The sequence below is a fragment of the Strigops habroptila genome, chromosome 7, assembly GCF_004027225.2.
Source record: "Strigops habroptila isolate Jane chromosome 7, bStrHab1.2.pri, whole genome shotgun sequence".
Taxonomy (NCBI): domain Eukaryota; kingdom Metazoa; phylum Chordata; class Aves; order Psittaciformes; family Psittacidae; genus Strigops; species Strigops habroptila.
Genome location: NC_044283.2, coordinates 19323774 through 19467952, shown reverse-complemented (window position 1 = coordinate 19467952; position 144179 = coordinate 19323774). Strand labels below are relative to the sequence as shown.

Below are 144179 nucleotides of genomic sequence, written 5' to 3'. Positions count from 1 at the left end.
CATATATTTTTCCCACACCTACAAGCCCATGCGGGAGGTAAGCAAATGAGTTTGTACTGGGCTTTCCTTCACTAACCTAAGAGCTGCCTCTGGAAGCACTCCTAACAGCATTCCTTGTTTATATACACAAAAAGGTGGCAGAAGAAGGAAAAGCAAGAGAGGATGTAGGCTTCAGAACTAGTGTATCTTGAACTTCTTCTGGAAGAGTCAAAAAGTACACCTACAGAGTCTTAAGAAGACTTTGCTGGCCTGGAATACCATTTGACTCCTTTCTGAGGCACACATATTTTAGAGGCCACATTCCTCTGCTTGAGGGTACTGAGTAACAAGTGTTTGGAGATTTTTGGTTGGTGAAACATTATTTTTCTCACATTGTTTGGGAAATGCTTCTCATTACTACCTTTTCCAGCAGTTTGAAATGAGTCATAAAAGAACTGGTTGATTGTCAGATAAGCTGCCTACACAGGGCTCCCGAAGTACGTATCCTACAGTGGAACTTGACAATCAGCTAGAGGTTCTTCACTGTTTATATTTGTTTTGTAACTTTGCATTATCATCATAAATGAGGCCAAGAATGAAAATGAAAAGCTATGTGCTTTGTTAATGGGAACTAAAACAAGAACGACATGGCTTTGGCTAAATTTGAACAGAACAGTAGTTGAGAATACAGTCGGTAAAAAGAACACGAATGCTGCTTTCAGATGCTGTAAATTGTGATATTCAGAGGCTTGAGATTCTGGCCCTATTATATGTATTTATTTTTTAGTCCTAATGGTTGACGTAGGAAAAAATGTGCAGCTACCATTTTATAAAATATTTGATAGGACTGGAATTGATTATGAATGATGAGAAACAGAAATTAGTTTCAGACATTATAGAAATAGAGTCACAGCTCGCAAAAAAAAAAAAAAGAACCACCCCCCCAACAAATACAGCAACCCACTCTCCCAACTCTAAAGCTAAGCTGTAGTATATGAAGCACCAGAACTAATTCCTAACAGTTATCTTAGATACCTTGACAGGTTGAGTGTTGGGTAAGGACCAGCCAGCCTTGTCCAGGACGCAATTACTGATGTTTCTTGAGTCTACAGAACTCTTGTCTGTGAGAACAATTGACAGAATGAACAAACAGAAAATAGAGGGTGGCTGCACAGCCATTTTAGACCACTGGAGACTAATAAGAAAGTAGTATCTGCAAGATTTTCACTGAAAGTGGTCAGAGAAAGCATGCTGGCTGAACAGGTACATGCCCTACAGATCTTATGCATAGGATTGAACACTTAGGAGTGGCTGATGGAGTGAAACTAGCATACCACTTTTCTGGTTTGATCAGGACATTGTCAAGCCCAAGTTCCTCCTTTCATCACTGCTCTATCAGTGCTTGGAGCTTTCTCACCAAACAGGTCTGCTTCTAAAGAGAACCTCCTCTCTGGAAAGTTCACTCACCTTAGGAGAACAGAAATATTCATTAATGCCTTAACCAGCAGCCAAACTACCTGATGTTAACTGTCATCAACATATACATTCCAAACTGCCCACACTGATAGGAAGTTTATCACGGTACAGAGATGGTTCAGTGAATCAGACAGACAGAAATCACTCTTTCAAAAGTGTAGCACAATTACAACCAGAATAGTTGTTCACTATGCAAAACAGCTCACCAAGCCACGCAATTTGATTAAGATGTTAGCTCGAAGCCCTGGAATCTATAAAGAATCATCAATATACAGGACTGGTAAGATCAAGTAAACCCGCACAGAAAAAAAATGCTTGCTCTTCCAACGGATACCATTACCTGTTTCATCACTTCTGGATGATCCCATCCCATACCCATATGGCAAGGCTCAAGAAAAGTGGTAAAAAATTAGAGTCATAAACTATGAAACAGTTCTGTGGCTTTCTGTACTGGTAACAGTGCAGAAGATGTTTGCCTGCCAAAGATGGAAATAGCCAGTGCCTCAGTTGGAGAGACCCACCTACCATGCTCCTTGAAAAATAAGTAGCTTTTCCACTCCTCGGGAAGGAAACACTATCCCCTGAAGATTTCTGCAATTGCCATCTCATTTCTGGGCAAAACTATTAAAAACAGAGTAACCAGAAAGTGCCAACAGTATACAGTTGCCAGCTTTCTGGAGGCCTCACAGTCAGGGTTCACATCAGGACACAGAATAGAGACTGTCTTTATTGCCGCTCAGGCTACCACTAACAGAGAGAGAAGCCTGATACTCCCATACAGAGCCATATGCAGAGGTGCAATAAGCCACCAAATGCTGGATACAGAAAGAGGTGACCCTGCCTGTGGTACCTGCAATGTCTTCCTTGAAGCAGTGTGCACTCGCAGCCCAGAAAGCCGACCGCATCCCAGGCTGCATCACAAGACGCATGACCAGCAGGTTGAAGGAGGTGGTTCTCTCCCTCTGCTCTGCTCTCATGAGACCCCACCTGGAATTAAGCTCTGGGCCCCCAACACAAAAGGGACGTGGACCTGTTGGAGAGAGTCCAGAGGAAGCCATGAAGATGATCAGAGGGCTGGAGCACCTCTCCTATGAAGACAGGCTGAGAGAGTTGGGGTTGTTCAGCCTGGAGAAGAGAAGGCTCCAAGGAGACCTTAGAGGAGCCTTTCAGTACCCGAAGTAGGCCCACAAGAAAGCTGGAGAAGGACTTTTTACAAGGAGATGTAGTGATAGGACAAAGGGGAGTGGCTTCTATCTGAAAGAGGGTAGATTTAGATTAGATGTTAGGGAGATGTTCTTTACTGTCAGGATGGTGAGACACTGGCATGGGTTACCCCAGGAAGCTGCAGCTGCCCCATCCCTGGACGTGTTCAAGACTGGGTTGGATGGGAGATTTGAGCAACCTGGTCTAGTGGAAGGTGTCCCTTCCCATGGCAGGGGGATTGGAACTAGATGATCTTTGAGGTCCCTTCCAACCAAAACCATCCTATGATTCTATAATAGGTAAGTTCTATACTGAGGAGAAATAAAGCCATGAACATAGGCAGTTCAGATAAAAGAGTCATGGTAACTAGAATAGGAAGATAAACAAGGGAGGAGTTGAAGGAAAAGGAATGGTTTTTTTTACTCTTGTGGAAAGAAGGTGGTCAAGAACAGAGAGGCCAAAGGACAAGACTATGAAAATGTGTTTCTCAGCTGAGTACCCTAAATACTTCTCAGTTTTGTGGTGGATATCATGAAATTTTATGTTTCCTAGTTTTGGAGAGTACCCTATCACTTTTAACATGGACCATCCTAAGAATAGTAACACAAAGTACAACAGCCTGTGTAACTGTGCCACTCTGTTGATACAGAACAAGTGGAATGGATCTTGAGTGTGTCTCTGTGATTTGACAACCTGGAATCTAAAATGGCTTTCCCCCTTTTCCTTCTATTTTATTTTAAGCAGTCCCCCAGCAGTTCTGAAGAGGTACTCCTCCTGCATACTGTATACCAATCACCATTTGTGTGCTCCTCAGAATTAAGCACTGACTTCACTGCATGGAAAGTCTTTAAAAAAATGTGGAGGTGTGTGTGGGGGAAGTCATTTCCAAGTGACATTCCTAGCCCCTCCTTCTCCCTGGCTCCGAGCAGTAATTACTCAGCTGGAAAATGAAACAACACTGCTATTTTAGTGTGGCTTAGGACCTTGGGCCTGGTTTCATGTTTCAGATTAATGCTTTCTGCGCCTTTTGGAAATTCAGAATAGCAGAAAAGCCACCCTTCAGAGAAAGCTGCATCCTATAGATGCAAGGCGTTCTGGAGACATGTATGACTTGCTGCCCCTTTCCTATTTTGCTGTTTCCCATTGAGACACACAGCTATTTTCCCTCCCACTTGAATGAACTTCTAACCTGCAACTACAAAGCCACATCTGTTCTTCCTGACCCTCTGTCCCAGATCTCTGGTTGCTCTGTGATGAACACTTAGTATACTTTGTTGCAAGATACTAATAAAGCAAAACAGACTAAACCAAACTGTTTAAAAATTAAGTACCAACACAAGCCACTTCAAGTCAACTGAAGAATCTAGTCTTAGAATATCTTACAATCCTACCTAATTGTAGTCCTAGCAGGAGATGGCTGCCTCAAATCCCAGATCTTTAAAAAAGGACCTGAAATGCTTTCTTCAGCATGTTTAGTATTTCAATATGCAACGCTTAAGTGCTTCAGTAATGGTTCTACCATTTCTTATGTTGCAATGTGGTGGTTGCTCCAAGAATATGGACACACCAGGGCACTGGTGAGATGCCACATGAGAGGAACTTCCGCGTAACCTATGAGTCTGAGGAACAAATTGAAGCAAGGTACCACTTTACACAAGCAAGATGGTCTGAGACCAAAGTTTGGAAACTGAGAATGATTTCCAGATTGTGAGTAAAGCATAAAGGCTTCCAAAAGCAACATGATCAAGGAATTATCAACAGCTAAGGAAAAAAATGATCAGAACACCGACTTGGTAACTTGTCTTTCCAATATAATAACAAATCAGGATGAAATTAACTGTGAACTCTGTGAATATCTTTAACCTCATTTCCACACCTTTAAAGGATTATGGAAAGAAATTGGTATAACTTTAATATCATTCTATAATCTATCTGCTCCTTTATTTGTATATTCTAGAAATGGTTTAACGTTTAACAGAAATTGCCAGATCCACTCAGACACAAGGTCCATTTAGACCAGAACACTTCCATTTAAGTATCCAGCAGGAAATATTTCAGCAAAGGGCACAAGAAGTCTCACCAATAATTAAAAAAAAAAAAAAAAGCCACACGTGGTATACTTTGCAGCCTTACTTTCCACCCCAGCTCTCCATACACTCTCTTCTTCATCACTTAATAAAAGATGTGGGGTTTTTTCAAAAGTCTACATACTCTTCAATGTACCAACAATAACAATCCATACTGCTATAAATTCTTTCAGCAAAAGTAAGACAGTTTATTAATAAAGCATGAGAAGAATGAATTCCCAAAGCTGTGGGTAGGACATTCACCTATAAATCTCACATACGGGGTTGCCAGCAGTAACAGTTCATAGCAACCAGACTGTGCAGCTTCAGATCTCACTGTCTGCCCTCCTCTGAGAATATTACTGACCAGGTGATTGTCTCTGTTTGTGAAGTCTGGGAATGTTTTCAACAGTGCAAAAGCAGACACACAGACACACCTCAGGTCTACCATATGTGTAGAACAAATACCTGGTTGATTCTGTAAAGTTCAGAGCTCTTAAAAATTCTGGCAACATGCATTTCACTTCTGCTTTACTAAGGTAAGCGTACATTTTATACGGAAAGTACAAAAGTAAAATCTTACTACTTCAAATAATTCTTTCATACTTCAAGAACTCTAAAAATTCAAAATGTTTCATTGATCTCTAACAGGCTGCCTACAGAGGATCACAGAGACTCCTACAAAGTTTTGTATATTGTCACATTCTTCTTCCTGGCAATAAGATACCCAGATGTGGAAACTGCTATCTCTTAGGTCCTTAACAGTGGACAGAAATCAGTCTCCAAAAACCAAGTTACTGTTCTCTTTTCCTTATGAAAAGCCATGATAACTGACTCACAGCAGCAACAGGACGAGGTTGCCATGTGAGTACATAAATGCCTCCCTGCTCTTTTTGATGTCTTGCATCCAAGTTACTCTTTCAAATTCCCCAAACAATTCATCTCTATCTGGCAGCAGTCGTAAGAGAATGTGACAAGCTATGTTTCCTCAGGTGAGCTTTAGTTTTCCTTCCACAGGTGCCACAAGGGTTTACTTGTTGTTTGAGTGACATAGGGCACCACTGCCACCAAAGCAGTGCCATCACTTCCTGTTATGTGTTGCTGAGTCTCCACAGGTATGGCATAAAAACTTGCTTCAGTCACAGCTATCTTGCAAGAACTCAGCAGGAACTTCTGCCAACACTGAACTTGAGGTTTAGCCTTTGTTTAGCGTAAAAAGTCCGGAAATATTATTACATTCTGCCTACCTCCAGAAAACGGTGGGACTTTGAACTTTACTATATTTCCTGAAGTCTTCCGGGACCTACCATAAATTGCTGCTTCAGGAAGCTGTTCCAAGAACTATGAATCAGGTTTCTAGAGAATAATGCAATAGAGTGGCAAAGTGACTGGCGCAAGGACATAAAGTACAGGGAAAGCCAAACAAAGATGGTGGCTGTTCACTGTTGTTCCTGGTACTAATGGTATGAGTTTGTATCTCTAGCCAAAACCACCACAGTTAATAGGTTTCTTTTTCAACACAAGTTCACTGAGGGAGAGAATATATAAATATTTTCTGTCACACATGGAACTTGACTCCAGAAAAAAATTACTTCCTTCCTTGAAGCCATGAGAGATTCTGTGAGATTTTTCAATCCCATGCCCTAGCAAGCTAAGAAACACACAAATCCTTAGAACAAATAAAACAAAGGCATCAGGTTACATAATTATTCAATAAAACCCTTAAATAAAAGTTGAGACTATTAAGGACAATTTTGTAATACCTTGGTCAGTTAACTACAGCTTTTGACTCAACACCTTTTTTTTGTATTTTCTGTTTTCCACATTATGCTATCAAAATTATTTCTATTCAAGATCACTGAAATTGGAGACAATTTCTGCTGCAACATGTGAAAAAGAAGGAAATAAATCTTGATCTTCAGGTTCTGAATGATGGAGCAACATTTTAAATACTTACTGTTTGGGCCCTGCATGCCCAAATTTTTTCTCTGGCATTTTGGCTGATACAGGTGAATGAAACAGTCTCACAAATCCAAGCCTGAAGTTTTCTAACACCCATCAAATATTACAGCCAGTAGAAGGTCTGGATCCCGAAAACTCAGCTTCATCCAAAACAAGTTTAGGATTAGAAAAAAAAAAAAAACAAAACCAAAAAACTATTGAATCTTTTCACAGAAAGTTTTAAAACAAAGTCCAACAAAATATTTCAAATTGAATTTTGTTTGGTTTTTTTGCTCACTTCACCCTGCTGTGGAATGTAATAAGTTTAGTCAGATTATGGGGATGTTCCTTCCTTTACTATTTTCATGTCTATTGTTTCACTTACTCAACAAACTTCCTTCCAATTGGGAAACTTATGGAGCAACAAAGCATCATGACTGTGGCGCCCTTAGGAGTCATGAAGTTACAGAGCAGGAAATAAGCTCATTGTATGGGAAGACAGCTGAACATTATAAAATTTTGTGGTACTCTTTCTTAAAAGGAGGAAAAAAATAATTATATAAAAACAACTGTTTGCCTTTTATTTTTAAATGAAAATTAATTTTGCATCAAGCTCCATGATAGAATTGCAACAGCATTCTAATATTTAGTTTTAATTAGCTTTCTATTTTTTCACTTGCTGTATTCACTGCTCTATCAGAGCTAGTGTGCATGAGTTTTTCTTGCACAGCGCTTCCAAGAACTTGGACAAGGTGGCTGAAGACGTTTGAGGATCAGGACAGTTTACCTATTAGAAGTGAAGTGGTAGAAGCTAGGACAGTGTTATCTACCAGAGCAGGACCCATTTGCCTGTGGAACTGAGAGATTGCCAGTATGTTGGGGTAATTCCCTGATTAATTTCCTAACAATTGCTTTGTCTGCTTTTTCCCCCATATTTGTGTGACTTCTTTCTTCTTTCACCTGTATGTCCTTTCCCTTTTTGCTGACTTTTCCATCTTCCTTCACCATCTCTTTGGTCTCAGATGGGTGTTTGTCATTCTTTATAAATGCACTTCTTTCAATACAAGGAACTTTACTGGTGCCAGCATTAGCTATCTGCGCTTAAAACACCTACAGCAAAAAAAAAAATTTAATAGAGTTTCTTCCGTTAAGCTGATTGTGAAATGCAAAATATTTATTAATCCCTAACTTGTGTCTTCTTATCTCTCTCCAAAAGAGGAAACAACCTATTTCAAGAGACCAAAGATTCCTCACTGCCTAGGAGTCATGACAAATTCAGCCCTGGGGAGGAGCAATGGCTTCACGTTAGCCAAAGTATACACTGAAATGCTGTTCTCCTGCTTATGGATTCCAAAAAAGTGTCATGTGGCAAAGATGTCACTTGGTGCTTGATAGTTTAAGCAAACCCTCAGGGGGAGCAGACGTTAATTATCTTGTAGTCCAAAAACATTATTCCCTTCCCAAAGTGACATCATCTCAGTATGACAAATGCATCTCCTTTCACTTTTCTGACCGGAAAGCTAACACCAAATAATTCATCAACAGTATCATTTCTTCTTAAACAGCATTGCTGCTCAGGTGGAAAACATTGCACAAATGAACATTGCCATGAGCATGGAGGCAAAAGTCAGGCCTCTGAAAGAAACTGAAGCCGCTCCCATCATGCCATCTTTTCCTTAGCGGTTGTTAAGTGGCAGGTTATTTCCAGTTCCTACTTATCTGTTGGAAACGAACCTTGGCATTGGGACCCTTTTACCCGTTAACAGATGTCTACCTCTCTGTGAGGTGACTTTTCAGATGCAAAGTGCTTGATGTTCTCCTTGGGTTTCCATTTAAAAGTGCTCTGCTGAGGTGTAAACTTACTCCAGTTTGCAGGGAGACTTTAATTCAAATGGGATAAACATTCTGATTACAGCCAGAAAGCCGGGCTGGTGCTGAGGTTTTGCACTCACCTTTAACAAATGGCTTTGTTTACCGCCTGGCCAGATGATAGTTTTGTCTGGCTACACCCAGGAGACATCAGCATAACTAAGGTTTCTCTAGCTATCCAGGAAAAAAGCCAGATCCAGCAGTCACCCTCTTCTGGCAGAGGGATTAAAATCCGGTATTTGGTTAAGTCTGAGGTTTATGACTTGGAGGAGGCCCTGGGGGAGGTTTGGCGTGGAGCAGGCAGGTGTGCTCACCCCCAGCCCCGCAGCCTGCACGTGCTGCTGCCCGCCGGCTCCTGCGCGGGGTGACGCTGGCGCCCGAAAGCCACAGCGTCCCTTGGGGCCCTGCCAGCCCCCCAGGGCTCCCCACCCTGCCCAGGGCCCCATTTCATTCTCCCCCGGGGCGGCCATCAGTCCCTTCCCCAGTGTCACCGCAGCAGGGCTGGTCTCCAGTTCCCCACAGCCATGCCCTGCCCCATCTCCTGGCCTGGACTCAGCCCGTCCCTAGGAAGGTGCCTGATGCCCGGAGCCAGGACTGCCCTGGCTGCCTGCTCCTGGCTGGGGTGGTGGGAGGGACCCCGGCTGCCAGGCCCGGCAGCAGTAAGCAGGACCACCATCAGCAGTATCCAAAAGGGGGGCTCCTGCCAGCAGCCCGTCAGGCAACAAAAGCATCCTGGCACCATTTTAGCTGAGGAAAACAGAAAGAGATCTTGAAGCTGCTGTAAAGCAGCGACAGCTACCAGCCTGGCTTTCATTTACTTCTGTGAATGTCCTTAAGTGCAGCAATTGCTATGCAAGTGGTACATTTCATTGCAGACAGCTCAGTTTTCACTTTTAACTGGAAATCTGTGGGATGGTAACGGTGACTGCAGAGCGGCTGCTCAACTGTGGTTTGCTGGAAATGGCTGTCCCAGGTCACGGTCCACTGCGCCCGGGCTAGCACCCCTACATGAGATCAGCAGGTGCCATCCCCACGGAGACCCTGCAGTTAAGGGTCAGTTCAGGAATAACTCTTCTTGGGATGATTGTGCCCTTGACACATACTGAGACTGTGAGAGAACATCTGACTCCCAAGAGCAACACAAAGCTGTCACACATGCTCCTCTGGAAAGCGGGGCCCTTAGCAAGCACACAGGCGTCTGAAGCAGGTGCAGGAGTGGGCTTAGATGATATTTACAGATGACTGTGCATAGGGCAGGCAGGCAAGAGACACAGCACATGCTCCCAAAGAGTACTGCAGTTTCTGGCAGGGGTGTGCAGACTCTGCACAGCTCCTCAGTTGGATGCTTGGGAGGAAGAAACGAAGCATGAGATAGAGGAAGCAGGAGGCACAACAGAGACTCTTACCCATAAAGATAGCAAGAGGTGAACGAAAGCAGGGTCTAAATGATGGATTTTTGTCTTAACATACAACCACAGGGATCTCCCCCTTTCACATGGAAGTGAGAGCTTAGCCTTGCATGGTCAAATAGTGGCAAAGAGTTTCATATCCCTCGTATTCACCCCCTCATACAAGCATGTTTTGTACCATAGACCTGTGTTGCTCTCTGGCACACTGGCTTTTCCCCACACGGCTGGCAGGTAATGTAGTATCATGGGTGCCATTTACCTTCGCAGTTTTAGTCCCCTGCCCCCACCTTTCTGAGTGATAGTAGAGAGTCACAGAATGAAGAAAGGGCAAATACCATTAATAAGAGCCTCCTCCAGCAATTCTGCTTTGCATGTCAGCTCAGAAGGGTCAGAAGATTTCCTCTCCTGCATGGTGCCATTTTCTTCTCATCCATATCTGAAGGTTTGTGTCAAATTGCAACCCTATGGTCTCACAACCTGCAGTTTTACCTTCACTTGTGCCCTACTGTTCAATGCTGGAAACATGACCTTTTTCACTTGACCTGCATACATGACATCATTTAGCTCTACCAGACTTCCAACTGAAACCTGTGCTACCTGTGGCAGAAATAGGCTACTTCCATGTGCTACTTAATGGCATACTAATACTCCTCTGTCTAGGAAGCCACTGCACTGGCTCACTCAGGGCTTATTTACAAGGTACATTGCAGACAGATGTTTCGGGGCTCAGGGCTGACTGGAAGCTATGTGGCTATGTTGGAGAAGTGTTAAGCCACAGCTGCAAATTTATGAGTTGGGCTCTGCACCCTGCTAACTACAGTCACAGCTCAGAGCACAAGCAGAGGGAGCTCCCATCTGCTGGTGAGTGACCACATAGCTATAGATATAGGTATAAGGAAGTGAATAATAATAAAAAAAGCCACACAGGAAAATTTGCTGGAATGAAGATGCCTGATATGTTTTACTTAGTTGAAGAGTATAAAGTTAAAACCCAGCAACTTTAACTTCACGAAATCCAACAATAAGTAAATATTTATCACCATAATGGTTTATTAATCATAGCTGGATCGAAAGTCCTGTTCAAGATGAACAGGGTAAGATAATAAAGAGTATCTGTGGAAAGTGAAACATCACAAAGAAGCAATCAAATGGGTTATCAAAATAAACGATTTTTGGATGACAGCTTGATCTGCATTAGTGGGTTTTTGAAAAGTGGTTTTTGACAGTAGCACCTGTAGGTACAAACAGTCTGAAGTTTTTCCTCTGTTTTACTTGGTCAAATTATGTGCAAAAAGCCTCAGATATGGAGAAAAACCCAGTGCCAGACGATACCAGGGTAAAGCATGCTCTGAGCCCTCAGAGTCTTCCTGTCTACTGCCATGTTCAATCCTCAGAGCACCACTGGTGGTTCATCTTCCCCCATCCTTCTTCCTCCTCATGCTTCCCAGCATTTGGCGCTGTCATTACTGATTAGGGTATGTTTAATATTCAAGTGGCCTAAGTTACTTCTTCATGGCTGGTAGCCACCTCAGCTAAAAGGTAATACTTCACAACAGATGAAAAGCATGTATGTATCATCCAGACTATGAGATTTACTTATACCTCACTAGAAATGTTTCAAGGTGAGTTATATTACTCTGAAATCAAACAGGAGTGTGCATTTAGACACAGACTTCTCTCATTCTGTCTTAGTGAAAAAAAACAGAGGGATAGGATAACAGAAACCTAATGTGTGCACTATCTTACCTGTGCTTGGCACTGCCATAAGATTTAACTAGTCCTAAACTTTTCAGGTCCCTTATCACCAGGAAGAGGAAGTTCAGTCTGCCTTCCTTCCATGTCCTGACTCTGCCTTGTAGCTTCAAGGCTGATGCTTTTAGATCTTAAACTCCTTTTCTCCTAATTTTCTTCTGCAGGGTCTCCCTCCCCTTGCAGGCTTACCTGTAATGCACGTCAGGAAATGGTGGTAAGCCCACAAGTCTCAATACTTGAATTACAAGGCAGACATCAGCAAGTATCTGCCTACACACAACTACACATCTGCAGGAAGGAAGGGGTAAAACCATCTTAAGCTGAAATCACAACCTGCCCAGCTGTAGCTCACAGTGTGGTATACGTAAAAAAGCAAAAGGTACATATAACATGCCAAAAAACGTCTCTGTCTTACCACTTAGTTGTACATGGCAACTAAGGGAGCCCATACATGGTAAAAATCAGTTTAATGTAGGAAGTATCTTATGTAATGAGGGAGCTATAATATAGTGTACTGGTTTTATGTTTTCCTATGTACTTGAAGCATATGCGTCTGGAATGGTTCCACATTTGCAGTGTAAAAAATCTAATTTTATGTTTACAAGTCAACAGAAGTCAAATTAAGTGTCCTGCATCAACAGTATGCTTTGATAATGAAATTGCATATTTACCGCTAGCCCACAGAATATGAGCTCTGACAGGTCCTGATGCAGCCTCCTCTCAGCTCCCAGTGAAGTCCACAGTCTCATTCAGTCTTGGATTAGACCTGAAGAACTGCACATAGCAAAATGGTGCGTGCAGAGAGAGGGCAGGAGATTTGCAGCCTGCACACTGGACTGCGTTGTGAAAGTAGCTGAGGACTTTCCAGGCACAATGCTGACATGCCCTGAAGGTGTTATAAAGTGATACCATGTTTAAGAAAGGCCACTAAATGGGTTTTATCTATTTTGACAGTCTCAGTTCTCCACAGCTAGAGGGAGAGAAACAAAGCATCATAGGCATGGAACAGGTCTCTAGACACCATCCAATCTATTTGCCGACCTTATTACTTCTAGTTTCTAGCACAGGCTTGGAAATTTATAGTATTTCTTTTTTTCTTTACTGTATTTGAAGATTTACATCCCACCTCAATTTGGTCATTTGTCATAGGTATATTTTGTGTTCCTATCCTCTTAAAAGCAAAATAAAACAACAAATCACATATCCTAAGCATTGTTCAGTCCCTCCTGGGGCCAAGCAGTCTCACAGAGCAAGCTATTGCACAGGGAGGACTATGTGATGTGCAGACTCCATCTGCCCCTGAAGTATGTGTGCAGCACCGGGCCAGCAGCGTGCTGAGCCGCGGCTCCGTTCCACAGAGACACTTTCCACGTTTATTGTTCTTGATTAGAAAAACATTCCAAATTTTAGAATTGACATTTAAGACTGAATAAAGTTCCAGTTTGGTTTTATCAGGGCAAACTTTAAAATAGATTGTATATTAGCCTTTGTTACTATATTTCTTTTATGAGTGTGAGTGGGAAAAGCAATAAGGAAGGCCATAAATCAGATGCATACCTCTGGTGAGTGCAGAAAATCCTTTAACCTTTTTATTTCATGGAAATAGGAATAAATGCGGATTTATTCTTATTGTCTACATTTTCCAAAACATCACCCAAGGAGGCATTTCTATAAGCAAAGTGATCAGAAGAAAAAACCAAAGACAATGAAAAAAGTGTCCCCCAAAACACAATTAAAAGCCACTGCCTCCCACTCATGGAAGACAGAAGAAGAGACCAAAAAACCCCCTATTTTATTTTGGTTTTAGCGGGTTGGAGGTGGAGGATAAAGAATCACCATGGCACTGAGACTTGAGACAATTCTCTTAACACTGATAGCGTGCAAGCATGTCCATTGGAAAATAATCTGCCGTTAGTGACTACAAAAAGAAAACGTGGCTACTTGCCAAAATGTAAATATCCTTCATGTATGCAGGAAATCATTTTCAGCAACCCCAGAGCTGGTCTAGCAGGATGGGAGATTCTGAGCAGTGCACCTTCCATATATTCTTATTGGAATGGGTTAAAAAGCACTCTCAGCAGCACGCTATGGATGACACCAGTGAGAATTTAAGCATGCAGCATAATAGTAAAGCAATTAATAAGAGCAGTTGCTAACAGTTGCACAACAGAGGAGTGTTTTAAAATTCCTGTGCTCTTTAACAGTAATGTGGAGAGACGCTGGGAAGGGGGCGGGAGGGTAGGGGGGAGGCCTGGCATGGAAGAGACATTCCTTCAGTTCCTCTCAAAAGTTCGAAAAACCTCTGGATAGGAAAATACTATTGAGCAGCCAATTCTTTCCACATTTGGCTAAGCCCAATGCCCAAAATACACAGAACACTACTTCACTTTGAAAGGATTGCAATACTCCTATCTGAGTCATCTGAAAGCAAATAAAATGAGACTTAAACAAATAAACCTAATTGTGCATGGAAACAAATCCAGCTCTCCAGCTTGGCCATGGCTTTGTTTTTGTTAGTTTAAAGCCTGCATATGCAGTTTTAGTGGCATCAGGAGTTATACAAATATTGACAACAAATTGCCAAATGTTGTTTTTTTCCCCTCAGTGCACAGTGTGAAGAAGCTGGGGGAATGCTTCTAGGAACCTTCCCTAGTGCACTGAACCAAATCACAGCTTGATGGGATCCGCTCCAGCCTCTTCTCTGAAGGGTAGACACTGATGAGATTGAGCTTGTTGATTGTTATCGTCAAAGACTTTTATTTTTCACTCATGAACTCTGCTGAACACAAACCCAGGCTTTCGAAACGTAGCTCAAATGTTTGCACCACAGCCAGGGCATTGTCACATGCTCTGCCCTCCACCCCGTGATTTGTTGCTAGTTTGTGTCATCCTTAACCTGCTTCTGGTGGTTCGGCCAGGAGAGAAACAAATAACGATGACAAGTGAGAAAACCAAGCTGCTCTCTGACATCCTTCCTTTAAAATGCTATTGCCACTTGCTGGTTCTGGAGAAGGGGCAGTCGCTTTGAGATAGAAATCGCTCATGAAATCCTGCTCCCATCTGTCAAAGATAGATTTTGCTCAAGTTGGTCTGTATCCTTTAGCAGCTCGCAAGGAAAAATGAGAATATGTCAAAGCTTGATCTGTCACAAGCCAAAGTTAGCAAAAATATATTTACATTTGACTTTTAAATGAAGCCCAGACTTTGCTCTCACACAGAGCCAATGAAACAACACATTTTCTTCTTCTTTGCGTCATGTTCACAAGACACCTACAGCTTTTATTATTCTAGCTGGGTGGATAACAAGGTTTCTATTTTGCAAAAACTTAAACTTTTAATCCCAGAGTTTGTCTGTTTGTTAACAAAAAAAAAAAAAAAAAAAAAAATTTTAGAATTGAATGAAGACCCTGAGAGTTTTCACACAAAGAAACCACAGAAATCAGACTCATGCACCCTCCTCGAAAGCCAAGACACTCGAAAGTTAAGACACTTATCTACAATACTGGAAAGATTAATTCATATTCCTATTTTTTCTAATTCATCCTGAGAACTTAGAACTTAGTCTTGTACATCTCAGAGGTCACCAACCAACCAGGTTATTGAACACCCTTCAATGACCTTCTCTTCCCTTCTCTTTTATCAGAAATTGCGTGCTACACATAAGAAACTCCCCTCAGATTTTCATCACAAGTACTGAATTTCCAAGAAAAGTTTTAGGGTTTAGTTTTAACATCTCCATAAAAAAAGTTCTTGACACATCTCTAGGCTTTCACTGCTGTAACATCCACTCTTCAGATATTATAGCATTATAAGCTCACTGTATTAAGGAAGACTTCAATATATTCAGTAAGACATACACAGAAGCACCTACATAGGCTTTCTATATTGCATTTCTTATCAGAAATTTAGTGAAAAGGGTGATCACTAAATTGGTGGGAGGAAGGCGTAGTGGAAAGGCATGAGAATTGAGAGTTTGTGAGAAAGGGCAGGAAAAAAGATCCCCTCTATTTCACTAACTCTGGTCCTTCATAAAAAACCCAACACAATGCTTGGGACTGTTCGTGCTGTGAGCAAACACTGAAATATGACAAGGCATCAAGGCATGTTGAGTTACATGATATTCAGGCAGCTGCTGTGATGGCAGTTTCAATCCACCAACTGGTGCAACGAAACAAATCTGAAATGTAAAAGCTAGATTTCCACCAAAATATTTCATTAATATTACATGCATGTAAGTCAGGGAACTCAGACTACTAATCCCCACAGCTACCCCAAGTCAGCCCTGGAGGACAAAGCAACAACGCAGCTGCACAGGCAGGGTCTCAGAAGGTATTCTAGGTTTCGGTTTGCTGACTGGAGCGTGCAAAAATTCTCCAACAATGTTTTGTTAGTGCATTTTCTTTGAAATTTGTTGAAGGGGGAAAATACCCGTTGCTATTCTGTAAAATGCAAGTATGAAATGACTGCACACCAACATATGAAGATAGCCACATGTAGCCTACAAACACCTACTAGTGGAAAGTTCCACCCTGTGCAACAGACCTCAGCAACATGCTTTAGGTCAGAGGAGGAGAAGACATGATCTTCTTCCATCCTTGATTGGAAATCAGGCACCAACAAGCATATGCTATAGCATATGCCACCCTTGAAACCTGGTCTGCAGTAAACACAAGTCCCATCCTCTCTGAAGCCTCACCAGCCAGTCTGTCAGTACAGGGGGTGACTTGCCATAAACCCTCGCAAGAGATACAGACCCGTTGTGCACAGCACCAGAGCCTTGCTTGCCCCGCCTCAGCTGACATACCCTGCAGCTCCCACACCATGGGGGAGGGAGAATGAGCCATCACCAAAAGTCACCACCAAGACAGGAGAATGCCACATTCCTAGCGAAATAAAAGAGCAAGCAGGTGGGCAGGTTTTGTCTGGTTTAGCAAAGTTCTTCACAGAGAGATCCATCCAAGCCACTTTCAAATGTCCAGAGATTAAAGCAACAGGGAATGAGGAGAAGTGGAAAGGAAAGTGGCTTCTGAAGCTGTCCGTAAAACAGGGTGATACACGTCTGGATAACAGACTACCGGACATAAAGGGCACCTCACCAGCCTGCTCTCTCCCCACCTCCTCTCTCTCTCTCTCTTTTTCTCTCACACACACTCACTCTTCCTTGGGCTAGGTGCCTTCTTGAGCACTGCGGAAGTCAATTAAAGCCAAATAAAAACTATAAATATCACACATAGGAAGGAGACCACTCTCCCAGTGCCGACAGCTGCTACCACCAACATGAACTGCACAGTCCTGCCTCCTGACCCTCCCTCCTGCCAGCTCCCGCACCTGACAGCTCCCAAAACGTGGAGATGTCAGTGTCACACCACAGCATACAAACTGCTCCTGAGCATGACAAGGCAAACTGTCATTGTCCACCCTGGCTGCCATCGTGGGTGGCCATGTTGATGTCTGCTCACATTTGCGTGGCACTGGACGCTGTGGAGCGTACAAACTGTTCCATATGGCACATGGAGAGAAACGTCCCGTGCAGGGAGAACTATGCTAGCAGTATGTTACTGCATTTAGCAGTCATGTTACCATACAGAGCCCCTGGTCTGCATTCCACTTGGCAGTTCTGAATCATCATAAGGATAAATGAGAAGAATCATACTTCTCATTTCATGAAAGCACAGGAAGAGTGGCTACTAGCAAGTCTGTGCACTGTATCTCAGGGTTTTCACCCTTCTGCTCGGTATCTGCCACATGTTTAACTGTTTCTTGCAGTCTTCATGATTCTATTTAAATAGCTTTTACTTCTTCCTCTTAACTTTCTAGGCCACCTACTTGTTTAATATCTGATCTTCCCCTGCTCATTATTTGACTGCTATTTCTGAGACACTCTGTCTAGTTATTTACCTTGCAGAAGTGACATAAGCTCTTCCCCCACCCACCCCCGGTCTGTCTGGTTTCCCCCCTCTAGTCTGCCTGAAGTGACAAACTCTCTCCCCTAGCCAAACATTTGTTTTTACAAGGTATTTTTATACCATCACCTATTCCCTGCATCTCCCCCACCTACCCACCACAAACATATGCTGTGGTGGGAGGACATTCTGGTTTCACATCATTTGCAATGTTAAGGTGACAAATTTCCCCTCCTTCAAGTCTGTCTTTTCCATTCCCACTACCCCCCCACCCCAAGATCTGATTTGTAAAATAAAAACGGCAAAGGGTTAGTTTCTCTTAGCCTTTTTTACCCTGTGCATGGAGATGTCCTCCTTTGCTTAGAAGAAATCAGTAGAAAAGGAAGCAAAAACTCACTTAATTTATGTTATGTGAAACCTATTTATGCTATGAAAAGATTCAAATGTACATAGTAAGAATACTGTCTAGGTTGATAGATTCCTTTTATTCATCCCAAGGAAGACAGGAATGACGAAGATTTCCAAGAAAGTAGGCAAATTTAACCACCAACTGACTTCATTAGGCTATCACAGTCTGGTTTTCCCTGTATTAAAATGCACATGCAGTCACATTCACACAGTAAAAACAACCTCAAGTGCTCTGAGCATCAGGCTTGGAACCATGAAAAACATGACTGTGGCCTTCATCATACCCAATTAGGGGTACATGTACTCAGCAGTGATTCTGGTGTGGTGGAGAAATGCCTAAGCCAGCTTTAAATTAGGCAGAAACAATCTAGTTAAAACAGCACAGAGCCCAAACTGGGCTCAGCCACTCTAAATATTTACCCTACTCTGAGCTAGAGGTTGCAGGGCATGCATACTACCATGCCTGGAGAACTTCCAGTACCTACATTCACCACTGCAAAACTAGGTCTGATGTGCTAAACGTCCTGGTCATTCTAGCAGCATAGGCATGCAGAATGGCCCAAATTAAGGCTGTTTATAAAAAGACTGAGTTTACATGACAGGATGGCTGAATGCTTTTTATACAGAGACTGCATCTATTCAGCACACACCATTAGACGTCTTCAAATGGGATAAAGTCTTCTTCTCTGACCAAACTGAATATTGTGCCAGGATGTCAGCTGCATTTTAATTGCCGTTTTATGTAGAACTTTTAGTACAACACAACCAAGAAAAAGTATGCACCAATAATACATCGTTTTTAATTTCAACTTTGATTTTTGTCTCATATAGGAAGGGCAAAGACAGATAAATCTGAAAAACAAAACAGGGTGGGTCAACTCACTGCCAGCAGCGGGGGAACAAAAAGGGAAAGTACTAAACAGTAAAATTTATTTACACTGTGCAGCAACAGGCTCAGAGAACAAATTATTAGCAGAAGGAGCCACTCGCAGCACATGAAGACTTTCCTCAAATCAAACAGATACAGCTGTCACTGTGGGCAGCGAAGGAGCAGAGAGAACAAAACAGAGTAAAAAACCCTTTCCACAGACTGAAAACATTTTGTAGTTAAGGGACTCAAAGCAGAACGTGGGTAGTGCCTTTTGTTTCATTTTGGTTCTAGCAAGGTCATTTGGGGTAAACGGCCACAGAAAACCACCAGGAGTGAGCTGAGCAAAGGGAACAATGTGAGTTTCTCAGTAAAAGAAGTACACCAGTTGGAAGGACATGAGCTGTTCGTCCAGTCTGAGACTTTTCAGAAATAGTCCCCTTTTGCATGTTGTGGAAAAGTGAGTAGGGGACCTTGGCAGAGGAGCCATCAACCACAATTATCTGGGGATACATTTGAGAGGAAGAGCCACCCCCCAGTCATCCCAGAACTATCGGTCTCCAGGGCTCTGCTGGAATTGTTCAGGGCAGTTCTGCTGGCTCCTCACTCATCGCCTCACCCCTGGCACATACCCAGAACCAGGTAATATTTATTTGGCAGGACATTCTTTACTAGAAAAACAATATGAAATCCCTATATTAACACCCTGCTGTTGGCTAAAGATACATTGCCTGTATGCCACTGAAGACTGACAAGTGACCTCTGGATCTCAAAATAAGCATCCAGACAGATATCTGTTGGTCAGTGAGGAAAATATGCATGCACATGAAGAGACCCTTCTGGGTCACCTGGCATTTCCCTGCATTAGACATGAGCTGAACATTCACTCAGCAGGTAGACATGACACAGCCTGACCTGGACCTATTTTCACTAGTGATAATCTACTCAGTATTTGACTTTTTCCATTTCCCTCCCCTCAGAAGAAGCTGTAGAAAGGAGAGATGTACCTTTGTGACTTTTCTTTTGTCTTCATTCCAGGTCCACATTTTTTTTACTTCTAAAAATAGGACAAACATATCTTTATGCTAAAGTGACTGCAGCTCACAGGTACTCACCTGAGCTAGCCATGCAGCGGCCTGCTCAGGTCCTATTACCAATGTAGCTGCATCAGCATGAGCTCAGCACCAGCCGCAGAAACCATCTATGCAGCTACGGAAATACTTGGCCAAGTAGCCATACCAGTACCAAACTCAGTACAGGCTGTATCGATGGCAGTATCCAAAACAGGCAGTAAAACCCTGTCTCAAATATGTCTGCAAACACTGGTATTAGCCCACCTTTGTTAATGCTTTCAAAATGTTCAGAGATTTGGGGTGAAAGATGCTGTATCAGCACAAAAGCATTCCCGCAGCAGTAAACACACTTGGCTGGACCACTGCCTTTTCTTGAGCTCTGATTTGCTTCAAGTAAATACAGTCATTTATTGCATGTTTCACCTTCTTGTGGAACATCTGCTGTCTGTGAGGAGCCAAATAGCAGACAGACTCTCAATCCTCCTGAGATACCTCTAGCTAACAACATGCACAGCTTTCCTCAGAGGCCAGCATGTCACTGAACAGTTGGCTTACTCTAAACCACCGCATGCTGTAGGTGTTTCCAGCTGCCTCACGCTGCATTTGTGTCACAACCCATGTTCCTGAGGAGCCTGGGCAGTCTGAGCCATGCTTTATACCTACTCCAGGAGCAGCACATTTCTTATAAAGATGTTCTTTCCATCCACAAAGCAAAAAACTAAGAGAAAAATCACTGGCTCTTGAGAGAAGGTCAGAAGTAGAGTGTGAAAGTAGGGGGGCTGAGAGCTAGTAACACTGCTCAGCTTGTTAGGAGAACATCTTTTCAGGGACAGGGAAAGATAAGAAGAAAACAAATAGAGGAATACCACAAGGATAGGGGTGAAGTCGGAGGATGCCGGATGGCCGACACATACAGTGAACAAATTGCAAATGCTGACTGAAAATGCACTGAGGAATTTCAATTTCATTCAAAACATAATAAGCAAATGAAAACATTCAAAGGCAAAGGTAGATGTGGCAGGAGCCAAAGGAATTTTTGCTGCAGGACTGTCAGTAGACTGAATGGAAAGTCATGAGAGCAGGATTGCAGCAGGCTGTAGGAATTTGGTTGTGAGAAGCCCAGTCTGAGTCAGGCTGCTCACCATGGAGGAGGTGGTGTTACTGACCAGGTCCAAGGGCATCACAAGGCTGCAAAAGAGGGAGAAACTGGGGCACCCTTTGACTGACACGAGGAAAAGGTAACACAAATTGCTCCTCCAAAGTATGGAATAGGTTAAGGTAGTGCCTACATTCTGTATGCTGCACTTTGGAAGGTGAGCCAGAATTTAACCAGTTTAGACGTCTGTGGAGTCTGGTTACTTTCGCTGTCTGCAACGGACCTGCTCTCAGTTTACACCAGCTTAAACTTTGTCCCCCTCTGTACTCAGCATTACCCATCTTGGTTTTAACCACATAATGGCTCCAAGCAAAAGCACAAAGTCATGCTAATCCAGCCAGGAATTCCTCCATGCTCCCTCCCGCCCAGTTAAGTTTTGGGTATCACAAACAGATAATGGCAGACGGTGGCACATAAACCCCTGTGCTAAACTAGTTAAAGCCCAGAAGCTGAGGGTCTGTCTACATATCTCAGAAGGTAGGCTCACATTTCCCCCTTTTGAAAGTTTGAGGAGAAAGATGTAGGTTTTGTTGGGTTGTTTTGTTGTTGCTTTTTTTAATAATCTTTAGCCAAGCTGTTTTATTTTATATTAACATGCTGTATTTGCCTCACCTATCCCATTCAATATAGATACAGTTTTCTTCACTCTTACACACAACTATGTCAGGAAGCTTGCCCCACTAAAATAATCAGAATAGATAGATACATCATTAGCTTTTAGTCAAGGCTGAACAGTGGGAGCTGCTTCCACAAGGGCAAGATATACCCAACTAGCCAAACAATAATATTTCATCTACAGGATAAGCAGAAGGTCCCCACCGTGCAGAGGCTCTTACCTCACACAAGGCCAACTTCACCGGTGTTTTTTGCCCCAGTGTAAGGCAGCCAATGGTTTTTGTACCTGCACCGCATTGCCTGCAAGAACACAACCAGCTTCAGGACTCACACTACGAAGCTGAGCTCCAAGGAATAGGGACAGAGCAGAGCACACTCAGGGAGCTAATGTGTAGAAGAACGTGCAGAGGTGTGATTGTGTCTGCAGGGAAACTACGTTCCTATGTGTTCAAGAAAATGTTTTTACTCTTTATAACAGGCAGTATTCAGGGACTGACTTACTTTGAGAGTCAACTTCTCTTTGGCTAATTATATCACATAAAGTGTGAACAGGAACGTGGGCAGAAAGCAACTGTGGCCAGCAACTATGGTCACTCATGTGGTCGGTACAAGTCTGGAGCATTGATAAATATATAAAAGTGACAACAGCTTTTGGAGGAGAGAATTGGAGAAAATGACCCAAAGGCAGGTCATTGTCATTGGTACCCTCTACAGACGCATGGAAGACTACCAGGAAATAAAACTTGGATCCTTTGCATCCCCATGAGTGTTGTAAACACCTAACTGTTGGCTAGTTTTGGGGAGGGAACACTCATTCCCACATCTTCGCACAGCAAAACCTTCAAAAGATTTGTTTCCATCCCTGTTTAAAGAAAGGAACATAATTTTAAATCTCAGAATTTCAAGGAATAGAACAATTGTTTACGACACATGTTTGTAAAGAAAATAGTCCGATTGCGTCAAAGTACGTAATTTACCCTTACAGTACAAAGGTAAAGAGCCTTCAAAGCAGACTGTTGAACTAAGAGCCAACGAGAGCTACAGTTTAACCTTGCATTCAGAAAAATCTTGACCATAACTATAAGGAGGCTCACTTTCCCCATCTACTGGTCAATGGGGAGACTGGACTGCACTACAATTAAAAGCGTTACCACTGAAGCCCTGGTTCAGTCGAATTCTCAAGTCCTCATTTCTAACCTTAAACAGATGTGTAAGTGCCATTGACAGTAGCATTTCAGTAAGCACATAAGTGCTTTGCCGAACTGGGGCCTGAGGCTGATTGTTTAGCATGGCAGGAACAGGGTTATGACTTCTTTACAACCAAAGAGAAAGACGCATTATTTTCAAAGACAATACTAGGACAGCCTGTTCAGCAACACTGGCTTATTAAGCATGAAAAATTAAATAAATATGCCTTCTTTTGTTCTGAAGTGGGCTAAGGTCATTTAACGCTATAGAATAGCAGCCTGGAGAACCCTTGCCACAAAGCAACCATATGTACTGCAGCTCAGTAAGGTCATCACAAGGTTACCATGGCTTCTCAGGGATTTTGTTTTAATAAGTATTTGTTTACTAAATAGCAAGTCCGATTCCCTATAGGCCTGTTGACCTTATATTTTCCATCACTGCATGCAGTGCATCCATCCTTCCAAAGTGGGTCTGTCCTTAAAGGAGCAGACTGAGTCTAGAGTGAAGATGTGAAGGTCAGCTTGACTTGAAGAGACATTTCACCCTACCCCAGCTAGGATGACTTGTTGTATTTCTCGCTTTGAGTACATGCCTCACTCTCATCCATGTTCTTTGAGTGCAGCACCTGCACTCGTACTGTAACATCCGTCTGCTCCACGACCTCCCCTGCTGGGTGCAGGTCTGATCAGATGTGCCTAGAGAAAAGCTGCAGCCAACAGAAAGGCCACCACAAAGCCTGGCAGCAAGCTACCCACCATGTAACTCAATATACCTGCAAGCCATGGTCTCTCCATGTGACCCCAACAAGCCTATGGGATCTCTCCAACTGACCCCAACAGTTTGTGTAGGCACATACTCAGTATTCAAGTAACTACATTTCCCACAGGACACACAAGTTTCCTGCTGAAAGGACTGCTGGGTCTTGAAAAGTCTAAGCAGAGACTAGGCCCAGGCATGAAAGTTCACAGAGGAGTTATTGTCACACCACAACAGAGATTGACGAACCATCACTCTCAACAAGGAGAGCCCAGCATTGTCTTCAGGAAGCATAGGTGGCAAAGCACAAGTGTGACCATCTATCTTAAGGAGCTATGACTCTAGTTACCCAGCAAACTCTGTGAGAATAATCCAGCCACTGCAGGGAAGAGACTGTAGAGGAGAAACAACAGCATCACCACTGAGGTTATTTCATCTCAGGTGATGAATCTGAGAAGCAATTGTAAATACATTTAAATAGCAGGCAAGGAAAGAAATCATTGGCAATAGATCTAGACCTCCCGGTATACCAACTGTTGTACATGAGCGTTCATAAAGCACATCACTACTTTGAAGATAATCACAAAAGGTTTGCTTAGCCTCCTCCCAGAAGTGTATTTTGGGCTGAGTTATTTGGCTTAAGAGTATATTTAAATGTTTACAAAATCACTAGAGTCCAAGATTCTATACTGGACAAACAATGGACAGTAGTGTCTCAGAGCAAATGCTTGTACATACTCACAACTGCAGTATAAGCTGGGATCCAGCGTTCCTAGCTGACATCCCTAGAGAGGTCACAAAACCAGCCAAGAGATTTCTCAGATGAAGTATGGGATAGCTAGCACCTCATGTACCCAGGGACTTGGATAGAAGAAACACTGTCGGTGTCCAGAAGCGTCTGCAAGGAAAGATCTCAAGGGCTACCTGCCCAAGTTCTCCCAGCATCACAAGCCTGCTGGGAGATTCCCTGCAGGCACATTAGCACCTGGCATACTTGCACTATGCGGCAGGGGAAGCAAACAGCTGACAGCTAAGGTGTCACCCAGGACTCTGCACAGAGATGTCAAAGCTGGGCTGTGCCCAGAACAACTTGCAGTGTAAGCTGGATTCCTCAAGGGCAGGTGCGCTGGGAGCCCTGTAGCTAAGAGCAGGCTTCCTTGGAAATTCATCAGCTGCATGAGACCGGTAGCACAACTAAGGAATTTCAATTCTCCAGCCTATAAAACACTGAGTGATGGATGGAGGATAGCATTTACACCGAGAATACAGGTACCAACCATGCCTGGGCTTGTGAATTCATGCCCAACACTGCGCACGTGAAGAGACACCCAGAGAAACGCCCCTCACAACAGTTCAAGGTTCCTCCCTCCTGTGAGGATGCACAGTGCTTAGCCCCCCCAAGCAGCCACCCCCAGAGCAAAAGCTTCTAACCTGTTGCGCTGGGGGGACCCATGAGAGCAGCTGGTTGGGTGGAAGCTGCTGGAAATGGAGCCATAACAGGTAGCTGTGAAAGAGGCGACCCTGCTGAAGACAGATGCTGAAAGGATGCCAGCCCAGTTTTACTAACCACCAAATAGTATTGCTCTCAAAAGCGGCCTCCACAGACAAGAGTCAGACTTCATTAATCCTTTAGTCCCTCATGGCAGACACCTTCGACAGGCCAAGTTCTGGCTTGTTAGGCTGGGAAAATCCACTCTTCCCTATCCAAGGCCAGATTTAGGCATCTGACTTACATCGCAGGCTCAAAGCTTATTATGTCAATACGAGCTGATAAATAAACCAGAAACTGGCAAAAGCAAATGTTTGGTGAGAGCTCTGAATATAAACCAGACTTTAACTGAACGCTATGATCATGACTGCAGATAAACCATTTAGTCTTTCTCTTACTGTTGCCATCAATGTACGTGAGACAAATCTCCTAATCCCACAACTCCCCAGTCTCTGCCCCATTATCAGTGTTCAAAAACAATCTCCAATTGTTGGCATTCGACAGATTGAGGACCCTTTTTGGTTTTTTGTAGAACAAGGTGAATCAAACATCCTTGTTCCCAGTTGTGAATAATTCTATAATTAATTATGATACATACAATACATTTGCAGGGGAATACTGCACCATTCTTCTCCAAAAGAATTTATTTTCTTGGTTACATAACAGAACTGAATGCATTTTTTTCTTCCCTTTTACCTTTTTCCTGGGAACAAAGTCTGCATTCTTCAGCTGTGATCACTCAGGCTACTGGTTGAGATCTTTTCTTTTAAATAATAATACAGAAGAAGAATACAAAGACAGGGTTCCCCAGAGACTGAACCATGTATTTTATATCAAAAGGCAATTTGCTTTCACTGCAAAATAAGCAGCACAGAAAATACTAAACCAGAAGTTTCATTCTACATTCAGACACTTAGGAGTGGGCAATTATCCAGTTATTAGTCTCTGTTTTGGGGGGTCTTCTGGGATGCAGGAGTAACAATATCTTTAGTCACAGATATTCTAAAATTCAAAACAACAGAAACAGGCAAAGCAGCTAGCATAGCACTTCTTGCTAGCACCACATGCAGTAAGAATATTGTTAAACATGCCACTCACTCACCAGGAAATAAACATCAGAAGGAGCTGGAAATCCCTGCTTTGCCACCACTCAGCTTTGACACTGTCACTTTCCACCTCCTTGCAGAGTCCGGCAGCACCTTTTCAAGCACCACCTGCGTCAGGGCACACTGTAATGTCCCACGGGATCAGCCAGCTCACTCTGACAAAAAAACTAGGGTCAGGTGCTGGAATTGGCCCAAGGGCCAAGTCCCAGCTGGCAAATCTAAAATGACTTCCAGCCCGAGGGAAATGAGAGCGGAGTGTTTGGAAAGAGCTTGCGTAGAGCACTTCCAAATGGTAGTAGCCCTCCTTTAGAGGAACAGGAGTACTGCCTAGGCTGAATATCGGTAGATGGTTTGGACTGTTCGAGGTGTTTTGGAGGGATGGTTCTCTTCATGTCCTGGACTGGGATGATCAGCCCCCATTCTTTTGCTGGTGAATAAAAGGAGTTTGCACAAACATGACTGTGGCTCTTGCTTCGCTGGGTGAAGAGAGGTATGATTATCACTTGTGCCCCACTGCATGGCTGCCTTCCAGCTGCCAAAAACCTCTTGCCAGTGAGGCTTCAAAAGGAAGCATGGCTGGCCAATTTGCCCAGAAATAGCTCCTCACCTCTCCTGGCAGTGCAAACACCTCTTCAAAAGCCCATTCCATCCATACTCTCACCAGGCAGTAACAGCTGGTTACCACTCCCTCATCTATGGTGGGAAAAGCAAATATAGTTCTTCAGCTTTTCTTTGCACTATGGACACGTAGTGAGAGTGTTCTTTGGACAAGCCCCTACTCAGGTAAAGACTGAGACTTCACCATGACCCTCTACTTCCCTAAAAATACTGTAGGCTGAATGGAGCCTCCTGGCCAGACAGATAGATCCAGTCAGTGACATGTAGATCCCTGCGCTGGTCCCCTCAAGACTGCACAGAAGCTTATCTGGCATGCATTGATTATGCCATCTAACACACAGCAGAGGGACAAAGGTGAACTCTTTAATCACTGGCAAGGATGTTTTTTCTCCAGGGCAGAGCTGTTAAGTCTGGAGATGATCAACACCATAATCCCTGGTACAGTCTGACGAGCTTTGCACCAAAGTGCACAATGGTATTTCCACAGACTTCAGCAGGTACTGATTCTGCAGTGCTCCCAGAGGCGATGATGTCCTATGCTGAGAGACTAGCTACAAGACAGCACATAATCATGAGACAAAAATCCTTAGCAACTTGATCAGACACTGGAATTAGCCCCGCTTTCAGAAGAGGATTGGACCAGACGACCTGCAATAGTCATTTCCAGTCTAAAGTCTGTGATTTTGTGATACCACTGCTTTTGAGGTAGCACATTTGTGAAGGAACAATGGAAAGACTGCTTCTGCCTCACATTTGGGATTGGGAATTCAACTAGAGTTAACATTTTCCTGGCAAAGACTCTTTGTGATCCTTGTGATTGACAAAATACAAACACAGTGGAAACACACTGAAGAGATGCCTAACATTCAGAGTAGACTTGTGGCACTACACTTTCAGTTTCTTTGGGGCAAGGGTGTTCCTGCCCAACGAATGTCTTGGGTGCTTTCCTACATGTAATTCCTCTTCAAAAACTCCCTGTCACTTCCTACAATAGCAAATATATGGAGCAACATTGTCCTAAATGTAGTAAGCCCCCAGATGCCCAGCCTCTGCAAATTTAAGTGGATGTAGCCCTTCCTTCATTGCTTTATTATAAAAGTACCACTGTGATGTTTTCAAGATGATACAAGATGGTAAATCCATTACAATTATAGGGAAGACTTGCAACATAACAGCAGGCATTCAACTCAGAAATACTCATATGAAGCTGACCATAAAGAATACACACTTAGAATACGCAAATAGTTTTAAGGACTCTCCCCTACCATGTTTCTGAGAGAGAGGTTTAATGGTAGCAGGATAGTCAACACATTAACTAACACAAGCGAACAGAGGGTACAACTTCTATTCCCATCCAGCTAGTATCAGCAAAGCAGACATAAACATTACCATACTTCTTGTATGCAATAGATGTAACATTTCATAAGCTGTTTCATACACAAAGAAGGCTATTCACCCAGAACACAGTCTTGAAAATGTCAGAAGTCATTTTCAGACAGTTGGGATCTGAAAATCCCGCTCAGGATCTGTTTCAGGACAGACAGACCATGAGTGACACAGGTCCCTGTATCTCAAGGAGGAACTACAATATTTCCCTTGATTTATCTCAAAACCTGCAAAGGAAACAAAAATTCTAATCCTGAAAGAATTAAGTGGTAAGAAGCCCCATACCTGTAGTAAATATTTGCTTCAAGAGCCGGGTTCCTAAGCAAGGTAATCCTAAATGCTTCTTCAGAATCAAACTGTATTTGAGACTAAGCATTTCTGTACTACCAGCATACTACCTAACGTGGATACTTCTAGTATTGAAGCTGTCTGCCTGCAAATGTAGATAGGAAAAATAATCTAGAAGACAAGAAATCTTCAATAGATTTATGGCTAGAACTAGAACCTGGTCTTGAAGATTCATGACAGTCTCAACAGAAAGTAGCATGCAAACTTATTTTATCTTGGAAGACAGAAAATACCAGGAACAAAATATGTTTTTCTCTTCAGAGACTTAGAGATGATCCGAACTTTAGCCATCATGGGAAGACTTCTAGAAAAGCGTAGAACAAAGTGACTGGCTATACACAGGGCATGACACTGGATAAAGTGAGACATCTTTACAATTTCTAGGATTGAACAGAGCATACAGATCCTGTTCCAGGTAGTTCCCAAAGGATGCAAGTTCTCAACTGAATCACAAAGTGCCATCAGTACATTTCCACTAAAACCATTGGCACAATTTAAATATTATATATTTACCTTTATCTTTATGTCTTCTATGATTCCAAAGGGAAACTTATCTTCTTCAAAGCAGTCATTATCTGAATGTCTTGCCTGCCTTGTCAGCAGCACCCAGTGACCTGTGGAAACCAGAACCAGGTGTAAGTTCCTCCACACCCCCCTGAATAATTTTGCTAATGAATGCAGATGCGACAATTCACTTCATCACATTCTGTCAATAAGGCTTGCTAACTGTCCTTCCTGTTCTCTGAGTCTGCTCAGTGATGGTTTTTCTGACTAAATAAACCCAGGCTTATGTTCCTATATACAAGCCTGGTTACAGCAATTTTCTATTAGCTGGGCTCAGTTCTCATAAGTCAATAAGCAATGACACTGAAACAGGATGAATATAAACAACTGGGCTTTTGAAAGTAACCAACAGCAGCAAACATATCTCCTTTATGCCTGGGCTGCAGTGTCCTGGTTTTAGCTGGGATAAAGTTAATTTTCTTCCTAGTAGCGGTATAGTGCTGTGTTTTGGCTTTAGTCTGAGAATAATGTTGACAAAGAGGCAGATCACTCTCATGATGTTTAGGTACTTCTAACAGACCCAGTCTTTCATTTTATATGCATTCCAATACATCAAGACAGAAAGACTATGAGGATGTCTGGGTGCTTCTGGGACTTCTTTTGGAAAACATCTGCCTAGCTCTTATTCTTTCCAGAAGGGCACACAAGAATCATGACAAAATCTGCAGGAAGTGGGGACACAAACGAGAATTCCCAAAGTAGCACATGTCAGAGTATTAATCTTGCTACCTAATCGGGCACACCAGCTGTGTGTCAACACAAGAGAAATTCAGGGGATATATTCCATCCGCACTTCAGCAAAGCATTTGGACGACGTCACGTGAGACACAATTAGTAGCTGTGAGAATTGTAAGCCAAGGATGGAAGTGGCTAAAGCGGAAATGACAAAAGGGAAGTCACTGGCCTGGAGGGATTTTACTGGTGGCATTCCTCAAAGAACTGTCCTGGGACAAATGTAACAATTGTTTGGCACAAAAAATAGCAGTATACTAATGAAACGTTCTGATTAAACAACTTGGGAGGCAATGTCAGTGCAAAAGAATAGCTGGAATGGGAGCTATGGGACAAAATTTAACTGTTAAGTCCAATAAGGAATAATACCAAGAGGTTTTGCTATGAAATAAAAGCTGAAAACAACTAGGAAGAATTCTGAGATATATTAGCAGGATTGCCAGACTTCGTGTATGAGAATGCCTTCCTTAGAGCCTCACAGCTCATTACAGGCTCCTTCACCTAGTGGTGTTGCTGGCATTGTTGCTGTGATCCAGAGGCAGAGAGAAGTAGGCAGGGAGCAGGCAGCAGAGGCCACCAAATCACATAAACCATATTAAAACCACATAGAAAATGCAGGGAGAAGTAATACCCCACAAGTTTTTCATGTGGGACATGGGATTTTGAACTAAACTATGAGAAATTCTTTGTTATATCGGACATCCAGCAAGCCTGTGTTAGCCACTCACAGGATGACTGTAAGAAGGACCAGGGGAATGGAGCTTATTTCAGAGGAAGCTACAAGCAGACAGTGAAGATTCTGTTACTAAGATTACCTGCTTTCCAGGCTTCAGAGGGCTCCTAAAGGTGCTGTTCAGCCAGTAGTGGCAAAAGAGTTCTTGTATGAACCTTCCTTGTATCTGTAGATGGAAGGAGATAAGGCTAGAGCTGGCCTGCTACAACCACTGGCACCCCAAAAGTCACAGAATAGACCAGGGAGCAAATGCTTCTGGTTAACATCCACAGTGGCTTCCTCTTCATCCAGGGTGGAAAAGTAAATACATTCCTAAACTGTGCCTGAGCCATCCAGTTCTGGGAGTGAATGGGTGGCTGAGGAGGACTCCTCCTACAGGAATTTCTGCTGAGGCAATGGGAGTACCTTCCTCCTCTACCCTGATTGGTATTGCTGATATTCACTGTACAGAATTACAGGAAGAAGTTGATAGCAAAGGAGGCACCCTTCGCTGTGACCTGAAAGACACTTTTCAGCATACGGTCCTTTCCAACTCAACTTATTCTCATTTCTGACCTCTCAAGGTAGGCTAGAGTGAAGGATAGTTAGATAATTTCTCCTTAGATGCTCTCTGCTCATGACAACTTCATCTTGACCAGGAACTTTCTTTAGAAATGTTCACCTCTGATCTGCTGGGGAGGAAACAGAGAAGAGGGAAAGAGGTATCCCAATTTACTCTCTGAGTAGCAGAGCCTATGAAGGCTGTATTCCAATGGATTTATGTCCTATGTCCGTCATGCTCCTGCCCATTCAAGTGACCAGTATGCCCTGTCTCCTCTTCGTAACTACCACCTGACCTCCAAGGTATTCCTCCAGGCCTACAGGAGCAATACTTTCTTCCCTGCAGTATCTTCAGATCTTCCTCGCCTCTTTTAACTGCAACCCAGCTTCCCCTGCTCACTACTTGTAGCTCTCTTAGAAGACTTTTAGCTATTTTTTAGGCATGCAAAGGTCAGAAGGGGGGACCCATTGTTACAGAAGACAAGGGAAGCAGCAAGTCAAAATGCTGCAAATTGCAGAATCTCAGAAAATTGCTGAGGCACCTGGGCCAGTAACAAAAGCTGACCAATCTTCTGCGTTTCTGTGCAACTGTAATAACACTCATATTGGGTTGCATTTCAGCTTGCAAGTAGAAGCTTATACTCAAATGTGGAGATCTTCTAAAACACATTACTATTGTGAAAAGCAGGTGAGTTTTCTGTTTGACTCCCAAAAAATAAAATTTCCATTTTCACAGCATGTATTTCAGCAGTGTAAAGTCCTGGGAAATTCCAGAAGTTGTTTCCTTTTGGGAAAGATTCTTCAAAACACTTTAAATTCTTGGAACCAAAATATGATTCTCACACAAATCCAGAACTATTTTTCCTAAACATGAAGAAAACTTCTCAGACAAGAACCAAATATGTTTTCTAGAGAATAAAAAAAAAAAAAAAAAAATCCCACCCCTGTATTTACCTTCATCATGCCTTGCAAGGAAGGAGAGTACTCTGATTGCCATTTTACTGAACTGACGCTCAAAGGCTACATTACTTGCCTGCTACCAGACAGAAGCAAGGAGCTGACTAGAGTCCTGTTTCCAAGACAGTGTCTTAAAACACCACACCATTTTTCTTGGCAGGCCCGCACAGTCTGTGATAGCCACAAATACACCTCGGGTTGGAGGCCAATATGTGAAAATGAGAGCTTTAGTATGCTTTGACCTGAACTTTGGTTTTGCCCTCTCCCATTATATGCTGTCCTCACAGAAACAGTGTGTATCTGCAGCACTTTCTCAGAAGCTAGAAAATAATTTCCTTCCACTATCAAACATACTATCTGGGCTGTGTGGCACCACAAAAAAGCCAATACAGTGTTTCATTTACTGCTGTGTCTGCATGTTAACCTGAAGGTCAGTAGGACTGTACACAGTACTGAGAAAATGAGTAGTTAATTATTGCTAGACTGCAAGAAGGGAAAATACATGACTTATATTGGTTTAGAAGACTGCAAATCGTAAGAACTGCTGCTTTTTCTTCACTGTATTTTGTGGAAGGCCATATTTACAGTAAAAATTACGACGTTTGTTGGAGGCTGTTCAATGTGCTTTGAGTAGCACAGAAAAAAAATACCCTCTCCTCAGTGTGAACAATCTCAATAAAACAAGTACAATATTCAGCAAGAAAAATCCCATTTTTCTTGCTAGGTATAATCTGGCAACTTGCAATGTCTTTTGCCATATTTACTCCTCTTGAAGTGTTTGTGCTTGGGGGTTTCATTGCATCATCAACAGTCTATAATGCTTTGAAACCAAGCTGTGTTTAGACCAAAATGCCAGATTTGTTCTTCATGGCACAAGTTTTAGTAATTTCATAACTTATCAGCATACAACAGCAGGACTAAACTTAGTAAAATGAGATGTTTGTGTTAGGGCATCAAAGCACTGGTTGAAACTTTTCTCCAGTCCTCAAAAGGCTGAAGTTATATTTGCTGTTCATATTCCAGCTAGAATAAATAAGAAAAATGCATTTGTATTACAGAATAGGTACAAAACCTGTTTTTAAAACATTCTAAAAAGGCATTTTTATCAAATGTTTTGTCCCAACCTTTGTATCAAAACAATCAGAACAGGTGGACCCAATGGATTCCTCTGCAGAAGGCAGACTAGTCTCTCCCAAGTACTAATAATTATATAAAATGATGCATCATTGTAAACACATCTAACAACTTTGTGTGATGGCATTGAAAAGTAATAGTTCTTGTAGGCTACAGAAGTAGCAAAACCTCTTACTTCCAGAACAAGATAACGATTGTCCTGGGGAGTGCAATTTGCTGTACTTAACTTCACCTGTTACGGGGTAGTTAGGAGAAGGAGAGGCTTATCTTCAGTGTCCACAAGCAAAACAAAGCATTGTCACGAAGCCCAGAAAGCCAGCTGCCGGATTAGGACTTCCCATCTGAGCCTTGTGCAAGCCTCCAGGCAGCTGGCAAATGCCACAGCAATCACAGAAAATTTCAGTGTAAATAGTTCTGGAGAATTAGTGCAGTATGTTCCTTGTTGACTTTACAGTTTTATCCAGACAGAATACCAAAGATCTGAAAAACACATTCACTGCTCTAACAGTTTAAAGACATGGGCAATCAGCCCACTTTATTAGGTGGAATACAGCAAGTAAGAAGTGATTATCATTAAAACCAATGCTTTCCAGGGTTCAAGTTCACTTCAGGATGTGATACGCGCTGTTGCAAATACTGTACAGGCAGTTATAAAACTTACCAAGCTTTTTTGCCATGGAATAAACTACAGATCATGACCAACAAACATGTACAGTTCTATAAATGCTAAACTACGGCGTACATGTACTCAAATGTTTTGCAGTGTTTAAGTAGTAAGAAGGCAGAAGGCTCAGCACCTGTCAGCAACAGCCACTGTTCTGAAACCATCCAACATTTTTCTAGGCAAGATCCAGACTCAGCAAATTGCTCAACTTCACAAAGTAAACTAGAAGCAGATTGTCTTATCTCCTAACTCAGTAATTTAATATCCTCTGTCACATCATTTATCCTGAAGAGTGGTTTCACACTACCATGACGTATGTTTTTTAAGCATGCGTCACCAAGTGACAGAAGCAGCAATATTTAACAATTCCCAGTTTCTCCTAAAACTCGTTTTGCAGCTAGTCAATTACAGATGGAGTGTCTGTGTTTAAGCAATACTGTATTTCCACTGCAAATGTACCTTAGACAACTTTGCTGCAACCATCTGATGCATCAGTATAATGTTTTGTCCAAAAAACCAGAACCCAAGGCTCCCTCATTTCCACAGTCTCATTGAAGAAAGATTTAAGTGATTAAAAAAACAGTTTGTTCCTCAGTTTAATTGATTCTTCTTTTCCTAGCAAACACTGAATTAGCTTTGTGACAGTGTTGCTCTGTGCTATGTAGTGAAATGTCTGCCACTATCCCTACAGTGAATGCACACACTTACTCTGGCTTCAGCCATCATGTCAAATCACCTCACAACTCAAAGAAATCAAATATGGTCTCATTTTCCCAGCAAGCAAACAAAAAAATTGTAATGCTTACAGGGATAACAGGAGACTGGGGAAAACAAATCAACTCAAAGAGGAAATGTGTCTGAGCGGCAGGGGAATGGCAACGACAGGTAGAAAAAGAATAGCATGTAGCAGAACAGCGGTTTGGGAGAGAACACTGTGAACATCCACTCTTTCATCTGTCATCTTAATAAATGTGTGACGTCCAGAAAAATAACAAACTACTGACTTCATAAGGCATACTTCGTAAGGCTCACAAGGCATACGTTCTTCATAACATATATGATCCTGCAGTGGTCTTTAAAATGTTGTGTACCATAATGAAGTGATAAAAAAATCAAAAGATAGTATATTCAAATTAAATGTACATGCTACGTCTCTACTCAAGAACAATACTGGTTAGGTTATAGACTGTAACTATAGACTCTTTATTTCCTTTGAAATCTGAAAACACAGTTTATTCAGAATCAATTATTAAGAGAGACATGGAATTTGGGTAAGGATTTTCAGTAGCTTGCCTGTTCTAACAATCATTATGCTGACCACGGAAAAGTGCTTTTAAAAAAAAGATTCCTTAAAGTATCTTCTTTTCTACCCCAACATCTGGTGTTAACCTCCTGTATTAGGTGTACCAGTCAGGGTTTTGGCAGCAAGCAAGGCAGGCTGCAGGACTTGGCCCATGCTGGCCACAGACAGTTCCAGCTGGCTCCACAAAGGACCCACTGCAGGACGCTCAACCCAGCAGCCAGGCGGGTGGCACCTTTGTGAAAATACCAGACAAGCAGAGGAATGAATGGAAAAAAGTGAGGAACAGCAGCATGAACACCAAAGTCAGAAAAGAAGGTGGGGAAGGAGGTGCTCTAGGCACCAGGGCAGGTATTCCCCTGCAGCCTGTGGAGAAGACCATGTTGGAGCAGATACCCACACTGTGGCCTGGGGAGGAGCCCACACTGGAGCAGCTGGATATTTCCTGAAGGAATTGCAGCTCATGAAGAGCCCATGCAGGAGCAGAGGAAAAACGTGAAGAAGAAGAAGCAGAAGAACTCTTTGTGAACTGGCTGTAACCCCCCCATCAACTGCTCAGGGGACCAGGAAGGGAAGAAATGGAGAAATCAGGAATGAAATTGATCCTAGAAAAATGGAGGCAGTGGGAAGGTGCTATTTTAAATTTTGTTTCTCACTATCCAAATCTATTTTAATTGCCACAAAAACTACATTAATTTACCCCAAGTTGAATCTGTTTTGCCTGCAACAGTAACTGGTAAGCAACCTCCATGTGTTTATCTGGACCCACAAGCTTTTTCATCCTATTTTCTCCCCCTGTCCTGTTGAGGAGCCGGAGAGTGGCTGGTGGGCACCTGGCCAAGGTTAACCCACACACCTACTTGCAAAACAAATGAAAAAAGTACACACTAATTTAAAAGGAAGAAATTTTAATGTACAAATTTACACTCACCTTGTTATATTTTCTGCACTGATCTCTCTCAGTATATATACTTCTATCATGTTTTCATAATAAAGCCACAAAAAGTAATTCTTAAACTAGGGAGGAAACTGCAGTGTCTGCATCATTTATTCTATTCATAATTTATTCTACAAATGTCTACATATTAACAAAAAAATCCTCTTCCCTTTTCTCAAAGCAGCAAATATTTTACTTCTAAACTCAAGAATCATTCAGCTCTCAAACAGTCCGTGCACTATATCCCAGCATCCTCTGTCAAAACTAGCATGAGTTTATCTCTTGGGACTTCAAGCAGTAGCCTTTGTTGTTCCTCAGGTGCCCACACAGCATATTCAGAATTCTTCTCCAGCGACACCCAAAGACACAGTTCAGTGAAAGAAGAAACAGCTGAAGATGTCCATCTTCAGTTTTGCCTTGCAACACACCCAGCCGCCAACATTACTTTCTTCCAAATGGATCAGACCACACTTTTAACCCTACAAATCAAATATGAGAATACCAGCAGTTCATAACTGGACTGTTGAAGGGAAAAAAATACAAGAAAATTGGTCTGCTACTGCAGCCTGGGGTACGAAACAATGAAGGAACCAAACAATTTCTGCCCTGAACTCACAACTCTGCTTAAGCTTGCAAAAATATTTTAAAAGGCAACCTCCTCTTAATCTTAAGCTTCAGATAATGGAAAAATCTATTACGCCCATAGCTAAGGTGTTCCAATATTGCTGGAAAAATCATCTAGAATTGCACCTCATACTTGAACTTGCCTAGATTTCACTTTCAACTAGTGGATCTCACAACTTCTCATCAGCAACTAAATTTAGATCAAAAAGTTATACTGAGGAGAACTGGTCCTCAGGTACCGGCATCTTGGATAAATGAGCCAGTCCAGTCCTCTTTAATGTTTAATAAAAAAGACAGGTTTACCAGACTTCTATTTCACAATACCCTTCCTACACCTCTTCAGCATTTCACCACTTTCCTGGAAAGTAAGTCCTGCACCAATGATTTAACTGGTATGCGTAGTAATGACATGGCATTAATCCTATTTGGTTTTCCCCTGCTGCTGATGGCAGGCTTTTCTAAAAACAGGAATACATTACCCTTTAACATACTCAGATATGAACTGTTTCATCAAGACAAGCACTCTCATGTCTTTAAACAAGATGTGCCAACCTTACATAATGAATAGTCAGTTCCACTAGCTATGAAATGATGAACTACCAAGGACAATCTGCCATACTTTAATTTTATTCCCCTCATATGCCTTTCTACTCCTTCTGGCAACAGGGATCAAAAGACTATTAGCACTGCATTCTAAATTTTCTTTGTATGTAGTGGATTTCTGCATCATCCCTCCACCCATGAGGCTGGAAGGTACTGCAAAGTGCTCATAAATTGTTTTTCAGCCAAGTTGTAAAGCAGTATTCCACAAACCAGGGTACAATAGTGTATTCTTTACAGCTACAGCTCAGCCCACCCATGGTTCTTGTTTGCTCTGGTTCAGAAGTTAATTCCTTGAGCTGGCTCAGAAGTTAATTTCTAGTATGGAAACTGGCATCTATTGAAGAAAGTGTGAAGATAACAGTGTCTCTGCAACTTACTTGGCTGGTTAATTCAATTTAAAACAAGTTTCATTAATCTGTAATTTTCAACTGAAGAATTAGCCTGAAAAAAATTTCATGGCAAGTTTATTGTATATATTCTTTGAATATATTCTTTACTGTGTTATTTAAGTCCGTGTAAATATTCAGCTCTTACTTCAAGAAGGTCTTTAAAACAATCAATGCAAACACATGAATCAAGTATACCTGCAGGCTGAATATCCTCTTGAACAATCCCAGCTCGGTTTACTGACTGTTCTTTCTCTGGAAAACAGAACAGAAAGAACACTACTAAGAAAAAAGAGAATATCAGACATCTTGAGTGCACCCAATAAAATAATATTGAAAATTTTCTTCATTCTAGATGCTACACAGTAAAATTCTGCTGAGTATCCACCTACACGATGTGAATGCAGTATTCATACACTGAGAAACTAAGAGCTTGTCTGTTTTGAGAGATTACAGAAAATAAGATCTTAAAGTAATGACTACTGTTTAACAAAAGACGCCAAAACATGTCATGATCTCATCACATAAGGACTAGTACTTTTAGGAGCTCACACACTCAACTCTTTAGAAGATTTTTGCTTTCCAAGATCAGTGATCCCCATTTACAGGCCCTGAAAGATCTTGAATCTTATCACAAGCAGATTTCATGACAGCATCTACAAAATTACTGCATGTAAACTTCCTGAAGTATTGGAGGGATATTTTTCCCTACAATGGGCCTGTCTCAGGCTTTTCTTTTTTGTTTGAAAGATTCAATCACCTGAAAGACGAGACATGGACAAAACTATGTTATTTCCCCTTACTAAATGCACCCCCTTTTTTTACCCCTGCCAGTTAAGTACTTCACCCCTGTGGTACATTGAAGCAGGAAGTCAAAGCTCTGGATTAGCCTTTTGCCCAGACCACTGAACTTTAAAAAATTGCGGGGTGCACATTCTCAGGGGAAACTCAGAACTAAGCTCAGCTTAAAACTGAAACCCAGGACACAGGCTTATCACAGTAATTGATTCTACTTGCAAGGGGAGCAGTCACTGGAGGCAGATCCAGCTGTCGCTCCAGAGAACTACAATCCATTCTTGCCTTTTGCAGGGTTACTATGTGACGCTAATGACGATGTCCAACTTCAGACCCAGCTTTCCAAAACGCAGAAATACCGCCCACACTGCCCACCACAGCCCAAGGCAATGGGAGGTGTGAGCTTCTAGAGAAGCTTACTAGACTGCACTCTGAAAAGTTAAATCCTTTGTACCCCACAGGTTAAAATGCTTCTGCTCACAGACCACAACTGTGAAATTCCACATTCTTGTGTCAAGTATCATTGGAACGAATGCTTGCGCTTCTCTCGCAATACAGTGATAAGCATCAAGAAAAGCACAGAGGAAAGAAATAAAGGTGAGATCAAAGGAGAATTTGAGTAGCATGCAATAAGTTTAGAATCATGTATTAAATAGAAGATTTAAGCATTTGCTAGCTGTGCATCACTCATTTTATCTGCCAAACCGAGATTAAAAAAATCCCTAACCTGCAAGGGAACACATTCTCATGTAATACACAAGTACAAAAGAGGATGTTACCCACTAGTTCTCTCCTTTCCTTAATGCAGAGTCACACTTTTGATACTATATTTTTGGAAACTGCACCATAAGCAAAAATTAAGCATAAGGTTTTTAAATGGGAACAAAGAGTAAAAAATCTGTCTTTGTGGGCAGTTTCCAACCTCACAAGCATCTCTTCCTTAAATAAAAACCTGCTTGCAAGTTAAACTTTACATCAGCTTTAATGCAAGGCTAAAGTCCCTCCAAGATGATCAATAAGTTTGTTACCCTCTTCCTTTTTTTTTTTTTCTCTTCTTCCTAGAAATCGCTTCAGTTGCCTCAGGAGATTAACCACATACATCTTCAGGTTGTCGCCAACAGCTTGCTCGGTTTTATACAAGCTGAAGCGAGGGGATGAGGCTGGTTACATCAGAACCTTTCTCCGCTCTCTCCGGCGGTAGCTAACACAAGCTCCGGAGCACCGGGTGCTCCCCCTACCGCTCCCGCGGCGCGAAGGGAGCCATCGCCAGCAGCCGCGGGGCTTCGCACCCGAACCTACGGGTGCCTTCGAGAGCTCCCTGGTCCCAGCGCCAGCCGCGGGCTTCGGCGGGTTTTCTGCGGTTCTGGCAGGAAAGTGGGTTCTCCTCAGCAGCCAGTTTCAGACCGAAGGCAGCTCTAGCAAACCATCGCAATCGGTACAGGATCTGTTACCACAGTTTAAGGTAAACACTTACATTGCAGCTGGAAAACATAACTTACAGAGTCATAGAATGGTCTGGGTTGGAAGTGAGCTTTAAAGGACATCTAGTCCATCCTCCCTGCAATAAGCGGGGACATCTTCAACTCGATCAGGTTGCTCAGGGCCCTGTCCAACCTGACCTTGACTGTTTCCAGGAATGGGGCACCTACAACCTGTGCCAGTGCCTCACCACCCTCATTGTAAAAAATTTATTCCCTGTATCTAGTTTGAATTTACCCTCTTTAAAACCATCATGCCTTGTTTTATGGCTCTGTCCCCATCCTTTTTATAAGGCCCTTTAGGCACTGGAAGCTCTGGGCTTTAAGGTATCCCCGGAGCCTCCTCTTCTCCAGGCAGTTTTTCCTCACAGGAGACGTGCTCCAGCAACTTTAACTGCATCTCCGCCCTCTTAATGACTCCAGCGAACAGCTACAGGGTGTCCTTGGTCACGCACTGGCCAATAACTCGAAACAAGAGTACTACGAGGTTTCTTTTTTAAGGCTTTTTTCAGTCTCTCTCAGGGGAGCAGAAGCCTCTCGGCCGCTCTCACCCACCGGCCGCCCCAGCGCATCCTCAGGCGGGCCCGCCCGCGCTCCCGTCCCGTCCCGGGGCACAAACCGCTGACAGGCGCGCTCCCATCCCGCCGCGCCGGCACTCACTGTACTCCTCCGGCATCAGCAGCGGCCGGAAGTAGATGGGGTAAAAGGCCGCCGCCACGACGGCCACGAAGCCGCCGAAGACGCCGACGGTGCGGTACAGCCCCGCCATCGCCGCCCGCGGCCGCAGCCCGAAACCCGTCTGCCTCCACTTCCGGGACGCGCCGACAGCTCCGCCCGCTCCGGCCTGGCGCGGCACCCGCGGCGGGCAGCGCCCCCGCGCGGTCCGGCGGGGCACAGCCCGGCGCCGGCGGAGCTCGGCGAGGTGGGGACGGTGTCGCGACACACCCGCGGCGGTTCGTTGTGTCGCGACAGGCCGGGCGGCCGGCACAGGATCCGCTCTACCCGCGTGCGCAGGCCTCTGCTCTGCCTCAGGGCGCGGCCGGCGCGCTCGGCACCCACAGGGAGATCGGCCCCCGGGTGCCGCCCGGCCCGGCCCCTCCACGCCCTCGGCACCTGGCGGCGGTGGCCCCTCCTCCAGGAAGCCGGACCTGCCACATCCTTGTCGGCGGGTCGGGCGTGCACCGCTGGCCGGGCCGGGCAGCGCCGCCGCCGCGGCAGAATGGGCCCCCCGGCTGAGCGCCCCGCCGTGCCCCGCCGCCGCCCCCCTCTGCTCCTCCTCCTGCTCCTCACGGTGAGTGGCGGCCGGCTCCGCACCTGCCCCGGCACGGCACTTCGCGGCCGAAGACGGTGGCTGCGGTCGGGCGGCTGCCGGCGGTGAGCGCCCAGCCCCGCGGGCGGGGGTACGCGGGTGCTCCGCGGCGGAGCTCCGCGCTCGGGGGGCCGGAGCGGGGCTGTGGACTGCGGTCGGTCGGGGCCGGAGCCGGTGTCCAGGGGTGCGCGGGAGTCGCGGCCGCTGCTCGGAGCCAGCCCCGCGGTTGTCCGGCCTGGCCCGAGCCGGCTAAACCCCTCCAGCCCCGGGGTATGCCGCGTTATGGAGCTGGGGGACGTCAGGGCGTTAAATCCAGGTGTTAAAAAGGTTTCTGCCCGAGGAGACGTTAAATTTGGGGGTTTGAAAGAAGGGGGGTACCTTTGACGTCTACTTACAGATACACGTGTCACTATGGGGCTACGCTGGCTTACGGAAACATGCATTTTAGGAGCATCTATTAAACTGCTTTTTCCTCTTATGGCTGTTGAACACGAACTCGGTTAAACTCTCTGTGCCTGTAGGATATTGATGCTGATGGGCAGCTTTTTGGCATGTCTCCTTTTCAAGCATCTTAAGATCTAGTGTGGAACGGTGGGCGTTCACGGGGAAAGGACTCTGGTTATCTTCAGATTTTGTGCAAACAGGTGCAGTTTCAAGGGGTTGTGTAGGATTTCTGCAGGGGTGAACTCCGGGAGGGTTCTGCTGAGAGCCTTATTCCAGCAAGTGCAGGAACAGTTTCTCATCGTTTCTGCATGTGTTACACTGCTGAAAATTTTCACTTCCTTATCAGTTGTCATGATTGCCTCACACAGTGATTCTTATCCCAACATCTGACGAGGTGACTTGTGCTAACTCCTTCAGATTCAGCAGGTTTTAAGAAAAAGATCAAGAAAAAAATCCCTTTTACATCTTTTGTGGCTAAGTTGCCCCACACAATGAAGCCTCTGTGCTTTCATGTTGAGCTCTGCCAGGTTATGGTCATGATTTGAATCCAGCATACCTGGCCTCTTTACTGTGCTGGGAAACTTTTATATTTAAATCTCATAATCACGCGTATTGTGTAATCCTTTCATCCTCGCTCTCATAGTCAGAGATGATACACAATTAACTCTGCCTTGTCTGAGTTAATGGGGGGGAAGAACTGGGGTTCCTCAGCAGGTGGAAACATTTAGATACTACACACACTATGCAGTGCACTGGGGAGCCCTGTGTAGAGGCAACCAAGTAGTGACAGAGACTCGGCTGTGGTCTGGAAGAGGTTATGGTCTGCAGTCGCTGCCAATGCTGCATGGGTGTGCGATGGCTCAGAGGTCTTTGCACTGTGCTCCTTGCAGGATAGGCCTCCTGAAGGGTAGATTAGGTGTGGTGTAACAGCAGACCCAAACATGCCACTCGCATTTTTGTAGCATGTGTCGCAGCAAAGAATACAAAGAAAAGTTTCCCGAGAGCTCTATGGGAGCCATTTAGCAGAACAGGCACAAAGGGAAAGGCGATAAGACTAGCACAGCTCAGGCTCACCGTATGCATCAGCAGTCACGGTACATCATGCTTTGTAGACTGCTACATTTTGTGCTAACCACATGGCATTACTTTCATAACATATTACCATCTTCCTCATGACACAGCCCCATATCACAAAGATTAAGTGGTTTACAAGTACTCTTTATTGTAAGATTAAAAAAAAAAAGTAAGAACTAGGAATGATAATCATCAAGTAGAAGAGATTTAGGAGAATTTGTGGTTGCTGCTATGCACTTTTGATGTTTTTAGAGGTATCTATAACCAAAGAAGAATAATATAGGAAGCATAAAAGAATAGTATCTTTGTCAAGTCAGGCTCTGAAAGATAATCAAATTAATATTAAAATTAAGGTTCTCTTGTCAGCTTCTATATGGGTATTTGTGCATGTGTGTTGTTACAGGATATGGTCGTAACTTTTCCAATGGATGCCAGCCTCCTATTGCTATTACTTTTTGAGCCCCTTCACTAGGCATTGTTTTTCAGTATCCATATTTACACCTTCACAGGATTTGCTGGCTTAATGTTTTTAGAGTGTAGCTCTCAAGCAGTGTCAGCATATCTTAAGAAATAAAAAGCAAAATAGTTTATCATTAGGGACTTTTACTGATCGCTGTATTGGATTGTGGTGAAGGTCTTGTCCTCCAGGTGCATGGCACATAATGCTGATAATTAGAAATGTACTAACAACTTGGCCAAAGCTTTTAAGAAGCACAGTGGAAAAGCCATCAATCCAAGGTAGCTATCCAAGGTAAATTTCAGTTTGATTTGTTTAAGCTTAGGAAAGTTAAAAGTCGCCAAAGACATATCTTCTCATTTTAAGCAATCTTAGTGACCAGCTTCCCTGGTAATCCTAAGAGACAATTCTGAATGTTTTAGATGGATCAGGGGACCTGGCAGAAGTGCGGTCCTGGTGGCTGCCCTCTGAGCTGAGTAATCCTCAGTATCTTTGGCAGTGCATCAAGCCGGATGCTGATTGCAGAGCAGGAAGAAAAGAAGCTGTTTGAAGCCTTAGAACAAGATCTTCAGCATGGAGGATGATCCTGGTGTATGTCCAAGCACTCACTCTCAGTTTATTATAATGTACATAGCTGGGGAGAGCAGAAGCTGAGCAAATGCTGCCTGCTCGTCTTGCTGCTCAGATTTGTAAGTAAGTCTGTTTTGAGGATAAGACCATTTCAATAATAATCTCCTTAACACTTCATGAACATAAATTCATTCTCAGGAAGCCATTGTGAGCTGCCTTAGTTGTTATGTCCTACAGGTATCTGCATGAGAGGTGACAAAATTAGCTAACTTTTAAAAAAGATACAGAAACCTCATGTAGTGGCAGTACTAGTGGACAACAATACAATGAATAAATGCCAGTACTTTTTAGTATATACTCTTTAGGGCTGATTCTAGGATCATGTGACAATAGCATGACGTGTAAGTCAGTATCTTAGACCGGATTCCATTTGTGGAACGGTGAAAGCATACACCCTGTAAATACAGTTTGTTTGTAGAAGCATGTGTAACTATGAGAACTTGATGTAGGAGAGTTATTACCATTAAAACCTTGATGGTAGCTCTCCAGTAATGTACACCTACTTGCTGTGTGAAAGAAACCTGGTATTCTGGAGCTCAGGTATGGTATATAAACCTTCTGCTTGTGCAGTGTTCTGTTGTTGCTGCAAGTATATTAGTAATTGTGTGAACTTAGATTCTCTGGTTAACATGTTTTGTGTTTGTTTTTCTTTCCAGAATTTTTTGCCATCATTTGGAAAGGAGACATTGCGGACAACAGCAGTTCAGTTTGAACCAAACATGGGTTATGTGGACTTTATTCATTTAAACATTTTAGAAAAGAAAGTTCTTAACAATTCAGAAGTTTCAGTTCAGTATTTATGTTCTAAGCCTTGTATTATCAACTTGGAAGCAGTAGCTTCTTCTGAGTTCAGGACCGGTGTACCAGTGTATAGAAGGAGATGGAAGGATGAGAAGAACCTTTATGTTAGCAGAACTCGACAAGTACATTTGAAATTTCCGAGCATCATGGTTTACAGAGATGACTATATTATCAGAAACTCAATAATAGTGCACAGTGTGATATTATATGCATGGATTAGTCACAAATCAGTTAGCAACTATGATGTTGAGCAGAATGAAGACTACCAGGATGCAGTTGCCAAGAATTACACTTTCTTAGAAGCAGTTCCACCTTTTGAGCGCCCATATAAGGATCACAGAGTTTGTCTTCAGTGGGGTGCTGACTATTTGTGGATGCTCCAGGCAAACAGGATACCTCAGTGCCCTCATGAAAGTGGTAGGTATAATGTCACTTTTTTCCCCCAGGAAACTAATGGGTCCCAAATAACATCTTTGGCAAGCTGTTAAAAAGCACATACCTGTAGTAAATAGTAAATGTTATGTAAGATGATTTACTTGGCAAGCACTGAATATGTAAGCTTCATAATCGAGGGATGAGAGTTGCAAATGACTGAAGGTGTCACGTCCCTCAGAACTGGCTTGATTCATCACTGCCAGCCTGGAGATTTGTAGCAGCTTGGCCTTCTATATTCTAGTGTATTCAAACAACGTTTTATTTAAAACCCAGTGATTGTCAGTGGACATTATTCCTTTGTCTTCAGAGAGCGTTGTTCAGTCCCTTACTGCATTATTTCAAGGTCAGTTCTTGTATATATAATTCTCACACAGGTAGTCTACTACTACTTAAGATGGTGGCCATGCACTTACAAACATATTTTTAAGACTTTATAATGCAATAAACTAATTATAGTACTTTTTTTTTCCAAAAAAAATGTTTAAAATAAAAAAATGTGACTTACCAACTATAAATTACTGAAACTCACAACTCTGCTCTCTAGATTTTCTCTGAGTTCTGATTATTTTTCTCCCTAGCTGTCTCTAGCTTTACACCTGCTGACAATTATTTATTTTTACTTCAACATATATTGAAAGCAGAACCTAAAAGGAATAGCGTCATTTGCTTCTAAAGGTTCTCTCCTAGAAAATCCCATAATGGTATTTGTGTCATTTGTTTTCACTACACTAACATGTAAAATGCTCTGAAGACAAATAGGGAAGCAATGATGTTGCTTCCTTCAGGGACTTTCTAAAATACTTGTTGGAGACAGCATGTGATCTCTGACAGTCTGAAACATCTTCTGTGTTATCAGATTGTATTATAAATGAAAACAGTATAACAAGAAACAGGAGGAAATAACATTATATTCAGATTTGGTTTTTAAAATAAGATAGGAAAGCTGATGATGTGTCATGGCCTTGAAGATCTTTTTTCCTGTTTCTTAGCAGAGGCAGCTTTATCAGATTTATTACAGGATTATGCATATCAGTTAAGAACAGAATTGGTATCTATACATACGTACAGTGTAAACTGGAGAGCTGAAAATGGAGATAAAGTCCAAGAGCTGTGGAGAATGTCATGAAGACATAACCAAAGATAGAATGAGATTTAGGTGAATAACATAAATGAAGATTTCTTCCTTACTAACTGGTTCTTTAAGTGTCTCAGATTTAAATGAGTCTGTTCTTTCCATACCAACTGGAAATGGACTCCATTTCACTTTCTATGGGTTATTCAGTCCAAGACTGTACTGTATTTAATAGCAGTGAGTGAAGTTGTGTTTAAGGACTTACTGAAGTTTTATGTTAATTTTAATCTGTTGTGTGATTCAAATGTTTGACTGTACGAGTGTGAGCTAATTAATTAGTTATCAATGCTTGTTGTCTGGCAGATTAAGAAAGATTGTGTTTTGCAGATGGTGTCCAGATTCTCAACTTTATATACGCTTCCAGTGGAGAGAAAACAGGAATTGTGAAGAAATTTGAACAGTTTGAAAACAGAGAGCTTGAGGCAGTCAGACAACATCAGATTGATTATCCCATGTAAGTATAGGCAAATAATTGAAGCAAGCTGTAATTAATTATCGAATGCTATAGAATGTACTTAAACTCTTAGGCTATACCACAAATTAAAGGAATACTGCCTACCAGTTTGAGAAAAGGCACAAAAGGAAACTAGTTGGCAGTTGCTTTTGTTCTCTGGTTTTGGAGAGGATCAAGATGAACCTCAGAAAGATACTTACAGTACATGTTAGTGCAGTGCTGTGTAACGGGTCCCAATAGTAAGTGGAACTGGGCTGATTAGGTACACTTAGAAGGGTAAGTTAGCTGTTCTGTCACAGTCAGATTGCTGTCTCATGATTAGCTAGCCTGGGGTTTTTTGCATTACAAAGAGATCTGCATTTCAAACATCCTTTTGAGGCCAAGTACAGAGTAGGGTTTCTTGCAACGGCAAGCAGTGTGGAGCAGCTTTTTGCCTATTATTTTACACTCTAGTTTATGTTGCAGCTGACAAGCCCTTAGTGATAGAATCCCCTGCCTAGATAAGTCTTACAGCTTGAGCTTATGCTCTTCCGTTCCGCCATACTGTGTAAACTCTCCTAGTTGGACAGGAGTAAAACCCCTTAGCCCCTGCACACTATTCAGTTACTGAGGAATCATTCCGTGAAGATCATCTTTTTCTACTCTTGTTCGCCTTCCCAGAGCTGTCACAACTCTTCAGTCATATTTTGCAACTTTAGAGGAAAAAGTATATATAGAGATACATAAATATATCTCCCTTCCACCAGATCCTGTTACCCCGGCAACATTATTACAGAAATAGGAAATGATCGCAGGAACTGGAACTTGCCTGCTGGTTTGTGTTTGGCCTGTGACCACAAGAAGAGTGCCAAAGAAGACTTGCCAAATAGCGCAGGTTGCATACAAATTACTAGCCCTCAAACTGTAGCTCTGAAGTCATAAGCACAGAGCAATTTTTAGCTCCTGGCCTCTTCAGGATAGGTGACAGCCTGGTTTGCACAGCGTGCTGCCCTTTGCTCGCCAGCATGGTTGCATTCTGCTCCCAAGGTGCTCAAGCTGCGGTTGAGAATATACAGCATGAATTTATGCATGTCTTTACCTGCTCCTCACAGTTCCGCCCTCTCTTGCCTTCGGGTGGTGTCTCCAGTGGTAACATACAGTGTTGCCTGTCAGTTGTGGTTGGGGGACAGCCTGGGGTAGCTCTGTTAAGAAGAGAAAGAGAGTTTTCCCTTGGCTCTCTGTATGTGAGCGGTTGTTCCCTGCTGCACCAAAAGGCCAACAGAAGCAGGTGGGTCTAACTGAAGTTACTTGTTTGACTTCAGTCAGGGATTTGTAAAGAAAGAGGAGTGAAGATAGATAGACAGCTGTCATTTGAGATAGCTGCCAGTGGACAGCCTGCAGCAAGGATAGGCTGGGACTGTAAGGGCCTGTTCACACCGTAGTGCATTCTGCAGCAGTGGAGATCTGAAATGAGTCAGCATTGTCCCAAACCTGTCCCAAGACATGTCCAGAACAATTTTGTGCTCAGATTGGCAATCTGGCAATCAAGGATTAAATGGAGACTGTGGCATTTAAGTTTGGTATATTGCCAAAGGTGAAAGATGAAAAGAGCAATATATAAGCATAAGCAGTATTTCTGGAAACACAATGTTTGTCTGTAGGTTATAACAATCAATATACAAGTCATTGTGATCATATCTCCTTCCAAAAGTTCACTAAGACAACTATTTTTATCAGAAATTGTAATAGTCATACTGCTTTGCTGGGCTGTACATTGCGGGTATGGTTTTCAAAGACGTTCAGCACTGGCCTAACTGCTATGGAAAGGTTATGGAAATAAGTGGTCAAGTTTCTGTTAAAAGCACTGAAGCAGATTTAGTCTGGCACAGAGGAATTCCTTAAAATTTGATACTGCGTATAAATTATTCTTTTAGTGCCTCAGACAGCTTGGTACAGAAATTTCTAACTAGATATCACTGTTGGGTCTTCAGTTTTTTATTTTGCACTGCTCCATAGTTTGCACAGGTTCCACCTTTGTGACAGCTATTCATACCTATCTGTACCACCCAGAGGCTGGATTCATTTTCAGCTGCTTCTTCCAAGCACATTTTCACAGTTCTCATTTAGCAGAGAAGATACAGCTTAGTTTTTACTGGCTTTGACAATCAAGATTACAAGACCATGCATTTGGGGATTTTCTACTGTAGCCTGCACGCGGGAGGTTGGCTCCAAGTTGTCTCAGTAGTGTTTCCAGTTCCCTGTTGATGTGGGATCTGGCAGTAGCTCTGAACCAGCATTCTGGAATTGATTCAGATAACATTCCCGTACTCTTCTCTTATGTTGTTACCACAAAAGTGTGTGGTTAAAAGGAGATCACAGATCCAAGAGCCTTAAGTACTGCTGCTCTGAAGGTTTTCACTGCAGAGGATATGTTCTGTTCTGAAGATTATGTGTGTGAAACGAGTTTGCTAAATTAAAGTGAAATGCATGCTTTTCAAATTATATAGGGAGATTTCTCATTAAAAGTGGGTTTTTTGTTTATTTTTGCTAATGCAGGTTCACCGTTTCTATCTGGCTGTATTTACTCCACCACTGTGAAAAGGATCTGTGTGGTATACTCTATTTTATTGATCCAAAAGAAATGTACAGTACTCCTGCTGTTTTTCTAAATGAGGAAGGTAAGGGATATTATTAACGGCTTTCAGAAGGGGTCTAATATAGTCTTTATAGTTTGATGGCTAGGAATGACATTTATAAATGTGTTATCAGACCTATTTTGTGAAACTGATCCCTTGCAAAATTCTTCTTTTTGACTATAGTGTCTGAGTAGGAAACTAGCTACCAAATTAATAGGGTAAAACTGAGAAATAGCTGCATAGCTTCTAGTCTTGGCAAACTACAGAAAATATTTTCTTTGTCAGGAGAATAGACTGAATCTTACAGGTCAGGAATATATAGTGGGATTAAACAATCTTCTGTCAATGAACAACCTTTGCTATTATTATTGAAGTATTATTTTAATATTGTTCTCAAGTCTTATATACATATTACATGAAAATTTTAAAAATCTGAAATAGCCTCGGAAAAAGGCCTCGCCTATACGGCAGTGTTCGAGAAGCACAGTCTATTTCCCTGATCCGATAAAAGTTAAGAGGTAGCATTGTCGTAGTCTAGCAACCCTTGCAGTAGAGGGACACTCCTACGAGAAGACGGCTCTTTAACCTCTGATAGAGAATGAAATTCAGCAGCTGCGGGCTGCTGGCAGGCTCAGAGAGGAAGGAAGTGTGCAGAGTTTTCAAAGCGCATACCTGGCTTTTTCATAAGACATTAAATTTTTTTCCCCTTCTTTGGAAGTTTCACAACTAATCTTTTCCTCTCTTATTTTTGCTATTTCCATTTTCTCTGTCTTGTAACCAATCTTGATAATTAATCTATCCATTATAAACTGGATGCTTTGAAGAACAAACAATAGTGGCAGTTCAACTGGAAGTTGTCCACTTGATATGAGATTTCCTTGGAGAGGTTTTGGGGCCAGTTTTATTCTCAGTGTTGGACTAGATTATCATAATAGCTTGTTCTGGTCTTAAGAGCTCAGACCATGCCTAGCTTCTGCAGGTCCAAGTAGTGGAGGGTAGTCATCTTCTACTTGATCATTGCACTCTCACATCCTAGCAGTTGAGTGTTGAGCAGGTACCATTGTCTCCTATTCCCTTGTTCTGTTTGCTGCAAGTCATGTCTGCTTTCTGGTGTTTGAGATCAACTGTGACACCCTTATGTTTAGTATGTTTAGCCCTCAGACAGTTGGTTTTGAGTCTGTGGCTTCTTGTGGGAGCCTGGGCATTAGCATCCAAGATGTGTGTAACTGACTCATGGAGCACGTTTCCCTCGGATTCTGTGAGAGCTGATGTATAGCTTGGCAAGTGCCCAGATCTCTGTTCGTGATGAAGGGGATGAAGAAGACAGAATCACTGTAAATAATATGTTAGGAAGCCCATTCTTAATCTTGATATTTCTGTGGTGTTTATTTACTTTTTCTTCCTTTTTTGCTCTGTCAGGTTATGTGCATATTCAGATGCACCTCATGAGAGGAGATGACCTTGCAGTGAAAACTAGCTTCAGCCTTCCTCTGAAGCAGTGGTTTCGACTGGATCTCTCTTTTAAGGGTGGACAGGTATGCATGTACTGAATTACAGGATTGAGGCTGAGATCTGCCTAATATGATTATGCTTCTGACAAACCCCTTAATAGCTGAGGCTGAAATACTGTAATTTATACATGGTCACATAGCAAAAGAATGAAAATTTAGAAATTGCTGGAGCGTGTTGGTTGAGACTATCCAACTTCGGGAAATCACTCAGATGCATAAGAGCCAAGCGTAGAAATACTGAGTATTATAGTGGCTATCTTGGCGCATGGTTGCTCTCCAGAGACACTCTCAACTGTGCATGCAACCAGGACTCCTGGCGCAGATACCTTATCTAGCTACTTTAAGGTACATGGTGAAAATAGCTCTGAGCTCTGAGGGACTTTGCACTTGGAGGCTTAGGCGTTTCTACCATTCTGATATGAAAATACAAGAGTCTGGGCTTCTGTACCATAGCATGCCTCTTGCCTAGATGTGTTAACTAACAGGAGGCATGTGTAGTTTCTGTTTCGCATGTTTCACAAAGTGGCATAGGACTGACTATCATTAAAAGGCAAAAAATATTGCAGTATACCTCCATAGTAGATAAAATACATCATTTACATTTTAACAAATCACAATTGTTTTTTCACAAAACTTTCCCAAAGCAGCTCTGAAAATGCAGGATCCCTGCCCAAAATCTTGTCTGAACCTCCAGCTATTATTAGATATTAGGATGTGAAAATAATCAAACCCCTTCGTCTTCTCTTTCTCAACTGCTTTTTCCTTGAAAATGGTTGAATAGATTACATTCTGAATTGGAAAAAAAGTAGAATTGCTAATTAATGGCAAGAACAACTAAGCAAATTTAAAGTATGAGGTAAATGACTGATAAAGCTGAAACAATGCTGCACTGAGAGAGCAAAGTACAGGCTAAACTACTGCTGTTCCTTTTGCACCCCACCTTTTTTAAATATGTAAATGGTGAGCTGATTGATTGTCTTGCAAGAAAATTGGGACGAAACATGTATTTACTTATAATATGCTTTTAAATATATTGTTAAAAGGAAAAGTGAAAAAAAAGTGGGTTTTTTTAGAATCAGAACTGCCTTTTTCTGCTTGTTTAAATTGCAGTTATAATTTAAGTTCATGGGAAAAGGAAGACGCTATGGATTCAGGTGCAAATGTGAAAGTTAATGTCAATATTGATACAGAGTATATTAGTCTTGAATTGTTGGGAATTTGAGGATTGCTTGTATGATTAGATTAAGAAAAACTATTCTTCCATCAGAGAGCAGAGTGAATTTATTCAGGTGTGAGATAAAATGTATGGTCAAAAAATTCCACTTCTGGACAAAATAAAGGAGCCATGAAGAGTTTAATGACACTCTTGTGGAAAAAAGAGGAAATAGGATTAAACTTGAGAGCATTTCAGTACTTAAAGCCATTCTCTGGAAGAGATAAAGCTGTGGTTCAGTTCCATCTTAATGACACATCTTCCCGGAACAAGTTTTTTAATGCTGCATCCTTAATAGGTACAGAAGAATCTCCTTATTTAGGCAGATTGGGTCCAAAAGAGCGAGGAAGCTGATGAAGGGTCTGGAGCACAAGTCTTGTGAGGAGTGGCTGAGGGAACTGGGGTTGTTTAGTCTGGAGAAAAGGAGGCTCAGGGGAGTCCTTATTGCTCTCTACAACTACCTGAAAGGAGGTTGTAGTGAGGGAGTGTTGGTCTCTTCTCCCAGGTAACAACTGATAGGACAAGAGGAAACAGACTCAAGTTGCCCCAGGGGAGGTTTAGATTGGATATTAAGACAAAATTCTTCACTGGAAGGGTTATCAAGTGTGAGTATAGGCTGCCAGTGAAGTTAAGTCACCATCTCTGGAGGTATTTAAGACGTGGATGTGGTGCTTAGGGACATGCTTTAGTGGTGGACTTGGCAGTGTCGGGTTTATGATTGGGCTCAATGATCTCAAAGGTCTTTTCCAACCTGAACAATTCTATGAGTATTTCACTTCTATTGATCTAGATACATTTAGTCCAGCATGATCTGAGACAAAATATATAAATGAGGGAAGGTTGGGAAATTGAGGCATTGAGAAATTAACGAGATTTTAAGAGCATCTGAAGATGCAGGTGAATCCCTAAAAGTACCTAGGCATTTCAGACAATTTTGCAGGATTGTTTTGTGAGTCCTTAGGCAACTTTTTACAATACCAACATGTATAAAAATCTTATCTTCCTTCTCAGGCATCTGAATTCCTTTAACCATTCTGGCACTGAAAGTCTACTGAAAGTACATGTCCCGTAGAAGTAGGAGTTAAACCCAGATTTTTTTGAATCATAGTCTATTACGTTAGCTTTATGGCCATTCTTCACCTGTAAGCTGCAGAGGAGAGATATAGCTTCCCCTGTTCTTGAGGAGAGATGTAGCATCTCTGCTATATCAAAGTAAAGCAGCATTTTACACTTTAGAAGAATAAAAGTTTCAGCAACGTACAGATATCTTGTAATTGAACACAGGAATGAAATACCTGAAGTAGGCACCATCTGTGCTATTTTTGCTATTTTTCATTGCTTGAGTTGGCCAGGACAGACCAGTGCCAGTGCTTTCCATTAAACTCTTCTGATGTGTTTTAGATATGTGACATCATCCTCTTCAGTGCAGAGGAGATGCAACAAGCTGCAGCTGTAATCTTCTGAACTATGAGTTGAAATGGCTTAATGAATAAATCTTGTAATATCTTGTTTACTGTAATTAATATTTTGTGTTCTTTTAGATAGAAGTAAGCAGTGTTGGGAAGAATTTGAAAAGACATCATCATCAGTCTTTTATGTAAGCAGCATTTTCCCCTTCGTTGAGTAATAGACTTGTATGTGTGTGTGTGGTCAGATATGGAAAATGGGAGAAGGAGAGCACAAGTTTGTAACTGAGATTCCAGATGATTTTCAAAATGTCTGTGGGGTTTTTTTCCACTCCATGCTTTCAAAAATAGTTTGCATTTTACTGTGCTTACATTGAGCATGAGCTAAATAATTTTGTTAATGCCATGAGCTAGTTGAGTTAACATGCTGCATGACCTAGTACTCTAGGGTCTGATAACTCTCACTAAACTCTGGAAGGTCGGTAGCGTTAGGATCTGTCTTCAAATGAAGTCTTGGCCTTACTGAAGTTAAGGGAAGTTTTGCTGTTGCTGTGAGAGCTTGGATTTCACTAGTGAAATTATTACCTAATTTGCTTAGGCAGAGAGCAAAATTTCTACCAAAAATGTTCTTGCTCTATCCTTTATTCTAAGCAACTGAATATTTTTTAAAATGGATCTTTAATTGTTCTATTTCACTGTAATATAAGATTCACTCTTTTTTGTGCAAATAATAATAAAAAAACTTTTAGTATAGAAAGTCCGTTACAGTAAATTGCGTGGCAGACTTCAGTGTTGTTCCTTCTCTGCTATGGTTTCAAACCAGAAATTGTAAATTTGTAGATAATAACTCTAGGAGACAGATAACTTAAATTTTCATATGCCAATTTTAGAAAAGTGCAAGGAAGAGGTGGTGTTGAAATCTCTAAGGTTGTGTAATGATGCATAAAACACCAGAAGATACCCACAGGTCAGAAAGATAAAACACCTTGCTGGTTTAATATGTTTGTAGACAAGGGATTTGCTAAATTTACTCCGCAACTTATCACTAAATTGCAGAGTAGATTTTGAGAGTAAACAGATGAGAAAAGAAAAAGATACTGGCAATGAGCTTAAGGCTGTCAGTTATGGAAATTTTGAGATACATATTTCTTTTTATCTTTCATAGTACTTCTTGATTGCCAACTTCTCTTTAATGTTCTCAAGTTTTAGGGAAGATTTCTATTATGATGACACTGCTGGATACTTTGTTCTTGGAGGTAGTGGATATGTAAATGGTATTGAAGCATTCTTTGGACCTGTGAAATACTATCGTCTCAATGTGTTGGAAACAGACCAGGTAAATGAAAGCAGTATTTGGAAATGTTTAAATGTTAGCAGCCAGCTATGGCTGTGCTTTTTATTTTATTTTTTTCTTAACTGAAGCTCTTACAAAGTGATGAACTTGCTATGAATCATAATAATACTTGGGAATATATAACTAAAATGTGATAATTTTCTGTTGAAATCTCAGAATGTTAGTTACCACTTGAAATGCTGAAAGATAAGACTTCATGAAGTATGTAAAACAATGTTCATAGATCTACATTTAAGTAAGGACTTCTTAGCAGTATTGTTTTGTTTCCCAGAATTTTTGATGATATAATATTGAACACGCTTGATAAATTTGCGGTTTTGTTGAAATTGGTGGTGAAGGTGACATAAGCTTAGTAAATTTTGGAAGTTCATCCATGGTTTCTTGGATATTATGCTCAATGTTTAAAGTCAAAGTCTGTTGTGGCCAGCATCAGGTTTCCTGGCACATTAACATGATGCGCTAGGTAAGCTGGTTGGAGTAACCAATCTGTTTCCTTTTGGTTTTTGCCTGTAACACTTCTTTTAGCAAAGCATGGACAACAACAGATACTGTAGATTATATTAATACATCATTTGCCTTTTTATAGATTTCTAACCCTCTTCATGACAAAGAAACATTGGAACAAGTTGAACTTTACTACGAGAGGTGTTTGGACATTCAAGAAATAGTTTATGAGTACAGACGTATTGTAAAGCAGGGTGAAAAATCACAAAGAAATTGTAAGTGTTGATCTATGACATATGAATTTTAAACTGTCATCTTTGGAGACCTGTTTTCTTTCCTTTTACCAGAATCTGGACAACGATCATCAAAAGTAAACTTAAATTCAACCATAACCAGAAAAAAGGCAATTTGAAGAGTTTAGCCCTGTTACTGGTAGCTAAAGCTGTGATTTTGTTCCTGCAAAGACTTTTGTGCCATGGAATATAAACTTAAATCATGTTCTTGATATTTCTTCTCTAACAAGACAGGTGCATAAAGGGACAAAGAAACACTTTCAAGCTTTCATGTAAGCTGTTCAATTGCCCTTCTTCAATTTCATTCCTAAATGACCCTGAAGGCACATGTATTTCAAGCCCTTTCCCCAGAATAGCTGGGATTTGCTGAAATGTCTCTGCCACAGTTGCCTGATGTGTAGTAATTGGCAGGTTTATACCAAAGCAACCACTTTAGTGAAAGAAGAGTAACATAGCTTAAATGTGTGCTGAAAACTGGCTTATATTTCCAATTAGGATTTGATTGCATATATTGCAACCAGAGCATGGAAGAGAGTAGAAGAAATACATATTTATAAGTGGCCTGTGCTAGCTATATGAGTTTTTAGCAATATATTATCTTGTCCATAAATTTTTAGTTTACCCTAGAAACATCTTCTTTTTTTTTCACCAGAAGCTTGTTTTAAAGACCAGCCAAGTCAGCTTTCATGTCTTAAATATGTTGTTTTCTCTAGGTTACTATGAAAACTATTATTTGAAGCTGATTCATAAATATGGTGAAAAATCCAAATGTGATGCCTTCATGTGGGGAAAAGAGCTCAGGGAAAAGTACCACACTTTGTTCAAACTGTTAAAAGAGACAGATTTCAGCGCTCCAGATGGTAATCATATTTTATTTTGCTGTTTTTAAAAAACTCCACAGTCTATGTCATGTAAGTTAGTATGCTTTGACTTCATGTTTTATACGGTTTTTTTCATATCAGCTGAGTAATGGAGTTTCATGTGGCTTGTATGTTGTGCTGCAAACGAAGTATTGCTTATTATATAGAAGGAAATAGAGATATCCTTATGTTTTTAGTGGTTAGTTGCTTTGAGATGGTCTTTCAGACTTTTATTCTCCCTTCTTATTCAACAGCACCTTGCATCTCTAGGAATTTTGGTTGTCTGCATTGAGAATACCATTCAGCGTAAGAAAAAACAGAATCTGCCTCAGTCCTGAGAAATTAAGGAGGGGAAACCACTACCTGATTTTAACTCTTGCAATAACTGTGTGTCCTATGTTTTATTTTTAGTGTTAGAAGATGGAAGTGATGCAGTTCTAGAAGTTGGTCGGAGGATATTTGAGAAGGTTTCAAAGGGTCTGTCCAGCACTGATGGCCTCAGCAATGTGGGTTCCTCTGTCCCTCTCTTGGTGGAGTCCAGTTGTTGTGGATACCATAAGGCTTCCTATTTCCTTGCAGTTATATTTGAAACAGGGCTTGGTTTGTCTGTGGATCGTACAAAGGTAGTATATTTAGTATGTTTGGTTATGTCTGTGAAATTAATTACCTTTAAAGGCAATTTAGATATGGGATGAATTTATGATCAGTTGAATTAAAAGCTGTGTAATGGCCTCCAGATCCAGGCTGCGGTTGAAGGGATTCCCCAATACCACTACTCCTAAATAGCCCCATGGCAGTGAAGTCTTTATGATGTCCTGATGGTGGGAATCCTTATCCTTCTCATGCAGAACAAGGAAATCAATGTTTTAGTAAGACCTAAAAATGGTGGTAAAGTGAACAGCATGAAACATAGCCGCTTTTCCCAGTCACTGAGGAGGCAGGATGTGATAGTAACCCTTGAGTCACCCACATCTGTAGACGAGTGTGAAAAAAGTCTCATGTCAGGCAAATCTCCTAAAGTGGAAAGGTTGCATAGTACAGTCAGGGAAGCAGTCCCATTTTACAATGTGCAAAACAATGGCACTGAGTATATTATGGTCAAATGATTAAAGGTAACCGAAGTAAAACACTTTTCTTTTGGGAAAAAAAACTGATCATGCTTCAGCTTACCAACTGCAGAGCATGTGAACTCCTGTCCTTTTAGGCAGGTTGCAAATAACTGGAATGTTTCCATGCGATTCCATTGCAAGGTCAAATAAAGGGGAGGTGTTTATATATCACTGGAAGAGGGCTGCACTGAAACTGCCAACAGGTATTTAATTGTGATGTAATGGTATCATATAAAATGCTCATAAAGAATAGAAGATCTGCTAATGTGGTTACAGGATACTAAATCAGAAGAACCCCTGAGACGCCAATCTGAGATCAAGCTCACTGTATTTTCTGAAACACAAGAAACCTTAGACAGTAGCCTTTTTTATACCCTAATTATGGAGTATATCTAGTGCTAATTTTGGAGGCTAAGTAATTCCATAATTGGATCTGCTTCAGGTATTGTAGGAAATAATTTAATATCCAGCACAGATGGGACACCACTGTTTTTGTTACTGTGCAGGTGAAAAATAATAGTAGTGCTGAAAATTATTTTGGCAAATGTGCAGGTAGCTAGACTATGTCTAGCACTAATTAACAGGTAATCTTAAGGGAGCTTTGTGCTGAAACCTTGTCAGCCACAAGTCCCATCCTTCTAGTCCTGTCAGATCCTGAGGGTAAGATTTTCAAGTGTTGTTTGTTGACTTCCAGATGTTTCCACTGAATTCAGTGCGAAAACTCTGGTTGACATCAGTGAGACTAGTTAAGGCACTGTTGAGTATAGAAAGTGTCAGAGTATAATTAACACTGTCATAAGGTGGGTTTAAAAGTTGCTGCAGACTTAGTGGTGGCAGAATAAGTGCAATGCTTGAAAAGTATTTAGAGAGTCTAGTTTTTCTTTCACATCTTTCTATGTGTATAGAAGATGTTTTAACTACTTTAGGACTGTGCTTGATTCTGTAACTGTGTTTACACGGTATAGCTAGTCTATCAGCTACAGATATGAACACTGTTCACTGTAAATCTCCACCAAAGTGCTAAACTTGTAAGATGTGCACTGAATTCACTCTTATTTATGTCTATTGATTTTTGCCAGGGACTGCTGTATAGTTTGGTTGGTGCGCAGGGGAATGAGAGACTTGCTGTGATGAATCTTGGCTATAAGCATTACCAAGGCATTAATAACTATCCACTTGATTTGGAGCTGTCATATGCTTACTACAGTAATATTGCAATAAAGACATCATTGGATCAACACACTATAAAAGGGGAACAGGTAAAAGAGTTAAAAGTGTGTCTGAACTCATTTTCTGTGCAAATGACTTCATATATTAATATTAATTACATGGCCAGAACATTTTTGCCTTGATTTACAAATACTAGCTCGTCTGATTGATGTCTCTGCCCATGGCCGGGGTGTTGGACTAAGTGATCCTTAAAGGTCCCTTCCAATCCAAACCATTCTATGATTCTATGAGCATTACAAAATCCTCCAAATTATAAGTAGGTATTATTACTCTGTTTCTTAGTAAGGGGAAAAACAAATCAAAGTTCGGCTCAAAGACTCAGAATTGTTCACATGCCTGTCTTTCAGTAAAGTCTAAGTCTTGTTCTTGGGCTCTAATTCCTCACTCAGATTTTTAATTATTAATATAATTGGATGTGTTTACTAAGCAACTGATCTGCTGTTTCAGTAGCCAAACGTCTTAAAGTTCATAGAAAAGATGAATTGTCCTCTCCATACTTACACTTTTCTATAATCAAATGGAAAAATTTGACTGTTAAGTAGCTATCTGATGAGATAAAGTTACAGTAAAATGATTTTAGAATGAGCTGCTAAACAGGAGGCGACGCAAGTTTATCTGTAAAGAGTACTGAAGGTAGGCCAGCACTAGGATCCTGGCTTATCAGAAAGAATGATTATTGTACAAAAAATAGAGAGGTTTTGCTTACTAAGGAACTAAAAATCAGCAGACAGCACCTAGATAAGAGAGCTGTAGGGCAGGTCTTCATCAAGCTTTCTGCCAGCCTCTTTTTTTATCTTTGAAGAGAGATTTCTATAGAAACTAAAAAGCCTTAAAAGGCTTAAAAGCATTTTTTTACCATTATTAAGTGCATTTAAAACTACAAAGGTGTGGGGAAAGGGGGCTCAGTTGTTGATGCCTTGGCATATCTTTCCAGATTTACAAGTTTTGTGCTGTAACGAAGCAGTAAGTGGGTTTACACTGCATGTAAGGATGGGTCTTAATGCACTGGCCAGTAGAGGGGTGGTGAGAATTTTAAAACCCAGAACTGATCTCAAGTTTTTAGGGATAAACAGGAGATGGGAAACATTTTCCTTTTAGTGGCCGATGCATGAATTCATTGTGTAATCATTTTTTTTCTGTTCACCTGCTCTTCAGGCGTTTGTTGAAACTATAAGGCTGATGGATGATGAACTGCTAAAAGCTCAAACAAAAGAAAATGGTGATGTCTTTATGTGGTTAAAACATGAAGCAACAAGAGGAAACGCAGCTGCACAGGTACAAAGTAATACATTTCCCTTTCTTGGTTTTATGCACACATCATATAAGTATATAGACTATGTAGGAAAGTTGTGGAGGACAGTGGACAGACATTTTCTCCTTCCACCCGGTATTGCTTCTTTTCATGAGCTTAAACTATTTCCCATGTTTCTGTCCGATAATATCCAGTGACCATGCAAAAAACTGTAACAATCATAGAATGGTTAGGGTTGGAAGGGATCTTAAGATCATCCAGTTCCAACCCCCCTGCCACGGGCAGGGACACCTCACCCTAGACCATGTCACCCGAGGCTCTGTCCAACCTGGCCTTGAACACTGCCAGGGATGGAGCATTCACCACTTCTTTGGGCAACCTGTTCCGGTGCCTCACCACGGATGATGCAAGGCAAAAGGGAATTGTTGTCAAGACTTAGCAACCTCCTTCTCTGATTGTTTTGTCTGGCTTTGTATTTGACATGGTGCAGTTATTGCTGCTTATCTGAGACCAGCAGCAATATGTTGTAATACTGAGCCATTGCATACATCAAGTCTGCCTCTATCACTCACCTCTGTGCTTAAATCAAGCCAGACTTCCATGGTACTGACAGCTGTAAAAAATAACCTTGCTGTAGATTTAATATCAGTACATTTCACCACTGGGAAGCCCTCTGAATATTCCTGATAACCAATTGTTTTCAAACTGTTGAGGATGTATAAGTAGTTTCTTCACACATTTGCAGACTTAAATGGATTTTACAAGTCTGCTCCTACAATTCCATACTAGCATTTATGACATAAGAGTTTATGTTGTTTTCTTCTAGCAACGATTGGCTCAGATGCTGTTTTGGGGCCAGCAAGGAGTGGCAAAGAATCCTGAAGCTGCAATAGAGTGGTATGCAAAGGGTGCAATAGAAACAGAAGATCCAGTGTTAATATATGATTATGCCATTGTGTTATTTAAGGTAAGTCATGTTTCATAGTTCTGCTTTAAAAAAATCATTCCTATGAGATGGATGTTTGTAAGTTACCTGCAATGACTCACTGTGAGAGTGTATACTAATGCTTTTAGATTTGCTCTGAAAATCAATCAATGGTTATGAAACTAGTATTGATTTTTATCTTATATGCACGACGTTTTTTAAAAAAGCAAGTTAGAAGCAGTTTAATCACTTTGTTCCTACCCAGATTCAGGATCAAAATACCACCTAAATTGTGGATCCTAATTTTTCCTAGTGGATTGTCACCTCGAAATTCTAACCTGGTAGTGGGCATAGACCTTGGGGTAGAGATGTAGGTGAAAGTTTGATCCTTTCTCAGAATGGCCTTTAGTAGGACATTTGGGTTTTTTAAGCTTTTTGAGTAGGAATTAAATAGTGTCTGCGTGCAGTTAGTTTTTCCCTGCTAGAAGCAGTAGACAGCAGAGGCTAAACTCAGGCATAACTCCACCTGAGCCAGATAAGTTGAATCAGCTAAGCAGCATTACCCATAACACACTCAACAGTACTAGAGGTTAGAGATAATAGTGAAGAACCATTAGGTCTTTGTCTCATTCTTTTGGCTGTAGAGGGCTGTTCTCTTCCAAATGCTTGCTTAAGTTTTGCTCGTGTTAATTCTGAGCTCTCATAGTCTGTTTGACTCATGTCTGGAATTAATTTTTATGGGTATCATCAGCATGACATCTGTGTATTTCCTCTGGAGACACTCTGGCATCCTTTTTCAGGAAAGATGAGAGCTCTTACTCATTGCCAAATTGTGAACAATCAATGCACCTTGGAATGCTAATCATTCTTTTTTAGTTGCTGAAAATGAAAGAGCTGTGATATTATTTACCCATGAAAATCACTTGAATCAACTGATGAAATAATTTTTCCTAGACCGAATCACTGAGATTCTGAATAATACCTAGGAAACAGCAGTATCAATTTTAAAATGCGTTTTCAATGTGTATATGTGAATTTTCACTAGCCCATATTCTGTATTTGTAAATTTCTGTAAATTTTCTTTATTTGTAAATTGTTCCACATATCCATTTCCTAGGGCCAAGGTGTGAAAAAGAATACAAAACTTGCTTTGGAATTAATGAAGAAGGCAGCAGCCAAGGTAAAATGTAATCAATATTTTATTGTAAAAGTCCTATACCAGGTGCTACTAATAATGAACTCTGATTTATATAAAATGCCTGTTGCCATAATTTTGTGTAAACATGGTTGTTTCTCACAGTGTCTTCACCGTGAATGATGAAAGCCTTATTTCCCCAAGTTAGGAGACTAGACCACTCAAAATCAGCCAAAATTTCCATGGAAGGAAAAGAATTCTCTCTGCTTACATCTTTTTGAACATTATATTTAAGTGACTTACAGAGTGAATAGTTGATCCAGGAGTATGGTTTTGCCTCATGTTCCCAAGCATTTTCTTCCAGACTGTACTAGGTATGTTTTTCACAGGGATGCCTACCAGGACTTGGAATTTTGACATGGTGATCTCTCCAGAGTCAGGTAGAGATAACTGCTGTCTTTGAATATCCATGCCAGCAGGCTTTGCTATAATAACAGAGTGTCTTTAAGTCATAAAGTGGATGAAAAGGACTGAAGACTGAGGTCTGGATTGTGCTTGCACAGTCTGCACTGAGTGATGATGCATTCCTGCAGCACAAGAGCTGAATGCAGTAGAATGGTGGTTTCCTGTCCCACCACCCTGGAGCTGTGGTGGTTTATGGCTAGTTCTCTCTGCTTAGAGTTAGAACCCCTCCGGGGAATGCTGGTGACTGGAAAAAGACTGTATGTGCTCTCTCTGACCAGCTCTTCCCTACTTCAGGTAGAAGACCTGGACGTCTCAAAGCTGCTTGTTTTTTCTATAGCAGGGGCACCACAGAGGAGAGGAGCCTCAATCTGTTTAATGATCTAGTACAGTCAGATTACCCAGGCCATGATCTGGTCCTTAGTATAAAAATGTAAGAGCATCTAGACCTTGAATACCTTCCTAGCTCTTAGAACCAGAACTAGTGAAATTACTGACAATGACAATAGGGCTTCATTGCTGACCACCATCATGCTTGTTCTATCATTCCTTTGAAACTGGAGAGACTACCTGTTCTACTGCCTGTTTGGGAAAGGCTTGAGTAAATTGATTGACTTTCACAGTGTGATCAAAATTCCCTTGTCTCAGGATCTGAGGAACAGATTCCAGGAAGCATCCTAGAGACAACAATTTCCTTGCTCTCCTTGAACCCTGTTAGTTGGGTTTTTATGCTCTGGTGCAAATTTTCTATGCAAAAATAACATCATAATTATTGAAAAGTTTAACTGCTTTTGCATTTTAATGGGTAAGTTAGTAACACGGTTTAAATCTGAAAGGAATAAATTTCCAGAGGGCCTTTGTAAAGTGCCAGTAATATACAGTTCTTTCTATAGAGGTTACAGAAGGAGACTGTAGTGTAGAAGCCAGCAGTAGCAAGCAAATAACTTGCATTTGTGCACTGAGATTTTTTTATGTAGTTTTTACCTTATGTCACTGTTCTGGTTCTTGGTTGTTATTAAACATAGATTATAAAATAGCATGTTTGGGATAGCATGTTTGGGATTATTGGTAGAGAGTAATTTGGGATTATTGGTAGAGAGTAATTTGAACTGCTGGCAGACTTACAGCCATCATATGACCCACCAGTTTATGCAAGGAAACGGTGACTCATTGCAACCAAAATAAAATCTGTCCCAGGAGGACTTTCTCATCTTGATCCATAGTTATTGGTGCAAAGATGCAACTTAATGATAGCATGTAACACTATCTTAAGCAGACCTGGATGATGTCGGTCAAATATATTTTGAAAACAGCATCACAAGGTTCTGTGTTCATTGGTTCCTAGTCATTCTTACGGAAATATTTTCTTAGAAATTTAAAAAAGTTAAAAGTTTAAAAGAAGGGTTTTTTTGATTGCTAATCCTGTCAGCCAGGTTCTGTGAGTTCACAAGAATATATGTCCTGTTTTGGGTTTGTAGAGAAAACAGGTGAAAAATTCTTTCTTTCTTGTCAACAAATACAAATCTGAATTCAGACAGAGCTGAGACTGTAGAATGAGACAACACTGGAGTCTTAATCCTTGCGCTTACTATGAGGTCACAAGGAAGAATAATGTGAAAAAAAGCCAGCTAACCTTTATATCCCTTAGTCCCAGATCAGTGTAATTTTGGCTGGATCCTTGTGCCAGCCGTCTAGAATCTAGGCAAGGTCACAAGAGCACCCAAAGTTTTGAGCAGCAGGTTAGAGTTGCAAAGTGACCCAAAGCAGAATCAAATATGTGACCTGAGACCACTCTTCTCCTTCCCTAAGGGCTTGCCCCAGGCAGTGAATGGATTGGGATGGTATTACCACAATTTTAAAAGAGACTACAGAAAAGCAGCTGAACACTGGTTAGTTGCTGAAGAGTTGGGAAATCCAGATGCATCATACAACCTTGGAGTCCTTTATTTAGATGGGATTTACCCTGGAGTACCTGGTAGAAATCAGGTGAGTAAATATTTAATAGTATCATTTCTTACATTAGGACCCAGTTTAGATTTTTTTTTTGCTTTGTTCTTGAGACTGCTGTGTTCACTCTGAGATGGATTTTGATACCTTTTATCACAAACAAGGGTGTTACTGGGGAATTCAGTCAGATTGCTTAGGGAGAGACATTACACAAGTATCTTGGTCATACTTATGTGTGTGTTTGTGTTCCTTAATTTAGAAACAAAGCAGGTGCAGGTTTAACTGCAGGGACTGCTTCTGCTTTCCTCCTTCCAGTGACAGCACCCAGGTAGTGCGTGCTCTCACATTGTGTGATCCTTTCGGGTTCTCTCAGTTTTAGATTGGAAAGTGTATAGGGAAAAGTCACTTTTCACAATAGATGAAAGCAGCAGAACCTTGTCCCTGAACTTGTGAACAGCTATGCTACATTCAAATTGCTTCTGTGAACCTCAGAACTGCAGTGAAAGTCCTTCAAGCCAGATTTGCAGATGTAACTAGTACTGTCCTGGGAGACTGCAGTATTCTGGTTTGTTGTTCTGTGACACAGCCCATTTATTAATTTTTCTCACTCATGTGCAAAATTAATTTTCCTCTAATAGGAAAGGTCTACTTAGGTTATATTTCTTTTAACTAACTAGGTAGTTTGCAACCAACAGCACAAACATAATGAGGTAGGCTGTAATAGATGCAAGGAGACCTTGTGCTTGGAGCTAAAAGATGTTTCCAGTGTGGCCTGTGATTTCTGAGATCTGGATATACTCCAGACTGAGCATTTCTGCTGCCTGCCAACAGCAGCAGTGCTTGCCAGCATGTGCATTTGGCAAACACATTTTCCTTCCCCAGGGACAAAAATACCCATTTCAGAGTTGCTGATTGTAAGAGTACACCTAAAAGTGCCCTGGTTTCTTTATTCACCAAAGCCATGAGCAAGGAGAAGTACATAGTTATGGCTGTGGTGGATACTCTGAAGTCCATGCTCACTCACAAAAAACATATATCAATGGTTAAAAATTTCCTGAAATAAATTGTTTAAGGCTGTGTGCTGCTTTGGTTTGTATTACAGATTGCTATTTCTGAGGGTAAAAGATGGAGAGTAGCACAGCCTGCCCTCTTCTGCAGCTCTGGCCCTGCCTGATCAGCCTGTGTTATCTTCTATGAACCAGTTTCAGAGGCTTGAGCACTGTGGTTGTGCACTGCTGGACATACTGAGCATTGCTGCTGCTCCCCAGCCTTCACTTAGGGATGAAGTCCTGCTCTTCAGGATCCCTTATTAACCTCCGTACTAGTGAATAATTTTACTTTTGTCAGTGCACACAAGCCTTGTATGCTACCAGGTGTTACTTACGCATTTAGGCACTTTTTATTTGATATTCCATATATTACTAGAATTTATGTTTTTAAAAACCTTTCTTGAGCCTCAACTGTTAAAAAGTTAGAAAAAAGGAATTCATTTCATCTAAGTATGTTAAAAGTAGTTAAACTGGCTTGCCCTCATTAGCCAATTGCCTCTTGTAATTCATTTAATGAAATGAGTCCCAAGAAATGAAACTCAATAAACATTAATAGTGCAGAGTTGCTAATTGTGTCTTGTTTCTTCACAGACAGTTGCTGCACACTATTTCTATAAAGCTGCTCAAGGAGGACATATAGAAGGGACTTTACGATGCTCTCTCTATTACATCACAGGAAATATGGAAGACTTTCCTAGAGATCCAGAAAAAGCTGTAATGTAAGGAATGAAACCATTTGTTAAGGGAGAATGTATTTCTGGTGGGATTATTTTGGTTATTGGTGATTTTTAAGTCCATAGTCTAAATAGCTTGTACTCCAGGATGATTACCTCCTCAACAAAAGGTTCTTTAGCAGTAAAGTTTGATCCACATGAATATGTGTATTATTTAAATCACCAGTAGATTTTGAGAGATGCTAAGTAGTTCTAGCACTATCTTTTTCCAGAACAGCTCTGAGAGGTTGTATCTAACAAAGCCACGCTTATTTGATTTTCAAGAAATGCCAGACTCATGATGTCGTAGAACTGGCATTTTGCATCAAGAAAAAGGCAGATAGTTAGTTATATCACTTACTAACTTAGGTCTTAAAAAAAAAACAAAAACATAGGATGTCTCATGTCTCTGATATCCTTATGGAGATGAATGGACAAAATGTTCTCATTCAGTCAACAGTTGCAAGATTGATGGAGCAATTATTGTGAAATCCCATAGTTTGTCTTATGGAAGAAGTCAGAAGGTGATCCCGTATCCTTTTGTGTTCATTGAGTCAGTGTGAGTTGGAATAACATTACTTGAGCACAGCTGTTCATTTTTTATTGTTTGTTCTTTTCTACAGCTGGGCAAAACACATTGCAGAGAAGAATGGCTACTTAGGTCATGTCATCAGAAAAGCTCTCAATGCTTATCTGGAACTTTCATGGTATGTTTGTTCTCTTCAAGTTCATTTTCTATTTTCACTTTATAGCATGATAAAATAATTAACATTGGGCCATTATCTCAAAAAATCCACAAATAGCAGCACCACTGAAATCAGTAGCAAAACACTCATTAAAATAAAAGGAAGGAAGAGTGACCCAGAGCATAATTCAACAGTTCTGACAGACTCAAGTGAAAAAGAGGGAGTTTGTAGAGGGAAATAGTGTATCTGCTGCCTGTGATTTTCATCCCATAGTATTGTAGCATGTAACGTGCACCAGATTAGCCAGGGAAGCGCCTTTTGCTTTTAATATTCCCTCTGTTCCAAAAAACATATTTTGCTTTCTCTCTTCTGTCTAATACCATGTCATGAAAACTCAGGCTGCTGGTTTGTGTTTGTTCTTTTTTTGTATATGGGTAATACTGTCTTTTCTGTAAAGTATAATAGGGGGCTGCAATATCCAGTGAGCCAACCAAGAGGTTTCAAAGTAGCCTCCAGGTTAATGCTCCATTTTTGCAGTGACCTGTCGGCATGAGCATCAAATACTGTATACACAGGCATTAGACTGTCATACATGATTAAGACAACAACTTCTTTAGTCCTGCAGCCTTCCCCTGCTAGTACATACTTAGTGCTTCAGGCTTATGAGGTCTACAAGAAACTGTCAGTGCATTGTTCTGGAGTAACTGAGACTTGACCTCACTTTTCAAAACTGAACAACTCTTGGTTAATACTTTTGTAGCATGTTCTGATGTATGAGCCTGTGTACTCTGCATACAGCCCCATCAAAGTCCTGTGCACGTGACAGAGCATTAAGATCCCAGAACCAGCTGGTCCCAACAGCTAGCAGGAAAAATCTGCTGGAGTCTCAAGATGCCAGTGACCAGGAGTGTATGAGTACTTACTTACAGATACTGGTGCTAGTCATCTCTGGTTTGAGGAGTACGTTCATGTTGAAAACTTTGGTCCTGAGTATTTCTTCATGTATCTTGCATCGATGTAAATTGTCACACTGCCAAGCAGACCAAACAATATGTTCCTTGGTTGTTGGTGTCAGCAGCCCACGTATTCTACACACCTGTTAGACATCTTGTTGTCATTCTCAATGTCTGATTTAAAGGCCTTAAATGAGGAGTTTTTTTCTGAATTGCCATTTGAGACTTAAGGATCAGAAGAACTAACTTCCCAGCTTAGATATCCTGAATTTGTTCTGTGTTGCCAGTGTACATGGCAAGTACAAGGAATAAATTGTAATCTTGCAGAAGCAGCTGGGCAGCAGGAGTTTACTCCTGCTAATTCTGCAAAGGTAACTGCTTTTGCAATTTCATTTGAAGTTTCTTTGCTTAAGCACCTACTCTTGAAGTCAAATGTGTTTTTAACCATATTTGCTTCCTGTTTGTGGAGAGAATCACTCAAAGCATGACCCTTTAATAGGAAGTTTTAGTAAGAAAAAAGTTCACCAAGTGGTTTTTTTTCATCTTGTAATTTTAAAGACTTCCTTGTAATTTTGAATATTTATTCATAATAGTGAGTAGATGAGGGACAGAGAACGTGAAAGAGATGCTCTCCTCTGGAGCACACACAAGCAGTGCTGTACCACTGTACCACAATAATGAATTGCTATACTGCAAATGCAAAATTAGCTTTTATTACTTGCTTTACAGTCACAGAAATAAAAGGGTAAAGAATACCAAAGTACTCGGATGAGTGATTGACAGATATATATACACACAGCTAAGTTAATTATGTATTTTTTTAAGTGGAGGAGGTACGAGTCCTTTAAGAATATTTTATCTGAAATATTTAAATAGGTAATTGGCCTTAATGTCAAATCAGCTTTATCATCAATGCCCACTGGAGCCAGTCTAGCGTCAATGCAAGAGAGAAACCTGCAAATCCTTGTGATCCAGCGTGGTTTGTTACACCAAGCATTGCCAGTAGGTGTAGCTGTTGCATGGGCTTCACGGCCTCTTGCTTTTTGAAACCTCGTACCAAAATTTTGCTGTTAGGCGATTTTATCGATTTATTGTGGGGGGGGGTTTTAACTTTAAGTAAAATAGATGTTATTTTTGTTAGGTTTTTCACTAATTTATTTTATCTAACGTTAGGCATGAAGCTTTGTTGCATTACATTTTAGCAGCTGAAACTGGGATTGAAGTGTCACAGTCCAATTTAGCACACATCTGTGAAGAAAGACCAGTAAGTAAATGTATTCACAACTAAAAGGAACACTTGTTAATGATAATGTGATCCTAATCTCTTGTCTGTGATATGAATGGATCAATTATTTTCTTTCCAGGACCTAGCAAGGAAATACCTAGCAACTGATTGTGTTTGGAGATACTATAATTTCTCTGTTTCTCAAGTCAATGCACCATCATTTGGTATGTATAAGGAATTCTTTCTGAATTTTAATTTTACTTCTTTTTTGTTTGTTTGTTACAACTTCTGTGTGAGTGAGCAAGTTAAGGGACAAGTAATTTCTGCTTATCATACATTTCCTTTTTAGTGTTTTGATAGGAATATCAGGGGAAAAAGGTATTCGAAGTGTTGGATTTCAGCACAATTTTTCTAAGAATTTCCTTTTTATGGCATAAAATTAATAAAATATTAATAAAATGACATAATAAAAAGCTAAGCCCTGAGAAGGGGCTGGATATTTACGAGCCTGAGCAATTGACTCAAGGTTTAAGAGAAAAAAAAACCAAAAAGGAGTAGACTTTATGAGCTCATGCTGTTTAGTTTATCATCAAAGCCAAAATCCAAAAGCAAATATACTTCCATATCATAATTGAGTCATGAGAAACTAATGAAGGCTAAAGTATCCCTTATCTAATTTATTATGAGTTTTTCTGCCAAGGTACAGAGTTTATCAACATTGGCACAGCTTGCTTTGGGGAACTGAAGGATTCTCTGTTTTGTAAAAAGCATGTGAAAAGTAGAGTGTAAAAATAATACAGGCTACTAATTTAAGTACACAGCAGTGCAGAAACTGAATATCACATTGGTATGGCCTGAAACCACAGGAGCTGGCAAACTCTGTTAGCTCTTGTGAGGAGTTTGTAGATGCCTTGGCAAGGTGCACTTTGGTTGACCCTTTGGCAGATTCAATGGTACAATATTAGAGAAGCTTCTGAAGGTCAGACTCATTGGGTGAGACTGATTCCGTTCAAGTAAAGGAGAGAAGACTTGCTGGGTTCAACAGGGGAAGAATTTTATTACTTTATGTCTTCCTCGTGAGTAACATAAGGAGAATTTTATCTCTGACTCCTCCCTGCAGTAGTGGAGGATCAAATCACCAGTGCAGGGCCTGGGATGGAGAGTCTAGCCCTGGCAGGATTGATTTCCAGGCCTACATTATCAGTGCAGCTCTCCAGGGCTGGAATGATGCGGTTGGTACAGTGGAGGAGAACTCTCTTCTTGATGATTCACTACAGTGTTCATGGCCTTCCACTCTGCCTTTGTGCCAGCCCATCCATGTAGTCTTTCTGCCTCTGTTGTTGGATCAGTGACCAACTTGCTTCCTGGAAGAGCTCTGCTATAGTCCACTGTAAAAACAGGTGGGATTTCCAAGTAGCTCCTGTAGGCACACAAGGCAAGGTGTAGAAATGATTCAAACCATTTGGGGAATTCTTAGGTCAGATAAGTGTAGACACAGTCATGGGAGTTTTTAAACCCTTCAGCATAGATTAGTACAATGTCGTGCTTTCTCTTGTCTGGGTCAATACCCACCCTGTTGGAGCTTTTAATTACTGTGCAATATCACAGAAAGATGTTTGTAAAATAGTTGCTGGGCACTGCTTCCTTCTAGACCAGGATAATTCTATACCTACTGTTGTCCTGAGTTGGGTTGGATTTGAAACTAACAAAATTATCATTAGCAAAGTTCCATAACTTTGGGGATGGGTTCAGCCACCATAGTGACAGGTACAGAACACTCAGACAGCATGTTTTTGAGTCTCGTCAAGTTAGTAGGGCTAACCTGAATAATAAGGCTACAGGTTGCCCAAAGACAGATTCAGCAAGTAAAGAAGGAATGTAGTATAAAGTCTCTAAGTCTCAGTTTTTGTAAGAATACAGTATCATTCATTCCTTAAAGAGAAACCATGAGAAGTTTCATCCAGGATAAATATTTTCAGTGGGCAGGCTGATGTAAAGTAGCCACAGAGACAGCTAAAGAGTAGAATTACTATTACCTTTTTGATCACATTAATAGTTGGTTAATTCTACTTCCACAAATACTCTCAATGATCTGCTACTCATTTCTTTGACAGCTTATTTGAAGATGGGTGATTTCTACTACTACGGTTACCAGAACCGGTCTAAAGACCTTGAGCTCGCAATGCGGATGTATGCACAAGCTGCATTAGAGGGAGATTCACAGGTAGGCCTGCAGTCATAATGTGTTTATAACACATCAGAACTTAGAACAATCTGAGACTACTTATTCTGCTTGGCTACGTCTGCACTGACGAAACCTGCTAGGGTAAGTTATAGTTACTTCAGAATTCTATGTGAGTCAATAGTTGCTGTTTCATGATAACAGAAGGTAAACCTAGCATAGATGGACAGCCCTAGAATTTGGCAGGTTTGAAAGCTAAGTTGATGGCCCAGCTGAGTGCTATCTTACCTTGGCATAATTGATTCTGTTGTGACCTTGGTATTTTTGCTACTGCAAAGAGGAACAATTAATAGACTGCTGAGTCATATTCCAGTCCTATCCTCTGCTATTTTAGGATGAAACAAGAAGACTGGCCCATTTCCTTTGGTATACTGTGTGAATCCTAGGATGAATTTTGTTCACTCCACCAACATAAGCTTCATCTTAAAATGCTTTAAAATTCAAAGATACACTATAGCATGTTACCAAAGACATGCAGTGTTTCAACTCTGAATTTCCTGCCCTCAGATCTTCCTGAAGTGTCCTGAGTGCAATATTCTGTTCTCCCTGTCCCTGTGTAATGTCCTCAGACAGTATCTTGTATGTGAATTTATCAGAGGTAGCATAGTTGGGTTCTGTTTTGAGGATACTGTGGCAAAACATTACTGCTAAACTTGCAAAGGAAAGAATAGGTGCCTGGACTTTTAAAGTATGAAACCTAAAGTGGTGAGGAATCTTGTAATACACCTCATGTATTCACCTTCATGGTTCTAAAGAGACATAGAGGTGCCTAAGACTTGTTCAAACAAGCAAAACTCTAAGATTAAGGACTTAGATTGTCTGGAGGAAATTTCTGCTCTCAATTTCACTATTCAGATTGCTGTTGATCTATAGAGCTAGGTAGAGAGGAATGAAACAGGAGTCCATTTCTACTTTCAGTCTGTATTTCCCTAGTAGATGAAAGATTAGTTTGATATGGTGGCTGTGTTTAAAGAACAGTTAAAATAAGAAAGCTCAGATCTTTTTCCAAATGGTTTCTAAGAAAACAGCATCACAACAAATGAATGCTAATTATTTTGCATTTTCAGTATTTGCCTGGGTTATGGTTAGGAGAGAAGGCTTTCATAATTACTCAGTGAAGATCACATTAAACTAAATTAATTTATAGAAGACAGTTATAACTATTTAGGTACTTGATGCCTTAAATATATCTATGAAAATTTGATGGTTACGAAGTGTGTATGCTTTTTTATTGTTAGGGTTTCTTTAATTTGGCCCTTGTCATAGAAGAGGGCAACTCCATACCATCCTACATTCTGGATCACTTGGAAATTGATGAGGCATTGCATTCTAGTAGTATGTCACTTCTTCAGGAACTTTATTACAGGTGAGTCTTTTTTCCCTTTAATCAGCATCTTCTGTTTTTCCATGCAAGTAGCATTTACTATGGAGAACAGCAGCTCCTGTAATTATTAACTTTGTTCACTTTATGATTTGAGACAGGTTAAGGTCAACATGCTTGAAATGTTTAAATTACCTAAATATTTCAGTTTATGCCTGTTAAAGAGACCTGATTATATGTGGTTACCTGAAATAGCAGGGACTGGATTTAATGATCCAGGATGTCTTTTCCAATGTACTTAATATATAATATTACATATATAATTAATATATTTAAGTTCCTAAGTTAAGCACTGACAATTTATATACAGTCCAAAACAATCTTGTAATGCTAAATAGAGCATAATTTAATACAGAACTTAAAAGTACGTAACTGGGATAACAGCAGTCCTTCATATTTATTCTGCAAAGACATTCCAGCCTGCACAGATGATGTGGCACAGAATATTAGATAGGGGAGAAGGTTCTCAGTCTGCTGCCTGAACTGCCTGTGCCAGCACTGTTCATGCACAAACCACCTAGAGACTTCTGGTTCCAGTACAGAATTTAGGTTTCGTTTACCTGGGTAGAGCAGCATGTGTTGGAAAGCAAAGTGTGAATGGGAAGCTTACACAATACTTGGTAGATTCATGGAACTGCCTTTCAGATATTTAAAGAAGGAGAAGCTAAAGATGAAGCTGTGAACCAAAAATGGTTTTTTGAGTGGTATTTTCTCAGTTTTGCTACTGAGTGTTGTGTGATCCCCAAAAAACTGGAGAAGATATCAACATCAAAACCTCATTTGTCAATTCACCAACAACCCACTGAAATTATTCTTCACTGCAGTTAACCTGAACTTGTACCCTAAATTACTTCCACTCCACATGAAATTACTAGTCAGATAATTAGGGCTTCTGGACTAGCTGGTCCATCTGGGATTTTAAACTTGAGCCTGAATTCTGCCTTCACTTGGTCTGAATCCATCTGCTTTGCAATGAGAGTAATTCCAGAGTGGACAGTGCTGCAGGGTTTTCCCATCATCATACACTTTTGTCCAGAAGGACACATACTTTTTAAAAAAAAAAAAAAAAAAAAAGTCACACAGAATTTTATATAAAAATTATATATATTTATATAAATTTGATATGTATTTTCTATATAAAATTTAATATTAAAAAATTTAGTGTCTATATACACACACCTCACCCCTCCCTCCTCAGCTTGGTAGAAAGATTCAATTGTAGCTTAAAATAGGTCCTGTGATTTAGCTGTCTAAACACCCTTAGTAGGTGAAGTCCTAATGGATAGAACTGAGAAAGCTGCTCACTCAGCTCACCCCACAATGGATACCTTGTAGCTGGCCAGCTAAAGCACTCTGAGCTCTGACTGCATTGTGTGGCACTCCATTGTCTCTAAAGGGGGTTTAGGCACCAGCATCCTGCATAGGCAACTAAATTTTGTACATCTAATCCTGAGTCAGGTCCTACTGCTGTTGACTCACAATAGTTAGAAGCAAGTAGAAGTTAGAAGCAAGAAGCAAGAATCTTGGGTATGGCCTTGCACTGTGACTGCTTGACAAGAGTAGTCTGGATGCTTAGACCCATTGCTGACTAGTAAGAAAATAAAAAATACGCTACTAGGATAAGGTATTCCGTGCTTAATGAGGTTGATCTGGCATATCTATGATTTTTCACTTCACTGTGAGATAGTGATGGTAATATCTGGTTGTTTTTCTGGGTTACTGAGGTTTGCTGCAAACCCGCTGAGGATTTCCAGTGCCACAAAATGGTAGACGACTAATTAGTTCTTTCAATCTTCTTCTTGTAGGTGCTGGAATAATAGTAACCAAGAATCAATTAGTCCATGCTCATTAGCACTGCTTTATTTTTACATGAGAGTTTTCTGGAACAATATTTTACAATCTACTTTGGTATGTATTGCTCCTTTGGTGCATGCAAAGTTCAGTCGGAGCAGTACCTTGGCTTTGCACTGCTGTAATTATGTTTTTAATCTTACTGTCACAGATCTACTTCATGGGAACCTTTCTTTTATCAATTCTGGTTGCATTTGCAGTGCAGTATTTTCAATCTTTATCTGGTAAGTATTTGTCACAGTAAAACTGAAGAAAGAGGAGTGATCTTTTTATTTCAGTAAAATCTTCAAAAATAAAAGTAGGAGTCCCCAGATTGGGTAGAGGTACCTCTGAACAGCAACTTTTGGCACACAAATCATCTTTTGATCATTGAAAAGGGGTGGATGAAGCAAGGCACAGGTTTAGAGCTGTTGCTTTCTGGAGAATGTCCCTTGATAAAGGAAACTTGATAAAAGCGTAACTGCAGGAGATTATGACTGTAAATAAGAAATTATTTCCCATCTCCCAGCATGCAGTATCGTTAATTATATGACCAATTCCATATACAGTCTCTGCAATATGCAATGAGGCTGTGTTCCCTATTTTGTATAACTGGATCCATTCAGATACAAGGTGGGAGAAAAGGTGAGGTACAGAAAGCTGGTAAATTGGAGTAACTTAGGAGGAGGCAGTTCAGCCTCTTCAGATCAGTAACAGAATCAGTAAATACATTCAGTCAGCACTTGCAGACTCCTCCTGTCCTAAAATAGAAAGTTTTGCTGTATGCTGTTTTTTCTGATGGGACAGAGAATATTAAAGGACAGAAAACCGAATGCCAGACTTTAGTCTATTAAAACTCTCAATTATTTTTTTTCACCATATTGAAGGAGATATCCTTTTTTCACCATATTGAAGGAGAGACAAAACTACATTGCTCAGGAAAGGGGAAGAAATCCTTCACCATCCCATGCAAAAATAATGAGTTGTCATTTAAAAAGCACTGCCAGCTTCAACCAAGTGTTTCACTTCAGATTGCAAGACAGGACGTTGATGGGGAAGTTGTGAAAAGAATATTTCCAGTGATGAAAATAATTTCTTCCACTAAATACATTTTCTTAGGTCCAGTAGACAGCTTAATGTTATTCAGAAACTACTACTTTCTGACATATTTCTGTAATAAAATACAGAAAAAGTTACTTTCCACTTTGACAACCTACACCTGTAGGGAATAGTATTTAAAATAACCCCCAAAACAAAAAAACATTAAATATAAAAAGATTATTTTAATTCTGTAATTCCAAGATAGCATGTAAGATATGTAGCTGTGAATAATGTTGACTAATTATGAAACCCTGCTTTCTTTTCTTACCAGCTATAATTTATGGAAGTTGGGTATCATACTACAGATATACAAAGTGTGCAGTTAAAGTTAGTTATTCTTCTTTCAGTATTTCCTAACCTTTGTGTGTTATCCGTATATATGATTTTTATATACACATAATATTTAAATATTTATACTTCCTAGATGCAGTGGTGTCTTTTTTAATAATTTATTTTGATGTTTTTCCAAAGCCCATAATTCTCCTGGAGCAAGAGCAGAACCATCATCAGATCAACCTTCTTCCTCAGGGAGTAGCAATGAGGATGCTACCAGACTCATACAGCGAGATGAATCTGCATTTTCAAATGATTTAGCACAGCAGGAGTCAAACCCTCAAAATCCTCTTGTTACAAGCTGAAGTGTAGTTTTCTTAAGGTTGGTGTCCCATTGGGAAGATGGGATATGAACAACTGCAAATCTAAAAACTGACAACCAACCCTATTAGTGGCATTAATAACGCAGTCCAACAGCTAAAATTACGGGGAAATACAGATATGATTTCTCCACTGTAGAGGAAAGCCATCCCTATAATTTAACACTCCAAACAGATAACGCAGATTATTTCACTGTACCCAATACATGATCATACTGTAATTCGTTGAAGGACTTGAAGAAAACATGCAAAGTCTTTGCCTAATCAAAGAACAAGCAAACCTCCCAGCAGTTTTGATGATGAAGAATTTTTACTCACATATCTAATGTCTTATGAAATTGGCTTTACTGCATTTGAGCATATTTTATTAGTGAAGTTAAAGAGTTTTCCAAGTTGGAAGCATGAAAATTACATAAAAGTGAAACCCAGCCATCAACACTTTCGAAGTGCCATGGCAAACCAACCAAGACTTTGGTACATGCAATGATAACAATTAGGGGTTTGGCATTTTATATTCCATCTCAACTCTTAGATGGGAAAAACGTTTTATTTTGAAAGAAAACCAGGGAGATGTGCAATATGATCATAACACAGGATTTTTGCTGGCTGACCCTTGGGCAAAGTGTCACAAGTTTCAGCAGTTCCCTGGACAACAAAACAAACTCTTTGTGGCCCTTCCAAAAGCCACTGATCAGATAAAGTAACTTCCCTGATGAATAAATGAAGGAATATTTAAGTGTGAACAGGAGACACCTCACAAAGTGAGTGAACAATTTATTTTTGGGTTCTTCCATAGATGACATTGGCAAGGATTTATTTCATGTTCTGCAGTAGCTTTCAAAGACATCTATTTAAGTGACAGTTTATTTGATAAATTTTAGATGGGATATGTGGGTAACAAATACAGAGTGCAAATGCCTTCTGTCTGGTTTAAAATGGTCTATTAAGTGGCTGTAGGAAAAGGTCTGACTTTTAAAGTGGGTGTCCCTGCACCTCTGCAAAATGATGTAGATCACAGGTTTTAAATTGCACCAATCTATGCATTATTGAGGGTTAAATCCACTCTCCTTGCACTACATTATTTACTCTTGTAAATAAAAATATTTTTCTAATTCAGCTTGTATATGGAGGATTTTTTTTAAAGCACCTGTCAGATGAGATAGCATCTTGCTGTTGCAAATTCTCAAGAACAGTATTTAGGTGTCTGTTTTCTTGGCTTCATATGGGACAATCAACTCATGCTTTTTTGAAGAATACAGCATTCTTACAGACCTGGAAGAGTTTTTGTTGGTATTCAAGCACGACATAGGAGTTTTCCATAAGAAAGGAATGGATTAAAAGGAAAAAGCCTCTAAACAGCACAAGAGATTAATATATGCATATACACACACACACATCAAGATATGTTTCACTTCCAGAAAAGTGGAGATTCAGGTGTGTTCTTTTTATGTATAACTGATTATTTGGAAGTGTTACAAAGGAGCTTCACTTTTACATACTAAATGGTTGTTGGCTTTCAGAGGTTATATGCTGTGCTTTTGGTATCTGCTGCAAATGAGTCACCATCATTTTTGAGTCTGTTTTAAGTTGCAAAACCTTGTGCAGCTGAACTTGATTCAAAATTCCTTAATGCAAATGTATGGGTATTTCATACTTTTTTCACCTGATAAAAGACAACTGTGCATTTGTATGAAAATAGGCAGGTTTGGATGGCAAGTCCAAATATTTTGCAGAAAGTTAAGTGTAGCCTTTGCAGGCAAGTAGACAGTTGTCACAGCATCAGCATGATGTAAGGTACCTAGCACTTAGATGGTCACAAGAAACTTTGGACATTCATATGGCAAATATTGCTTGTAGTAAGTCACATGTGCAAGATGTATTTTATTTTACTACATATGTTGTATGTAGATAGCAAAATTGAGGCTTCTGGTTAAGTATTAATCCCATGGGAGTTTGTCAGTGGTGGTATGATCACAACCCATGTGTTGAAATCATAAAGCAGCAGTGGTTTAGGTTGTGCACATGCAGGTCAAAGTTAAGTGTTAACAGTCAGGCTGACTGCATTTTCCTCTCCAAAGTAAGCCCATGTTCTCAACTTTAGTAATTAACTAATTTGAGGAGGTTTGCAGAAACATGATTTCACATCTGTATTTCAGAAGACAATTACTGAAGCTGCAATGCATTTCTTGATGCCAGCAGTTAATAGTTAGGTCTTTGTTTATTGTTATCCATTACATCAGAAGTTCTGCCGAAGTATACTTAAAGTATGTTAAGATAAGCAACTCTTCACAGTAAACTGGCAATAGTTAAGGCTGACGTAATAATAGTTACATTATTATCCTTCACTTCTTTCAAGATCTAGAGGGCTATTATTTGACAGCCTAGAGAAGCAAACAGTTCCCAGAGAGAAAGAGGATGGTTAGTTAAGCAAAGCAGCTACATAGTTCCACTACATCCACAAAGAAGGAAAAATAAGGAGGGGAGAATGGGGAAGAGAGGAAGATTATCAATCATTATTTTTGTAAATTGAAACAAGGCCACTGAAGCACATAGTTTCTGCAGTCCATGCTGAGGGGTCAGGGTGGGAGTGAGGAAATAATAAATCACACGTAGAGAGCTAAAATGCTGCTTGTTTATACACATTTCATAGAAGCCCAGCTGTCTGAACAACACAGGTAGTGCTTAAGGCAGTGTAAGTGATGGCCATTTTTCTCTTTCGCACTTGGTTCAGCCCAGAATCATCTTCAGCAAATAAATTAGAGACAACAAAGAATTTCAGAGTGGTTATTTACACAATAAGCACCCAATTGTCTAAAATTAGAATTATAGAATGGTTAGGGTTGGAAAGGACCTTAAGATCATCTAGTTCCAGCCCCCTGCCACGGGCAGGGACGCCTCACCCTAGACCATGTCGCCCAACGCTCTGTCCAACCTGGCCTTGAACACTGCCAGGGATGGAGCATTCACCTCTTCTCTGGGCAACCTGTTCCACTGCCTCACCACCCTCACTGTAAAGAACTTCTTCCTTATATCTAACCTGACCTTCCCCTGTTAAAGTTTGAACCCATTATCCCTTGTCCTATCACTACAGTCCCTGATGAAGAGTCCCTGTCTGGCATCCTAGTTGTTAACACCAACTAAGTAAGCGAATATGTGTTACTGGAAGTGACAAGGGAGAGAAGTTATTACATACAGTGTAGTGTATGTACTGAGTGAGAATTACATACCAGCCACAGATTGGGAAGGGGAGGTAGGTGAAGGTAAGCTTAAAGAAAGGCAGTGTTGAGTAGTCCTGGGTGGTTAATGACTTTAAGGTTATGCAGTAGGCAATTCAAACCAGTTTCACAGAATTTGCAACTATGCCAAAAAGTTTGTTCAGCTTTGAATTCCATAGCAGGGTAGCAGTAGGACAGACCAGAATGTGGGCATCCTTACATGGGTGACTTTGTGACCACTGTCCAGTGCTGCTTTCCAGTCCACATAGTGACATAACTTTACATCCCAATATACCAGCATGAGTGCATGCTTAAAGTTATGTATTAATACCTTGCCATAGAAATTTTATTCAGTGATAAAGGAGCAAATACATGGAAATTAGTCCTGGCATACTGATCATATAAGCATACCCTCTGTTGGGACTTCTGTATGCCCATTTGAGCTACTGGGAAAGCATAGATGGTCTTTAAAAGCATGTGGCAAACATGGATTATCTGTGAAGAGATTTGTTTTATAGCAGGTTCTAGTCTGTGTAAACTGTCCCCATTGACTGATGGACTCTGACATTTAACACTAGTTGACAGTTGACCCTTACCCTAGATGAAATGAAGCACAAAGGTACAAAAGGTACAAAACAGGTAAAATAAGCTTTGGCTGAGGAATTCCACCCACACGCCCTCTCCTCCCTCCCTTAAATGCACCAAGTGCATCAAAAGACTGGAATGTACAAAGAGAACAAAATTGAAAGAAAGAGCTGGAATTTTCTTAAAAGAAGGCCAAGCGTAAGGAAGGACAAGGGGAGTCTGGGCATGGAGCAATTTCCTGTGCTGTCATGTGAGCTCTAGGTGACGGGAGCAATTCCTGAATAACCAACAGAACATTGTAAATGAAGAAAAAGCAACTACTGGGATATAGATGTGCTGGAAACGCATCAGAGCTTGGATGTTTATGAAAACACCTGATTCCAATGCCAGAAGGCCAAATAATTTATTTACAGTAAAAGTAATGGTGAGTCTGTGCCTAAGTAGAAGGTATCTGTGTTAAAAGCTGGCACATACGGATAAGCGAGCATCAAAACTGGAAAAGATCAGGAATAATGAGTAACCAAAATGGAAATGATCACTTGCATAATTGCAGTACATGCTTCTGTTACAGCAAGCATTGGATGTGCTTGAAAGAAACACCAAAGAAAACCCACCAAAAAACACCAAACAAAAACCTCAACCATCTGCAGTAGATTAGATATTCTGAAGCATTGAGGTTCTGAACTTAAATTGCACCAGTGCTATGTGCCCATTGGCTTAAAGGACTTGGTTGTTCGGTAAGTGCTATCAGATACCCATCTACCTTTGGGCATCCTAATGACCCCTTAGAAGAAAACTGGCTGCAACAGGTTCATTTATAACTCTGTGTTTGGTGATCTTTCCTCTCTGCTAACGTACTCCTTGACCTTGCTTCCCTCCCTGGTTCGTGTTTTCCAGTTGCTGTTGTTCTCCTTCATTTGTCCACATTGACATCTCCTTAATCACTCATAAGCTGTCTAGATAGCTCCTAACACTCAGCATTGCTATTTGCTCTTATCAGTTCTGTCAGGTGAACAGGAGAAAGCACAAGTCCATTAGCAGAGCCTAGCACTCTTTTATGACAGTCCGCCAAAGCAGGAACTGAGATATGTGCACAGCATTTTCTATCTGTTCATTAGTGGCATGGCCCAAGTCATGGATTTACACAAGCAGTATCTTTAATTGTGCAAGTTAGAAGCAAATCTCGCTGGCTAGATTTGTATTAATAAATTAATGAAGGCCAAGCTCTGCTATCTGGCTGTGAGTAGTTAAACTCTTCCTGGGAACCCGGTTGCCTCATGTACTACTTATTTGGACCAGTCCTGGTCCATAAAACCCCCAGATGGTGCCCAGCTGTTGTCTAAGAGGATTCTACTCAAGTTAGGACAGGAAGCACACCACCAGAAGCTGAGATAATCACCCAGTGCTCAAGCATATCCTTCAGACCTTGTTTAGATTAATTGTGCAGATGAGCTGAGACTACTGGCCTCTCTTACAGGCTGTGGAACTCCATTCCACCTCCAAGCAACTACTGTAAGATTAATGCCTCTGATTTCACTGGCCTGTTTATCAGTATGTGCCATCCAGCAGTGCAAAGATGGTCAGAGCCTTTTTGAAGGCTTGCTTTCTTGAGAGCAGTGTGCTCAGCAGGTGTTTGTAGACCACAGGACAGCCTTTCCAAACACACCAGTATTGACTGACTGGAATGATAAATCAAAGTCTCTACTCATGCTCCAGGAAGACTGAGGCAGTTCTGCGCTTCTGCTCTGTAGAGTTGCTTAGTGGAGGCTGTCCCTGCCTCCTTGTCCCCTACTAACTCTGTCTGCTGTCCTACCCAGCTGACAAGGTTTAGAGGCTCACAGTTGCAGATGGACAGCTCTTCTGTTCTCATTTGAGTCCCCCACAGTATGCGAGTCCAGAAAAAAGTTAACCATTTCAATTCAGTCAATTACAATACCAACTGGTGAAGCCCGGATACATCTACTCTAATGAAAGTAGCCTAGTTTTCTACATTAAACAAATATGAGAGGTTGCGGAGGAACAGAAATCTTTCCTCTATTTTTAAATCTTTACTGATCGGCTGTAAAGAAGGCTCAAGGGGGACCTTATTACTCTGTACAACTACATGAAAGGAGGACGGAGCAAGGAGTTGGCTGGTCTCTTCTCCCGGGTAAGTGATAGGACAAGAGGTAACAGCTTCAAGCTGCACCAGGTGAGGTTTAGATTGGATATTATGAAAAATTTCTTCACAGAAAGGGTGATCGGGCATTGGAACAGGCTTCCAGGGAAATGGTGGAATCACCATCCCTGGAAGCGTTCAAAAAATGTGTAGATGAGGCCCTCAGTGACATGATTTAATGGTGGTCTTGGCAGTCCTGGGGCAATGGTTGGACTTGATCTTAAAGGTCTTTTCCAACTTAGTTGATTCTATGTAGATGTCCTGAGAGAGGCTGAAGTGACAGCCATGCAGAGATAACCACGGCAAGGGCAATGAGACATCTTAGGGCCAGGGACAGAAGCAATTTGGCAGTGGTATTGCTGCCGAGCCTGTTTCTTTGGCTCACAGGGCTAACTCTAGTCCCGCATGGCATTGCCTTAGTGCACTCTGCAAACATACCCTCTGTATCTCTCCTAAAGAGAGATAAAACCTTCATTTTCATATCTTGTGTATCCGGTGAGAGTACACAGGAGATCATTGGCACTTGGATACTATCAGCTCCCCAGAGGCCTGTGCAAAGGAACACTATATGACAGAGTCAGTTACACTGATGCTGATCTCAGGGATAAGAAACACCTCATTCAGCATTTTGAGTAATAAAATGCCTGTGCACCTTTCCAACAAAGCCTCATTACCCCATGTGCTAATTCAGGTAGCAAGAGGAAAAAAATAAATAAAAATCAGGCTCCCGTCCAAACCTCTGCCTTATGCCTATTTGTACCTTGTGCCCCAATACCATACCCTGGGAATATTTAAATTCCCTTGTGATGCATTACATGCTTGTTAATGGTGTATGCATAAAGTAAAATCCCTTTTTCAGTTGGAATAATTTTTATGGTCGCAAGTCTGTCTATAAAACCATAATAGGTAAATTCCCCAGGCACCCACCTACCCCACCACCACTTGCAGATGACATCACTTTGTGTACCTGCCTCATATAAACCCAGAATTATTTCAAGGGCTGAAGATGGAAGGCTGGCCTTAATAAAGGCCCCTTTTGCAAATATGTAAAGATACACACAATAGATTCTTTCACTGAATCAAACAAAAGGATTTTCTTTGTAATGTTTAAGAGATTGTGCTAGTGTTAAGAACATACCTAAGACAAAGAGAAGTTCAGCCTGTAAGACACAACTTTTGAAGATACATAATATCAGTGCTACTTCACTGAAGAATAATTAATCTAAAAACTCTTTGATATTTGTCTCACCCTTGAGCTCCTCTACACTTGTTGTGGTTTAACCCAGCCAGCAACTCAGCCCCACACAGCCACTTGCTCGCTGCCCCTCCCAGTGGGATAGGAGAGAGAATCAGAAGAGTAAGTGAGAAAACTTGTGGATTGATAAAAGACAGTTTAACAGGTAAAGCAAAAGCTACGCATACAAGCAAAGCAACACAAGGAATTCATTCACCACTTCCCATCGGCAGCCAGGTGTTCAAACATCCCCAGACTCCATCATGTGTAATGATTACTTAAGAAGACAAACGCCATCAACCCCTTCTTTCTTCCCCCAGCTTTCTATGCTGAGAATGACACCATGTGGTATGGAATATCTCTTGGGTCAGTTGGGGTCAGCTGTCCTGGATGTGTCCCCTCCCAACTCCTTGTGCAGCCCCAGCCTACCTGCTGGTTGGGTGGTGTGAGGAGCAGAAAAGGCCTTGACTCCGTGTAAACACTGCTCAGCAATAACTAAAACATCACTGCATTATCAACACTGTTTCCAGCACAAGTCTGAAACACAGCCCCACACTAGTTACTATGAAAAAAGTTAACTCTACTCCAGCCAAAGCCAGCAAAACACACAAAACCATCATTCCAGAGTATGGTGTTTTACATTGGGGCTAGCTGGAAAAGAAAGCCATTTTTGTTTGGCTGTGAATAAATTGAAGCAAGAGAAAAAGAGGGGAGAAGGACACACACAAAAAAACCCTAAACCCACAATCACTGGGGTCCTGAGAGTCTTCCAAAGTCTTTTACAGTCTCCATCATTCTTCTATCCTGGAAAAAAAAGAGCAGCTATCTGGATATTTACTGCAGTTCTCTGATAAATACAGTGATTTTGTTTACAAGAGCAGAGATGGGCTTAGAATATTCTCTTGGAAGCCTATGTACAGCACAAGTCAAGACAGTAGTTCAAGGATGGTTCATTGCAGTAGTTCCTTGCATGGGCTATCAGCAAGTTAACCTCTGCTTGCTCTTCAGTGTAGTGATAACTGACCCTTTTCAGGCAACAGTACTGGGCGAAGGTCCAGACAGGATTGTACTTGAACCCTGCTTGAGTTTCTAAGCCATGCTGCTGCTGAGTGGTAATGCAACAGGGAACAGCGCAGAGTTTGAACACCCCTAATTGGTTCAGGGCATGACTGGACTGTGAGCTGGGGCTTGAATCCTGCAAGTTGGCCTTGCCATAGTTTATGTTCCACCAGCGTCAGCATACAACTCAACCACTCAAGGCTAGTCCACACCAACATACATTTATTGGCACAGGTGAAGTAAATTCATGAGGTGCATAATCTACATTGCAAGACAAATTTACTTCCATCGGATTAGGAACATTGAGTCACTCTCGCAGTGTCCTCTTTCAAGGCTTCTGCTCGTTAGAAGTAAACATAGGAGCGTGTCCTCAGGATTTGTGTCTTACCAATAAAAAAGTAATGAATTAGATTGTTCTCTTGGGCATTTGACTTGCAGATGAAATATTGTATGCATTCAACAGGACAGTTTCTGATTGAAATGGGTTACTGTTGCAGGAAGACTGGACTTTATACCACCGTGTAAGTAAAACACTGCTCCAGAGCAGTTCCCCTCACCGTAGGAATAAATATCACAACTGTCTTTGTGTTTCATGACAGAAAGCTGAATTACTCTCCTAGACCTGCCAGTAAATACCAGCCTTTACAGGAAACTTCTTCCTGTTCAAAGACCACGGGAGAAGGCCTGCAAGTTTTGACAATGTGAGTATTCGGGAGATAAAGGGCAAATTTGGGAGCTGAATGTCTAACTTCATTAAAAATTAGTATTTCTAACACTTTCTCTCCACACAAAGGAAACAATCAGGCAGTTGATTTTTTCAAAATCAGAATAGTTAGATTCTCAGTTGAAGCCTTTTTCTGCCATACAAGCTTGAATTTAGATACCTAATCTTTGTTGACCTCTGCAGTAATAAGCCCCCAAACCCATCTGAAATACCTGTCCTTATTTTTGCTTAATTTGCTCCAGAAATCTTTAAGACTCAGAGAAATAGCAACAAGTAACTTAGAACTTAGATATTCGTGTACATCTTTCTGACTATCTTTGATTACAGCTTCTGGTTACTGTAAATGCCAAAAAACTGTCTGTGTGAAGGTGCCCCAGTGACTAGCATGTCCAAGAACCTGCTACTCTACTGCTGTCTTACATACAATACACTGATAGGGCTCTGTGATTATACTGTCTTTGTACGAAAAGGCAGCTTTTTTATTATTAAAGCCAGCTTTTTGACTGGAGAGCCTACTCAGGCTGAAGCAGCACTCAACAACCTCTTAGGAGGTTCATATCTACATCTCTCACTCCACTGAAAATTGCCCTGCCCCTACAAATTATCGATACATCAGAGATGGTGAAAGTCCCATCAATATCACCTGTATTTGTGCCATAGGAGGTATGAATGGGAGCTTGGCTTCATAATGTGTCTAGTCCATAAGCATCCTCAGGAGTTGTTTTACACTCCAGTGCTATTCTAGCCCAGAGCTAGGATTTCATGTACTGCTGGTACTCACAAGTGCTTTCCCATTTGCTACCTGTTCCTGTGGAAACTACTACAGGGCTAAGATTTCTGCAGGTGGCTACATTCAGAACTGTCAGCTTGCTGAAGATGCCAACAGGAAGTGCAAGCCTAGCAGCCGCCTCACACATGGCCTCAGCAGACTGGAGCCCCATGTTTTGGAATTTGGCTTGGAGTTTTTTTGAGGGTTTGGGGTTTCTTCTGTTTTTCGGAGTGGGGTCCGTTACTGGTGGTGCCTGATTTGGGACACATGCACCTAATGCTCTTCCCAAAAGACTAACAGGAAAAAAAGCAGCCACCACCTGCCTGTTACATCGATAGCTCCTGACTTCAGCAATCTAAATTCATCTCTCTTTTCCACTTAGACCATTTGAGCCAGCCCTGGGCTGGAGACATTCAGGCTAGCTCACAACAAGATTAAGTCCCTGAAGCAGCATTGCCACCTCATATCGTTGTGGAAGTGACAATCCGTGCACACAGTATGCAGCATATGGACTATGCCACTTTTAGGTAGCACCAGAGCTGCCTGTCACTAGGCTGGAGAATCTCAGCGTCACATTGCACTAACCCTCACCTCATTATCCTTTCCAATGGATGTCTTCCCAAGCTATGTGGTGATTCCTCTCTCAGCTGCCTAACTTTCCTTCCTTTGCACAAAGGTGTTCAGATGCCTGAAGCTAGGCAGTGTTATGTCAGTTGTGGTGCTTCAGCTTTCTTTCCAGGACAGGAATCCTGCTGCTAGACACAAAGCAAACCAAATATGATTTTTGCTATATTAAACAATCTATTGCCTCAAACTGAAGTTAACCATAATGTAGTGTTTGTCAACTCCATTTTGTTTCTGTAATCCAGTATACCACATACATTTCTACTGAAAAGGCTTTCAGGTAATAAATAACAGGTTATGATCCTCCAGCATGCCAAGACCTTTGCTACGGTAATATTTTCTACACATTTATCTTGATGTGTAATTTGTTTAGAACAGTAGTGTCAGTAAGTGACTATCTGATCCGTCAACTGTTATTCGGCAGTTTTCCTGGTCTGCCTGTGGGCTGCCCTGCCAGCTATCAGCCTGAGTGAACAATCCCAACACAATCCATCCACCCAAGAAGAGAGGATCTAAACTAGGTTTTAAAGGCTGCATTACAACCTCAGTTAAGGCTCATACTAATTTCAATCCATTGGAGAAACCAGCATTTCCTCTTAACCACTTCACAGCTGAGAAAGCTGCATCCTATTTAAGCATTTTATCACACTATAAAACTGCAAGGCTGGTCCAATTTCCATTGCTTTTATGGACCTACAAAACCCCAGGTGACACTCACTCAATTCAGATCCCCTCTTCTGGCACAGCATGAGCTGGATCTGCTGGGAACAGGCTGGGCCAGCTTTAATCAATGGTCCTGAGCAAAGACTACAGGCAGCTAAAGAATAGATATTGGCCTGTATCAGGATAATTTTAGGAGGAATTTCCTCATGGCTTTTCTCGTTCAGGTCCCTCCCTCCCATGTCCCCCTATTCTACAGGTACTAGCGCTGCTGAGGGGTGAGTGCTGGTGGAACAAGTGCAAACACACAAGGCCAAGTGTAGGACCTGACACTTCACCTTGTTGAATCTCATACAACTGGCTGTAGCCCACTGATTTCTCTGCAAAACTTTCCTACCCTTAAGCAGACCAACCCTCCCAGCCAACTTGGTGTCATCTGCAAACTTACTGAGGGTGCACTCAATCCCTTCTCTGCAGGTATTTAAAAGACATGTAGACACAGTGCTCAGAGACATGCTTTAGTAGTGGACTTGGCAGTGTTAGGTTTATGGTTGGACATGATGATCTTAAAGGTCTTTTTTAACCTAAATGATTCCACGATTCTTTATCCATCTGCAGCCAAAACTCCCAGTACCTCAGTTCTTCCAGCATTGCTTTAGATAAGTTGTCTGTATCATGTAGCTATGGTTAGCCATATTTTATCCATTTTTTCCCCACAACAAAAAGTACAAGCATTCTTCAGAAAAACAAGCATTCTGCTCTGTATTTAGGAGCACCCAAAGCACAAAAGCCTGATCCATTCCTCCTAAACCATTATACAAATGAATAATAATAAGTACATTTAGATATCTGTTGCCCTACTTTTCTCTCCTACAGACAGAATAAAATCTTAATTAATATATATTCATTATACCCACTACACAGCTAACAGAGCAAGCTTTGATTGTACATGAAACCTTCACAGAAGTTATCTCACAACTAGGGAAGAGAGAGAAAGAATAACACACCTACAATAAAAATCAGCAAAAAGATCCTCAGTGAGTCCCTCTTTATGAACATCGCTGCTGTGCCCAAGGGAAAATATCCACCCTTCTCCCAGATCTCCTCTGGTTCAAGAAAATATTCACTCTGAATAGACACCTCATTCCCTTCTACGATAATACAATGAATTCAGACTAACCAACTGGTGACAAATGATAAAAAAATTAAACACTTACCTCCTCATTAGACATCCAGTCTTAGACTACGCATCTCCAAGACAATCCTTGCCTACCATGAGCTTCAAACACTCAAATGCATAGCAGTTTCTAGCTCATACCCTTAAACCAGAAGCTGACTGCCCATAGTGAGGGCTTTTTCCTTCAGTCAGTTTTCAGCTGTCTTCAATCACTTCTTCCTTTTGTTTTAAAGCATCACCGGCTGTGCCCTAAGAGCCCTGATTTAGTTGTTTGAGATATTTTATCTCTCTAGGGCAGTTTTTCCACACCCTTTCTAAGCTGAAAAGCAACTTGAAGTTTTTAAAGGGGAAAAAAATTCCCCAGCCCATCTTGAATTGTGTTCACTTGTACCCCAATAGATATTAGATAACATTCTGAGTGTTTGTTTATTATTTTTTGTTTCTACTTCATTTGCTTGTTTGCATGTGTGGAAATACACAGTTACTAAAAAAATAAAAAAATAAAATCCAAACAACAAAAAAACAGCTATGGCTGCTTCTGATATCTCACACAGCACCAGGTATCTTACAAGTCATTTGCAGACCTGAGACTAAGAAATGCCTATGGTACAATGTGCATATTCAGGCACAGGCATGCTTTGAAAATTGTGCACTATGAGGCCAATGTCAATGCCTTCTCCTGAGGGGAGACGAGCACCTGGCCCAGGAGAAGCAATTTTAAATTCCACTGTGATTTGTATCTAGGAGAAATGCCAGGACATGTCATCAGATGGTGCTGAAATGGCTCTTTCTATGGTCAGAGGGGAAACTCATTCTCAGCACTGTGGTATTTTCCATTAACCATAGTCTGCTTTGTTGAAGATGCTGTATGCGTGCTGAAGGAATGCTGCCATCCAGTCTCCCTTGCCACTTTTAAAAAGGTTGCTTTCTAGTGAGGAACAAGGGGTTTCACAAAACTGACCTATCTGATATTTTGGCTTAAATCTGCTCCAGAGCAAAATAGCGGGGAGCCCCCCTAAGTCTTCTCAACTTGCTGCCCTATGCCTGAGCCAGCCCCAGGTCCTGGTGGCTGAGCCCCCAGGAATGGGGATGTCTTCAGGATGTGGCAGCTCCACCATGCTGCTAAAGCAAGTGTGGGAACTGCTCTGGGAAGATGTACTTGGCTGCTGCATCCTGCCAAGTCCTCTCTGCCCTACAACTGCCCCAACACACAACAGGGGTTGTGATTTGCCTTTGTGGATGCTTCAGCCAAGTGATTCTTCCAGCTCTTACCAGCTCAATTTTTGACTCAGAACAGCTTCTGCGATGTTACCTGTAGTATCCCTGTAGTAAGATTTTTCACTGACTAAATCTCTCACTAATTACTCTTATTCAAAAATTAGCTTGTGGTATATCCTGAAAGAGATTATTAATTAACAGTGACAATGGCCGAGTAAACATAGCTTCAAACATTCCTCTCAGCACTGTGCAACAGGTCTTCCCCTGCGAGGCATGGCTGCACAACAAACTGATACGATGTGAGAAAGCCCCAGAGCTTCACACCAAACTGTGGTGTGCTGTAATTCACCCCGTCACCTGTTACACATGGCTGAGACACATCCCAACAGCTTTCAAAGTTGCCTCTCAGGGCTTGTACCTCGCTGACTCACATGCAAGAGGGGCAGCTGAATATGGCTTGGGAAACAAGTTAGTTTCACTAACAGAGGAGGAGCGCTCTTGCTGCACTCGGCAATACCCATATCCATCACAGGACAACTAGTCGCAGCAGTAGAAGACCACTTGACAAGCAGAATCTCCAAATTAATCAGGAACCAGACCTCTCATTCTCTGGAGGGGCTAATGATGTCCTTTAATGACCCTCACGATTAATCTGTCCAAATATTTTTCAGTCACTGATTTCAGCAGTGTTGTTTTCCCAGCTGTATTTTCCAGCTTTATAGTCATTGGTGCCTGGCTGATTTTTCACATGGGTCGTTCTGCCAGCTGCAGGTATATGTCCTAAATGTACCAACATGCGGTACTTGCAGCCAACACATCAGCATCCCTCCTTGTGTGTGTATATCTGAGGAGAGGTGGCCTGGCTGCCATCCTGCAGTGGGAGAGAGGTCTTCTCCACCCCTCCCTAGGCAGTGCACAAGATGAAGCCCTGCCATGGGGTGCCCCTGTACACTGGATTGCTTTCTCTCCTCAGCAACTTCACTGAATGCTTTGAGTCCCCTTTATTGAGGACTTTGTTGAGAATGTAAGTGCATGGCTGGTGGTCTCCTACCTGACGAGGAGGTGGGAACAGGAGGTGCTCTGTCACATTCGTGACCATGAGGTATCTAAAGGACTGCCAGGTCTGTAAGCCAGGGCTTAGGATGCCTTGCCGGGCTCACTAGCCATTTTGTTTTAATCCAAAGGAAGCAAAATGGATTTCTTTCCCTGCATTTCAAGCTCATGCTGAAATTGCCGATGATGAATCCAAAATGATCTCCGCCTGCTGTGATGTACATGCAGTCATTTAACCACCGGGCCCAAGCTGTCACCCAGGCCCAGTACCAATGTCACCTTATCCGCCCCTTGGAAGTCCTGCCCTGTTTAGGAGCTCTGTTCATTCAACCACTCTCCTGTTCTTCTATGACTCCTTAAACCCTAGCCTCCCAAGCTTGCAACGTGGGCAAGGGAGGACACAAAATGAAATATCATTCCCTGTCCCTATTTTTCCCAAGCTGGGTGAGCATCACCTTGGGAGTTCCTTGGTTCAGCAGTATTGCCATATTTGAGAGGGGGAGGCTCTGTACCTAAAGGGTAGAAATAGCCATATGCTTTCTACTCTGCTGGGGAGTGTTTGAGACTGTGTTCTGGCATTGTCTTTGAGGAAGACAGAATTTACACTGATAGATACCTGTAAGAATGTCTTTGCAGGCAATATAACAACTGGAAGCAACAAGCAAGGGTCAATACCATATATTTTTACTGTACAGCAAGATCAGAGCTAGCCTTCTGCTAGCAACCATTTGAGATCCAGTGCCTGAGGCCACTGCATTAGTCAGTTAAAATCGGGCTTAATGCTATCCTAGCTCACACGTGCACCCATTTTCCTAATGTCAATTATGGTTGCATGTTGCGTAACCAAGAGCAGAATTTGGTCCATAAACTGTTTGCGTGTCCTGTAATTTATGCTTTTTGCATTGTGTAAAAAAAATCCCAATCTATCAGCTGTGGTGTTGGTTGCAAAATATCTCCTCCTGTAATTACCCTGATTGTTTATGCCATGGTAATCCTTTTACACTGATCCGTGTAAAAGGATTGATACACCCCAAAAGCGTAAATGGCAATTAGGGAGTTTCATCAGGTGCTGAGTAAGACGGAATGTTTGTGACACTTTAATGCTAACCTTCGCTCTGTTTCTCTGTCTTGTTGAAACACTCGGATCTCAGGTGTTAGGGGAAACCTGCTTAGGGACAGCTCAATGCAAATCAGTATAATTACTATCCAATATGCAAAGTAAACAGCTCTCTTGTATGAGTCACGTGTTTCCTTTGTAGTAGAATTGTAATAAAGAGACTAAGATCTACAGAGCGTTCACTGTAAAAATATCATGAGTGGGTTTACACATACAGTGTCATGCCTTTGGCATGTGGCAGCAGCAGGATTGGCCATTAGCTAGAGACAAAAAACATCCGAATGCAGATAAAGAGCTTACATGGAAGCACAGCCTATTGAAATTATGCAATTGAAGCATGGCCTGGCATTCCCTGGTACGTGTATGGAGTATATCCTTCCTTACACAGCTCTTGAAAGAGTTGATTTTCTGCTCAGTACTTCTCACTGTTTATTTTTCACTGACCAGATCAGGTCCTTTGCTAGTGTGCTGGTTAAGCTACTGCCAATGGCACCACACCACTCTGCACCCCCAAATAATTTGCTGTAAATCAGAGAACAAAGAGCCTTTCTCAATGGCATGGCCAGCAGCGGTTTTGGGGACCTGACTGTGTGCCCGTCACTACATGGTAAGGTGAAGAAAGAGATGATGAAGCATTTATCCTGCATTTCTCACTGATGAGAACCCTCCATAGTAGTAGGCCTGGTGCAGTTAAATGCAGCGTTATCAAGAATTCGAAACCGGGCGAAGTGAACATGAAACTTGGGGAGAGGGTAAAACACCACAGGAGTAGCAGAAGGAGCTGTGAACAACATGTTTCAGTTGCAAGAAGAGAACAAGGAGGCTGAGATCAGTCTCAGGAGCATTATTCTGAACATTTTGAAGGCTTCCGATCAGTGCAGCACTTCATGACACACACCTGCTGTTAAATACCTACAAGCATTACTAAACTTTGCCCTAGGTAGCTCTGCAAAGGATTTGGAAGTGGAGAGATGGATGGTACAACCTGTGCATGTTGCCTGGATGCACTTTGATTCTTGCTGGACAGTGAGTCATGGAGGGTGATGGCACGTAGAATTACAGTGTTTCTGCATGGGTGAAAGAAGCTCTAAGTTTTAAATCATGGGCATGGGGTGCTTAATGCTTACTGCATTTTTAGAAGAAGACAGTTTACACCGTAGTGCATAAATATTTGTGTCATAAGAAATACTTCTGCTATCTTTGTTTTGTTTCACTAAAATAATGTATAGTTGGGAATGACAGTTGCTTTTGGGGTTGGTTTCTCAGCCACTGTTGAGCTCATAGTTAGGAGGTTTAATGACATTTTTAATAATTTCAAGGCATTTAAGAAGTACTTTTTAGTTCTCTGTTTAAGCTTAAGCTTCATAGGTCATGAGTGATTTAAAACAGAGTAAGATGGATACTTTTGTCCAGTTATAAGACAGGCATCACCCAGGTCATGGGATATAGGAGCATTTTGGAAACACTCTGCCATCTTTCATGGAGGAGGGAGGATCTTAGCCTAGCACAGTGATACAGATCATTCGTTAGAACTCACCACACATCCTGTTGTTACAACAGCCCTGGCTTTGCTCTCCCATGCTTACCTTCACAGAGTACAGTCTGCAGAACCCTGCACAATTGCACTGAGCAGTTCTTTTTATTTTTTTCCATATGAAAATCTCTCATTCATATGAAACGTTGGACACACAGGCCTCTGGTGGTTTTCTTTAATGCTTGATGCTAACCTCATTTCTTGTACATTGCATCAGCTCAGACTAGAACTTGTCTGCATACTTTTTTTCTGCAAGCTTCCATGGTATGTGTATAAACAGATGTTGTAAAAAGAACTTTTTTTTTAAAACTTCTCTTTATTTTTACATTCAATGCACGAGGACAGACAAGATGAAGATTCATGACAAGGTATAAAGCCATATACTGTCCTCAAAACAGTTAAAAGATACAGTTTTTGTGAGTTTAAAAAAGCATTTTAGAAACCTTGTATTTTCAAAATTCCTCATTACAGAAAATTTAAATCTTTTAGAAAAGGAGAGTTCAATATCCTTGTGCATTAAGATGTATTATGAAAGCATGCAGGTGTTTTTCGTCTTTAAGAAATCTGTCTCTGCATTGCTAACAATCTTTACGTAACCTATTGATGGAGCCAACAGCCTCCATAATATGCAGTATACACAGTTACAAACAATTTGAAAAGTTATATTACAAAATATACAGTAGTTCCTTTTTACATTTTTATAGATAAACATTGCATAGTTTTCAAATATGTAATATATAACACAATCAAGAGCCTTTTTCTGTATAACTTATGAAAAATTCTGTACACTCAAATAACTATAAATAAAGTGTAAATATCTTCTGGTAAGAGCAGGGGAGAAAATATGCCAGGACATGTTGTGCTGTCAAGTGTTAAGCAGAAATCTTTGTCGGAATCTGCCTAAAAGAATGGCACAATATGGCCTAGATCAAGGAAAGAGTAGTATAAGAATAGATCATAAGGGAAATGTTACGATGAGGAACCATAAAGTACTGATATGTCTGACAATTATTACCCTGATTCTTTTGTAAGAACTGCTTTCCCATATTATTATCACTGTGCTTGACGGCTTAACTTCAAGATGCAAAATAAGGTGCACATAGTGTAAGAAATGAATAAAAGTAGATTAAAATATTTCCCGTTTCAAAGGGTGGTCAATGGAAACTTAAGATAACTTAGAAAGAATTCTGAATATTTTTCTCATATTTTTCCCAAAGAAACAGAGCGTGTGAAATGCATGCTGGGATTTAAAGAAACAGATGCTGAAATCATCTAGAGTTGTGAAAATAAAATGAAGAAGAATTATTGAAGATATCAAAATTCCAAATTAAAAATGAGATGCTGACAAAGTTTTGCTTCAACTATATGAGGGACAAAGAAAATAACTTCTAAAATAATAGTTTGGCATAATTCTGCTCTCTGCTACTAAACCCCAAAAGAGCAGAACTACACCAAAACTAGATGTTTTTGGAAATTTGCTCTGATTCTAAGCATTTTGCCACTGGCTCACAATTACAGAAACAGTTGGAATCTCAGTATAAATGCAATTTGCAAACACATTTTCGGCAACAGTTTGCCAATCTGAATGTCAGGTTAAGAAAGTCAATTCAAACGATTTTCTCTTCTAAAATATACCTATTTACCTGATAGCCGAATTCAACCTACTGAATTCCAGCCCTCTGCAGAAAAGAAACAACTACTCAAAAGTAAATGTGTTCTAGCAGCACTGAGTGTTAAACTAGGCATCTTCTCAGAATTTCCATTACAAATTTAATCTACAACTCAATCGCATAAACTGATTTTAAATGACACCCAGCCACCTTTTAACACCTTTTAACATTAGTGGTTGGACTTCAGATATAATCCCATACTTGCTGATATCTTGGCTACTGAAGGCCAGTAGAAGTACTCAGTGCATCTTTGAAATGCTCTTTTCTGACATTGAAATTGCGCCTTTTGTCAGCCCATGATTCAGAGCAGCTTCACAAGCATTTACTGTAACACCAGTAACAGCAAGATATGAGCACAAGCAACTTCCCACCAAGTGCTACACTACCTATTGATTGACTACACATGGTAGTAACTACATAACTTATGGATTTTACTTGGGATTTGGATTGCTACATACAATTGCCAGTGAAATTCACACTACTTCCAAAGAGGGTGGTTCAGAGCACAAAGTGATGGCGCAGAGTGAACACTGCTTTCTCTCCAGTGAGCGTTACCATATGTCCTGTGCCATAATCTGCTCTCCAGGTTGACTCTTTTGTAGCTTTAAAGCCAGTCTCCACTGCTACTCTGAAATACCATTTTGTGGCTCAGCCAAATGGAGCCACAGTTGCACACAGATCTCCTGGCCTAAGCGCAGGCTTGGGTGGCTGTCTCCTCTCCTATACAGGCTACTTGTCCTCTCTCCTGCACCATTCCTCTGATTGTGGCGTTACACGGTAAACATGATCGGAGAGGAGAGGACCATCTAAGAAGAGGAATGGCCACACAGCCACATCCGGAGTCCATCAAGTCCTTTGGTAGCCACTTAGTATCTCCAAGCCCAGTGCATAAACTTCAGCAGGCAGAGGGATGAGCAATTATTTTATGCCCTTTAGTTTGAGATAATAAAATATTATAACTCCTGTCCCCAGTGTTAAAGGAGACAGAGAGGGCTCAAAATGGGCTTATGCACACCCTCATGCCAGAGTAGAATTCCCAGAGCTTCTAAAGGATTTCCCAGCATTTCATTTTCCTTCACACACATAGAATAAATTTTGCCCATACTGGGAAAACTACTGTTTTCCATTTTGACCACTGCAAACAGGCCAATAAAAACATTAGAATTCTCCCTTTTTTCTTTTCATTTCCAGAGCTTTTTAGATATTACAAAGCAACTTCTGCTGAATAAGCCAGTAGGTCATAAAGGCTGTTCTACGAGTGCATTGTTTGTTTGTTTGTTTAATTAAGTTTGGATTGATCACCACTCTTTTCATCCCTCTCTTCATGGGACTACATCAGGATTTCTTTTGTTTGCTACTGATAGCATTGGTTGAAGGTACCGCATAGTAGATCCTCTGTAAGCAAATCTGTCATTAGCTTTTCAACTGATCATAGATAGCCTAGGGACTCTGTCAAGCTTGTTTGACTCCATTCCTTGATGAGTGATATATCACTGGCTGCAGGAACCTAACAAATTGTTCACTCTGTCCTCAGTGCATTGTCCAAGGTAGTTTTCAAGAGCCTGACTGTCCTATGCTGTATCTCTGCTAATACAAGCTGATACACTCCTATAAGGCTGTGTTGTTTGTGCCTGTTTTTTCAACACAAGCTGCAGCTGGTGCCCTTCTTCCACCTCTTTCTTCATCAGCCATCGCAATGGTGTTTTCATAAACCTCCATAGTTTTTAGTTGCTTGTCTTTGGCACCCTCCTGTTCTGCATTGACTTTACAGCACTTGCAGAAGCCGCAGCAGTGTTTCCCACAAAAGGCGAGTGAAGACATAATTATATTGTCCCAGGGCTCTAAGGAGTGCAGCCAGATGGGTAGGAAATCCCAGTTTTGGAGCTTTTCAGGCAGTGAATGTGGTCGCCTTGTCTGCATAATATTAATTACAATCACAGCAATAAAAAGAGCACCCAGGGGAAGACAAACACCCAAAAGGACTGCCCAGCCTGCCAGTGACAGACCAAATACAAACAAAGGCAAAAGAAAGAAGCAGACAAGAAGATAAAATATAGCAAACCATCTGTACTTGGCTGTTATGTTTCCCAAGGTCTTGGACATGCGGATTGGCAGCCGGGTAATAGGTAGCGGGTAAAACAGAATAATCCCAGAGACATTGAAGAAAAAGTGGCACAAGGCAATCTGAAAGCAAAAACATTTGAGCAGTTCATTAGCTAAAATTCCTTTAAATGCTCCTTACTACATCATCATAACTTCCAGTTACACTAAGACTCTATTCTTTCTCCTCCCTTGCCCCCTACTGTTTTTCTTGTCCTTCACTGCAGGGACTTTCCTAGCAGGAAGCAAGGACTCGGTAATACCTCACACATTGTAAAGGTCACTGCCTACAAACAGGGGACAGCATTTGGGCACAAGGCAAGCCTAGAGGGGATGGCTTATCTCCCTGCAGATGGAGAAGTCTTAAAATGCAGCTTTCAACTGCAAGAAATGGAGTCCATCAGGAATAAAGCAGACAAACCAAACACAGCTATCAGGAAACGGTCCTGTTGTTATAAAGGTATGCAAACCACATGAAGACTGTTCATTATTGGGTTATGTATTCATAAGTTTTCAATGAAAAGACAGGAAGTGTGAATTAGGTATTGCCTACAGGTTATTGAGATAGTATTAATGGTACAAACCTGGATTTTACAAAAATTAGCTAGAAGTCTGTAAGAGATTCCTTGAATGTGACTCTTATGTCTGGGTCTTTTATGATTGTTTGATTCACATACTTCAAAATTGTTTTTTAAAAAATAAGTCTGAAGAGACACCTTCTTGCTAAAGCTTTCAGAAATCACTTAGAATAAACATATATTGAACAAAACAGTGTATTCTCTGCTCACCATATCTTATTTTCATTCCATAACTGTTATCAGACTAAAATAAAAGTGAAAGTACAGGGGTTTCTTTTTAAAGTACATTATAAAAAGAGCAAGTTATCATGAAATCTGAGCTTGGTCAAGATTGTATCATCTCATGATTATATCTGTTCTATCATGCCTGAAGACAATAAAACGACTTCTGTAATTTTCTTGATTTATCATGGCTAGTAAAAAACATTCATCCTATTCACAAAGGAAAGCTTCATTATCTTTTCACTCTTTGATGTAGAGGGTTCATTCAAATGTTATCTGCTGCCTGGAATGTTCTTTACTGGGTGGTAAATGGGAGCCCAAAGCCAGGCTGCCTACTTTTCAAATAGTCTGAGGTGCTGACAGTCAAGGAATTCAATAAAACCCACTTAGATTAGATTTGCAATGAGAAAATAGATGCTATGATGCTCACTGCAACCTCAGGTAGGTAAATGCCTTGACATCTTAAGGGTTGTACAATCCTCACTTAGCTTACAAGAGTCCTTGTACATTGCATGAACAGAGTTAGGGTCCTGAGGAGGGAACTTACAGAAACTGGTTACCTTCTTAGGGGACTATCTAAAAGGGTTGTCAGGGATGTCGGCACTGAAATCCAAACTGCAGAGGCCCCACGCTCAGTTCTATCTATTATGCCAATTCAGTCTCACTTCTGAATTAATTCAATCAGATCAAACCCGATTTACAAAAGTAAGATTTTACTGTATACTGGTGTTCTGGGAATGTTTAATACAAGCTTTTTGCTCTAAGCAGTTGAAAGGAATAAGCTGTCATAAATCGAACATACAAAATCAGGCACGACATCCATGGCGTATTTGCATCAGAACCAATTTTGTCAGGTTTATCTTCAGAAAAGTTACAGCTTCTAATGAAGTCAAGGAAGCACTGGTTTATACTGACCTGTAATGAATATTTTAAGGTACTTCCTGGACTTGCTAAAGCAGCAAGTATAGCTGTTGTGGTTGTGCCAATGTTAGCTCCTAAAGTAAGGGGGTAAGAGCGCTCAATGCTTATAACGCCAATGCCTAGGAGAAAAGAAACAGGATTGAGTGGTTTCAGAATGATGGAGAAGATAAAACTTAGGGATAAAGAATACAGCATTGACAACTTACCAACAAGAGGTGTAATAGCAGATGTGAAAACAGAGCTACTTTGGACAACAAAGGTCATACCAGCCCCTGCAAGCATAGCCAGGTATCCAGCTAGCCAAGTAAAAGGAAATGGGAAATCTAAAAAGATAAAGGGAGAATATCATCTTTAGCATAACACAATGTTCCATGTAACAGTAACACAGCAGTGAAAGGACTGTTAAGCATTTCAAATGTAAATATATTGTTTGCATATTGCCTCTTAAATGACAATTTTGTGTTAGAGTCAGTCACTACTCCAATTCACCCTGTTCACTGTACTCTTTCTCCAGCCTTCCACCGCTGGATACACTTTGAGACAGATATTAGACTAGGCAGATATTTGTCCTGACCCAGGGTAACATTTATGTTTAGGTACCGGAAATGTTTCCACAGAGGTCAAAACAAAACCTTCTAGGTGGCTTGAGTGCCTTGGTTTCGGCAACCAGGCACTTGCTGCATGGATCAATCTCCAGAAAGCTCTGAAGACGAGCCTGAGAAAACCAGGTTGTTTGTTCTAACCAGTTTCCAACAGATCACCTCCTAAAAATTCACTTGCTAACTCTTGCAAAGCAAAGCTTATCACACTGGTTAGAGAAACCAGGCACAATGGTATCCTGCAGAGGGATTGTGAGTAAGCCAAGAAGTGGGGCCTTAATCAGTCAGCAAGACAGGAGCACAGAGTAGATCACAAATGAACAGTAACCAACAGCTGATTGCTTTCTATCCCTCATTTTTGATTCAAGTAGTGTTCTTTGCCCAGAAGAACAGAAGAGAGCACTGGGACCACTTTGTTGCCTTCCCTATTTCTGTGAACCCTCTCTTCAACCACAACCAGAGATGTGCCAGGACTGCTTTTCTCTTCTATGGGCTCTCACCTCTCCATTCAAGGGAGGCTGGAGAAAAAGCAGCCAAGTGAAAAAAACCTCAACGTTTGCACTCAATGGATCCAGGATGCAAAACAACCTGGAGAACACAGGGAAAGATGGAACATACTCAGGGCTGCCTTATCCTACAGAAGAAAGGGTTAAGCAGTGGAACAGGGCAAGCAAAGGTAATTAGATCATTAATCACTACAAATTTTCTTTCAACTTACTTTAAAAGAAACATGCAGGCTCTGTGCCAGAGCAGGCAATCACCATTTCAGCACTTCAGTGCTATCTTTCAAGGATGGGAACACTTCATTTCTAACAGCTAATGATTACACATCAAGAAACAGAGCCTGGACTTTGGCCTCTGTTGCTGTTAATCTGCTGCAGTTAATCTGTTTGCTAATAGATTTTTAAAAGAAAGAAAATAACATGCTTGGAAGAAGAGAAAAGCAGGGGGTGTGTGATTGATTTTAGTTTGAAACTGTTTCCTTTAAACTATTCTGTAATACCTTCCAGAACAAGAGATATCAATAAACATGCTCAGTGTCCTTGTCATTCCTGAAAACAATCTGCAGGAAAGGCAGATAATTACCAGTGTTGATTGTCTTCTTGATAACGCTTGCCACTTGTCCTTTAAGCACAGAGTTTAATAGCTTAACGATCATCACCAAACAGGAGCACAGAACAAGCAGGGACAAAGCCAAAAGGATGAGACCAATGGCGAGATCAGGCAGGTCTGCTTCTGCGAAGAGATGCCTGCCTGAAAAAGGAAAGGAAAGTTAGTTGGCCTGGCCACATTTTTGCAGCTGATCCCAAGCCCAGCTCTGGTTTTCGTATATGCCCCTAAGAAATCAGGACCAAAGCACATACAGCTTGAGGGGGTGATGCAAAGAGTGAACATTCCACCTCTTGCTCCACAAAAGCCATGTCTGAGGAGGGTAAGAGGGGCTCTTGTATGGACACACTTACAAAATACACAGCAGGCACCCCTGCAGAGCAGGCAGGAGCTGGGTGACCATGTGCAAGGGGGAGGAATAAAACAGCATAAGGAAATCTTAGTGTGCTTTGAGCCGGATGGTGGATCAGCTCTTCCCAGAGGTGGCTGCATGCCTGAGAAGGGCTGTTGAATGTCCTGAAGGGCATGCATACAGATGGAGGTATCCAACCAACCATTACATCAAAGTAACTGTAGCTCCAAGTCACCTGAACAGCAAAGGCGACATGATACCGGAGACCTCAATTACTGATATCAGAGAGCATGGAAAGAGATCCATCAGCAGCCAGATACCATAATGATGCTGGTAACTCCAGCTGTGTAGCTATAACAGCTCTGACTACACATGCAGTAGTACCTTCTGTCCATATACAGATGATTGCCTCTTGATACACCTCTGAAGTGGTCTGCTAACACCATTAGAAAGCTATATACATTTGTAGAGCTATTACCAGCAGAGAAGCAGTTCTACTACTTACATTTACTGATATATTCTGTTTCAGTTACATTCTTGATGGTCCATGTCACATTTCCTTCAGTCCAGCAAAAGTCAGGAGATGTGCAGTTTTCTGATGGTGGAATTGTGACATTCTGCAGTGTCTACAAATTGCCAGACAAAGCAGATAGTTCAGTCACCCTTCATTAAAAGCTCATGTAAAGTTCTAGGTTTCTACTACACCACACGTTCATCGACAAAGGTGAATTTGTTAGCTGGAGAGTAAGCTGTCACCACATTAATGTCAAGGCAAAATTTTTTGCGTTCTTAAAATAAAGAGTCAGGCTGTCATCCAGGTCAGTCAACTGAACATTTAAAGATTAAAATATTGCCCAAACCTTCTACATTGTAACAATCATAGAACCAAGTCATCAATATCTTAACTACTGATGTCAGGGTCTATGCAGCCAGTGCCACAGCTTTCTCGCATCAAAGACAGACCTCTTTACTGTCATTTTAACTGCAGTTAATTGTCTGGTGAGTACTGCACAGGACTGTGATTCAGAACACTACAATACTAGTACAGCTTTTGTCACTGCATCAGCACAAACTGCCCACACTGCCTTGCTGTGCCTCAGTTTCCCCATCTGCTACTACTTTCCTTTTAAAAGCTCAAATGCTATCTAAAAGCTAATTACTAGCGCTATGATTAGCATTAGTATTACTGAGCTGAACCTGAATTTTTATATACTGCAATAAAACCTTCCTTATAAGAGCTCCTAGACTAGACATATGCAATCTGACACTAGGTTCATAAGTCCTTATGCAGGTTAAGGGTTTGCTATTGAACTGTACTTCCCCACAAGAGCAGCTAAGTGGCAAATGGACTCTGAACCACACTGCTGAACAAGAGGTATCTTTAAGACATGTTTGAGTGATTCTTTTTTGCAGAAACAGGGAAATCAAAATCATACTTTCTTGCTGGGCACTGCCTGCAGACACCCACATTCTCATCCCTCCATCAGCTGATGCAGATGGGCAAAACCAGGGGTGGATCCAGTGCCTCCACACCTTCAGGGAGGTCTCCAGCCTCCCCAACACATCAGCCGTTACAAACACAACACAGTGTTGCTTTTTGCCTTCCTGATTTTTTTCCAGACATCTGAGTTTCAAAGCAGCTGCTTTGGATCAAAATATTTATCCTTATGTTTTGCTTTAAACATATGGGATCTGTGTGTATTTATCCCTGCCATAAGTCTGTTTAATCATTTTTGCCAGAAATGAGTTTAACCCACTAGGAATGTAAATCATTTAAATGATCTTTCTCTTCCCTGACCAAGATCAAGTCAAGCTTGTAAGGGTTTCATGTGTTTCTGTAATTTGACTACATGCTTAGGCAGCAGTTGCACAGCCAAAATATAGACAAATACAGAAGAAATTGTGTATATGGAAATGCAACCTTCAGCCTACACTTTCTGTGTACTTGCTTGTCTTCTAAGTGGGGAGTCTGTAGGGCTCAGGGGCTCAGACGTCACTGGAAGCCAGGCTGTGCCTGCCCAGGCAGTGTGGTGAAGGGGTAGCCAAGTGTGGGCCAGGGACGTGGAAGCTGTACACCCAGGGGCATGGATGCTTGGGAGGCCCAAGCATCGTGCATCCCCAAGATGGAATACCCAGCTCCTCGGTCACGTAACCTGAGCGGAGTTTCATATTAGCACAGCTCTGTTCCTGGCACTATCTCTCTAGCTAGCATTTCACTGGCCATCCAGATCGTTATTCAATAGGAGCTGGGCTCCTCTAAAAGCCCAGCACTTCATTTTAACCTCTGCTGTGTGTCCTTAAGTATCTTCTCCCTCAGGAATTCAGGACTTACTTTTCTATACATTCCAATGAGTAGAATAGTCTAATTAGAGATCCAAGGGATATTTAATGCTCTAATTGTCAGTTAGCTATACAACGAAAATCATACACTCAGCTCCACGGTTTACCAAAATACTCCTTGATGTCAGTCTGGGCAGCAGATTCCTTCAAGCTGCAGCGTTGCCTGAGTGAAGAACAACGGGACATAGCCCCACAGAGGCTTTCTCCAAGGGCAATTTTCCAAGAAAGCTGCAAATAACCAGCTGCTACCAGATCACCCTAACACAAGTAAGACTAAAGCTCGTTAGATCAATAGATAAACAGTGGGGAAAAAGATATTTTCTTTGGCTTATATCACAGATTTTTTCCACTTTCAGGGAGTCGGTAGGAGTATCAGGGTTTAAAGGCATTTGGATGTGGAAAGAGTAATAGGCTTAACTCCAAACCACCAGTTTGATAAGCAAGGGCCTGCATGGTACCGAAAGCAACCAGGTCAAGCTTACCACTGGTATGACATCCTTGGTTTATGTGGAGCAAAAGCTACATTAAATTGTTTTCATTCTTTTTCTGCTGCTGCAAAAAACCACCTCATTTAAAAATCTGATTTCACAACCCTGTGATAAGGACTGTCAGCTACAGGTCAGTCATGTATTTCCTGAAGAACCTGACAATTAATTTAGCATGATACTCACCACATTGGTTTCAGTTACACACCAAGTCTTTACCAGGCTTTTGTTTTTTGCTGATTCATCATTTGTAGCAATTGCATTTATTACTGACTTATCAAGCTTTAAAAAAAGGCAGGGAAAAAAAAAAAAGCATTACTCCAACTTGCATCACACACTTCTGTTCAGCTCTACTCAAATAACTCCTTTTGGAAGCTCAACCACATAATGCCTGCATGACCATCTTTAATGCTGGAGCTGCTGCCCAACAGGTAGAAGGGGCTTTACTCCCAGCAAAAGGTACAACTCTATGCACACAAACACTGTGTCTCATTCTCCCCAAATCATCCACTACTTCATCTCATTCGTTCTGTTTAAATGACTATACCGACACTGCCGCCTAAATGCATTTACTGTCATGTTAGGAGCTGTGTGCATCCCCCCTGGCCTCCATCTGTCCCTCTAGATATGTACAAGTTTCTCTTAATTTTAATGTCCTCTCTTCGGGTCCTGGTTGTGCTAGGTTGTCTCAGTGAGTACTATCTGCCAACGTCTAGGCAACCGGCTGCCATCCCATCCATCCCACATGGCTGTATTTGTGCATGTGGGGGAAATAGAAACAGGAAATACAGAGCTGGGGCTTTATGAAATGTGGATAAAAAGAAGAATCCATCTGCTAATGAGTTTTACCCTAAGGACACAGAGAAATGAGTGGGAGCTTCCCCCTCCCCTCAGTATTCAGAGCATTTTGATTAGCTGTGACTGAACCAAGTAAGCAGCTTCCTTAAAGTGAGAAAGAGCTTACCTCAATGATGAGCTTTGTAAAGGGGTCTGTGATAACTTTTAGTAGCTCAGGAGCATCATCACCACTTTCAAGATGAAAGGAATCAACTATAACATTGGTGAGATGGTAAAGATAGCCAGAAATAACTTCAATGGGCAACAGTGCAAACACAGCGAGCCAGTTAAAGAAATCATGGATTGTTGCCCCAGCGAAGGCCCTGCAAGAAGAAAACAAAAACCAGCGCTGCTTTTAGTTAAACAACATGTGCACAACATCGATTAAATATGAAATCTTACAAGTAGGGATGAAGTCCATTCCAAGATGTCAATCATTTAATTTCTGGGGTCACAGGAGATGGCTACTTTGCTATAGAGCACTAAGCTTTCTCTGCACAGTTGACCAAGTAAAAGAGGCAGCCAGGTGAGTGAAACAACACAAACTAGAAAAGGCAAAAGTGGTCCTTAACACAAGGCTGCCAAGTGTACTTGCCTGCTTCTGTTTCGCCTCTCACCCATTTTTGGTACATTTTTAATCCTCAGCCAGGTGTTGCCTCTGGGACCTGTTGCCTTACTCGTGGGGGAAGGTGGCTCTTTGCAGCCATCTCACATGGTCATGCAAACTGTTGGTGAACAGCTCCCTTACAGCTTCTCCTCCACAGCCTGAGGAGCCACAGCTCTTCTTTCAGAGGTTTTGGCTCAGTGTATTTTGTGTCTGGTATGCCATAATTGACAAGGTATCAAAGTCTCATATCCTTCCCAAGTTTACTGCCCGTCTCCAGTAAGCCATGAGCAATCTCAGTGATCATGTCAACTGGCAGCCTGAAAGTTGTCATTGTATATATTTGACAGCCAGAACATTTCATTTCTCTACAGTTACCAGCTCTTACTTTCTGTAGATTTAAAAAAAAAGCTTCAATGCTGAAGTCTCTTTTAAGGAGAGTAAACCAAAATACTGTAATATTAACTTCTTGTACAGCCCTCCCATAATTAAGAGAGAATCAAAGGTGGTTGGTATAGTGGAAGAAGTTGAAAATTTATCCTTGTGCAAGATCCAGTTAAAAATGTTGGATTCTACAAACCCACAAAATTTTAAAGGAACCCAATATGCTTTTCTTCAAGTATATGAAGTCACATACCTAGACAGCATTGTACCTTAGCCATGGCCATCTTGTGATTTTCCTAACTAGACATTCAAATACTGGTCAGTAGAAAGGTTGTGTGGCTATAGTAGTGACAGGTAATACAGAAGAAATCTTACAAATAAAGAAGAAAAGCAGCTTTTCAGATCCCATGTTTAAGAACAATACCTTCTAAATTCATTCCTGTCCCCAGCTTGCATGAGTGCCACAATCGTATTTGTAACTGACGTGCCAATGTTTGCCCCCATTATGATAGGAATAGCTGATTGAACAGTCAGCACTGGAAAGCAGAAAAGGAAGCACTGAATTAAAAAATCAAATCCTCAGCAAGCTCTTTGTTCAATGAAAATCAACGTTTATTAATGTCACTGGAACCCTGATTTCCCTTGATGTCACTGGGATTAGGTGCTCCAATCCAGATATGTTTACTTTAATCAAGCCCCCTGGGAACATAGTACTTTCCTAGTCCTGTGATCCCCACTGAAACTGGTTATCCCTTTTCACCATAAGTAAGAGGGCCAGAGTAAGATAAAGTCTCTTCTTTCTGAGGCATTTTCCTACGTACTGCAGAACTTTGAAATGATGCCACAGAAACAAATGAAGTTCAGTAACCGGCTAACATGAGAGAAGTATGCAGATACTTAAAAATTAATGCATTCAATGTCGGAGCACCCTACTTCAGTTGTGGACTTACTATTACTACTACTACTATTGCTGCTACTACTACTATTATTATTATTAAAATTTTTATATCAGAGCAACAGCTATGAAAACCTTTTCCTACAGTCTCTACTCTTACACCCTGTAGCTTCTGTAACTTGAACACAGATGGGAATGTTTGCATCCCAGTCCAAGATTTGTGGGTGATCTCTGGGAGAATATTGTGAGCAGACTTACGTGTGGAGGACACCATGCTGACCACAATGGATGAAGAAGTGCTGGAGCTCTGGACCATAACGGTCACCAGAACTCCAATCACCAATCCCGCAACAGGATTAGACAGCACTGAATCATCTTGAAAAATGTCCCCTGCTGCTTTGCCTACAAAAACCATATTCTCAGAGTGAGGAAAGTGCAAGGTAAAATCCATAGGAATTATCAGAGCATTTAATTAAAGATCATTCAGCCATTTAATTGAGATACATATACAGATAAAAAATATGTAAAATGATGTAGCCCAGGGATCCAAATTCAGGTCCTGAACTCTCAGCTTCTCAGTTGTCAGATCCTTTATATTGTCTCATTTCAGGGACTAAACACACTCTACTGAACTCTGAAGAGAACCATATAAAACCACATAAAACCACAGCCATCAGACGAAAGACCGTAGGACAAAAAAACACACATGCGTAGATCTAAATGCTATTACCGGCTTGATATTTTTGGTTACTGCATCAATAAACCCTATTTTAATAATTCTGTTCCCATAGCTTTCTGTGTGGCCAAAAATTAAAAATACCTCCACAAAAACTCATGTATTTCTCTGATAGCCACTTCTGAATCCATCAGCAGAATTCAAGCCTTGGAGATACGTAAAATACGTCTCAATAATTTCTGTCTGTGAAGGATTTGGGGGATATTTCAGTGCTGGGTCCTTTGATCAAGAGTGCAATTTTTATATTTCACCTTGTTGAGATGTCTTTCACATGGCATAGTTTTATGCACAGATGTGTTCATGTAAACTGTCACTAAAGAAAAAGGAAACGCTTGAGAAATTGAGGCCAATAATTCCTATATCAACAGCTCTCTGGAATTTGAGAAACAAAGGCCCTTTCAAACAAACGAAGGTCAGTCTTCAATCAGAGCTACTTCCTTCTGAATCTGTAATGCAGCACATAAATCTATGGAGAATGTTCTTGAAAAGTGGTATTTGTAACTCAGATGAAATTTGCTGCCTACTTTATAGTTTATTTTCGATATTTTAGACATTTTCATACCTCCTACCAGTTGAAAAGCAGAGCTCAGTACATCCAGAGAACACACGAACATGTAGAGCAATCCAAGTAGCATAATAAACTTCCCTATCCCATAGAGTACGCGAATGATTTTTCCTTTTCTATCCAGTTCTGCAAAACAAATATATTATGCATGAGACTTGCTTGATGTATCTGGTGTTCTCTCTGGAACTGTCTGCACACAAGCAGAGAACAGGAAGTCAAAAGACAGTGTTGTGACTCCAATGTGTGATTAAACCCGAAAGAATGTTCTTCTTAATCAAATTTTAACTGCAGAAGCAGGTAGTTTGTTTATCTAGCTTTACCATGTAGAAGCTTTTGGTATATGACAAAAGCCTTATGAAGTCTGAGACTGACCCTCAGTTTTACACAGTCATCCTACTGAGTAAAGAAAGACCAACAGGAGCCTGGATATAAAACCATATTAATTTTGGATCATTTTCCATCTATTCCTTGTGTTTTAAGGAGAGTAAGCAGCATGATTTCCAAATTCTTCTTAACTGACTAAATATAATATCCCTATTCACTGCTGGGGAAGGTGAGACAGAGTGTAAAGCCTACACCTGAAAACTCCTCAAATGTTATTTTCAGTTCTGCAGCAAATAGGATTTCAGAAAAATAAAGAAGACAAAAAGAACAGAAGTAGTAGAAAAAACAAATGCACGTAACTTCTTTGCTGAGAAATGGCTACCTGACCACTTGATCCCAGTATCCTGTAGTTCTGGCAGAGCCCATGGGTCTTCTTCTTCTTGCCTTGTCTCATCTATCAAGGCTATTGTGGAAAACGCAGGTTGAATTTCCCCTTTATTTCCAAGTGAAGCCACATTGCCTGATAAAATAGAACATTAAATAAAACAGTTTAATTATCTTCTGTCTTCTCCAAGGATCCATAAAACATGTATCTGTCACTCATAGGTGAGCATACATTACCTTTATGATTTTCTCCTTCTTTCCCAGCCATGTTCTGGTTTTGCTTGGAAGAGTCCCCAATATAGTTATTGGTTTCAGGCTTTTCCACCTCAGGCCAGGGAGCCATGATCTGTGGCTAACAAAGTAGTGCTAATTTAAATGTGCGTGCAGTCAAAATATTCGACTTACAACATGGTATATGAAAAATATTATTGAGTTTAAGAGCAAAATAGATGGAAATAGAACAGAAGCAATGTGTCATTGAATACAGCTTTTTACTAACCTGTATTAAATTTATTTTGTCTCCTTTCAGCCAAAAGTCAGAGGACTATTTCTTCCACCTTCTGGATTGAACTGACTGCATTTACCAAACTGGTAAACCTTAGCAAGACCTTAGCAAGAAAGTTCTTCCCTAAAGCATTGCCTTGTTTAGGTCACATATGTTAAACACAGTTGTCTTGTTGCCTTTACTGGTTCATTTCCATGGAAGCACTGAGGGGAACATGACCCTAGACTAGGTGGAGAAAGACCTCAGAGTTTCAAGTTCCAGAATAATGCTTGCTGAATGAGGGGACAAGAGCATAACTAGGCAGCAGTGGCCATTTGCAGGTCTATATTTGCCTATAACTCACAGCTGATGCTGCAGATGAAGCTCAGTTAGTGGCAGCAAGGTCAGGCTCACCCATCTCATATACCTATCTCTCTGTATGAACCTGTTCCTTCCTGACCCCATTGAGCACGTTTGACATAGATTGTCATATTAATAAGTAATAACTAAAAAAATAAGACATCACATGGCCAAATCTGGCCGGCACAGCTACAGGCATGTGACAGACCTAGCTCAGTCACAGGAGGAGAATGCAGCTGTTCCTCAAACCAAAGCCTGGCAGAGTCCTACTAATTTACTTCACCAATATCAGAAGCCAGAGGGAGGGGCATAAAAGAGGGGGAAGGTGACCACGGGGAGCTGAGGTAGCATATGATAATTCCTCTGCCTTTCTGAGCTTGTAAGGCTGTTGGTTAGCTCAGCCAGCATGACCAAATACTCAGCGGAAGAGGTGGGAGAAGTGAACCCTGCCCAGAAAGGCCCACCTTTGGGTCTGTTTCTTCCACCCTCTCTGCCACACAAGTCGGTCAGTGCTGGGAGCAAAGCTGCCCACAGCCACCACGTCTGGCACACACACAGCTGGAACATCTGAGGTGAGCAAATCTGCCTGCAACACTCCTCATAAACAGAGCACCTGCACCCAGCCTCCAAAAGTCAGTGCCAGGGTTGGTATCACACTCCCGTAAACAAGGTTCACCTGCATTTAGCAGCCACTCTAAAGGAGTATAATTAATCATTCATTTAATCATAACCTCTTACATAGCTGATGGTGGAAATGTTTTGTCCCTGCCTATGTCAATAAGCCACACATCCTCCTCCTTTAGCTGGAAGGAAATGTCACAGACGAAATCATCCCTTACTGTAACAGAAGAGGGTATTATTTTCTGGTACTCCACAAAGAAAAGAGTATCTCGCCTTCCACATTAATAGGAAAAATTATTCTACAATCCCATTAGTAAAACCTATGATTTTACACAATTTTTATCTGTGGTGTAAGATCCAGAGCAGCTCCCAGGATACACAAAGAAAGATTTCAGAAGAGATGGGAGAAAATCACTCTTGCTTGTTTCAACAGGAGTTGCCATTTGCTTGGAGTAAATTCCCATATTCTCCCCCATGCCAGAACAACCTCCAAGCCCCACCCATGCAAGAACACCTCCATCTCGTTAAACGAGTTTCATTTATACATGTTCAGCATTTGAAGAGCTCTAAAAAATAATAACTGCTCAGCACAAGTGCTTCTTAAGTGAAATGCAATCACGAAAATACTTTGGAAATTCAGATGTGAAGTTGTATTGCCAGCATATTCCCACCATGGAGAGACAAAGGATACGCCGGACACCATCATACCTAGAGATGCCATCAGTACTTCTCCAGCTCTTCTGTTACACTCTGCATGGAAATGAAGGATTCAGCCTGCATGATTACTGTATGGAAACTGAGCTGATGCACTCGCTGGAGAAACTGGAGCTTGAAAACTTCAGCAGACAAAGAGCCTCTATGTCTCCTAAATAAACTCTCCCCATTCAAGAATTCAGCAGGGCATTTTTTCATAATAAACATCTCGATGTTCCTGAGGTGCTCAGGATCCCACAGGTATGTCATGCATTATTATTTTTTTTGCTTTATTTGATTAATACCATAGAATGAGAGTTGCCCACCTCTGTGGAGGAAGATTTTTTTATAGGTAAAATAAAATTATTCATATGACCCCTAGTCAACCTCTGATTTGGGAAGGTAGACTTGAATACTGGAGATCTTTACAGTGTTTGCCTTGTGCATTTGGGTTTGCAAAGGTATAACTAGAACAGCCCATTCTGTGTGATTGGCATCAAGGACTGATGAAAGCAGAATCATCCAGATCCTTAAAGCACTACCAAAGCTGTCAGTTTTCTCCACATCCTGACTCTTGTTAAGAGGAACAGCTGAGAAGATAGTTTAGAGCCACCTGATACTCTGCTAGAATCCTGGCCACAGCTACTTGCTGTTAATTAATCACTGTGCTACAAGCATAATCTACATTCTACAGTTTTCCCTTCAAAGAATTCTTGCTTGGCCCAGATATAGACATTACCATCTTGAGAAAATACTCAGAAGACAATCTGAGTGCTGCGGAGGAGCGGAGCAGAGCAGTGGGGTGACAAAGCTAACTGCATCAGTCTCCAGCAGCTCACATGAGCCTTTGGAAAGGCTGATGTCAGGCATGGTATAAAAGATCAACAGCACTGATGCAAGATAAACATGACAGTGAAAACCCTAATAGTGGTTTTCTTTTGAACACCGAGGACATAACTACCCTCTGAAGGAACATGTTGCAGAACGGACAGAGGATGGTCTGGTGACAACGTACACTGCATCAAAGAGCTACGCTCAGCTGGACGCTTTGGTCCAGGTCCAAAGGCAGGATAGCCACAATTACTGGATGAGGTGCCAGGAGTGATGAGTTCTGCCCATCCCTGTGCCAGCCCGGGTGTCTCACTTCTGCTTGTCCAGTTCCCACCTGAGTTGGCAGGACCGTTGGCCAGGATGCCTGCATCCAGGGTATAGTCATGGAGCTTGTGTCTGGATAACCACTGGTGCTTTGGATATCCACCTGTTCAGAGCTGTGCTGCAATGGGAGCTAATTTCCTCCTGAAAGTGGCAGGTCAAAATACGCTATGCATTTTGCATAGGCCTGAAAACTAATGCCTGCGCAAGCTGTAATCCAGTCCGTTTCGGTGAACCTCATGGCAAATCCTCTCACACCATCATGTGTGCTCCTTTCGTTGTAAGTATAGTCTTTCCTCACCTTCGGAAAATGCTAACTATGTGTGACATCCTTTCTAACTCCAAAAGAAACTGAAACCTCCTGCTCCTACAAGGGAGATAGATGGAAATCAATGGCATTCATCTTCTGAAACAAAATGTGAGAGAAAGTCAAATCCCAAGTGGGCTCCCACAGTTTTTGTATCTGTACTGACTCTCTCACTGCAGTATTTCAAAGAGTTAAAGTCTCTGGGGAATTATCTGAGCAACACTAGGTGTCATGCAGCTGCCCTATATTGCGTTCCTCAGTGACTCATTGCACTGTAACAGCATTGCCTCTGTAGCAGGGCTAGGCTCTCAGTGCTTCTCAACTTTAAATCAGAAACAGTTGTAAATGTATTTATATGACCTACCACTTCCACATGCCTGGATGGTATTGTTTGTACCTCTCCACCCGTGACAGCTCACTGAGAGGCCACATTGTGCCTGAAAAAAGAACTACAAAGCAGTAAGCCTTAAAGAAATCTCACCTCCAGGAGAACAGCCCCAGAAATTTTCAAGAGGAATTTCCAAGAGGAAATAAAAGTACTGGAGAAAATAGCAGTATTTTCAAACCAACTGATAACCACTGCAACAACCACCAACATGACCATACATGTGCCGAAAAGTTGCTTAAGCAGCTCCAAATCTAATTTTGGGTTCAGCCAGGCTTTCCCTTCTCTTGCTCTCTCTCCTTCTCCCACAGCTTTTCCTTTAAACCACATTAACTTCCTTGTCATTCACCACTATGTTACAGTTTGTATGTTAAAAAGGAATATATCAGCAAATTTGATATCCAATAGATCATGTACTTCATAGGTGTATCAAGTCACATAGCAATCCTTCTTATACAAAGTTTGAAAAAATACTGTCTTTTACCGCTCAAAATGTATAATTTCCAACATAGAAGCACATTACGTAGAGACAGGAAAGATCCTCAGCCAGCACAGATCCGTTCGATAGCTTTACAGTAGCTGATAATTTTGCCCCAGAACCTGTTCCATGGCAGCCACAAAGCTCCAGGTGCTACAGAACAGGCAGCGACTTAAATAAACACCAGCAATGATTCAGGCTTGCTAGCAGCAAGTCTTGCCTTTGCTCTGGCACCAGCTGCCTCCTTGAGGTTTTTCACTGAGTAAGTTAGCAGGCTTAGCCAGGATGTAAACTTTCAGCTAATGTAGTAGTCAAGGGATAAATAGATACATGAAAGCTAAGAGAAAAATGAGCATTGTGCTCACTGTTTGTTCCTACAGATCCCTGAGACTTATGTTCACAGGCTCGATTCTAACACATAGCAAAAGTAAAAAAAAAAAAATACAAAACAAAACCCACATAAAACAAACTAGTAAAGAGAGCTAATTTCTAAGCAAGTGCAAAGAGAAAACGAATCCCACACATTAATTTCTGCATTCACAACAAGGCAAAGCACCAGACACTGGCACTCGGGACCCAGAGCCAGGAAACATCAGTGAACTACTTGAAATGCTTACTAGGTATTTAAATAAAACAATTACTTTTTTAGAATAAACAACATCAGCAATAAAATCCCACCCACAAGGAAATACAACAGATCTACCCCATCCCAAACACAAAACACACAGTAAAGAATCGAGAGGAAAAAGTAATGGCATAAAAAAGACTTACTGGTCTAATGGAAGAGCTGCTAATAAAAGTTACTGAGAAACCAGTTGAATTCTGCCTACTGCCACATTAGTTGAGCTAACTACATTAGACTAATGTATTCCTTTTACTGCCGTGTATCAAAACAAATTAGCATAAGAAAATGTTTCCATCAAGAATAGCCTGACACGGCCGAACTGCAGCACACAGATGTTACACACTATCTATGCTAACACAGAAACTGACAGTATTTCCTTCCAATGTTTCATTAATCATACCCTAGACATTTTCCAGTATCCAATGCCACTGAATGCTATGACTTAAAAATCTCACTTCTTTTCAATCCAAATAATAGTTAAAACAATACTTTTCTATGCTATAGGCAGTTTTTTCCTGTTTGGTTTTGGTTTGGTTGTTTGTTGGAGTTTTTTTTGACAGCTGCAAATAAAATGATATTTTCCTTTATCATATTCCATAAAAATAAATCTAGTTATTTGCAGACAGAAAGTAGCACAGTTTGTTTTCAGAACTATGATTTTTTTTATCACTTCCTTAAAGTAGAAATGCAGTTGAAAGAACAGAAGGTGAAAATGATAACAAGTGGATGACATTTCACATGTCACTCCAGTTCCCCATGTTAGAACTCTGTTGCCATTCCTTGGCAGAGCTTTAGATTTGTAAGCTAAACAAGTTCAGAAAAGAAGAAAAGAAAACTTGGTCTCAGTTTTCTTACTTACCACTTCTTTATTCCCAGACAACAGAGCAAATGGATCAGCTGGGCAGCCACTGAAACCTGCAATATATATAGACAGGTGTTGAGCAAAGTTTGCTTTCATCACTGCGCACTAACATTCCTATTTTACAGTCCAGAGGCACTGCCTACCTGCAGCGTAATGATCACAATCAACCTTTTTTTAGCAGTAGTGGGCAGCAACCAAGACTGATAAAACTATGGGCTATTTCACACTTATCACATTCTAAAAAACGTCCCATCAGCATTTAAGTATAAGTTACTAATGTGTTCATGTGAATGCTGGGGAACAGTTTGTTCCAGCCTGGAAAATTGCCCTCCGCCTGATCATTCAGTAATCTTTTTTCCAATAATAATTTTCCAAAAATATTTTGCAATCTCAAAAGTCTGTCAAAAGAGTGTGAAGAAGATGTAGTACTGTTATTTGTCTGTTCAGTTGCCTATTAATCTGCCTAAGAACAGAAGAGAAGGAGAATCAGATAAAAAGCAGTGTAAGTAGGAAACACGTAAGAACTTCTTTGAGAACAGAGGATGGAGTTTCATTCTTATCAGTGCTCAGTGTTTACAATTATGCGAGCTCATTAGCATTTTGGCTGTGGCTCTCATTCTAAATGAGATTTAAAGATGTAAGGACACCTTTGATAATTGCATTCAGAATGCTAGTGAGGAAGAAGACTATATGATAAATAGGTGCATTATTCAGTACAGTGTGGTATTACAGATTAGACAAAGCAGCCACTAGCACTGCTGTCTGTTCTACTGATGAGCTTAATGAGGAGCAGGGAGAGGGGGGCTGCATTAGGCACTGTAGCTTTATTAACTTGGAATTTTTTCTGTTTCAACAGACAGCATACACTGAGAAAATAAGCCGTAAACCAGCAGCCTAATCAGCAGATCTGCTTTGTCTGCGTGTGTGGGGTCATATCTCCCAGCAGCTTAGTGACTTAGTAACTTAGAAAAATAAAACTCTTGCTTTTTGCACCTTTCAGCCCCGCAGAGGTGCCCAGCCTTTGGAGCTGTGAGTCAGAACTTACTCCTCTCCTGTGTCAGCATCAGAAGTTTTTAATAAGTGGTGATCGTAAAAGCCTCTGCAGCATCACATCAAGGCAGTGGAACCACCAAGCACCTCCCCTGGCTGCAGTGGCTCTGCTGGTGTAGACCCCACCAACCCCCCCTATCTGGGGCACAGATGATATTGGAGCCCAAGGACAAAAGCACCAGCCCTGCCTCGCTCCTCCCAGATGCAGTTTGCATGAGATGACTATGGAACAGAAACTGATTTTTCTTCTGTGCAAAGTGGAGAACTGTCCAAAGTGGAAAGAAGCGATGGAAAATGGACCCAACATGCACCTTGGTGGTTCACAGGCTCAGTTTTCTTAACAGAAGTGTACTTTAACATTGCAGCTAAACCCAATAGTTTCTCTTTGATGCCCTACGTGTAGGAAATAAGATGAAGCTTGTAACTGGGAATCCTTGAGTTTCTCTGAGCTGTGGCTTATTCTCCTCTGAGTCACTGTTTGTGAAACCCAGCTCTGACAGAGAGAAGGTGCGAGATGTGCACGTTCCAGGTACCCAGTTAGGGCTCAGCCAGAGCGTGGTGACGTCTTCCGCGGCATTTTTATTCCAGCACTGCTCATTCCATTTGCTAAGCACAATCCTATGTGCTGACCACGTTAATGTTTTAGGAAGGGAACAATCTCAGATCAGACCCACCACGTTAACAAAAAGAAATTTAGGAAAGAAAAACCAGTCCCTCAAAACCACCAGTCACTCACCAGCCCACACGAAGGCAGAAAATTTACAGTCTGCTTTGAAGGTCCAGGGTGGACCTTCTGCAGAGCCACTCTGGAAGACCTAGCTACAAGGCATAAAGGTGAGTGTTATTTGTCCCAGAAGCCTTTCTCTCATTCAGAATTGGAGGAGAAGAGGTTGAAATTCTTCTCTGGGACAAGAGGGAGGTCAGAGCAATAGTCCAGAGCACTTTTCATGCATCCAGCACAGATTCAAAAGATGCTACTGCTGAGGAGGAATCACCCAATGCTCTTTCTTCACCCTTTAGGGTTTACTTTGGAGCAACTGACCTAATTAAAAAAAAAAAAAAAAAAAAAGAATATTCTTGGATATGGAACGGCTAATAAAACAAAGGAAGCAAGTGAATTTCAAGGGTCCCGATTTCCTCTCACAAACGTGCTGGATCCCTCTGCAGTTACCTGGAATAGTATCTGCGATAGTCTAGCATTTAGCAGGAGGTGCAACCACAGAAAAAGTCTCAAACACAGATTGAGAAAAAATTCCTGGCATGTGCAAATTCTGTGAGAGGTGAACTCTGTCCAGTCACTCTTATATGTTGCAAGAAGTTGGAACACAGGCAAGAAAAATGTCTACATTACAGAGATATGTGCTACAAGCTCCCCTACATATCTCCCATTCAAGAGAGATACTTGCCACGCAAGTGTCAATCCTGTTCATCTTTAAGACACAGGCCCTAATACAGTAAACCAAGTACACCTAAGTCACAACTAAAATAAAGGGAAGTAAAAGAAATCGTCATCCATACTAGAAAGGTATCAGAGCAGCTCAAGGTATATATTCACTAACAATAATATTCACATGATGAGGTTTGCTTTTCTAGCAAATACAGCTTGAAAAGACAGAATGCGTGAGCAAGACTCTCAGCTAACATCAGGAGTCTCTCTTGAAGTTTAATTTAATTTTCAGTGTTCCACAAATCCAAAGAATGCACAGCTAAACACTTCTGTGTGTTCGAGTACAGCTACATGACTCTTTACTGAAGAGAACTGGCATTGTTTCCATCATTTGAAAACATCATTGTCTATTTTGACTTGTTCAGAAACCTTGAATGGATCTAGTTGTCTGCATTTTGGAACGGCATTAACGTATATTAGCCTTCCCTCTTCCAGACATGTAAAACACAAAGCCCTGATTATTAAAGAGAGAGACCAGTGCTGATTCCAATATGAATTACAGCCAGAAGAGTTATTTGGTTAAGGACTTATCCCTATCAGTTGAACACCTTCCTTCTTCATGCAGTTACCTGGAAGAATTTAAGCCCTGCCTTTCTCTATTGTCTGGAAAGTATTCTGCATGTAAACATTTAGCAATGAAGTTTATTATTGAAAAAGCCCAGCCAAGATATGTTTCGTGAATGTTAAATGCCATATTGATATACACCTGGGTATTAACTAGGGATCAATATTTGTAGCAGGCTTTGATTTTGGAACAGAATGTACATGTTACAACTTTGTTATTAATTAATTTTTTTCCCATTAAGAAGTGTAAATTTATCTTTGAAGCTTCGGTGCATACCAGGAAATTTAGCCACCCTGTACTCTTGTGCTTTAGGTAGGTGCAATGCATCATCAGAAAAATTTTTTGCCCAATATTTCTGCTATAGTTTGGAATAGTAAAGAAGAACTCCTAAGACTACTTTGACAGTGATAAGAAAACACCTGATCTAATATATAAAGGACTTGGATCCTATCACAAGGTTCTGTATTACAATACTGCATTTCATCTCACATACATGATACATAAAAAAAGTAATGGAGTTACGGTAGTTAACATGCTTCCAGATCTGCATAATGAACAAAATCATAAAGAGTTAGCATTCAACAGAGCCAGTGCCAGGAAATGGGAGGGGGACATAAAATGTGAAGTGACAGAGTTACAGAGAAAAAACACAGAAAGGGCTTTCAGACATAACAAGGAAAATAAATATTTCAGTACAGGAAAGGATGAAGGAATAATATGGCCAAAAATTTAGGCACGTAGATGTGTTTGAAAGGAAAAAGAGACTTTGGACTTACAATAATTGAGCAGCCCCTTCACAACAGAACCAGTTTAATCTCATTACAACCATGCCTCAAATGTTTTTGTCAGTACAAATGCATCCTTGGGATACAAGTTAGTGGGGTTATTCCCATCCTTCATGATAGTTGTGTTTTCCATTAAAGTCACATATTACAATTGTTTTTATTCTTTCTGAAGTATTTTATTTTAACTTCCTATTTAGTGGATGTTTTGCTACTAACACACATCAGTACCCATTCTCAACATTTACCAAAATGTAAGGGATGCTCACCCAGAGCCTGCAGTACCAGGCACAGGGGGACCATGGGTTTGGAGCAGTGGGAGCCCTACAGAGCCCTGCCACAGGACAGCAAGTGCTTCTGACCCTCTCCCAGGGGAGGCATGACCACAGGCAAAAAGGCACCAACTAAATCATGGCACATGTGAAAAAATAACACCACAAGCAGCCTGAATTGATTTCAGCCAGAACACTAAAAATATGAATAATATCACATACTTTGACAACTAAATCCCAGATAAATTTTTAAAAGTTTTCTTATCATAGCTGCTCTAAATTTGTATTGTTTGTCTGGAATGTTTAACTACAAGGTTTAAGAAATATCCATTAAAAACCCCCAACCCCAAAACAAAGACTTGCTGATGCTTTAAAGTAAGAAATTTTTAATCACAAAAGAAATCCAATATTATTCCCCTCTTGCTAACCTTTCCTTACTCTTTTTATAGTCTCTCCCCTTACCTCACCCCCACCCTGCACCCCCTGTCCTCCCTGCTCCTGTTCACTCTCACAACCAATCTTCTATTCCACATCCTCCCGTTGCCTCCCACTTTGGACACATATTCATGAATGCAAATAGCATCTTCCCAACAAACAAGTAATGGGGAAAAAGAAGAAGAGAAGAAGTGAAGGGAAATGTGAGAGCTCTTAAATAAATAATAATATTTAGACCCTTACATAAACCTAAATGTTCAGATCTCAGAGTGCTTTGGGAAAGCAGGTATTGTGGGCTCCTTTTGTATTCACAGCCAGTTCAAAGATTTTTTTTTTTTAAGAAATCCATGCTTTTCTCCCTGCACAGTATGTTAACCCTTGGCTGACACTGGACATGGTGTTGGTGGTAGCAGGATGAGCAAATATAATTACTGGCAGCCAGCTGAGCATGTTTACACTGAAGAGAAGACTCATCTCACATTTCCAACCTGTCCACTTCCTCTGCACCTGCGTTGTACAGCCTGCTGGCGTCCATGCGCTGCCTACAGCGCAGCTGCCCAGCTACAACAGCCATGCTTGCCTGTCTTCTACCCAAATGACTTCTGCCTAAAAGAAGGATTTGAAAGTGACTTAAAGTTTTTACTAAAATAAATAACCTCACACAAACCCACTGCTCTTTCCAACGCCACATATACACTAATTTTGTGTAGATTTGTACATTCCAAATAAAGCACTAAACACCTCAAACTCTAGCTTAAAACTTACAAATTATTTCACCAATGACCCTGTTACTTACTGCTACAAAATGCTTGGCCTTTTGTAGCCTCCTTTCTGAGCCTTCATCCCTGAAACAGCTTTTGGACAACTCAAGGCGACTTACCTAAAGGTGACCTGTTGCCATAAAGTGACAGAATAGATCTCTTTTCTTTGAACTTATTTTTCATAAAACTTCATAATTATCCGACATGTTAATTCTGTACAAATCTTTAAACTAGGTCTGCAAAATCAGCAGCAAAATCAAACCATCTGGTATTGAATAAATCTCAGATACAGTAACTTAACATACTGTTCATGAGAGATATTAGATGACTATAATCTAATATGAAGGTTCTTGAACGCATCTAGAGGTGGGCAACAAAGCTGGTCAAAGGGCTGGAAGGAATGTCTTATGAGGAGCAGGTAAGGACTCTGGGTTTGTCTAGTTTGGAGAAAAAGAGGTTCAGGAGTGATGTCTGCTCTCTACAGCTTCCTGAGGAAGGGAAGTGGAGGGGGAGGTTCTGAGCTCTTCTCCCTGGGATCCAGGGATAGGACATGCGGGAATGGTTCAAAGCTGCACCAGGGGAGGTTCAGACTGGACTTTAGGAAGCACTTCTTTACCACGAGGGTGGTCAAACACTGCAGCAGGCTTCCTAGAGGGGTGGTCGATGCCCCAAGCCTGTCGGTGTTTCAGAGGCATTTGGACAATGCCCTTAACAACATGGTGTAACTTCTGGTCAGCCCTGAAGCGGTCAGGCAGTTGGACTGGATGATTGCTGTAGGTCCCTTCCCACTGAAAGTATTCTTTTCTATTCTGTTCCATTCCTGCCAGAATAATCAGTAAAGGATCTCAAGTCAAGTTGGGTGCAAGAACAGCCCTCTCCAGAGTGAGCACTATAGTAATTTTCTTGCTGCATTAGGCAAACTAGTTTTGCTGCATGGTTGTGAGATCTTGCAATTAGAAGACCTCTCTGTGCCACACATCAGAAAAATTTTCTTCTTCTATCACAGCAGCTTCTCCCCGTGACACTCGTGCCACATAAACTGTTTTGACCCAATCCTACTGTCACTTCTAAAAAATGTGGATGGTTTTGGAGGATTTTATTCCCAGAAACATGACATTTGATGTGTTTTCTTTAACATGATTCTATCCCCATGGGCTTTCTACAGATTTCAGATGCCCATCTGTAAGATGCAGGTAACAAGTGACTTCACTAGAACAAGAAGACAGTTTCCATCTGTTAACAGCATAGCCTCTTGGAAACTTTGGAAAATTAAAATCTACCACAGACACATAATTACAGTTCCTATTGACTTAGAAGAACCTACACGTACGTAGGTAAGACATCATATGGACAAAGGCACGCAGGCAGTAGCTGCTTTTTAATTGTTTACAGTTCAACCTTTTAAAAAAATAACTTTGGCTTTATAAGGGGTAATTAAGGGAGTAATGAGACCAATATTTGCCTTTCCAAAGGAGGACTGTAATAGACACAATGTAAACCTGAAGAAGAATTGCCTTACAGCCCACAGGCTTAGCCAATAAGCAGGGATTTTCCTGCCTCTTTCCCTTAAAAACCAAAAACTGACATGAGCATTTTTACTGGAGCTGTGGCTCTTTACAGGGACAATACATAACAGCCTTTCACATGGGGCACACAAACCAAAACTCAAAGGTATCGAATAAATCTGTGAACCTTTGGGCTCCGTGTTGGCAGGAAGATGCTTCAAGCAGTGAGGCCAGGAAAAGTAACGAAGGGACTTAAAAATCAAATCACAGCAAAATATTCTCTGTCCTGGTCTTAAGCTGAAGTCATGGAACACAAATTTGAACATTTCTTGGAAAGACAGAGGTATACTTCAAGGATACCTAATTCCATCATTAACTTTTTTTCCTGAAGCCAACAGATCAGAACTTTAGCTGATTGCTTACATCCAAAGAGGTAATACTACAGCAGAGACCATCTTCTTGCTGTAAAAGGTGGATGTTGTTAACTATTAGAATGGTTATGAACAATTCCTCTGCATAAGAAAATATAACTTTACCTCTCTAAAAAGGTTGATTGATAAACCTCTGGATATATAGTTTGGCTGTTCTCTAAAGCCTCTTCAAACTTACATCCCAGTATTATGTTTATTGATAAGCATAAATTTCCTGGCATAGTCTGACCTAATTAAAATGTTGCATTTGATTCTTGCCAAGTATCTCTAGAGTCTTAATACTCAGTTAGAGCACTTTCATTAAAATCGTTGCAGTATCAATAAAAACGACAATATTGCAAATCCAAGACTTCCATTACGTTAAAATGAGGCATTTCTTTGTTTCAGTAACAAGCATAAATTAGTGCAGCAAGAAGACAAGAATTGTTTCTCAACTGTACTGGAAGGACTTTTTTTTTTTTAAACCTGAAGGTAACAAGTGTCATTTTGCATATATTAAGATTTAAAGAGGCATCTCTGTTACAGCTGATGAGTAACTCAAGACTTACAGAGTTGTAAAACTGTAACTTTATGCGAATTTCGATGAATTATGTATAGCCCGTTTACAAATATATTACGTGCTGTCCTTGATCCCCACACCATGCTCGGATTGGTCAGCTATTCATTTACCAGCTTGGTATCCACAGGCCTCATAAACTGTTAGTAGTTACAGGAAATGAGATTTGACTTATCAGCCTCGTCCCCAGTTAGTCAGAGCAAGGGTTTCTACATGTCATATACCACAGAGCACTTTGTTTCATCATTATGTGAGTTTAAAAAAAGTCCGTAGAACTCCTTGATTTGAAAATATTGTTGAATAAAAAACAAACGCAATATAGAGCTTGTGATATTATATATGACTTTTCCACAGACTGAAGCCCTGGATCAGATTTAATGTTTCTGTGCCTGTGGCTATTCTTTTCACTGAAACTTAGTGTCAGGAGTAAGAACCAGGACATTTTTCAACCCACGTGGATTAAGGACAACAGCGCACACTGTGCCCGGGATGAAAGCCTGTCCAAGGCACTCACTGGGAACTGCAGCATGCCAGGACAAAGGGTGCTGGGGAGGCAGGTCTTGCGAGGATTCTTAGTGCACGCTCTGACAGCTACACCAAGGCCTGGGGACAAGGGAGCATCACTTTCTTGATGTGGTGCCTTAGGAAACACATGGCTATTTCTCGTGAATGAATAAGTAATGTGAGGAAGTAAGAGCCCTGGAAAATAGGAAAATTGGAACACCATGAACTCTCAAGGTTTCCAGTGGAGTTTACAGTGTAATTGCACACACCAAACAAATGCACAAGACTCGATCCAGCTCCCTCCCCTTCTACTCGTAGAAGTAGTTCAAACAAATGTTATCAGTTGCAGTTTGTCTTTCAGGTCTGTGATACATTGTGTACTTGCCTGCAAAGATGAAGTGCTCTTGCATAGCAGGTTATTACAGAGATGAAGACATCACAGCAAAGGGTAGCATGAGGAAGGAGAAATAGCTCGTACAACCCATTTATTTGAAATACCAAGCATGTTACTGTGTCTCTTTTACAGACTTACTGATATTTCCTCTGAGAAGTCACTACTTGTTGGTTTTAGTCCCACCACATTCTGAAAGGTGTAATATTTACTATTACTGGTCTTACACTTTGAAGATTAAAGCAGACCATAAATGGTATTAATGGAAAGCCAGCACAATCTGTTCAGGAGACATACAGAATAGTTTCCAGCACCTTTGGTGTACTTTGTAAACAAAATGCATAAAGCTAATTATGTCTGATAATAGTATAATAACATCTGATGTTTGTATAGCACATTTCACATTAAAGGGAATTAATCTGTTACAGCATGTCTAAGATGGAAAATAAAGCGAGATATAAATGATTAAGAGCAATTCCCAGTGAAAGACAAGTTAATGTTGCCTGGGATAGATACCACACCACACAAGAAATACCAACACATCTCTATTTTGCAATCTTTGTTTTAAACTTTCCAGATTTCAGGTGGTCCTGAGCTTAAAATTGTTCTTTGAAGGAGAGGACGGGGAGATGCCATTTGAACAACTATTTCTGGGAACTTCCTTTTTTTGAAAGTACTTTCTTACACAAGTGGTTTAGTGGCAGTTTCATCCATACTGGTAAGCACAGGAACACTGGGGTAGCCAGTTTGAGAAAGCTGAAAAAATGTCTGCTGGGTTGTTCAGAATGTGCCACCTTTCGGTCAGGCCACAGCACCTGCTGCATCAAAAGAAGCGTGACCAGCAGGTCGAAGGAGGTGATCCTGCCCCTCTACTCTGCTCTTGTGAGACCCCACTTGGAGTACTGCGTACAGTTCTGGTGTCCTCAACATAAAAAGGACATGGAGCTGTTGGAGCGAGTCCAGAGGAGGGCCACGAGGATGATAAGAGGGCTGGAGCACCTCCCATATGAAGACAGGCTGAGGAAGTTGGGGCTGTTCAGCCTGGAGAAGAGAAGGCTGCGTGGTGACCTCATAGCAGCCTTCCAGTATCTGAAGGGGGTCTATAAGGATGCTGGGGAGGGACTCTTCCTTAGGGACTGTAGTGGTAGGACAAGGGGTAATGGGTTCAAACTTAAACAGAGGAAGTTTAGATTAGATATAAGGAAGAAGTTCTTTACAGTGAGGGTGGTGAAGCACTGGAATGGGTTGCCCAGGGAGGTTGTGGATGCTTCATCCCTGGCAGTGTTCAAGGCCAGGTTGGACAGAGCCTTGAGCCACATGGTTTAGGGCAAGGTGTCCCTGCCCATGGCAGGGGGGTTGGAACTAGATGATCTTAAGGTCCTTTCCAACCCTTACGATTCTATGATTCTATGATTCTATGATTCTATCCATGGAGCAGTTCCCTCAGACTCCCTATGGCCCCTTGCTCGCCTGCTCAGGCTGCCCACAGCACCCCAGCACATGCTGCCATCACTTGAAACAAGATTTGGGCTTACACAAGCTGTAAGGAAATAGTGGAAACCTTCCTACCCTAGCCACAGCCCTTGCTCAGACCCTCTGCTTTGAGCTGGACTTCTCAGACCACCATCAGTGTAGAGCATCTCCCCAGCAAGCACCTTCCTCCTGCGAATCCCAGGCAGGAAGCAAGCTGCAGCAGCCTGCAGCTCCCTGATGCTGGCAGAAGAGGTGAATTGGTTGCAGGCAGGAACAGACATTGGGACTCACACCACTTCAGGTGCAGCAGGCGGCTGCAGCTCCATGGGATGCAGGAGCAACCCAGCACACCAGGGCTGCTTGCCCTACACAGCTGACCTGGTGTAACATGCCTGCACAGGTGGGCAATCCTCTGGGAACAAACTGGGACTTCACAGCCTGTTGATGAGGAAGAGCTGGCAGAGACAGGGAATGGCACGGTGCTGCCACTCCGCTCATAAAGCACACGTCTGACAGGTTGATTGTGGTGTGCAAGGACAGGCATGCACAGAGGGAGGGCAGGGGGATGAGGGCTGAGTTGTTCTCTGCACAGCCGCAGTGTGTGAGCTGGTCCTTGCTCTTGGTCATCAGCAAATCCATCTGTGCTTTAATTCACAGCCACAAAGAAACGTTCACCAATGAACAGAGTGAGACTTGCAGATCTCGTCTTTTCCAGAGAGTTTACAACCTGCCAGAAGGAAGGAAAGTTCATGGACCTGGAGGTCCAGGGCATAACTTGCTGATGCTTTGTCTAGTCTGTAGATCCCAGTGATACAGTAAAACTGTTCACAGATAAGAAAATGCAGTGGGGGTTTTTTGTGTGTATGGGGACTTTCGATGGCAGGGATCACATGAAATGTTTGCAAGACACAGCTCTACCTTTTGTTTATTTTTTCCATTGAATTAGGACAATCTGGATGCTAAGGCCATTTCTGCCACAGTATTAACTCTAGTAGGTGGAGCAAGCCTCACTGAAGGAATTTTAGCCTTGGCTTGAGATTCAAAAAGTTAAAATGTGGCATTAGAACTACAAGGGAGTTTCTAGTGTTGGAAGATGACTCTTTCAGTGCTACAGAAGAGCAGGGAGCTAGAACTGGCTAGATAAGTTACCCTCCCTAGGCTTACTTCTCCAGCTAATGCAAACAACAGTTACCTGCTAATATTCTTGCCATCGGCCACTTTGTATTTTGTATATATTTAGACTGATTTCTAGTATTGCAGTCCTCATGGATTCTTTTGCTATGAGGCTCTGAACCTTGTCAATACCAACCAACAGACATACATCAGTCAGATAACTCTTCACCAACGTGACACTTCTCACACTAATACTTCTCCTCCAGATTTAGATATTACTTCCTTTCTGAGAATATACTCACAGTTTCACAGGAATACATATAACGAATTCAGGAGGCATAGAAAATAAATGGTTTTATTCAAAGAAGGAAGAGTAGTCTTTTTTTATGTCCCCTCACAGGTGCACCATTCACCTGGTGATCACAGATATCCACACAGCCAAATTTCTTTTAGTGGTAAAGAAAGGAAGAGACCATTTGAGCAATCCATTTACCTAAAGCCCGTCATAGAGTAGATTCTCCCTGTGCTAGGGGCAAAAGCAAAGACAAATTATGTTATTTAAAGCCAAAACACACAACTCCCATTTCCACAGCCAGAAAAGGGTTGTACAGAGGATTTGTTCTGGTTTACACTCATGAGCCTTCTGAGGCTTTAGGCTTTTGAACCTAGTATCACTTGAAAAAAAAAAAATTAAAAAAAAAAAAAGTCTTTTCTTAAATTCTCTTCCGGTAGATCTTGGAGGTAAGAACTGCCTTATAAAGCATGTCATTACCTCAGCTGGTTTAGAATAAAGAATAACATTTAAGAGCAGACTGTATCTAGGATTGCATGTGCAGCATTGGAACTCGCTGGAAACCCTTATTCACCAAACGCAGTTGCATACAAAGCAGCATGTCAAAAATGCCTGAGAAAAAAAATGGGGGACGCTTCCAGTCATTACAGTAAATAATGCTTTCATACCTGACAGCAGAGAATTCTATTTAGTGTGTCGTGCAGAGCAGCTGGCATAGCCTTCATCTGGTGCCAAGTCACACAGCTTGTGCCTCAGTAGGGTGCCCGCCTCAGTTCAGGACTACTGCTCACAGCCAAAGACACAAGCACAGAGCCAGCTCAGGGCGGCTGCGAATTCTGCAACGGCACGTCTCCCATGCCCACCAGAGGAAGCCTCTGAGGAGAAGGAGGAAACCACTCCATAGCCCTTGAACCCAAAAGCTGAAAGAGCTCACAGGAAAGTCCTCCCACCTTTCCTGGGAAAGGCTCGCCGGCACAACCTGAGCCTTGCCCAGTACAGAAATACCAGGTAGGAGGACCAGCATGGCAGATCTCAGGGACCCTGAGGAAGAAGGAAGCCACACCACCAGCCTTCGCCTCTAAGCCTTTTCAATTAACTTTAATATTCTTACATTTGATTCAAAATAACTTGTATAATTTATTACCTATATTTTGTCAAAGGCCAGCACAGTAAACACGGGCTTGCATACAACACTGGTGTACATAAAGCGAATCAGGAACTTGGAACAGAAATTAAATATGTCAAGCCACTCATCGCAGCTTGATGGAACAACATAATATTCCAGTGTCTCACTGGCCATGTATTCAGGGTCTTGTCATTTGAGCGCTTCAAGAGAAATGGGAGCAGATCACTCAAGCTGCCTTTCTGAAGCATTGCCTAAAAACCCAAGGAGTCAGGAAAGGACGTTAGAGTTGCAGGTAGGTGTCTGGACCTTCCACTTCTTAGGGAATGCTAGTTGGTCAAAACTCTTTGTGATTCACACATTTTATAGCGATAAAACTTCTGAAGGAAATGTTTCTTGGACTGGGAATTGGACTGTTGTTCAAAAAGAGGAAAGGTTTGTGGGATGTGAGCCCGGGAAGTTTAGTTCGTGAGTAACTCCCGGTAAGGCCTGACTGTACATCCTCTTCTAACCACAGCTATGACATGCAAACACCTGTGGACAAGGTCATTTGAATAGCGATTGCTGAGGTCAGGAGCTACCTGGGCTCATTTTCACTCAAAAAACCCCAGAAGTTGATAACCTGAGCAACTCAGCAGCAGAGCTGGCTCTGGAGCAGGGGTGTCCATCCGGTAGGGGCCTGAAGGTACACTTCTTTTAGCTAACGCCATTGCCCTTCACACAATGAGAAGTGACCAAAATTTCCAGTAGCAATCAGCATATCAAATTTTGCATGTTTAACAACAAGTACCAGTTGTCTGGTGAGTAAGAATACGAAACAAACATGGTAAGGTTAGAAATGTATATCTTATATTCACCTAGTGCTCAGAAAATGGAGAAAGCAATAGCCTTTTTACTGTTGCCCATATTGGATGTGTATCACTCCTGGATGCAAAAAGAATTCAGGGCCTGTGTGTGAACGAAATTTTGCATCTTAATAACAGCAAGTCGCAGCAAAGCTCAAGAAATAAATTTAAAAGAAAAATAACAATTTATAGGCAAACAAAACATAAAGGTCATAATAAATGGAAGTTTAAAAGTTAGAAGTTCAAAGAAAAGGAGGAGGAGAGAAAAAAGATGATGAGTGTAGACAATAATTACAGTGCCACATGAAGAATGTAGTTAAATACAAAGCTTAACATGCTTTAAAACAAAACAAATCAAAACCCAACAACAACACACACACACACAAAAAAAACCCCAAACAACCCCCCCAAAAAAACCAACACAGATGTACAGATCATTTCCTTACATGTCTCTTCTACCGTCTCTTCTACCGACTAATTTAAGGACAACACTTATAGGAGATGCTCCCATGGAAACACCTCTCAAGCTGTTGCTTGCCATATATTCCAGATACATAAGCAAACTGTAAGATAATACCACCTTTCTTTGAGGATTAATTGACATTAAAATTTCCTTTTATCTACATTACTGCTTTCACATTCATGTGATTCAGATGTTTAAAACTGATTAGATCTAACAGTGACTGTAGGAATAACAAGCAATTGCCAAGAAAAGGTAAAAAGTACTTATGGATGTGATGAGTATCATCAAAGAACTCAGAGATCTGTAGAGTTTAACAGCATTTTTAAAAGCTGTATTTCTAGTGATACAGACCAAAAGAAAGTACATGACCTTACTAGTGCTTAACTTCCTCTGTTTAGAAGATGGCAAGCTTTCAGCTAGTCATAGAATCATAGAATGGTTTGGATTGGAAAGGACCTTAAAGCTTACCCAGTTCCAAGCCCCTGCCATGGGCAGGGAAACTTCCACTAGAGCAGGTTGCTCAAAGTCCTGTCCAACCTGGCCTTGAACACTGCTAGGGATGGGGCAGCCACAGCTCCTCTGGGCAACCTGTTCAGTGTCTCACCACCCTCAGAGTAAAGAACTTCTTCCTAACACCTAATCCAAATCTACCCTCTTTGAGCTTAAAGCCATCATTTCAGCACTGCAAATTACCCCCTAGAAGCTTCCACTCCATAGAACAGAAATAAGGGACATTGTTGTTACATAGATATACATGTTGAATATCCAGTTTAAAAGCAGGGGTTTAGTTGTAAGATACAGCTACTGATCTGTAACTATTTTCCATAATTTGAGCTTGCAGTCCTTATCTGAAGAGGACCTAACTACAGAGGTGCTATGTTATGTTCTCCTAGTCCTCTTGAGCTGGTCCCTTGTTATCCTTTGTCTCATCTCAGATGTAAAGACCCTCTGGCCACTGAAGTAACAGAAACAATGAGGCTCCTTTCTAGTCACTGGAGAAAACATGGATACCTCCAAAAGCTGTTTCATTCCCCTTCATAAAACACTCTACCCAAAATAGATTTATCTGCTTTCTGTTAACTGTAGACAGCCTGGTCTACCACTGGCCTCTACTTCAGAGGCTAAGCTCAGTGAAATGACTCCTAGCATAATAGTCACTGTCTTGCTAAAGTCTAGAAAGAAATTAAAAATAAATCCTTACAAATTCCTGATGTCTGTATTTCACTTACCTCCACATGAGGACTCTTCTCAACCGATGGATAAAAAAACCTATAAAAGCACTAAGCAATACGTGAAGGTGCTAGAAGCAGTTCATCTGCGTTACCCTGGCATCAGCCTGGGTCAGTCTACTGCCAGGTGCTGGTATTTGGCCAGTTCTTCACAAAGCTTCTTGTTGAATGTGCTCAGACCAAAAGAATTCTGGGTTTCTTGTCAAGTAGGGTTTATTCTGATAACATATACCTTCACTGCAGAAAGTCTTGGAACTACTTTGAAAGATGCAGCAGATAGAAAGGTACAGCAAGAATATTTGTCATCCAGAATGAAGAGAGAAACAATTGGGAACTGCAGACGAGCACATGGCTGCATGTGTGTGTTAAAATGATTATTAGACAAATGAAGTTAAACCCCTGAGAACTGGTAACTAACAGAGGCACTGGGAGACCTAGCTTTAGCCTTGTAAGCTTACTCTTGCTAGTTTCCAGTCAATCACAGTCAATGGCGAGAGATCTGCTTTTCCAGGTGCTGTTCATAAGGTAGCAACATACCACAGCACTCCTGCAAAACTAGCTTTTTCCTCTACTAATTGAAGAGGCAGCCTACAAACATTAGTGCATTTAAATTCTTTCCCTAAAATCGTTTTCTGAGCTAAATCAGCACGCTGTGACCCCTGCTTACTGACAGGTTACAGCAGGGGAATAACTTTGGTGTCTTGTGCTTATTAAAAGATGCTTATTAGTGTGCCAGGAGGCAGTAATAAGCATCTTTTTTGTCCGCTGGACTAAGCTGAAGGACTTGATGACTTTAGACATAGCAGCTGTGAATCTTGGGAAGATGGGTCTTGCTAAGCAAAGGCAGCAGGACAAGGCCAGAACACAGGAGAAACGAGGCACTACGGACACTAAGGGCTGATCCCTCAAAAGGAAGAAAATGGGGACAAAAAACCCCACAGTGTTTCCAGTCATGTTGTAGACTGGACTGCAGTCTGAACTTGTTGTCTACAAATGACATTTACAGAGTTCTGAGGTATATTCATGTGCCCAATGGAGTCAGCATTTAGGTTTGTTGACCTCCTGCTATACCAGTTCCAGAATTGAAAGAGTGTAACAGCATCACCTGAGCAGTGCTGTAGATAGGACATTGTAAATAAGCTGGAGATAGTGCCAACCCACAGCAGCAATACTCTTCAGGTGCCCTTGCACTGCAGCCACATTAGTGCATTGCACCACACTGACCTGTCTTAGAGAGTTCAGCTAGAATGATGCACAGTGCTTTGCAAACATCAGCAGTTACCACCCAGTGAAGAAAGACTGGGTGTTGACTTTTGAGTTACACAGTTCAGGAAAGAAATGTCATGGGATATTTAAACATACTAAATACTCAGGAATTCTGATTTATGTCCAACTCACAAGAAGGAAGCAAGTAACAGTGCCCCAAACCTAATGGCATGCAAAGCATGACAAAGGAAAGATTCCCTGTTGCTCAACTGTTGATTGTGCATGCTACAGAAACCTCAGCCTTGCCTCTGGTGAAAACAGCATGCAAGGTATGAGGAGATTACAGGCCAACACTCTGTGATTGCAAGCCAAAAAAGAGGGAGAAAAAAAACCAAAGGGATAGATTAGATGTTTCCTATCGATGAAGAGGTGCCATTCCCAGGAAAATGGCTAACTCCATAAAACATGTGGTGCAGCAGAAGTAGTTAAGAAGCCCTTTCCCTCTTAAGTAATCGGGGGATTACATCTCTGTACAGTTAAGATCCAAACCCAAGCCAAACCTAAGCAACACTGCTTGACTTCAAACAAGTGATAGGAAGACTGGGTTTAAAATACAGATACCCTAAAATATGCATGTATTGTCTCTAACTCTACTGTTTTCAGCTTTCAGCAGCAGTGGAACTTTTTAGGTTAAAAAAAAAAGGCAAACCAAGCATAACAGACTAATATGTATATAAAAAGTAGTCCAGTTTCACCATTCCAATTAGCTTGATTTTCTAGGTTGGATTTTCTGTAGTCTATTTTTGGTATTTCTAAAAGTACCTGAATGAAGTTGCATCTACTTTGTGCTCCAAGGAGCTATGCCTGTTGCTGTGGATCTATGTGTATGTCACAAACTTCTTTTACACGTAACTACTGTTAAAATTCAACTTCTATTCTAAAGCAGTTTCAGCTATTCCAGAAGTAACATTAAGACTTTAAACAGATGTTTTTACCAACTTTGTATACCACAGTGCTGATTAAGAAATACTAATATATGTAAGCCTAGATATGAGCATTTCTTGCCACAACTGTAAATCTATAAAAATGGATAGTTGTGCAATATATGATACGAAAACCTAAAAGTGTGTCTTTAGCCTATATTTATTCACATTAAAAACTCTAATTCTTGATTACTGTTAGACTTGTGTCACATTCATAACTATGCTGAATTTATACTATACCCAACTGCCAAAATCAATAACAAACAGGACAACTCTTTCCATTGACATCGGTGGGAAAGGGTGTTGACAGTTCCTGGATAAGCAAGTGCTGGCCAGTGTTTGACAGAAACTTCAAGAATTCAATACAAACATAAGACTCATTTGCACCCACAAAAGTAGACAGTATATATTGGTGGGTTTCTGTGCCAGACCCCCTTTTTTTCATCCAAGTTTATTCACTAAAAGCTTCATCCTGCTCATCCTTTTCAAATGGACTCCCTGACTTCCACAGAACTAGTCTTATATCTAAAGCAAGTAGGACTGTAAGAAAAATTGCTTCATGACACTACAGTGAAAGTGCCGAGGAGTGCATCTTGTTGAACAGCAGTGTGTGTGTCTCAGACTCCTTGTTTGCTGACCTTGGTCTCCATCATCTGCCGAAACAGAGCACAGACACCTCTGAGGGAGAAGAATTCAGAGGGATTAAGTGGTGCTACCACATTAGCGCTAAGCAGCGGATGAACTACCAGGTCATATGTGAATGGGTGAAGCGTTTCTCTAATGCAACTACCTTGATTTTGTATCCAAGCACACAGTTCTGTACAAAGGCACTGTTTACAAATGGATGAGCTTGGGTTGGCACTACTTCAAGTCTCTGTTGTACTGTTTTCCAGTTTCTCGTAAATTAGAAGCCCAAATTTCACAGATAATCTTAATGAGACTGCTTTTGACATTACCAACGGCTTCATTTTACTGTGACAAACACTCCTCTTCTTGCCAAAACAGCCAAGTTACAGGCACAGATGAGGAATCCAACATCCCATGTTTCGGGGTACTTCTTCAGAGTCACTTATTTGTATGGTTGATCACCAACAGTCTTCATGTCTCTGAGTATAATTAAAAATATATAATAAAACAGTATAATAACAATAATATACATATAGCATAATAAAAAGAGCTCGATTTTCAAAAAAGAATAAAAATAGCAGCTAGCCTTGTAGTAGGAGAGGCATGGGTGGGACTGCAGGCTGTGGGGTACTGCTCTCTGCACCTCTGTTACATGGGCAGCAGGACTGCAGAGTCACACCTTGAAGCTGTGCAGTTCCCATAGCAAGATAGAGGATGCTCATAATTAGCTGATGAAAGGCTTAGCCTTTGAGGTGTTGGTGGTCTTAAGTACTAAAGTCTAGGTTCTACGTATCTGCTTGCCCTTCAGCACAAAACCACTGCAGAACCATCCCTCTCTTTTTCCTATAGCAGGGCCTATAGCTCTGCTATTCACTTGTTAAGCTTTTCACCAAAGTCAGATAATAAATTCTCTCCATCATTCACAACACTCAGGTAACAAAGCATATGGAGCTGAACTACAGGTACAAATAAGTAGAAGAGTGATGTTAAAGGATTGCCCCATTTCACAGAATGGGAGAAGAACATGAAAAAGGTCTGCCAGAATACAGTTTTTACATTAGTTCTACTTTTCTTCCATTTTGCATTATGTGAATGACCAAATGCCTCCAGCTGGGGTGGCAGTGAACCACAGATAAAGATAGAAAAAGAAGCTGAGAAACCTAGATTTTTTTTTGGCCTCTCAAAATGTCAAATTCTGCCTGCTAAGCCTCTCTTGAACATTTAACATAGTTTCATTCCTGTGAAGTATCACAGAAGACAGCTTTATGATCCAATAAAAAAAAAAGTGTTTTGTTTGAAAAGCTTGTTAGCCTTTCAGATAAAGCCAGCTTAGCTGCAAACCTATCTATCAAAGTTTCATTTGATTATAAATTAAAAAATCCAAATAAAAAGGCCAAGCAAACACCAGCCAAACCTGAAGACTTCACTTCAGGGTTCCCAGATTCTCTCTTTTTTTCCTTTGGCTTTGTACTTGTGAGTATTTGTTACTATTTTTAGTAACATACTTCTCTGGATGTTAACAAAACAAGCAGTCACATTCCTACAATGAAAGTCAAACAGACAATACAGCACCCCAGCCTAGGTCTAGGAAAACTGTGGAAAGAGTAAGGCCAAGTACATGAATAACACCCCCTGTGAAGTTTGCAAGTACTATGCCTTGACCAGGCATGTGCAGGCACAAGCTGGCACATAACAGGACCCAACTGTCTTGATTCCTGGGCCAGTGACCAAGAGGCGTGTTTCTCCGTCAGGAGAGCAGGCTCACCACCCACTGACTTCTCAGGAAAGTCCTGAAGCTTCCTCCTTTGCAACCAAAAAGAAAACAATATCCAGAGAGATGGTTCTGGATAAAACAGCCCTTGTAAGAAATTACTTAGGGAACAATACCAAAATGAACACCAAGTTTTAAAGCTGCATAACACCCACAACTGCAGCTATCCAAAACGCTGGCCAGTGTAGCACTGCATGCTTGGGATGTCTAAAGAATAGGTCCTAATTTCCAATTGAGTAAGTTGAGAGAGTACACACCAGTGAGCAGTGGTTTGCATAACACGCATTGCAGGGAAAAGGAGCAAGGAAAGGGCTGCATTTTTGTGTCCTCACTCACAATAATAGTACCCTTCTCACCACAATAGGCCTATTTAAATCACCTGGTCTATAGAAAAGCTTTCTCAATATAAATATCAGAATCTAATGGATGTATTTTCCATTTACAGACCTGGACCTGCTCCAGAAAAACAAGAGAAAAGACTCCCCTAATAACTCAAGGAGGGAGAACAATCAGAGCATATTTAGGTTATTTGTCCCTGGTAGAGCAAGAAGCAATAGCACTGCCATTGGTTTATTACTAGGTTAGAGACTGCTATCTGCTCTGCTTTCTCCTCCACACCAGAGACTGCAGCTGCCATACCTTCTTGCTTAATTGTGATGATGTTTTGTGTACCTGAGAACACACACATATCCTTGAAATGCATTCAAGAAAGTGTAGAGTTCTATAAAAGCAACTGAGAAAACATTTTGTACAGATGTAAGAGGGAATGATTATTTACTATCCCCTCTGATTTGCACAACTGCAGTTTCTGAATTTGTCCAAATGACTTTGCATCAAACCCACAATTTTAGATTGAGTTGAAGCATCAAGCTTACAAAAAATAGTTAGTCTTGGTTTAGAGACCAGATGTTGAGAAAGCCAATACATCCTTGAATTAACTGTTTCCAGAGTAAATGACTGCCACAGTTAAAAATGTGAACTGTATCCTAAGCCGCTATCTGTCCCTCCTTAAGATCTTGAATATTTTTCTTGATACAATGAAGTTAAATGTCTGGTACTATTCAAGCTCTAGTCTCAGCATACTTAAAATTGTGCCTGCCAACCTGACAAACTGAAAACTTTACACAAGAGTTTAAAACAAGGGTTTTCAGAGCAGAGCAAGTAATTTTTCCAAGATAATTTTTTACTTCAGAACCGAATGCTATGGTCAAATCCATCACAAATCCATTCTCCATTTCCTGTATTCATCCTGGCATGTTTATAATTAGAAGACAAATTTAAATGGGTTTAAATTTGCAAATAAACATTCACAGATAAAAAATATAAATTATGCTATCATGTGGAAGAAAAACACAGCCAAAATTAAAGAATAATTTATATGTGTATTTGTTTTGTTCTATGGTTTCTCCTCCTTTATTTACCTTGCACATTCCTACTACCAGACCTTTCCCAGGTCAAGTTGATTAATCCTGTCATGTATTTACACTGAAGATTACTGCAACAGGCTGAAAATCCGTGCCTGTACTAACACACCGTTTCCATAACTGGTAAAATTTTAATTCATTCCACCATGTATTTACATTTGAAACTGCATCACCTGTGACCAACTGACACCAGCTATCCTGCCCATTGGTCAACACGCTTATTTCCCAGCAATGAAGCAGCCATATCACACAAATACTCAGCTCCGTTCACCATCCCTCAGTTATCATCAGATATTCACCAAAAGACTACATCATTCCTACCACAGACAGAGCAGTCCCTCAAACTGACAATTTTGTAAATCCACAGATGATAACCAAGCATCCGGTTTTGTTACTATATTTGCTTTTTTATTCCTTGTTCTTTTCAGAAAGTATTTATGAAAGGGAGTTTAGTAACAACAAATGCCAGTTATGCACAGATGCCCCAGAAAAGACAAATGGTGCAGAAGGTCCCCCTCCTGCCCCATGCAGGAGGGTGGTGTGGCTGCAGACCCATGGGTGCTGCAGCTCTGCACCTAGCAGCACAGCCCAAGGCAGATAACCTGGCTGCTCTGCACAGCACTGGCCAAGGACCATGCACCTCCAGATGCTGTAGTGGGAGAGACCAACAAATCCCCACCACACACACCAGAGCCGCCATGCCCTTTAACCCCTGCGATGGGTGAGCAGGCAAAGGGTTTGTAAAGGGGATCCCACATAGCCAGTACTGCAGCCCCAGGTTTGTGAAAGGTTGGCTGCTCCAGAAGCAGGATTTCTCAAGCTTGTTGCTGTTATGTCTACACTGACCAAACAAAAGGTGCTGGGCCACACCTATCTCATGCAAGGTGACATTCAAATATAGTGCAATATTTAATTTTGTGAAACCTGTCTAGCCAAAGTTTGCAATGACCTCAGCCTAGGTGCTGCTTCCCCACCTTCCTTTGGCACTGGCACCTGCTTAGTGTATTGCCTTCCTTTCACTCCACTGCCAGCCTTCTGCTTTTTCTTTTAATTCTCTTACCATTCTGATAGAAGGTATTTGCCTTTCTGAGTCCTCTGCCACTGTGCTCCGCTTTCTATTTGCATCCTAAAGGTCTTTGACCTTGGTTTCTTTCTCTTCACCTTCAGAAATTCCTCCTAGAATCTCAAGTGCAAATCATAGCTACAGTTTCCATACCTCTGAAGTGCTAAGGGTAGAAAAGGTCTTCAGATTACCTTTTTTTAAGCTAAACTTGTTCATAAACAAAAATAGCATCTCATGTTAGAAAGCTTCTCCAGTGTTTTGATGACTGGCTTTGTATGTGACTTCCCTAAAACTTTATATACATTAGAGCTACTACAGAGCTGAATTCATTCATGTTCAGTCTTGAAAGACACACTTACATTTCATAGAATCATAGAATATCTCGAGTTGGAAGGAAGCCGTAAGGACCATCGAGACCTGATAGCATGTTATTTGAGAAATGCTACATAGCAAAGACAAGTAAACAAGAAGCAGCATAAATTTTACGTGCTCAGGCGTATGTGGCTGTATTTTGACTTCTGAGTACTTGCTGCAGGCTTTTTATGTTTCCAGTTAATTCCTTGAGAAGGACGCCCACAGGTAACCTGCAGAGATAACTGCAGCACGCCGTGCTTTGAGCGCTATGAGCGTGGGAATAAAAAGCTATGACTGCTCTGAGACAAATCTTGGCCCTTCTGAAACAGGTGTCAAAATCTCTACAGAGAATTCCACCTACCTTTCCATCGTCATGTTTAAAACCAATGCCTTTGGTGACACCGCCCACCACCACCACCACCAGGCAGGGAGTGCCATTTCACCCGAACAAAGGTGTGTAGAAACAACAGATTGGGAAAGGAAACAGATTAGAGTCCGACAAGAATCGATTATCTAACAGTGAGGAGATACAGTCAGAGCTGGCCATCAGGGTTGGCTAGGTAAGGAGATTAGGGTTTAGAAACTAATGAATTGTCCAGGATGAGCAAGAAGGAAGACACATGTGAGGAGTACTGGTAAGGCTGGTAAAGAGTGTGAGGCAAAGCCAGGAAACAGGACAGCTTTGGATGGAGGGGGAGACTGGAGAAAGAAATTGTGCTTGAGAGGGAGGGAAATATTGGTGAAAAGGGCAGTTAGGGTATAGTAGGAACCAGCTAAACAAGCAAAATGGGAAAGAGATATTGGGGCATTGATGGGGGACAGGACAGGTGCACCCCCAAAAGGAGAGTGGTGTCTAGAGAGAGGGAGAGGTTTGCAGGTAGGAAGGTCAAAGAACTTCAGTAACCATTTCCATAGTGAGCTCAGAGCGACATCTGGGGCTGATTGGAGAAGGAGACTCTAGAAGATACCCGAAGAGAAAAGAGGAGATGAAAAAGCAATGAGGGCACACAAGGGACAGGGCACAAGGGAGAGACATGACTAGCCTGGGGAGAGAGGCAAGAAGAAGGAGCAATTAAGTCTGTGTCACCTAGTACACACTTTCCTCCAGGCCCTGGGATGCAATCCAGCACTTCAGAGCCTTTCCAGCCTTTCCCTGTGTCCAAGCTACAGAGCTACTTTCTATTTTAAACAGCAGCACATTTGCTATGAATGGGAGTGCCTGCAGGAATGAGGAGCTCATATCATGTTATTAACCACTACCTAGCCCAGAAGCAGTTACTGGTCTGTTACAAGAAACTTGGGGGTTTTTTTGTACAACCCTTTCTGATCTTTGAGTTCAAGTGGTGGTTTTTAACCTAAGCATAACACTGTTTACTATACTAACACTTCCTATAGCAAGCAAGAACTTGAAAAGTTGTAAACAAGAACCATCAACATTATCTAATGATTCATCTAGCCTTGTTAAAGGAGCTGTATAACTCATTAAGTATATTTTGGGAGTTTGTTTGTCATGAGCGATAATACCAGAGAGTTGATTTCAGCAACGAACATTTTTCTCATTATTTTAATCTTAGAAAAATATTAGAATTACGGAAAAGTGTCATTAATCACAACTGTTTACTGATTTCATTAGTGAATACTGCTATCAGAGTAGGAAAGCGCTTCTAAATCGCTGTTTATCAACAAAGACGAAGTTGGGCTCAGAAGAGATCATCTGAAACTGGACAATTAGAGATTAGGTCAATGAATTTGTTGTCTTTGTGGTCTGCCCACCAGCAGTGATCAACACCTAGCTACAGGGTAAGAACATACAGCCAGCGCAGGATGGGGCTACACCTTGGTGACAACCCATTCTCAGATCAGTTTACATCAGCAGTGAAAACTGACCCCTCTGAATACATCAATTGTCTGTAGACCTATATTCCAGTAACTCTTATTTGTGCTTCACAAAGCGTGTGTTGCAGAAAACTCTTTCACTTGCAGAAGAAACCATTTCACTCGCAGAGGAAACCATTTCACTCGGATTCGGGGGAGGGAGGCAGGAAAAAAGGCAAGCCTTTTTTAAGACCACACAATGACATTTTGAGGACCCATTTTTCCTGATTTAATTTTTTGGATGTGAATTAAGTTCTTTTTGCTACACATATGCTTACATACACATGTGCAAGTATTCTTTGCAAAAGACAAATTGATAGCTGCACATCCAGATTGTTATCGTTCAGGAAGGACAACACCAAACTGAACTCACAGCAACCATGAAAAGGTATTTACTCACTAACCTGCCCTGATATGTTTATACCAGAATCAGATGAGGATCATTCATTCCTCTCAAAGAAGGCATTTATTATTTCAGGATGCCCTTTAAAATTGCAAGTTGCATTTCCTAACTTATCCTCATGGACTTTCCTGTCCCTCCCCTACTTACCCCAATATTTAGAATGCTTTTCCTTGCAAAGGCCTTCAGGTGGTGGTTGAAGGTTTCCCCCAGAGCAATGGGGAGTCACTCTCTTACCTGTCCCCTGCAGAAGATACGTTTGGTTTTGATCTACCCCAGTGTTGCCCTTTGCGCTATGATTTAAAACCACCTCAGGTCTTGCATTTTTCATGCTCACCTGACCATGGCCCTCTCACAGGGGTGTATGAATACATCCTTTTTTTTTTCCTTTTCTGCCCAAATCTGCACCCTCCAAAGCTTGCTGATACCACCCTGAGAGTCCTTGTCCCCTACAGCACCAAGTGATCTTGAAGACATAACAAACAAAATCTTATTTAGGAAGATATCAGGTGAGGAGACTGAAAACAAAAGTATCACAAGTGTAGAACACAACCCAGCTGATATTTAGCCGGATACCTTCTGAGGTGGTTTTGCCTCCCTTGCCGAGAGTTCCCAGACATATCCCATTAGCTGGAGCTGGAACACAACTTTTACAGCACCAATGTGTCAGCCAGGTGTGGGCCAAGTTCTGAAATTTTCTAAGGCAAGTTAGAGGAGGAGGGAAGGATGGGTCCCAGCTTCCATTCCCTCCATCACTTTTACAATTAGCATTACAATTGTAATTTTCATTTAGTACCTTTCAATTTAGCACCTTCAGTGGCATTAATATTGATAAAGCTTCTTGACAATCAATTCTATGTCGATTTCCAGTGTTCCTTTACTGTGTTTGGGGTTAACATCTTAAAAATAAGATAAACAAGTTGCTAGTTTTGCTTTGTGAGCAGGAAGAAACTCTCTAGGTGAGACCCTATCTCTACTTTATGACTGTTAAGTAACGCCTACACCTTATAATCACACCGAATTATCTGAAGACTGAACCCTGACCTCATGTAGAAGATATTACTGGACTTAGCCTCTGTTCTGGGGTTTGATTGTCTCATTTAACGGCAAAAACCTGGATATCTTAGATCATGGCTTCATCCTACACCGTTTGTTCATCTCACAGCAGTTACAGGTTCAAAACATTAGTGATTATCTGTGAATTTTTCCATGTTTAACTATCTTCTTCCAGTGATTAAGTTTTCAAGCTTTGTTCATTTATTAAATTACAGCAATATTGTGAAATTTTTCATAATAAACCATTAAAAAATTATTTTCCTTCAAGGTAAACTGCTGGGTTAGAATGTGTATTTCCAGTAGCTGATTCTTGTAACATCAAATAAATAGAAATTAGTAGTACGAATTCCTAATTCTAATTCAGTTTTCTTCCTGTTACATCCCTCACTCTCGTCAAGTTCCGTCAGAATGTGACCCAAAACTCTCATTTGTTCATTCTCCTCCAATTTGCAGCACCCTCTTCTTCAGAAACAAAGCTCTTCTACGTTGTAGGTAGGACTTTGCCACCATCTCTCCTACACACTTGAAGCCCTTACTCTTTCTCTGGTACCAGAGTTTTGGAAATCAAATCAGGTATAAGGAGAAGACCATGGAGCATTAGCCCAGACACAGGAATCTGAACAAAGTTTTGTGCTTGCTGTCTGTTTGATATCACCCAGAAAGTTGCTAAAACATCCTAAGAAATGTTAGCCACTTCTGGATGCTATTACAGAATCAAGGGAACCAAGGACATGACTTTGTATTTTGAGTCCGATTTATAACTAATAGAAACTTCTCTTCAGGATGCACTTGCACCTACATGTAGATGGATTACAATCCAAAAATCAGTGCTAAAGAACATTGTTAGCATCAGTTGTGAATTTAACACTGGATCAACAGTGCTTAGCGACTCTGGAAAATCACACCCATAAGGTGATTCAAAAAGACTGGTGTTTGGGGCTCCATATTCAAAAAGACACCAATTACTTTATTGGTTACAGGAGGGACTAAGTGTATGAGCTTGCTGAAACACACAGTGTAAACTATACAAAACAAGCAAAGGGGTACAAGTGCTGTGCTGACTGGCGTGCTAACGATTTTAGTTTTAACCTCTATAAAATGAACTTATTGTGGTCTACCTCGTCAACACAGCTACATGACTTTCATGCACATGCTGTGTTTCTGCTCACCCTCCTACCTTTTACTTTAATAGCATTTGCCTCCTTCATGTCTGTACTTCAGGAATGTTGCAGAGCTCAGGAACTTAAATACGTGCATTTACATATCCTAAGGAAGTCTCAGGAACTGAGGATACTCACTCAAGAAAGATTATGCATCTTACTGTCTGCAGCCTTCTCTGGAGAACAATCGTCCTCCACCTCTTCCTCTGGGACCACTTAAAGAAGATGAATCAACTTATAAGTTGACACACCTAATTATTACATGCTGCTAGCATTCAAGGATGCTGTCAGATAAAGAGGGTGTAGCCTTCATGCAAACATGCTTTCCTTCTCCCAAATCAAAGGCCTTCCTTTAATTAGAGTAATCTAATTAATTTAGGCCCAAATGAAGCTTCACAGGTAAAGGCAAATCCAGATGAGGCATCATAAATAAGCAATACAAATCGCCCATTCATCCTATAATGAATAGATGTTTTCAAAACAAGCCTTACAACAAGGCTGAGTCCCCTATTGTTTCTATCAGGGAAGGAAGAAAAGCTTCTTTAATCACCTTAATTTGAAATATACTTGTATAGAAGATGACTAAATAAATAAATCCAGTAACCTAAAAAGTTTAGAAAGCAATTAAAAGAAATTTAAAAATTATTTGAAGAGCTAAAGCTATTAGAATGATGGGCAATCAAATCCTTCCCCTTGAAACACTTCTGGCTATTAGCCTGTATTTCCTGATTTCCTGGTTATGGAAAGGGTGCTCACATTTTTAATTTAGGAATTTCTAACAGAGAGAATCGTTAATCCACCCCAAACATCACATTTCACCATAGTCGGAAATTTGTACTGGTAGAGTTTACATATTAAATCCAAAATTCAGTGATATTCTGGTACCAAGTGATGGGTCAGCTGTCTAACCAATATTTAGCTATTAATTTCCCATTTGCTTTGGTCCAAACTATCTTTCAGTACATGCTAACCACTAATCCTGGCAGCAAAGGATGGCAGAAAGAGTCCAGCATTATTTTTCCAATCTTGCTTCTTTGGGACGGCAAAGAGATGTAGCCAAAGGGTGCTTTATTCTTCCAGCTACAGTGGCAACTGAAGATGAATGACATGAGGAGAAAGAAAGCTGCAGTATAGCTGGATTTCTGCAACAGGAAAACTGGCTTGTCTTTCTTTGAACCTGACTAGTGCTTATCTCCAAGGTAGCACTGCCCAGACAGACCATGGAAACAGAGAAATTGCTCTGGAAAGAAAGAGCCTTGTGTGTCATGACCTTGTGCCATGACTTAGAAGACAAAGCCCTCTGGAACTGACAAAAGAAAGGAGGAGTCTCTGTTCTCATCTCTGGACTCCCAGAGCCCACTAACTAGTTCATCTGTGCTAGCATATAGTACACTGCTTTTCTTCAAGTTCTTTCATGCATTTTCTGAAAAGCATCTTGAGACAGCGGCCAAACAACTGAATCAGACAAAAATTTAGGGAACAGGATGCTAATGAAATGTTCACAACAACTCTGCCATTTTGTCTGAATGCATACAGAGGTAAAATTATTCTCCCCTCTTGACCTGGTTAATGCAGACAAACCCCATTTTCAGCTGGAGCAATTATCTGAGTGGAATAGAAGATTATAATGACCTGGAAGAAGGTCATTAAACTTTTTCAAAAGGCAAGCCAAAAAGGTTTTTAGAGAGAAGTAATATTTTGGGGTTTTTTCAGCCAACCAGTTGGTGCAACAAACTTTCAAAGTTTGAAGAAGCACTTCTCTTCTGCAAAGCAACTCTGCTTTTTTCCAGCTATATCTGTTGGTCTGATAAAATATATTAATTACTCCCTATAAATATTGCCTTTCAGAACATTACAGATGTACCAAAACTACAACAACTGACCAAGATATGTTTCTGTATTAGAGAGTCATCTTAGGACAAACTCCGAAGGAAGATTAGACCTGTATTTCTGAAGTGCCAATAACACAGCCACAGCGTTTCAGACTGCACAAATGAAGGCAGTACAGACTTAAACAGGCCAAATGAAGTCAATAGTAAGCAAAGTACATTTCCCCAAAGCACTTCTAGGATGAACTCCGAATGGTCAAAGCATGGGACAAGATTACTGACAGTGGCTGATCTACACACCTTTGTATCAGGAGACTCCCAAATGTAAGGATTAAGGCAACAAAGGAAGCATAAGGAGGCCTCCGGCAGGTCATTAAGCAGAAGACACTGGCATTTGAAGTGTGCATCTAACATAAGGAAAAACATTGCTCGAAGGCTCCCAGAAATAAATGCTTAAGATGAAGACAAACAGGAATTCAATAGCAGCTTTTAGAGAACAATGAATCCTGCACATATTTTCCACTCATTTAATTTAAAACCAAATCCACTTAATCTGTATTCTCACTTTCTGCATTTGCTTTCTGTTACTATTGCAAACAATTTGAATAGGTGG

At 41.2% G+C, this 144179-nt stretch overlaps 3 protein-coding genes across 4 annotated transcripts; 1 reads left to right on the top strand and 2 right to left on the bottom strand.

Annotated features, from left to right (window-relative positions):
* Positions 1-33777: 33777 nt before the first annotated feature.
* SMIM20 (small integral membrane protein 20) lies at positions 33778-41314 on the bottom strand. Of its 2 annotated transcripts, XM_030493280.1 has the most exons (4): positions 40717-40846; positions 37982-38038; positions 37098-37252; positions 36578-36649 (listed from the first exon to the last, which is right to left on the bottom strand). In XM_030493280.1, exons 1-3 carry the CDS (start codon positions 40823-40825, stop codon positions 37134-37136), a joined length of 285 nt encoding a protein of 94 aa, XP_030349140.1. In that variant the 5' UTR covers positions 40826-40846; the 3' UTR covers positions 36578-36649; positions 37098-37133. The 2 variants fall into 2 exon arrangements, with proteins under 2 accessions (XP_030349141.1, XP_030349140.1); XM_030493281.1 differs by lacking the exon at positions 37098-37252 and having other exon boundaries at positions 33778-36649; positions 40717-41314.
* On the top strand, positions 40948-77497 carry SEL1L3 (SEL1L family member 3). The gene is made up of 24 exons (XM_030493275.1): positions 40948-41347; positions 44627-45188; positions 46666-46792; positions 49328-49449; positions 50827-50942; positions 53673-53728; positions 54741-54873; positions 55478-55610; positions 56342-56488; positions 56900-57111; positions 58677-58856; positions 59983-60102; positions 60906-61046; positions 62122-62184; positions 64411-64587; positions 66189-66316; positions 66934-67017; positions 69123-69213; positions 69314-69398; positions 71289-71398; positions 72655-72782; positions 74603-74705; positions 74800-74872; positions 76200-77497. The coding sequence occupies exons 1-24, from the start codon at positions 41276-41278 to the stop codon at positions 76364-76366; spliced, it is 3330 nt and encodes a 1109-aa protein (XP_030349135.1). The 5' UTR covers positions 40948-41275; the 3' UTR covers positions 76367-77497.
* Positions 77498-96461: 18964 nt separating this feature from the next.
* Positions 96462-114806, bottom strand: SLC34A2 (solute carrier family 34 member 2). The gene is made up of 14 exons (XM_030492062.1): positions 114725-114806; positions 114579-114634; positions 108852-108966; positions 108613-108750; positions 107904-108032; positions 106864-107007; positions 106135-106246; positions 104850-105045; positions 104072-104167; positions 101566-101686; positions 100685-100852; positions 99206-99322; positions 98994-99118; positions 96462-97362 (listed from the first exon to the last, which is right to left on the bottom strand). Exons 3-14 carry the CDS (start codon positions 108955-108957, stop codon positions 96787-96789), a joined length of 2028 nt encoding a protein of 675 aa, XP_030347922.1. The 5' UTR covers positions 108958-108966; positions 114579-114634; positions 114725-114806; the 3' UTR covers positions 96462-96786.
* Between the last annotated feature and the right edge of the window lie 29373 nt (positions 114807-144179).

Excerpts from the sequence above, each read along its gene's own strand:
- SEL1L3 (XM_030493275.1), top strand. The coding sequence starts at position 41,276 with ATGGGCCCCCCGGCTGAGCGCCCCGCCGTGCCCCGCCGCCGCCCCCCT. Across the intron at positions 57,112-58,676 it reads TGTCTGTGGATCGTACAAAG|GGACTGCTGTATAGTTTGGT; the intron begins GTAGTATATTTA and ends GATTTTTGCCAG. Across the intron at positions 71,399-72,654 it reads CATTAGAGGGAGATTCACAG|GGTTTCTTTAATTTGGCCCT; the intron begins GTAGGCCTGCAG and ends TTTTATTGTTAG.
- SLC34A2 (XM_030492062.1), bottom strand. The coding sequence starts at position 108,957 with ATGGCTCCCTGGCCTGAGGTGGAAAAGCCTGAAACCAATAACTATATT. Across the intron at positions 104,168-104,849 it reads TTACAAAGCTCATCATTGAG|CTTGATAAGTCAGTAATAAA; the intron begins GTAAGCTCTTTC and ends CTTTTTTTAAAG. Across the intron at positions 97,363-98,993 it reads CCTTAAAATATTCATTACAG|ATTGCCTTGTGCCACTTTTT; the intron begins GTCAGTATAAAC and ends TTTTGCTTTCAG.
- SMIM20 (XM_030493280.1), bottom strand. The coding sequence starts at position 40,825 with ATGGCGGGGCTGTACCGCACCGTCGGCGTCTTCGGCGGCTTCGTGGCC. Across the intron at positions 38,039-40,716 it reads GCTGATGCCGGAGGAGTACA|AGAAAGAACAGTCAGTAAAC; the intron begins GTGAGTGCCGGC and ends TCTGTTTTCCAG. Across the intron at positions 37,253-37,981 it reads AGAGGATATTCAGCCTGCAG|AAAAGCCTGCCATCAGCAGC; the intron begins GTATACTTGATT and ends TCCTGTTTTTAG.